Below are 144179 nucleotides of genomic sequence, written 5' to 3'. Positions count from 1 at the left end.
TGAACTATTTCATCTTCCCTATCTTCTTCCTCTTCCTTCACTTTTGGGGAGAAACAATTAAGGCTCTTCTTGACCAACTTGGCAGCTTGCCCTGTTAGACTAGTCACTGATAAAAGTTCATCTGTGGCTTTAAGACTAGCCTGTTTTTCTCGACTTTGTTGCTCAGGTTCGAAGACATTGAACGTTATCTCTCTATCTTGGTCCTTTAATTTCAATATTCCCTCTTCCATATGAATGACAACCTTAGCTGTCTTCATGAAGGGTCTTCCAAGAATGAGTGGTATTTCTGCATCTTCCTCCATGTCCATCACTACAAAGTCCATCGGGAATTGAAGCTTATCAATTTTTATTATCACATCTTCAACTACACCAAATGGATATTTGATATATCTATCCGCCAATTGAAGCATCATTCTTGTTGGCTTGGCTTCAAGACCACCAATCTTTTTAAGCATAGAGAGAGGCATCAGGTTGATGCTAGCCCCTAAATCAATAAGAGCCTTCCCTATATCATGGTCTCCAATGGTGCACGGGATGGTGAAACTCCCCGGATCTTTAAATTTTGGAGGGAGAGTCTTCTGCATGATGGCACTACAATTTCCCTGCACTTCAATTGTTTCCTCATCTAAATACCTCTTTTTCTTGTTGAGGATTTGCTTCATGTACTTTGTATAAGCAGGAATTTGTTGCAGTGCTTCGGTCAAGGGTATTTTGATCTCAAGCTGGTTGAATATTTGCTTGAACCGATCCAAATGTTTCTCTTTTTCTCTATTGGAAAGATTTTTCGGATAAGGAAGATGTTTCAAAATTTCCTTCTCTTTTTGCTTTTTCTCTTTTTCTTTTCCTTTATTTTCTTCTTCTGCCCCAACAATCTCTTGATCAATTTCCTTTTGTGCTTGAATCTCATCTTTATTGCTTCTCTTTTCTTTATTTGGCAGTTGTTTCTTGTAATCAACCCCAACCTCTTTTCCACTTCTTGTTGTAATGACATTACATTCCTCCTTAGGGTTAACTTCAGTGTTGGCCACAAATTTCTTTTCAGGTTTCTCCTCGAGCTTCTTAGCAAGTTGACCCACTTGTATCTCCAGATTTCTAATGGAAGCTTCAGTGCTCTTGTGGTTGGAGATGGACACTTGCATAAATTGCTTAAGAGTGTCCTCTAACTTTGAGGTCCTGTCAGATAAGGAGGGATGTGGTTGATATTGTTGTTGAGGTGGTATGTTTGATGGCCCAGCTTGTCCTTGGCCCATGCTTGGGTGAGGTCTCCATCCTTGGTTGTAGTTACCTTGGCGGTCTTGATTACCCATATAATTCACCTCTTGGAAATTGGCTTGCATGGCACACTGACCATTTATATGATCTCCACCACATAGCTCACAACCTTGATGTTGAGCTTGAGAGAGCTTGTTCATGAGAGCTTCGAGTTGTTGAGTCATTATTTTGTTTTGAGCTAACAAGGCGTCCTGAGATTGTAGTTCAAGAACACCTTTTGATTGTAGTTGAGCCCTTTCATTCTGCAATTCATTGTCATTAGCAGCCATATTCTCTATCAGCTCATGTGCTTCTTCAGGTGTCTTCCATCTGATGTTTCCCCCAGTTGAGGCATCCAACATTAATTTGGTTTGGGATTTAAGGCCTCCCAAAAACATATTCAGGACGGTAGGCTCATCAAACCCATGAGTGGGCGTCTTTCGTAGTAAGCCCTTGAACCTATCCCATGCTTGGCTCAAAGTTTCACTACCATCTTGCTGAAAAGATGAGATTTCCTGCTTTCCTTTATTAACTTTTGACTACGGGAAGTATTTGTTGAGGAACTTAGCAACCACGTCCTCCCATGCCGTGAAGCTATTCTTAGGAAAAGAATTCAACCACACCTTGGCGTTTCCTCCCAACGAGAATAGAAACAGGCTCAGCCTTATAGCTTCATCAGGAACATCATGAATCTTCACAGTATTACATATCTCAAGGAAGGTGGCCAAATGATTGTATGGATTCTCATGAGAAAGGCCATGGAACTGATTGTTCTGCACCAAATGGATGAGAGTAGGCTTCATCTCCATGTTGGCAGCATTAACTCTTGGCCTAGCAATGCTGTTGAAGTGAAGAGGCCCTGAGAATGTAGAATAGTCCTCCAAGGTGCGTCTAGCTTGGCCATCACCATGACCATTTGGATTGACGGCCATATCTTCTCCTTCCTGATCAAAAACAGGTATGAATGGTTGCTCAGGAATCTCAGGAATGAGAGAAGTTTCTCTAGCAGCCCTGTTTTGCCTTCTCCTTCTACTGTTGTTTCTACGGGCAGTTTTCTCAACTTCAGGGTCTAAAAGGAGAGGTTCAGATGATGTTGTGCTCCTAGTACGGATTGTGCCCTGCATACACTAGAGACAACAATACTAGAGCACCAAGTTATCCAAAAATAAAAGAAAACAAAAAAATTATTCACAGTAAAAAGAATATAAGAATAAAGCCTAAGTTGGTTAGAAACACACAAAAGTATAGTATTAACACCGAGTCCCCGGAAGCGGCGCCAAAAACTTGTTGAGACTTTGGCAAGTGTACCAAATCGTTCTAAGTAATAAAACCGGTAAGACCGGATATCGTTTCCCAAGAGACTCGTGTCACCAAACAATCGTATAATTTCCAACTAACTTAGACTAAAGAATGCTTCATAATTTGTGTTTTTGTGCAATTAAAGTAAACATGAAACATAATTGATAAAAGTGATCTTAGATACTCAAACACATGGAAATGGAAAGATTAGAAATGATATGGAATGGAATTGTTGGGGGTATGATTTCACCTACTTCACTCTTATGTATAGAAAATCACTTCCTCTTCATTAATATGCCAATGTCAATCTACTAAAGTACTCAAACCCAATCCCTTGGTAGAGAGAGCCTAGACTTCCTTATTAAGCTCCAATCCCTTGGAAGACCTAACAATTATTTCCGCATTAAGAATTGAGATCTAAGACAACCAAAGGTCCTAGTTCTATCCCTAGATACTATTTCCTTTAGGTGTTTAATCCAAGTCCAGATTTACTCAACATTTCTCAATATCAAGCAAACCCTAAAATCATGTAATGGTGTTAAACTCTTTGGCAAGTGCACCAAATCGTTCAAGTAATAAACCGTGGTAAGACCAGGTATCGTTTTCCCAAGAGACTCGTAATACTAGAAAATTGTGCGATTAACAACTCATCTAGACTCAAGAACAACTCATCATTTAAGAATATATGCAAAAAGATAAATTCACAAGTAATTACAAGGTTGGACTTTGGTATTGAAGGCACTTGGAAATGGAAAAGACTAGAAATGGTATGAAATGACATTGTTAAGGTTAGTTTTCACCAATGCACTCTTGTGTATATCCCTAGATACTATTTCCTTTAGGTGTTTAATCCAAGTCCAGATTTACTCAACATTTTCCAATATCAAACAAACCCTAAAATCATGTAATGGGTAGCAACTTCACAACAAGCATTAAGAAAAGGAATTAAACACTAACAATCAATGAAAGAGGCATATATTCATTCAAAACATAGTAGTTTACATAAGAGTTCAGTGGCTACATCAATCCCCCAACAATAATGAAACTAACTCTCCATGAATGGAGAGCTTAAGCTTACAACAATGGTGGAAATGGAAGAAGGAAGAAGACCCAAGGGTGAAGAAGGACTGTTCCCACAGCTCCTAGCTCGCGTCCAAGAGCTCCAATTGAGAGAAATCGTGTTTGGGCAGCCAAAGATCCAAACCCCTTCGCGTTTTAGGGTTAAATAGACACTGTCTGCCACATCAGTAAAAATCGCGCCCAGCGCCCTCTCTGTCTCGCGCCCGGGCGCGAGACTCTCTGGAAAGTCACGCCCGGGCGCCCAATTCTCACGCCCGGGCGTGAAACTCTCTGGAAAAGCTGAAAGTGGACGAGCATCCTGAAAGTGGACGAGCGTCCACTTCTCGCTGCCGAGCGTTCACTGAGCGCCTTAGAGGAGCGTCCTCTTCTCGCTGGGCGAGCGTCCGCTGAGAGTATTCTCTGGACGAGCGTCCTTTCTGGACGAGCGTCCTCGCTGGACGAGCGTCCACTCCTTGCTGGGTGATAGTTCTCTCGGGCATCCACAGGGCGAGCGTCCTCTTCTCGCTGGACGAGCGTCCTCTCGTGAGTCCACACCAGACGAGTGTCCAATTCTCTCTGAGCGAGCGTTCTCTCATGCGTGCACATTGGACGAGCGTCCACTTTTCTCTGAGCGAGCGTCCTCGGGCGTCCACACTGGACGAGCGTTCGTGCGCTGGGCGATGAGCGTCCGCTCGCTTGGTGACGAGCGTTTCTGCATGTGTGCTTGTTCCTTATGGTTGGTTCAGCCCTATACATTGTTGGAGACTCTTCCAAACTCATTATTAGCTACAAAATAAGGGATTATCGAAGAAAGTACATCAAAGTAGCCCGAAACACAATTATTCAGAAAACAAGACAAAAGAGGAGGATTAAGCAAGTTATAAGTTATAAAGGAGTTGATTTTGCTACTAAAATGATGCTTAGATAATGGTAAAAATTAGCATTATCAATAAACAGCTGCCGAAACAGCCTCGGCTCAAAGATTTCGTGGCAAATTATTCTCCTTGAGAAGGCATCTGGCCATATTCATGATAGTGCGGTTCCTTCTCTCCACCAAGCCATTATGCTAAGGCGTATATGGTGCAGTAACCTCATGCGTTATACCTTTGGTCTGACAGAAGTCTTCAAACGCGTGTGAAGTAAATTCCCCTCCACCATCAGTTTTGAAAAACTTCAGAGTCTTCCCACTCTCTCTTTCAACGCAGGCTATGTACCTCTTAAACACCTCCAATGCTACACGTTTTGTCTTGATCACATATACCCAAATCATCCTGTTGAACTCATCCACGAAAGCAACGAAATATTTGTTTCCTGCCAACGATGGTACCTCAAGCGGACCGTAAATATCTGAGTGCACTACATCCAGACACTTTTTCGATCTCATCGTTATCTTTGATCGAAAGCATTTCCTTGGTTGCTTGCCTACTAGACAAGATTTGCATGCATCTAGTGGTAGAGAAATGCATGGCATACCTAACACCATGGTATTTTCTTCGAGTTTCTGCAGATCTCTGAAATTTAAGTGGCCGAAATGCAAATGCCACATCCAGCTCTCTTCATTCTTCACAACAGACAAACACTGCAAGTTCTCCACTGCATCAAGACATATCTGAAACATCCTATTCTTCGAAATCTTGCTGGTCAAGATTGTCCTTCTGTTTCTGTCATACAACTCAATTTGATCATGATTTCCCATGATCACTGTATATCCCCTCTCAACCAGTTGTCCGATGCTTAGAAGGTTGCATTTCATATTGGGTACAAACAGCACGCTATAGATAATCGCCTATGCACCATTCTTCCTGATGATGATCACATCACCTATGCCATCCACGATTAGTGTGTTGTCGTCTGCGAAGTTGACTTTGCTTTTCTTTGTGCCATCAAAATTCACCAGCCATCCTCTATTGCACGTCATGTGATTTGAGCAACCTGAATCTAGATACCAGTTCTTGTTCACTAGTTTCACACATTTAGTAGTTGTCATAACCATTAAGGTTAGTAGTTCTGTATCCGATTCTTCCTGCGTAATGCGAGCCTCTTTCTCCTTGCTTGGAAACTTCTTTTGCTTCCCTTTTCCTTAGAAACACTCAGATGCAAAATGCCCAAGTTTATGACAATTGAAACACTCGATGTTTCTTTTATCTCTCTTCTTTGAGCTCTTCTTGAAGTGTTTCTTCTCTGATGAATCAGATCTTTCATCTGGTTCATTTGTATCTGCACTGCTACTTTCTTTCCTCCACTGCTACTTTCTTTCCTCCACTTTCCTTTTCCCCACTTCTTAAACTTCTTTTTCTCTTCGTTCCTGACATGCTTCACCTTCAACGCTTGCTCGTCATGCTTGGCAGGATTTCTTTCCAACAATCGCATTTCATGTGCCTCTGAAGAACTTTGCAGTTCTTCTATCTTCAACGTCTCAAGACCTCTGGATTCCTCTATCGCAACAACATTGTAGTCAAACCGTTGAGGTAAAGATCGCATTATCTTTTCTACTATCATTAAGTCGCTGATAAACTCTCCGCAGCTCTTCATTTGATTAGTAAGTGTCAAAACCTTGTTAAAATACTCACTAACCTTATCATTTTCCTCCATCTGAAGAAGCTCATATTGTCTCCTTAACGTTTGAAGTCTAACTTTCTTTATTTTCTCCCCACCAGCATGATAGCGCACCAGGATTGTCCAAGTTTCTCTCGCCGTAGCCGCACTTTGTATTTTCTCAAAGTGCATATCATCCACGCATTGGTGGATAATGAACAAGGCTTTGTCATCTTTCTTCTTAAACTCGGCGTTCTTCTCCTCCGTGTCATCACCATGATCAACCTCACACCCCATTCCTTCCACAACAGTACTAATGCCTTGATAACGAAACAAAACTTTCATCTGTACATTCCACCTATTCCAATTGCTTGTGAGAACAGGGAAACTTGCAGCAGGGATATCCGCCATGACACCTTTTCTTCCTCGCCCAAGAACGATCTTCTTGCTTCTCCTCAAACACTTCAACCACCCTTCTCAACCACCGCCCCGTGAAAGATGAATCAAAACGTGCACGCCCCAGGTTTCTGCATCCTGACTCTAGATACCACTATTGAAACTAGAAGCAGCAGAAGTTAAGGAAGAGTTTTACTCTTAAAGAGAAGTAACAAAGACCGTAAAATGAAGAAAGATAACTCGACTGTGTATTATTACAATGACGTATGATTTATATACAAACACACAATACAATAACAGAAATAACAGAAGTTGTTTTATTACACGTAAAAGTAAAACTTGAATTATATCTATTAGGTTTGACGTAACTGATAGCTGGAAGGATGGTGGATAATTCTCAATAAAGATGAAAGTCCTAAACTTTATATATATATATATATATATATATATATATATATATATATATATATATATATATATATATATATATATATATATATATATATATATATATATATATATATATATATATATATATATATATATATATATTATAGTAACAATAAAAAATAGGTTTAATTGCTTACTTGTATCTGTATTTTAAGATTTTCTTTTTCTATTTAATAAAAGTAGAAGAGAGAAAAGAAAAAATACATATTTTATAGTCACTGTCACCATGTAGTTAATTTCCTTTATGACAATTTAATCCAAGAAACGTGATTCATACAATTTATACTATTTTAAGACAAAATATAAACACTTTTAAAAGTAGGTACTAAACAGAAAAAAAAAATTCTAAATATAGATCAAGTAAGAAATTAAGCCTAAAAAATAAATAAAAATATTACTGTATTTATTACTTTAGACAATAGCTACAAAATGTGATATGTAAAAAAAGGTGTGACTTATACTTTAAGAAACACTTTGGTAACGATTTTCTAGACATAAAGGATATGGTCATAGGCTTAAGCCTAGATTATATGCTAGCATACTAAGAACATTTGAGTGTTTTATCCTTTTACAAACTATAAGATTTGTGAATTTACGTATAAAGATTAAATATGTGACTTTTCAAAAGTGGGACTGGATTTTGATAACATGTCAAAAATTAAATCTTAAGGATTTTTCACTACAGTGCAATTTTAAACAAATAAATCATGAAAATGTACAAATTTTAAAAAGTTATTATGCATATGATAAATCAAGCTTGGATAATGTGAAAAAGTTATACAAGTATAACACGACAAACTTGAAATCATACACGACTTTATTTATTCTTTTACTTTTTTATTTAAATTTGAATTGAACTTGTACGAGAATGACACAAATTTAGTGTAATATAAAAATAATTGAAGGCGTAACACCTATCCACGACTTTAGTTCACATAAAATTACATTGAAATCATGTTAATAATATATGACTTCAATTCAGATCAATTTTATTGAAGTTGTGCCAACTCGAACACACTTCAGTTAAAATCATATTATATTTAACTCCTAAATGACTTCAATTCAAAATACAAATAACAAAACGAAAAAAGTAGTACAAAGTCATCAAAAGTTTATTTAAAAAAATTGAAGTCGTATCATTCATGTAAATTTTTTGTCTTAATTTCGTAGATAATGAATAAGTTACTAATGAACGTACATTTTCATAGATAAAATTACCTACAAGCTTATTGTCTATGAAATAGGCTTTGTAGGTATCATCAAATTACCTTCAAAATTTTTCATTACTTACAAATTTTTGACGTACATAATAACTATATTTTTTTAGTAATTGTTTTACAACGAAATTGTGTAATACAACCACAACTTATCCACATATGTTGCAAAAAATTTAAATTGGTTTATTTATGTAATTTTTTTAAAATTACATTATATTGCTATAAAAAATTGAATTTCAAGACTAATTCAATCTTAAAAAATAATTTTTTATAGATAAAATTACCAATGATTTTATTACCTACAAAATAAACTTAGTAGATAATTCATAAATAACATCAAATTACTGACCAAAATTTCTCACCACCTATATATTATGTTGTAGATAATAACCATATTTTTTATAGTAATTCTTTTTTTAATGAAGTTGTGTCATACAAACACAAGTCACTAGTACAGGAAAACGATACGACACCGGTTAATTTCACTGATAGGCATCGGTTTTTGAACCGAGGCATATTCAGGCGAGGCAAAAAGTGATAACCCTTATGCCTCGGTTCTAAACCGGGTTATTTTTTCGGTCTCTACGGCCTCGGTTAGAACCTAAACCGAGGTAGTAGGATTTTTTTTTCATTCTATTTTCAAACCCCAGAATACCCCAGAATCCCATATCCCAGATTGAAAACGTTAAAAACGTTACAAATGAAAGAAGTCAGATAACAAAATTCATTCGTTCAGTGACGCCAAACTTGATTCATTCATTCTATTTTCTTCCCATTACAGTTCAAAAATCTAAAACAATCAAGAATTTCATAACATAATCAAAAAAGACACAATATTACAACATAATGTCAAAATTCTCTCTACAGATGCAATGCAGTAGAATTACATTCTCAGAAGCAATATTACAGCAGAAGAAACTCAGAGATGGATGAAACAGAAAGTCAGAGAAGCCAAATTTTTTCCTCTTCGCACATGGTGAAACAGAAAGACAAGTTTCTCTATTCTTCCCCCAGCGGCGTGGCCCGCCGTCCCTCCACCTCCTGCCCCGCCACCCCGACGAAGCCTTCACCGGCTTCTGTCCCGCATGCCTCTGCAAACAAGGTTTTAATCGGTGGAATCGAAGGGAAATGGTGAAAAGGAGAAGAAACCCTAACGGAGGGTTTAGATCTATGAATGTTTGAGGGCAGAAGGCTTACCGTGACGATGAACGGCGACTTGCGGCAAGGGATGAACGCGGCTTGCGGCGTGCCCTGAGGTTGGGGTTTGGTGGAGAAGAGAAACTGGAGGCGAGAGGCCGAGAGGGGTGAGGGCGAGAGGGCGAGAGGGGAGAGGGCGAGAGGGCGAGAGGGGAGAGGGCGAGAGGGCGAGAGGGGGAGAGGCGAGAGGGCGAGAGGGCGAGAGGGCGAGAGGCGAGAGGCGAGAGGCGAGAGGCGAGAGGCGAGAGGCGAGAGGCGAGAGGCGAGAGGCGAGAGGGCGAGAGGGCGAGAAGCGAGAGGCGAGAGGCGAGAGGCGAGAGGCGAGAGGGGGAGAGGGAAGAGGGCGAGAGGGAAGAGGGCGAGAGGGTGAGAGGGCAGAGGCAGAGGGCGAGAGTGCAGAGTGCGAGAGAGAAATTCGTGTTTTAACCTAGGGTATTGCCTCGGTTAAATTTAAACCGGTGTCTAATTTCAGAATATTACCTCGGTCAAATTTAAACCGGTGCCTAAAGCCTTTCAGTCACAGGGAATTACCTCGGTTCGTCTTTTACTCGAGACAGTAAAATTTATATGCATCGGTTAATATACAACCGAGGCATATAACTACTCAATATTTATGAAAATACCACCGCATTTTTATATGTTTCGGTTTTAGTAAAACCGAGGTATATATGGCGCGTTAAAAAGCGCTTTTTTTACTAGTGAGTTATCCATATATACTTAAGGAAATTTTAAATTGGTTTATTTTAGTAATTTTTTTTTAATGATAAAAGATTAAACATTAAAACTAATTCAATCTTGAAAAATATTTTTCATAGATAAAATTACCTACAAATTTAATACCTACTAAATAGAATTTCTAAATAACATCAAATTACCTACAATATTTTTTTTATTATCTACTGATGTAGATAATTACCATATTTCATGTAGTGATTTTTTTAAAATGAAGTTGTCTTATACAAACATACTTATTCATATATTTAAAAAAGTTAAAATTGATTGATTTATGTAATTTTTTTAAAATTACATCATAGGGATAAAAAATATTGAATTTGAAGACTAATTCAATCCTAAAAATTAATTTATAAAATAAAAGTTAAATCTACTTATAATAGTAAAGTATTCTTGTTCCTGTTGAACGTAAACCTGAGTTCAAAAAGACTTGGTTGAAATAGAGACTATTGTTTATTATAGAAAATGTATTTTCTTAAATAGTATCGAGAAATGTACCTCTTCTGACGTGTCTTCCTTACTTGTGAGCATATGGATTGTTGAAGCCGCTCGTTTGCCTTCCGTCTGGACCGCTCATTTGCCTTTCAGTATGGACTACTCGGTTGCCTTTCAGTATGGACTGGAGGGGGAGATACCTGCAAAAGGTGCTCCGACGCCCAAGTTAGGCGTGTAATTGAAGAGCTTTGGCTCTTAATTGAATACGTAGTGAATGATTATCACTTTTTGAGCATTTGAGAGTATGAGTTGATTGTGAGTAGAATGTAAGTAGAATGTAGTGGAGTCTTAGTTGAATGTTTCATAAGCCAAATAAAAACAACCTTACCTAGAGATATGGTTAGTTACTCAGCTTTATCAATATATTAACCGCTTATCAATATCTTTAATCAAATCTCCAATCAGATATTCTTGATTATTCCTTTGATTATAATAACTTAAACTTAATCAGATCTTCAATCAGATATTTTATCTTCTGCTGGACCCTTGGCCCAATAATTTAAACGCCGACCCAAAAACTATTCGAACTGGTTGACTTTAGTTAATGCAGTGGATGGTGGTCTGGTTGACCATTGTTGTGGTGGTGACCGAATGGTTAACAATTAATAACCATTCGGTATACGCTATATCCGATACAGACATAAATAATGATTTCCTTACCTTCATCCCATATACTGGTTTAAGTAGTTGTTCCATGGCTATTTGTGGCTCACAAAATCGTATCCTTTCCCCTACCTGTGCTTTGTAGTTTAATCCTGAGAAGGTTAATAAACACTGAAGAACAAAATTACAAAGTGATGAAATATCGAAAATGAAAGGGGCTTTTTGCACTCAAACGTATTTCAACAATGTTCCCTTTTCAGAGCCACACAGTTTTGCAATAACATACAAATACAAAAAAAGAAGAGAAAAGAAACACAGTTTTATGTTGTAGGAGAATGACAGTATATGGCTTTTGTTGTTTTGCAGATAGTTCAAATAAAAAGGAATTTAGGGTTGTATGAGAATGACCCTTCAGTCAAACTTGTGATATTAAAGGTAAAGAAGGAGAGGAAGATTAATAAAATTCTTGTTTGGGTTTATTCCATAAGTAGTTTATCATTTCATTTTTTGTGTTAATTAGGGTAATGGAAAAGCTTTTTGTGCTGGTGGTGATATAGAATCAGCGCTTACATGTTCAATAACAGGTAGAACTTGTCCAACACCAAAATTCCCTTACACTGCATGATATCAAAAATTCCAACACTAACTTTCAATTTCCTCGTTAATGGATTTACTATTAGGATTTCTGTTATAACATATTTTGTTCGTTATTTCGGTTGCTAAACCAGGGCACTGGACCTATGCTGCTAGCTTTTACAAGAAACAACTTACTTTGAACCATTTGATAGCAACCTATAAAAAGCCTATGGTAAGTTGGTTAAGTCTCAAACCATGTATTTATTCTTCCATATCTCATGTTTTTATCATCCATTTGAATGGTTTTGTATCAACGGTTGCAAGTTAGGTCTCTTTGATCAATGGAGTAATGATAGGAGGAGGAGCAGGTCTATCTATGCATATGAGGTTCAGGGTTGTGACTGAAAAAGCTGTATGCATATCTTCCTCTCTCCCCAAAATTAGATTTAGAACACCAAATCAAAACTATTTCAATTATCCAAATAATTTGTAACTAAATATTTGTTTATTCCTTTTTCCTTTAACATGTTACATTTTTTATCAGGTAAAATTCATGTAATGTTGGTTTATTTCTGATTTGATAAGGCTTAACAATGAAAAAAGGTATATTTATGTCCCTCCTTGTGATCTACTAAATCATTTACTTTCCATGATCGATTATTTGTAGGTTTTTGCAATGCCAGAGGCATCTATAGGACTTTCTCCAGATGTAGGAGCCAGTTACTTCCTTTCTAGACTTCCTGGCTATTTTGGTAAGCTGCATAAATGTGTAACAATATTTTCATGTTTGTTTTTTTTTGCATTGATATTAATTTGCAATATGCAGGGGAATATCTAGGGTTGAGTGGAGCACGTTTGGGTGGAACAGAAATAGTAGCATGTGGTTTAGCCACACACTTTGTGCCTTCAATGGTAGAATTTATATTCTGCATGCTATGGGAACATTTTGTTCATTTAGAAAAAAAACAACATATATCACCTTCATTAAGTTAAAAACTGGTGTAATTTATTCTTGGAAATTCCATTTGAGATAAAGCCAAATTATAATATATAAGTGAGGTGCAAATCTCATCTTCCAAATCGATTTTATGCGATTGAATTAGGTTTAAAAACTCATTTTCTATAATATATATATATATATATATATATATATATATTACATTTAGCTTAACTAATGTGATATTTCCATAAACTAGTACTGATGTAATCTACTGTTACACTGTGATTTTATGTTGAATGTTTAAGAAACACAATCCAAAATTCGTTTTTTTTTCTTCTTGCAATAGAAGCTGAAGCCATTGGAAAATGGTTTACAAGTTGTTAATTCTCCAAATGTTTCAACAATCACTGCACTACTACAAAAGTTCACAGACAAACCAAATGTGGAAGAAGACAGTCCTCTTAGGAGGTAAATCAGAAAAATTATGGTTGTTGTCTTGAGATTTTGTGTTTTATGAGAATTGACACATTAATATTCTTGTCATAAAATAAAAAAGATTAGAGACTATAAACAAATGTTTCTCGAAAGGGACGGTGGAAGAAATAATTCAATCCTTGGTAAGTATTTAGATATGTACATTTTGTATTCATTATATATTGAAGAATAAGTATATAACATTTTGACTCGTATATGTTCATAATTTATAGGAACTTGAATTAGAAAATGGAGCTGAAGAATGGATAAAAAATGCATTAAACTACATGCATACGTCTTGTCCTACTAGCCTCAAGATATTTCTAAAATCAGTAAGTATAGTAGAGAAAAAAAGATTCAATTATACATATATCCCATTATTGATTAATTTTAGCTTTGACATAATTATTTGTTTGTCCTTTTTTAATTAATGATGTTTTCTAATATTAATAAATGTTACTACTTTTACTCTTTTTATGGGAATCTTTTTTGAAAAACTTACTTTACGTCCATTTTTAAAAGATCACACTAAGTTTTCTATCACATAATTGTTTTATTTGTAAATGGATATATTAAGTAGAAAGATGTTAAAGGAGTTAGGCCTCAATATACTTAAGGAAAATTATCTAATATATTTAATTAAGTTAATTATAAAAGTTTAATTCTTTTGAATTGCTTGGATGACTCCTATTTCATTCACATTTCACACCAATTAAAGATAAAAATCGAAATTATAGTAACTGAATTCAATGTTGTACAAATAAATATATGTCTAAATATTTACTAATTTAAACAATGATTTGATGCATTTCAGATCAGGAAAGGAAGGGTAGAAAACCTTGATCAATGCCTTTATAGAGATTATAACATTTTCTGTCACTTGGCAAGAAAAAGTTTTGGCATCGATTTATATGAGGTAAATATTTTAGCAATAAAGTTCCTCCTTCAAATATATATACATATATATAAATTTCATTGAATATTTTTTTTCCTACTCTATCTTTTTCCTTTTTGCTAATCCTTACGGTATGATAATTTGAATGCATTTTTTTTCATTTGGCTTTTCATTATTATTATTATTTACTCATTTTTCTCCTTACAAAAAAAATATTAATAATGCATTAATGAAGAAATTAATTTTAAGGACATTAATATATTAATACATTTTTTTTAATATTTTCACACAACATACGATATTTTTTCATTTAATTTAAAATACATCAATACACTAACAAATAAACAAGGAATCGGTAAAAAAAGTGACACGTGTTATGTGTCAAAATATTGTAAGAAATATATGTCAAATATTTTTTTTCTAATTTTATATGACTAACAATCCCTCCCTTGTTTACTAAAATCGTGCCTAGGGTTCAAGAGTAAAGATGTTTGATAAAGGTGATATACCCAAGGTAAGAGATAATATATTATTATGTTCTGGTTCTGTGGATATATTAGGGTAAATATATTTTTTTAAAAGCTCATTGATTTTGGTGTTTTGTGATATGTTTATCAGTGGAAGCCTTCAAAAATAGAGCTGGTTAGTGAAGAAATGGTGGATCAATACTTTGGCAATGTGAATGATGAAGAATGGGAATGTCTAAGATTTCCTGATAGATCCAATTCCCAGATTCAAAGCAGATTGTAGATTAAGGTTGAGGCTAATCTTAATAAGTGGTTAATTTAACAATAATTAATCAAGTGAAAAAAAATTGTCTTTTACAAGATTAGTCTTTTATCCTTAATATAAGATTACAGAAATATTCCCTGCATTTCTTTATTTTTGTCACTATTGTAAGAAAAAAAAATTATGTTCCTATTCATTCATCGTTTTTATAATTACAAGAAATTAATTATTTTTAAACAGTTATATATACCCTTAATTACTTTATTATCCTTTTTTATTTTCAAACGTTATATGTATAGATTCTCAATATTATTTATAATCATTAAAAAATACTTAGTCATTTCAAGAAATAATAATTTCTAGGGTTTGAGATTCTTAACCATCTGAATTCCCCACTCGCTCCTATTTTTGAACGTAATTTAAGTTACTCATAGTAGGGTTAAGACGTATTATTACTATCTTTCTTTGTATGTCAGACACAACCCTAATGACAATTTGTTAAATCATAGTAGTTTTAGCAATCTAAATATAAATTCAAAGTGGTTCGATATTTACAAGTTTTTACTATATTTGTAAAGTATTTTTCCTCTCAACATTTCCAAAAATAATAAATGGGATAGTTATCATAAAATTGTGATTACGTATAACTATTTATTTTTTCTATAATTACATGACATTTCATAAAAAAATATTTGATTATATTTTAAAGTATTTATACAATTAATACGTGTCCGTCTAATATTAAATATTTAATAATTGATTTTATTTTATTTTCTAAAAATTATTTGTAAGTAATATGAAATAGAGATGCAAGATAAAAATTAATATCTATTTTTATTTAGAAGATGAGAACATCTACCGTCCAACTCTCTCTGTCCATTTTCGTTCATATTTATATTATAATTAACGAAAACCTAAATCAACTCGTATGTCTACGAATAATGAATTCAATTTAATTAAATAGTGTTGTATTCCAACCTTAGCGATAAATGTTTATACTTACTAATTAATTCATGTTGTTACAAAATTTAGCTTTAACGTTAACACTAACATAATAGATAATTATGAAGTTTAAACATCAATTTCCTTCAAACTTTAGTCAAAATACTCTAATTATAAGTAGAAAGTGTGTTAATGAATTGCTTCAAGTGAAATTATATAAAAAAATAGTCTTTAGCTTCTTAGTTTTTTTTTTTTTATTAACAAAGTGATACGATATATAAATGGTATCTACTAAGAGACACCTAAACATATATATTTTATTATATTATAAATTTGAAATCTCATGACCTCAAAGAAGGAAAACGAAAAATAAGGGTACAATGTAGATGCAATCTTCTTATTGTTAGGTTAATTATTCGAGATTTATTTTTCTGTTGGGTTTTGTTCTTAAAAAAACGTATCAGAAGGTGAAAAAAGAAAAAAGTATTTAAACTGTTTTTCACATTAACTTTTAAATGATATACAGCTATTAAGTGTGATAAATACAATTATCGAATCATTACAAAAGAATATCATATCTTCCTTTATTATCATATCAAATCTTTCTTTCAACATTACATTTATAGTATTTGAGTAAGGGTTCCAGAAAAAGGAAAAGAAATTAAATTATTTGATTACTAAGTAATATTGGATGATTCAATGTATAAAAAAAAATTAAATACACTAAATTAATTTTCCACCTAACTTCTCTGTACAATCCATTTCCTTTGATAAGAAATGAAAAACACTATACACGTGAAGCGTGTGAGAACTTGAAGAATTAGCATACAACACGTAACGTATCTCTTCTGAAACTACGTTGAATATTTGCATTAAACTATTCACAGTATGATTCACATGCATATATGTGATTAACGAGAACATATTCTTCTTAATTATATTATATATATAGAAAGTAGTGCCTGTGTTAAGGCATACATCTCTTTCCTTATAAACCTTTTTCATCACAGAACTATCAGCAACACATAATGCCTCTCAGTTTCAACTTCGACAAAGAACCACACCAGGTTTTCTATATTCTGCTAATCTTTTCTTTATAAGCCTTATATTTATCTTTAAAATAATTTGATAAGTATATATAAATATTGCTTTATAAAATCGATTTTGTAAAGTTATGAATTTGAGTTTATTTTAATAATATTATTATTTGTTGAATATAAATGACTAATCTTATATTCAAAAATATAAATGTATGTTTGAAATTCCATATTCACCAAAAAAAAATCGAGTTAGTTTAAATTTTTAATAAAATAATATGTTTTTTTATTTATTTTTTTACCTTGAAGATAATACTATTAGTTAAGAAGTAATATTAACTAGTCCTTTTATTTTTCGTATATACTATTAGTTAAGAGATAATTTTGTTTGACAGTTATGTTTTAATTATGTAATGAAAAGCAGTTAAATCTTGCAACTTTTATTTAGCTTTATTTTGCAAAAGATGTCTTTAACACAGGTTAAAAATGGATTTGGAAAGTAATGGAAAAAGGGAAAACCTTAGGTATAATTTTATTGAAATTCAAACTTGAGTTAAAATTTTCATACTAAATAGAAGTAAAAAAAGTTAAATAACATATAAAAAAAATATTTTATACACTTTTACGTTTATTTAATATATCAATTTTTATTATGTTATTATAAATATTAGAGTTAAATAATGAGTGGTCGACCGACCACCAAACATTTACGATCACTTCATACGATAGTTAGGAAAGATGACATCACACGTTGTTCGTCGTTTGTCACCCCCATAGAAAACTTAAGGTTGTTGGTTTTTAAGAACTAAAATTACGAGTTCTCAAACTAAGAGAATGAAAATGAACAAACTTTTCGAACAGGGACGAAACCCAAAATAACTTGATAGTTCAAAAACATATTTAATCCTAAACATTATCTCAAATGAGTCAAATGAGTCAGCATTGTTCCAATAAGAAAAAGAAATTTTAACCTATAGAATTTTAAGATTTGACGTTAAAAATGTTAAGAAATTTATAGAATCTTCCTGAATCTCGGAGAACAAATTCTATAATTACGGTATGTTGTCTTTATGTTTGACTATATATTCCACCTTTTTTTAAGGTACTTTTCGCTGGAAATTCTTGTGTAAAGACGGTGACTCTGAACAGAACCCAGAAGCTCAATACCTTAAGTTTTGATATGGTAAGTTTCTATGCAATAAATAGTATATTTAATAAACTTTCGTTTTGTTCTTTAATATGAAACAAAATTCCTTCCACTCTGGTCTGAAAATTGTATTAAATTGATAATATTTTCTTTCACTGGACGCAGATTCGTCAAATAAAAAGGTATTTACAAATGTATGAAAAAAAACCTTCCGTGAAACTTGTAATATTAAAGGTAACTATTTTACTTTTATACCAGTGGTTTTTTCTTTCTATTTTACGTTTAAATTACATGACTATATATGTGTATAATTATTTTCACCTAATTGACCAATTAATCAATAAAATAAAATTTCTGCTTCATGTAGGCTAATGGAAAAGCCTTTTGTGTTGGTGGTGATATTGTGTCAGTAACCGTTTGTTCACTTGCAGGTACAATTTTTTGTGGTCAAAACTACTTTAATTTTTGTAATGAGATTTTGATACTAATAATAAAATTATATTGATTACTTTATATTCATCATTTAAAAAATTGGTAAGAAATTTATATGGCATGGATGAGTTGATCTTGTACATGAAAGCAGGACACTGGACTTGTAGTTTGTTCTTTTACAAGAAACTGCTTACTTTGGAGTATTTAATAGCAACCTATGCAAAGCCCACGGTGAGTTCATTCAAATTATAAATATTAATTATTTATTATCTAAAACTAGAAATTTCATTTGAGTATTTAAAATTATTATATATTTTAATCTTTTACTTTCATGATTTTAATGTTTAAAATAATTATGAATTAGTAATGTGGAAAGCTAAAATTAGAGTTGTCAAAACGGATAACCCGATTTGATCTGGCTCGGTCGATCACAGGTTGGTCACTTAGTGAGTTAACCCAATCCAGCTCACTTATTAGTAAGCTGAAAAAATTCGAATCCGACCTGACCCACCATAGGTTGGTAAGTTAAACGGGTTGATTCACTTAATTATAAGTTTCTTTTTAAAATAAAAAAATATATAATTTTTTTAATTCAAATATAAATAATTTCACTCTAAATGATGTTAAATGGACAATTCAAAATAAAAAATATTATACAATTCAAACATAATCTAAAAACAAACACAAAAGGCGAACAAATAAGTTTTGAATATTAATAATTTTTGTATCATTTGTCTATTTATAATATTAGAGTCTTGAATAGATAAATCTATAATATATATTTTTGAAACATTTTTTTTATTCACATCTACCATATAAAAAAAATACTCACTAATAATATTAAAACACAAAATAGTTAATAATTAAATTAAATTATGTGGGTTGGGAAGCCAACCCGGCTCACCACGGGTTCAACCGGGTGAGCCAGGTTTTAAGTGTGTCGGGTTCTAAGTGAGTCGGGTTCAAAACTAACCCACATAAAAAAATTATATTGTTTTCAAACCCAACCCGACTCATATTTGTGGTGGACTAAGTTGGCTCGCGGATTATAACTCATTTTGACAACACTAGCTAAAATGTTCACTGAATAAAATGATAATGTTATAATGTCAGACACTTATAATATGAATTTAAGTCTCACATTAAGAAAAATGACAATGTTGAATATTTTATAAAAATAAAATTTACAAATTTAATATTTTAAAGTTTTTAGTTGAAAATAATTAATATTCTAAACTCAATACATTAGGTTTATGGTTTTCAGTATTAGATTTCTACATTAATCTCTTTCGAAATACTTGCGAATGGTATCTTGTTCACTCGACACTGATTTTTTTTTTTTCTAAAAAAGAGTTTAGAGAAAATACAGTTTAAAAAGTATATAATTAATATAAAATTGAAATGAAGAGTAAGAAAGATTATGAGTTTAATTTCTTTTACTAATAATTTAAAGATATAAGATTAATTTAATAAATTTAGGAGAAAAAAAATATTATAGATTCAACCCTTTTCATTAATAACTAACATTTTCGATAAAAAAAAAATACAAATCTACACATTTGATTGAATATGTATTAACGATTTTTGAAATCAGGTCTCTCTCATCAATGGAATAGTCATGGGAGCTGGAGCAGGTCTATCCATGAATACGAAGTTTAGGGTTGTCACTGAAAAAGCTGTATGGCTTCACTACTTAAAATTATATTTGGTTTTTGAAATAATATTTTTTACATATTATTAAATTTCTCAGTATTTATATATATATATATATATATATATATATATATATATATATATATATATATATATATATATATATATATATATATATATATATATATATATATATATATATATATATATATATATATATATATCTAGAAAATGGACCTTACATATGTATATTCGAATAAAAGGTGTAACCTAAATCATTATATGTTTGTAGATATTTGCGATGCCAGAAGCATCCATTGGACATGTTCCAGATGTTGGTGCATCTTACTTTCTTTCTAGACTACCAGGCTATTTTGGTAATTAAATATGTTGTTCTTTAATTTTTCCTTCCAAATAAAAAAAAATTAACATGGAATTAATTATATTAATTTTGGTTGGATTTTTAGGTGAGTTCATTGGGCTGACTGGTGCAAGGCTAGATGGAGCAGAAATGGTAGCATGTGGCTTAGCTACTCATTTTGTCCATTCAGTGGTAAAACTATATTTAATAATTAATACCTTTTTATTTTACCTATACAAGCAATAAATTCTCATGCAATTAAATAATTATTGTTCCCTAAAATTGAATTCCTTGTGAATAAATTTGTAATTTTATTTTATTATTTTCTGTGTAACAGAAGCTAAATACACTAGAAAGTGTTCTACAAAATGTTGCTTCGGATGTAACAATGGGGAAACTTATAGAAACATGCACAGATAAAGCAGTTCTGAAGGAAGATAGTTCATTTAAAAGGTAAATTATGATAATTAAATTATAATTATTCGTCTTCTTAAGATTAAATTCGTGCACATATAATATAATTGACAAATAATCAATGCTGAATTGTCACCGAAAAATAGATTGGAGACTATAAACAATTGTTTCTCAAAAGAGACTGTGGAAGAAATCATTACATGTTTGGTAAGTAAAAATATTAAGATGTGAAATTTTGTTTATTTTTATTTTTTTTTCTAATTTGTGTCTTTCTATAATATCATTTGAATCATATAGGAAAAGGAATTAGAAAATGGAGCAGAAGAGTGGATAAAAAATGCATTAAGTTCAATGAGTTCATCTTGTCCTTTAAGCCTCAAAATATTTCTTAAATCGGTAAGTATATGATTAGAAGAAAAAATGAAATTAATTTGCTTAATTATGATATCTTTATGAAAATAACTATTAATTATGTATGATTAATCGAATAAATACCTTTTATTATTTTCTTTGTCTAATTAGATCAGATTGGGCCGTGTTCAAAACTTTAAACAATGCCTTTACCGGGATTACATAATCGGTGCTCACCTGCTAAGAAGAACTGTTAGCAATAATTTCTATGAGGTAATTATTTTTTAGCATCTCCATTTACTGATTTAACAATTTTTATTTTTTATTTTCAGTGTATAAAGTAGGGTTTATATTTAAAATTATTAGAATTTTTTTTTCTGGATTTTATTTAACTCAAACACAATTTAGGGTTCAAGAGCAAAGCTGTTTAGCAAAGACAACAAACCAAAGGTAAGAGTATTCTTTTTTAATTATATACATTTATTTTTTATTATTATGTGTGTTAATGAATAATTTTACCTTCCTGTTTTATTAATTAGTGGGAACCATCGAAGTTAGAATTGGTTAGCGATGAAATGGTTGATCAGTGTTTGAGAAATATCGACGACGAGGATTTGGAGTGTTTGGAACTTCCTGATCATAGAATTGAAAGCAGATTGTAGACACAAGATTTTAGCTCCTTTTAGAATTTCAATAAATAATTACAGAAGCATTAAACTTTTTACCGCATCTTTGTTATGGGACCATATAATATCTGCTTTTGATTCACGGGTGTATCTTTCTTTGTCTTTAGGAAACATTTGCTATTATTATATTGTAATTGTAGCCTATAAAAAAGGCAACTCTAATGCACTGATTTGCACAAGTTTGTCAAGTGAATCAAATATCAAACTCTTCCTCTGTTTCTTTATTTTGAGTGAGTGCATTTAGAAAATATTAATCCCACTGATATCAAATTGGTATCAGAGCAGGCTAGATCCAGCATTAGTTTTTTAAGTCTGTGAGAGAGCAGTATAAAATTTTTTGAGTGTGTGAGGAACAAAAGCGTTCTCACCTTAACAAAATTTTTGAGTCTATTTGAGAAAGAGAGAGATGGCCACAAATTACAATATTGTTTGGTCTGGTCCCAAATTAGATGACAAAATGGATTACAATTATTGGGAATTGTTGATGTCCACCCATTTGAAAGCTCACAACATTTGGAGCTTTATTGAACCAGGCTTACAAGAACAAGCTAATGCAGAAAATCAAAGGAAGGGGCAGTTGGCGCTATCACAAATTCAACAAGGAATAGATTATTCAATTTTTGGCAAAATTGCAAATTGCAAGACTGCCAAAGATGCGTGGGATACATTGAAGTTATCATACAAAGGAGTAGAGAAAGCTCAAAAATCCAAACTGCAGTCCTTGCGAAGAGAATATGAAAGGTATGATATGTCTAGTTCAGAAACTGTTCAACAATATTTTTCACGTATCACAGATCTTGTCAATAAGATGAGAGTATATGGAGAAGATATTTCTGAAAGCAAGGTGGTTGAAAAAATTCTACGCACCATGCCGATGAAGTTTGATCATGTGGTGACTACAATAATAGAGTCTCACGACACAGACACCATGACAGTTGCAGAATTGCAAGGAAGCATTGAAAGCCATGTGAGCAAAATATTGGAGAAAACAGAAAAAGGAGCCGAAGCATTGAAAAGTCAAGTGAATTTCAATAAAGTTGCGGAGTCCAATCAAGAAGTAGAAAGTAGAGGTCGTGATAATTTCAATAATAGAGGAAGAGGAAATTTCAGAAGTAGAGGTTGTGGAAATTTAAGAGGTAGAGGTCGTGATAATTTTAATCACTGGAGAAACAACAAATTCAGACCAAACAATCAAGGAAGAGATGGAGATAGTTTTGTACCTGCCCATCGAGGAAGAGGAAGAGGTGGCTATCAAGAAAGAAGTAATGTTAATTGCTTCCACTGTGGAAAATATGGCCACAGAGTAGCAGATTGCAAATTCCGACAGCAAGCAAACATTGCAGAAAATCAGTACCAGGATATTGGTGAGAATTCTAATAACCCACAAAGTTTATTTTTGACAAGCAATAACTTCTCAGAAGATGAAAATATCTGGTACTTAGATACTGGGTGTAGTAATCATATGTGTGGAAAAAAGGAATTGTTTTCTTTGCTAGATGAAACAATTACTTCAACTGTTAAGTTTGGCAACAACAGCGATATTCCAATTTTGGGAAAAGGCCAAATAATGATTAGATTGAAAGATGGTTCACAGAATTTCATTTCTGATGTTTTTTATGCTCCTGGTCTTCATCATAATTTATTAAGCATGGGACAACTATCAGAAAAAGGATACAACATGCAGATTCATCATGGGAACTGCACATTGATTGACAAGAGTGGGAGATTTATAGCCAAGGTAAAAATGACTCCGAATCGCCTATTCCCTTTGAAAATTCAACATGAAAAATATCCTTGTTTGAGTTCTATCATACCAAATGATGATTGGTTGTGGCATATGCGCTTCGGACACTTTCATTTTTCTGGATTAAATTATTTGTCAAAGAAAGAATATGTTTCTGGTTTGCCTGTTATAAATATTCCCAAGAGTGTGTGTGAGACTTGCCAATTGGGAAAGAAACACAGAGAATCATTTCCTACAGGGAAGTCATGGAGAGCAAGAAAGCCACTGGAGATTGTTCATTCAGATTTATGCATAGTTGAAATTCCAACACATGGTGGTAGTAAGTATTTTATTACCTTTATTGATGATTTCAGTAGAAAAACATGGGTATATTTTTTGAAGCAGAAATCAAATGCTTGTGATGCCTTTAAGTCATTTAAGGCATTTGTGGAGAAACAAAGTGGCTGCAAGATTAAAGCATTGAGAACAGACAGAGGTCAAGAATACCTTGTCTGTGCAGATTATTTTGAGCAACATGGAATACATCATCAACTAACAACCAGATACACTCCTCAACAAAATGGAGTTGCCGAAAGAAAGAACAGGACCATCATGGATATGGTAAGGTGCATGTTAAAAGCAAAACAATTGCCTAGAGAGTTTTGGGCAGAAGCTGTTGCTACTGCTGTGTATATCCTGAACAGATGTCCAACAAAGAGTGTTTGTGAGAAAACACCAGAAGAAGCCTGGAGTGGAAGGAGACCATCAATTCGACATCTCAAAGTTTTTGGGTGTATAGCTTACGCCCATGTACCAGATCAGCTAAGGAAGAAGCTCGATGATAAAGGAGAAAAATGTGTGTTCATTGGCTACTGCACAAATTCAAAGGCATACAGGCTCTACAATCCGGAGACAAAGAAGGTAATTATCAGCAGAGATGTGACCTTTGATGAAGAAGGAATGTGGGATTGGCTATCCAAATCCCAAAATAAGCCTACAATAATTCTAGAAAATTATGAAGAGGAGAATGGACATGTAGATTCAACACCTGATGAGCCAGAAACATCAAGCAGACCACAGAGGCAAAGGAGACTACCAGCCAGATTAGAGGATTATGTTGTGGGTAATGACAATGACTCATTTAATGAAGAAATTATCAATTTTGCCTTATTTGCAGATTGCGAGCCTATATCATTTGAAGAAGCATCAAATAATCAACATTGGAGAAAAGCAATGGATGAAGAAATTCATTCCATTGAGAAGAATCAAACATGGGAGCTGACAGACTTACCAGCAGACAAAAGGCCAATTGGAGTGAAGTGGGTGTACAAAACTAAGTACAAGCCCAGCGGAGAAATTGATCGTTTCAAAGCAAGGTTGGTAGCAAAAGGGTACAAACAAAAGCCAGGAATTGACTATTTTGAGGTATTTGCTCCTGTAGCAAGATTAGATACAATTCGTATGCTCATCTCTCTATCAGCTCAAAATAATTGGAAAATTCATCAAATGGATGTTAAATCTGCTTTTCTGAATGGTACTTTGGAAGAAGAAGTATATGTTGAGCAGCCTGGAGGATATGAAGTTAAAGGAAAAGAAAATAAAGTCTACAGATTGAAGAAAGCATTATATGGCTTGAAGCAGGCACCCAGAGCATGGTACAAAAGGATTGATTCCTATTTTTTACAACATGGATTTCAGAGATGTCCATTTGAGCACACTTTATATATTAAAGTTGTTGATCCAGATGATATTATTATAGTATGCCTTTATGTTGATGATCTAATCTTTACTGGCAATAATCCAAAGATGATTGCAGAATTCAGGGAGGCCATGGTTCAATGTTTTGAGATGACAGATTTGGGTCTAATGTCATATTTTCTTGGCATTGAGGTGGTTCAGCAGAATGATGGAATTCTTATATCTCAAAAGAAGTATGCTACAGACACTTTGAAGAAATTCAAAATGGAGTATTCAAAGCCAATCTCAATACCTGTTGAGGAAAAGTTGAAATTGAAAAGAGATAGTGATGAAAGAAGGGTTGATTCAACATACTACAAAAGTTTGATTGGAAGTCTGAGATACTTAACTGCCACTAGACCAGATATTGTATTTGGAGTAGGATTGCTCAGTAGATTCATGGAAGAGCCACGTGCAAGTCATTTACAAGGAGCAAAAAGAATTCTCAGATACATCAAGGGTACTCTGACTGAGGGAATTTTTTATTCTAATAATTCTAATGTAAAGCTGGTTGGATACACAGATAGTGACTGGGCAGGAGATATTGAAACAAGGAAAAGCACGTCGGGGTACACGTTTCATCTAGGCACTGGAGTTGTATCATGGTCCTCAAAGAAGCAGCCAACAATTGCACTCTCAACAGCCGAAGCAGAATATATAGCTGTAACAAGTTGTGCTACACAAGCAATATGGATGAGAAGGATGCTTGAAGCTATGCATCAGATGCAAGATACTCCTACAGTGATACATTGTGATAACAAGTCTGCAATTTCACTATCAAAAAATCCAGTTTTTCATGGACGATCCAAGCACATTGATATTCGGTTTCACAAGATCCGAGAACTAGTAGCTGAGAAAGAAGTAGTAATCAAATATCTTCCAACTGATGAACAAGTTGCAGATATTTTTACAAAGCCACTGAAAACTGAGTTATTTTACAAGTTGAAGAAAATGCTTGGAATGGTAGAAACTTGATTTAAGGGAGGCAATGTCAGAAATAAATCAAGTAGTGTACCGCATCTTTGTTATGGGACCATATAATATCTGCTTTTGATTCACGGGTGTATCTTTCTTTGTCTTTAGGAAACATTTGCTATTATTATATTGTAATTGTAGCCTATAAAAAAGGCAACTCTAATGCACTGATTTGCACAAGTTTGTCAAGTGAATCAAATATCAAACTCTTCCTCTGTTTCTTTATTTTGAGTGAGTGCATTTAGAAAATATTAATCCCACTGATATCATTGTAGACACAAGATTTTAGCTCCTTTTAGAATTTCAATAAATAATTACAGAAGCATTAAACTTTTTAATTCTATACTTGTACCCACCTTCATATGTATTTTTGTGTTATCCTAAATATGGATTAAATAATTATTTTTAAAAATTATAATAATCAAAATATGATATGTATAAATATTGTAAGGATTTCTGTAAATTTGGTGGACATTCAACGAGTTAAGCATTGGAAGAGAAAATAAAAAGTTATTGATAAAATTAAGGGTTTACGTATTTAACATTCTCAAAATTAATAGTAAGACATTTTCACATAACAAGAAATAAAAATATTAAAAAACATAAATAGTCATGTCATAGCAATTGTTTATTTAGATAAATAATGAAAATTACATTAAAAATAATGGCAATTAGCATAAGCATTTATTTACTCCAACTACTTAAACTTCCGTTCATCAATGTTTCTTGTAGATTATATGAATTTGGACTTCGAATGCTATTTTCAAATTATGCTCATCTCTTGGTCAACATATAGAAAATAACATTAGATAATATATTTTCATAGACTTATTAGTCAAATCAATTCACTTTCTTTATTCTTCTCATTTTCATAGTCTTTGGTTTTCTTAACTAAAAATATAAGAAAAATTGGTAAGAAAATCCAAATTATCTTAATCTCTTTATATCATATTATTTTCTCTTTCTTTAACTACATTTGTTATTAAATGTCATGAGCACACTATCTTCAAGAGAAGCATGATATTTAGATTAAATGCCATCATTTTATTAGTTTTCCATCCCAGAACTAAAGTTGTTATATAAACACGGTTTTAATTGATTGATAACAAATGAGGTGTTATTGGGACATATCGTGAAAAACTCTTGTTTAATTATTGAAATAGATAAAATATCAATATTTACACTATCATAACACATTTTTATTATTATTTTATCTTTTCTCTTTGATGATTACCTTTTTTTTTCTCATTTTCTTTCTTTTTTTTTTCTTGAATTTCATTTTCTCTCAGTTCTTTTTCTTTATTTATTTTCTCTCAACTCCCACTAGTAAAAAAATATTTTAACTCGCGCATTAGATATTGATTTAGTTGTAATCGAAGCAATAAATGACACTGTGACATTTTTGTAATTATCGCAATCATATATGTTTCGGTTAAAAAAGAACCGATGCCTAAAACTGGCGCGGTGACATTTCTCTAATTATCAGAAACGTATATGTCTCGGTTTAAAAAGAACCGATGCCTAAACTGACGTAATGACATTTTTGTAATTATCGCAAAGGTCTATTACCTCGGTTGTTTAAAGAACTGAGGCATAAAATAGCTGAAATTTTTTATTTTATTTTTTTGAGAGGGTTTAGGCATCGATTCTTTATAGAACCGAGGTCGTAGTGTAAGACCCATGAAAAATATTTATAGTAAATTTTAGTATTTTATTAGTAATAATAATTTTAATGGATAGAAAAATATAAATTTTGGATATAAAATTATAGTAATTTTATAAGGAGAGGTTAAAATTTTTGATAACTTATTTAGTATTTTTTTTTTAAGAAAATCGAATAGTAAAAAGTGAATAGTGAATAGTAAATAGTAAAAAGTAAATAGTAAATAGTAAAAAGTAAATAGTAAAAATAAATTTTCAGCATTTGGATTCCTTAGCATGGAAGAAAGTAGTAGGTAGAAATTAGGATCAGATTTGGTGAGAAAGTGATTGAAATATTATTTTTAAATAATATTAAAATAATAAATAATATTAAAATATTAAGGAATAGTAAATTTTTTTACTATAAATAGCCATGGGAGGGAAGGGTATTTGGCACCAAGAGAAGAGGAATCAAGTGAGAGCTTGAGAAATAGAGAAGAAAGAGTTAGGGAGAAATTTTTAGTTGCAAGAAGAGTAGAGGTTCTGAAGGGTTTCGGGGGAAACAAATTCGGAGCAGGAGATTAAGTCTGGAATAGAGGTAAGGGGAGCTAATCCTTCTTGTATATGATTTTTATCCATGTTATGATAATGAATATGAGTTGTGAGTATGTTAAAATTTTGGTAATGGTAGTTATCTATTCACTTATATAAATTTAGTTTTTATGATTATAATTTTCTTATTTTCGAGTTAGTATGGTAAAACTTTTCTTTTAATTATTTTGACCGTTGGATTTAGCTACAATTTTAATATATGAATCCTAAGACCTATTTCTTCACTTTGACCGTTGGGATTTGTAATTAGAAGTCTATACTTAGAGAAATAAATCCTGCATGTTGGAGTAAATTAATTACACCTATAGATCTGTTACTGAGTCATCTCGGTAAAATATATATTACGACTTATTTGACCGTTAGATCAACTTGAAATTTTTATATATGATTCCTAAGATATATTAATACACTTTGAACGATCGGATTATAAATTGAAAGTCTATGTTTGGAGAAAATAATTTTTAAGTTTTTGAAAAATCTGATGAACACTATATTTCTGTTCTTAAGTTATCATGGTAAACATTTCCTATATATTTTATTTACCGTTAGATTGAGCCCAAAATTTAGTATGTAATTCATAAGACATATTAAGTCATTTTGACCGTTCAGATTTGTAAGTAAATGTCTGTGCTTAGGAAAATTAGTTCCGCATTTTGAGTATAACCAAAAACCACTTAAAATTCTGCATCTGAGTTACCTCGGTAAAACCTCAATATCTATCTAGTTAACCGTTGGATCAACCTGAAATTTTAATATGTAGTTTATAACAAATAGTGAATTATTGTGACCATTCAGATTTGAAATCGGAATAACAGATTTATAGATATTAATTTCGTATCTTCTCAGGGATCTCAATATTGCTTAATTTCTATTTTTTTTTATATATCTATATTAAATTTCGGTGTTAATATTATATGCTGTTGTTTTAAATCTGTAAATAAGAAATTTGTTAAAAACTAGTTGAGGAACGCTTTGGCTAAGGAAAGATTTGGTACTTAAGTTGTCCATTGTGACGCACCTCTCTTTCCTGGAAGTTTACTCGACAAGTTTTTAACTTAAATCCTATTGAACAGATTATGTACTGTTAAATTATTGTGCAATATATCTGGTTGGAATGGAAATGTCTGATGAATTCATGTTATTGTGGTAGATATGGAATTATGAATTATAATTGTGATGATTGCATTTTATTATATTGGATTTGAATTTATGCATCTGAACATGTTATGAGTATTATGGGGAGATTTTGTAGGGGTATAATATGAGTTGAGGAATGTGAGTATGGTATGAGTCTCGCGGAGAGATTCTGTAATGTCATGGTATGTGTATGAGGATTGTGGTGAGATTTCGTAATGAGTTAAGGAATGTGAGCATGGTATGAGTTTCGTGGAGAGATTCAGTTATGGTATTTATGTATATGTTGATGTTGAGGGTCCCGTAGTTGGAGGTTATCCTGATACTCTAATAATGATTCAGTCTCAAGTAGAGAATGATGAATTATGTGGTGAGAGGGGCAGGAGGTCCTGGTCTATGTGCCGGTTTAGGACATAGTGAGGGGACTAACCTTGTGAATGGTATGGAGGGCAGAATGTCCTGGTCTATGTGCCGGTTTAGGACATAGTGAGGGGACTAACATTATGAATGGTATGGAGGGCAGAATGTCCTGGTCTATGTGCCGGTTTTGGACATAGTGAGGGGACTAAGAATGACATCACAAGTGAAAAACCTTCCGTTGTATCGCTCATCAACATATCGTTGGGATAAGTGCCTATGGAATATCGTTGGGATAAGTGCCTATTGAATATCGTTGGGATAAGTGCCTATTGGGTATTGTGGAATGAGTGTCTATTGGGTATAGTGGTGTTTATTGGGTATTTTGGTGTTTATTGGGTATTGTGGGACGAGTGTTCAATGAGTGTTTATTGGGTATTATGGAATGAGTGTCTATTGGGTATTTTGGTGTTTATTGGGTATTTTGGTGTTTATTGGGTATTGTGGGACGAGTGTTCAATGAGTGTTTATTGGGTATTATGGAATGAGTGTCCATTGGGTATTTTGGTGTTTATTGGGTATTTTGGTGTTTATTGGGTATTGTGGGACGAGTGTTCAATAGGAATTGTGGTACGATGGTATGAGGGTGTCTGACATAATTATTATATGATGTTTGTATCAAAGTAATTATGCATGTCTTATAAATGATTTGTTGCATGTTAGCTCACCCTACTTGTTTGTGTTTGTTTTGTGTTTGGGTATGTGCGATGATCGTATAATTCGTTATACGGGAGCAGATGAAGGAATGTCGCCTCACATAGTACCGAGGAAAGAGGAGTCGAAGAACTATAATTAGAATCTTTTTACATGTATAGACTTATATCAACTAGGAAATTTTAAAGGGTGAGATTACGGAATGTTACCGTAAATGTAATGTTAATTATCAAGTGTGAAAAGTTGGGATGTTACATTAATGTGAGAATTTGGGATGTTACATTAATGGTATCAGAGCAGTTCGTCCTTAGGATGACCTTTGTGTCGTGGGTCTGTTGTGTCTTCTCTATGAAGAATTGAGTCTAAATGGTATACTTACCATTTTCTCCAAGTCTAGATAGTAGAGTATTGTGTCTAACTACTCATGACTTTTACGAGAGATGATTTTCCTTTCTTAATTCTCAAGGTTTATGAAAGATATTAGAATTAGTTAAAGCCTTCATAGGGAGATATAATACTAGAATCTGAGTTTCAAAGGATAAGTGAAGATGTTGGTGTTTAGAAGTTATGTTTTAAAATGTTTGCAGGACAAAATCAGAAGATTAGATATCTTACGTTTCACAAAAAGGAGTTAAGTTCAAAGGCTAGATTAAGAGAAGCTTTGGATAAGCATGAATGTAGCAAGGTTTGAGAAATCAGTTTGGTTTAGTATATCAGTAATGTTAGAAGTCAGAAGTGAGGGAAGTGTTGGTGAGAAACAGAGTGGCATTGTGTGAGATTGGTAACATGGATCGATGTATCAGTGATGGTTGGAATCTGAAGAAAGAAAATGGTGGAAGATTTGAAGATAAAGTTTAAAATAAAAAGGGATAGGAATACTAAAGTAGATTAAGGATAAATCAAATATTAGACGAAGAAGAGTAGAAGAGAAGTGGCATAAGGCATAAAGAGGATTGAGAGAAAGTTTAATAGAAGGAGAAATTTGTAAGTTAAGAGAACACGAGGTCCTTAGAGAAGAATGAAGTATTGAATGGATTCTAAGCTAAATGGATGATCAAAAAGAGATGGTTAGGTTTTTCCAGTAAATGTATTAGAGATAAAATTTGAGAGTATGTGATTTTGGTATGATGAGTGGTAGAGAAAATCCAGGTACGAAAATTTTGGCTTTCAGCTTATGCAAAGTTTTGGTATTTTTATGAGAGGATTAAAGAGTCCTGATTTATGGTTGAAAATCTTATTTATTTTGGAATATTAAAGTTAGTAGAGGTAGTGTAAGTTGAATTAATATTATGAACATGGCAAGATAAGGAAGAAGAAGAGTTTGGAAATAGATAAAAAGGAGAGTTGCAATACTAATGTGATTAGGGAATTTGGAATAATTAAGAAGTTGTAGGTTGTGATTGGAGCAATTTTCATCAGGTATAGTTATATGGTAGTACTCAAACCTCAATGGTGATGTAAAGGATGGGTAAAGATTTATATGTCGCACCTTGATCTCTGACCAATGATGTGTGTGAGTGAACTTATTTATATTTACTTTTAGTTCGCATAAGATAAAAATTTGAGATTTGGTTAACACTAAATATCCTGGGGATATGGTTTTGATCTAGGGAAGCACGTTATAATTGAGGTTGGTTGTGGTTGATTGCCTTGATAATCTCTCTAGATCATTTAACTTATGTGGCATAAGTGGTTTATTTAAACGAGTAGGTGCAGTACTGATAAAGAATATAGTTAAATTCGGCCTTATTGAGATTAAAATAAGTTGTTTCAGAATTTATAACATTGTTGATTGAGTGATCTGCTGAGTCTTATTAGAGATACACAATTGTTAGGTACTGGGTTAGAGACAACGTTAAGTTTGTGGATTCATGTTAGGTTAGGATGTGGGAAGGTATTTTGAGGACAAGGTTTATATTCCTAAGATTTAGAGTTTATAAGTTAATTCTTGGAGAATGTTTTAACTTAGGCTAGTAATGTTTGCTAGGAAAACAATTAGATGAAGGTTGAGGTAATTTGGAGTATAATCTTGAAAGAAGCTTGATTATTCTAGTTTTGTCAAGTATTTCAGAAGTGTTTATCAGGTGAAAAAAAAAATAGTGGTTCAACATTTAGTGTGGGTTAAATAAAGGATGAGGATCAGTATTTTAGGGATATCTGACCAATGCAAGTGAAGGATAGATATTGTAGTCTAGAGTATGATCGAAAGGATGGTTTGGTCATGTTCCAATATGTTTTTAGAAGTTTATGGTCTTCAAGAATTGTGAGTTGATTGTTGAACATTAAGTGTGGTTAAGGGTGAAGGCAGTATTACCGAGAGTCAGATAAGTTCATCAAGGACGAGTGAAGGAAATGATGCATGATCTTAAGTGTGGAAGGGTTTCTATGGATGTTATAAATCATACTAAATATAGGTATTATTTTTGGACAAGTTCTTGTTAAATGGGTATAGAAAAGAAAAACATAAAGGATGAATTGTTTAGTAATAGTGTTTTGGACTCCGTGTAATCATCAGAGTAATTATAAATTTTACGGAGAATAGAAGTAGAGGGTAAGGTGGAACAATCTAGTATAATTTTGGTAAACATAAAGTGGCTTTTAGAGGTGTACGATTTCTAGGAGTAGAAATTGTGTTGAGAAAATATAATGGAAGGTTGTTACGGAAAAAGAATAATTCCTAGAGTTTTACAGGGTCATGAAAGTCTTAAATAGGGATCTATAAGGAGAATCACTTTCTGGTTATAGTAGGAATAAAAAGTTTTCTGGAATTTTGTGATTAATAGTTTATGAGTAATGAGTTCTTTTAAAACATTAATGGATTATTTTGAGACTAGTGGGGTATGTGTAATGGTGGTTTTGACGAGGCTAGAAGTGACAAGTGAGAGTGTTTTGAAGGTTTATGATTTTAATTTTTTTCGTGAGTACATTTCAATTTGAGATGCTAGAAATTTTATGCACAAAATAAGTAGAGTAAATGAGTTTACAAGGAAACTAGAAGATAAGGTGAAATAATCATAACTTTATTTTTTATGTCAAATTTTCGAATTTTCGAGGACGAAAATTTTTGTTGTTGGGGAGAATGTAAGACCCATGAAAAATATTTATAGTAAATTTTAGTATTTTATTAGTAATAATAATTTTAATGGATAGAAAAATATAAATTTTGGATATAAAATTATAGTAATTTTATAAGGAGAGGTTAAAATTTTTGATAACTTATTTAGTATTTTTTTTTTTAAGAAAATCGAATAGTAAAAAGTGAATAGTGAATAGTAAATAGTAAAAAGTAAATAGTAAATAGTAAAAAGTAAATAGTAAAAATAAATTTTCAGCATTTGGATTCCTTAGCATGGAAGAAAGTAGTAGGTAGAAATTAGGATCAGATTTGGTGAGAAAGTGATTGAAATATTATTTTTAAATAATATTAAAATAATAAATAATATTAAAATATTAAGGAATAGTAAATTTTTTTACTATAAATAGCCATGGGAGGGAAGGGTATTTGGCACCAAGAGAAGAGGAATCAAGTGAGAGCTTGAGAAATAGAGAAGAAAGAGTTAGGGAGAAATTTTTAGTTGCAAGAAGAGTAGAGGTTCTGAAGGGTTTCGGGGGAAACAAATTCGGAGCAGGAGATTAAGTCTGGAATAGAGGTAAGGGGAGCTAATCCTTCTTGTATATGATTTTTATCCATGTTATGATAATGAATATGAGTTGTGAGTATGTTAAAATTTTGGTAATGGTAGTTATCTATTCACTTATATAAATTTAGTTTTTATGATTATAATTTTCTTATTTTCGAGTTAGTATGGTAAAACTTTTCTTTTAATTATTTTGACCGTTGGATTTAGCTACAATTTTAATATATGAATCCTAAGACCTATTTCTTCACTTTGACCGTTGGGATTTGTAATTAGAAGTCTATACTTAGAGAAATAAATCCTGCATGTTGGAGTAAATTAATTACACCTATAGATCTGTTACTGAGTCATCTCGGTAAAATATATATTACGACTTATTTGACCGTTAGATCAACTTGAAATTTTTATATATGATTCCTAAGATATATTAATACACTTTGACCGATCGGATTATAAATTGAAAGTCTATGTTTGGAGAAAATAATTTTTAAGTTTTTGAAAAATCTGATGAACACTATATTTCTGTTCTTAAGTTATCATGGTAAACATTTCCTATATATTTTATTTACCGTTAGATTGAGCCCAAAATTTAGTATGTAATTCATAAGACATATTAAGTCATTTTGACCGTTCAGATTTGTAAGTAAATGTCTGTGCTTAGGAAAATTAGTTCCGCATTTTGAGTATAACCAAAAACCACTTAAAATTCTGCATCTGAGTTACCTCGGTAAAACCTCAATATCTATCTAGTTAACCGTTGGATCAACCTGAAATTTTAATATGTAGTTTATAACAAATAGTGAATTATTGTGACCATTCAGATTTGAAATCGGAATAACAGATTTATAGATATTAATTTCGTATCTTCTCAGGGATCTCAATATTGCTTAATTTCTATTTTTTTTTATATATCTATATTAAATTTCGGTGTTAATATTATATGCTGTTGTTTTAAATCTGTAAATAAGAAATTTGTTAAAAACTAGTTGAGGAACGCTTTGGCTAAGGAAAGATTTGGTACTTAAGTTGTCCATTGTGACGCACCTCTCTTTCCTGGAAGTTTACTCGACAAGTTTTTAACTTAAATCCTATTGAACAGATTATGTACTGTTAAATTATTGTGCAATATATCTGGTTGGAATGGAAATGTCTGATGAATTCATGTTATTGTGGTAGATATGGAATTATGAATTATAATTGTGATGATTGCATTTTATTATATTGGATTTGAATTTATGCATCTGAACATGTTATGAGTATTATGGGGAGATTTTGTAGGGGTATAATATGAGTTGAGGAATGTGAGTATGGTATGAGTCTCGCGGAGAGATTCTGTAATGTCATGGTATGTGTATGAGGATTGTGGTGAGATTTCGTAATGAGTTAAGGAATGTGAGCATGGTATGAGTTTCGTGGAGAGATTCAGTTATGGTATTTATGTATATGTTGATGTTGAGGGTCCCGTAGTTGGAGGTTATCCTGATACTCTAATAATGATTCAGTCTCAAGTAGAGAATGATGAATTATGTGGTGAGAGGGGCAGGAGGTCCTGGTCTATGTGCCGGTTTAGGACATAGTGAGGGGACTAACCTTGTGAATGGTATGGAGGGCAGAATGTCCTGGTCTATGTGCCGGTTTAGGACATAGTGAGGGGACTAACATTATGAATGGTATGGAGGGCAGAATGTCCTGGTCTATGTGCCGGTTTTGGACATAGTGAGGGGACTAAGAATGACATCACAAGTGAAAAACCTTCCGTTGTATCGCTCATCAACATATCGTTGGGATAAGTGCCTATGGAATATCGTTGGGATAAGTGCCTATTGAATATCGTTGGGATAAGTGCCTATTGGGTATTGTGGAATGAGTGTCTATTGGGTATAGTGGTGTTTATTGGGTATTTTGGTGTTTATTGGGTATTGTGGGACGAGTGTTCAATGAGTGTTTATTGGGTATTATGGAATGAGTGTCTATTGGGTATTTTGGTGTTTATTGGGTATTTTGGTGTTTATTGGGTATTGTGGGACGAGTGTTCAATGAGTGTTTATTGGGTATTATGGAATGAGTGTCCATTGGGTATTTTGGTGTTTATTGGGTATTTTGGTGTTTATTGGGTATTGTGGGACGAGTGTTCAATAGGAATTGTGGTACGATGGTATGAGGGTGTCTGACATAATTATTATATGATGTTTGTATCAAAGTAATTATGCATGTCTTATAAATGATTTGTTGCATGTTAGCTCACCCTACTTGTTTGTGTTTGTTTTGTGTTTGGGTATGTGCGATGATCGTATAATTCGTTATACGGGAGCAGATGAAGGAATGTCGCCTCACATAGTACCGAGGAAAGAGGAGTCGAAGAACTATAATTAGAATCTTTTTACATGTATAGACTTATATCAACTAGGAAATTTTAAAGGGTGAGATTACGGAATGTTACCGTAAATGTAATGTTAATTATCAAGTGTGAAAAGTTGGGATGTTACATTAATGTGAGAATTTGGGATGTTACATTAATGGTATCAGAGCAGTTCGTCCTTAGGATGACCTTTGTGTCGTGGGTCTGTTGTGTCTTCTCTATGAAGAATTGAGTCTAAATGGTATACTTACCATTTTCTCCAAGTCTAGATAGTAGAGTATTGTGTCTAACTACTCATGACTTTTACGAGAGATGATTTTCCTTTCTTAATTCTCAAGGTTTATGAAAGATATTAGAATTAGTTAAAGCCTTCATAGGGAGATATAATACTAGAATCTGAGTTTCAAAGGATAAGTGAAGATGTTGGTGTTTAGAAGTTATGTTTTAAAATGTTTGCAGGACAAAATCAGAAGATTAGATATCTTACGTTTCACAAAAAGGAGTTAAGTTCAAAGGCTAGATTAAGAGAAGCTTTGGATAAGCATGAATGTAGCAAGGTTTGAGAAATCAGTTTGGTTTAGTATATCAGTAATGTTAGAAGTCAGAAGTGAGGGAAGTGTTGGTGAGAAACAGAGTGGCATTGTGTGAGATTGGTAACATGGATCGATGTATCAGTGATGGTTGGAATCTGAAGAAAGAAAATGGTGGAAGATTTGAAGATAAAGTTTAAAATAAAAAGGGATAGGAATACTAAAGTAGATTAAGGATAAATCAAATATTAGACGAAGAAGAGTAGAAGAGAAGTGGCATAAGGCATAAAGAGGATTGAGAGAAAGTTTAATAGAAGGAGAAATTTGTAAGTTAAGAGAACACGAGGTCCTTAGAGAAGAATGAAGTATTGAATGGATTCTAAGCTAAATGGATGATCAAAAAGAGATGGTTAGGTTTTTCCAGTAAATGTATTAGAGATAAAATTTGAGAGTATGTGATTTTGGTATGATGAGTGGTAGAGAAAATCCAGGTACGAAAATTTTGGCTTTCAGCTTATGCAAAGTTTTGGTATTTTTATGAGAGGATTAAAGAGTCCTGATTTATGGTTGAAAATCTTATTTATTTTGGAATATTAAAGTTAGTAGAGGTAGTGTAAGTTGAATTAATATTATGAACATGGCAAGATAAGGAAGAAGAAGAGTTTGGAAATAGATAAAAAGGAGAGTTGCAATACTAATGTGATTAGGGAATTTGGAATAATTAAGAAGTTGTAGGTTGTGATTGGAGCAATTTTCATCAGGTATAGTTATATGGTAGTACTCAAACCTCAATGGTGATGTAAAGGATGGGTAAAGATTTATATGTCGCACCTTGATCTCTGACCAATGATGTGTGTGAGTGAACTTATTTATATTTACTTTTAGTTCGCATAAGATAAAAATTTGAGATTTGGTTAACACTAAATATCCTGGGGATATGGTTTTGATCTAGGGAAGCACGTTATAATTGAGGTTGGTTGTGGTTGATTGCCTTGATAATCTCTCTAGATCATTTAACTTATGTGGCATAAGTGGTTTATTTAAACGAGTAGGTGCAGTACTGATAAAGAATATAGTTAAATTCGGCCTTATTGAGATTAAAATAAGTTGTTTCAGAATTTATAACATTGTTGATTGAGTGATCTGCTGAGTCTTATTAGAGATACACAATTGTTAGGTACTGGGTTAGAGACAACGTTAAGTTTGTGGATTCATGTTAGGTTAGGATGTGGGAAGGTATTTTGAGGACAAGGTTTATATTCCTAAGATTTAGAGTTTATAAGTTAATTCTTGGAGAATGTTTTAACTTAGGCTAGTAATGTTTGCTAGGAAAACAATTAGATGAAGGTTGAGGTAATTTGGAGTATAATCTTGAAAGAAGCTTGATTATTCTAGTTTTGTCAAGTATTTCAGAAGTGTTTATCAGGTGAAAAAAAAAATAGTGGTTCAACATTTAGTGTGGGTTAAATAAAGGATGAGGATCAGTATTTTAGGGATATCTGACCAATGCAAGTGAAGGATAGATATTGTAGTCTAGAGTATGATCGAAAGGATGGTTTGGTCATGTTCCAATATGTTTTTAGAAGTTTATGGTCTTCAAGAATTGTGAGTTGATTGTTGAACATTAAGTGTGGTTAAGGGTGAAGGCAGTATTACCGAGAGTCAGATAAGTTCATCAAGGACGAGTGAAGGAAATGATGCATGATCTTAAGTGTGGAAGGGTTTCTATGGATGTTATAAATCATACTAAATATAGGTATTATTTTTGGACAAGTTCTTGTTAAATGGGTATAGAAAAGAAAAACATAAAGGATGAATTGTTTAGTAATAGTGTTTTGGACTCCGTGTAATCATCAGAGTAATTATAAATTTTACGGAGAATAGAAGTAGAGGGTAAGGTGGAACAATCTAGTATAATTTTGGTAAACATAAAGTGGCTTTTAGAGGTGTACGATTTCTAGGAGTAGAAATTGTGTTGAGAAAATATAATGGAAGGTTGTTACGGAAAAAGAATAATTCCTAGAGTTTTACAGGGTCATGAAAGTCTTAAATAGGGATCTATAAGGAGAATCACTTTCTGGTTATAGTAGGAATAAAAAGTTTTCTGGAATTTTGTGATTAATAGTTTATGAGTAATGAGTTCTTTTAAAACATTAATGGATTATTTTGAGACTAGTGGGGTATGTGTAATGGTGGTTTTGACGAGGCTAGAAGTGACAAGTGAGAGTGTTTTGAAGGTTTATGATTTTAATTTTTTTCGTGAGTACATTTCAATTTGAGATGCTAGAAATTTTATGCACAAAATAAGTAGAGTAAATGAGTTTACAAGGAAACTAGAAGATAAGGTGAAATAATCATAACTTTATTTTTTATGTCAAATTTTCGAATTTTCGAGGACGAAAATTTTTGTTGTTGGGGAGAATGTAAGACCCATGAAAAATATTTATAGTAAATTTTAGTATTTTATTAGTAATAATAATTTTAATGGATAGAAAAATATAAATTTTGGATATAAAATTATAGTAATTTTATAAGGAGAGGTTAAAATTTTTGATAACTTATTTAGTATTTTTTTTTTTAAGAAAATCGAATAGTAAAAAGTGAATAGTGAATAGTAAATAGTAAAAAGTAAATAGTAAATAGTAAAAAGTAAATAGTAAAAATAAATTTTCAGCATTTGGATTCCTTAGCATGGAAGAAAGTAGTAGGTAGAAATTAGGATCAGATTTGGTGAGAAAGTGATTGAAATATTATTTTTAAATAATATTAAAATAATAAATAATATTAAAATATTAAGGAATAGTAAATTTTTTTACTATAAATAGCCATGGGAGGGAAGGGTATTTGGCACCAAGAGAAGAGGAATCAAGTGAGAGCTTGAGAAATAGAGAAGAAAGAGTTAGGGAGAAATTTTTAGTTGCAAGAAGAGTAGAGGTTCTGAAGGGTTTCGGGGGAAACAAATTCGGAGCAGGAGATTAAGTCTGGAATAGAGGTAAGGGGAGCTAATCCTTCTTGTATATGATTTTTATCCATGTTATGATAATGAATATGAGTTGTGAGTATGTTAAAATTTTGGTAATGGTAGTTATCTATTCACTTATATAAATTTAGTTTTTATGATTATAATTTTCTTATTTTCGAGTTAGTATGGTAAAACTTTTCTTTTAATTATTTTGACCGTTGGATTTAGCTACAATTTTAATATATGAATCCTAAGACCTATTTCTTCACTTTGACCGTTGGGATTTGTAATTAGAAGTCTATACTTAGAGAAATAAATCCTGCATGTTGGAGTAAATTAATTACACCTATAGATCTGTTACTGAGTCATCTCGGTAAAATATATATTACGACTTATTTGACCGTTAGATCAACTTGAAATTTTTATATATAATTCCTAAGATATATTAATACACTTTGACCGATCGGATTATAAATTGAAAGTCTATGTTTGGAGAAAATAATTTTTAAGTTTTTGAAAAATCTGATGAACACTATATTTCTGTTCTTAAGTTATCATGGTAAACATTTCCTATATATTTTATTTACCGTTAGATTGAGCCCAAAATTTAGTATGTAATTCATAAGACATATTAAGTCATTTTGACCGTTCAGATTTGTAAGTAAATGTCTGTGCTTAGGAAAATTAGTTCCGCATTTTGAGTATAACCAAAAACCACTTAAAATTCTGCATCTGAGTTACCTCGGTAAAACCTCAATATCTATCTAGTTAACCGTTGGATCAACCTGAAATTTTAATATGTAGTTTATAACAAATAGTGAATTATTGTGACCATTCAGATTTGAAATCGGAATAACAGATTTATAGATATTAATTTCGTATCTTCTCAGGGATCTCAATATTGCTTAATTTCTATTTTTTTTTATATATCTATATTAAATTTCGGTGTTAATATTATATGCTGTTGTTTTAAATCTGTAAATAAGAAATTTGTTAAAAACTAGTTGAGGAACGCTTTGGCTAAGGAAAGATTTGGTACTTAAGTTGTCCATTGTGACGCACCTCTCTTTCCTGGAAGTTTACTCGACAAGTTTTTAACTTAAATCCTATTGAACAGATTATGTACTGTTAAATTATTGTGCAATATATCTGGTTGGAATGGAAATGTCTGATGAATTCATGTTATTGTGGTAGATATGGAATTATGAATTATAATTGTGATGATTGCATTTTATTATATTGGATTTGAATTTATGCATCTGAACATGTTATGAGTATTATGGGGAGATTTTGTAGGGGTATAATATGAGTTGAGGAATGTGAGTATGGTATGAGTCTCGCGGAGAGATTCTGTAATGTCATGGTATGTGTATGAGGATTGTGGTGAGATTTCGTAATGAGTTAAGGAATGTGAGCATGGTATGAGTTTCGTGGAGAGATTCAGTTATGGTATTTATGTATATGTTGATGTTGAGGGTCCCGTAGTTGGAGGTTATCCTGATACTCTAATAATGATTCAGTCTCAAGTAGAGAATGATGAATTATGTGGTGAGAGGGGCAGGAGGTCCTGGTCTATGTGCCGGTTTAGGACATAGTGAGGGGACTAACCTTGTGAATGGTATGGAGGGCAGAATGTCCTGGTCTATGTGCCGGTTTAGGACATAGTGAGGGGACTAACATTATGAATGGTATGGAGGGCAGAATGTCCTGGTCTATGTGCCGGTTTTGGACATAGTGAGGGGACTAAGAATGACATCACAAGTGAAAAACCTTCCGTTGTATCGCTCATCAACATATCGTTGGGATAAGTGCCTATGGAATATCGTTGGGATAAGTGCCTATTGAATATCGTTGGGATAAGTGCCTATTGGGTATTGTGGAATGAGTGTCTATTGGGTATAGTGGTGTTTATTGGGTATTTTGGTGTTTATTGGGTATTGTGGGACGAGTGTTCAATGAGTGTTTATTGGGTATTATGGAATGAGTGTCTATTGGGTATTTTGGTGTTTATTGGGTATTTTGGTGTTTATTGGGTATTGTGGGACGAGTGTTCAATGAGTGTTTATTGGGTATTATGGAATGAGTGTCCATTGGGTATTTTGGTGTTTATTGGGTATTTTGGTGTTTATTGGGTATTGTGGGACGAGTGTTCAATAGGAATTGTGGTACGATGGTATGAGGGTGTCTGACATAATTATTATATGATGTTTGTATCAAAGTAATTATGCATGTCTTATAAATGATTTGTTGCATGTTAGCTCACCCTACTTGTTTGTGTTTGTTTTGTGTTTGGGTATGTGCGATGATCGTATAATTCGTTATACGGGAGCAGATGAAGGAATGTCGCCTCACATAGTACCGAGGAAAGAGGAGTCGAAGAACTATAATTAGAATCTTTTTACATGTATAGACTTATATCAACTAGGAAATTTTAAAGGGTGAGATTACGGAATGTTACCGTAAATGTAATGTTAATTATCAAGTGTGAAAAGTTGGGATGTTACATTAATGTGAGAATTTGGGATGTTACTCGTAGACCCTTATTGCCTCGGTTAAAAAAATAACCGAAGTAATAACATCTGCTTAGGGTTAAATTTCGCGAAGAGGCATGGTGTTGCGTCGCTCCTCTTGTTCGTGGTGTTGTGCTGCTCCTCTTGTTCTCCCATTTTCTTTCATGTTGCCAAGAGGGAGGCTTCGTTCCTCTTCTTTGTTCCTTCCTCCTCTTGTTCCGATCCAACCTAGCCTAGGGTTCTTCATCTCGCGCGGACAACCAACCTAAAGAGATCATCAATGGCATGACGATGGGGGCGCAGCCGGGGCACAAGGGCGCGGTGGCCACTCTTCTTCTTCTTCTTCTCTCCGTTCTGATTCGCAGCGAAGGAGGAAGTCTCCTTCCCTCCCCTTTTTCTGATTTCGAATGGGTTATTTTTTGTTTGAGTGATTCTCTGCAGGAGTGACGGTGTTTGATTCATTCTCTACAGGTGGTGGTGGGAGCGCGTCGTCCTTGTTCTTGAACCAAACCTATCTTTCCCAGTGTGGTTGAGGGTAGCATGGTCCAAAAACAAAGGAGTAAATGTAGAGTGTGTTTTGTTCATCTCCTGTTTACATGTTATTATTGAACACCACATAGCTCCCAAAACCTGCATTTACCATAACATTTTAAAATATAATCAAAAGTATTAAGCTTTATCTTTGCAAAGGAAAAATCTGAAACAACTTAGGAATGAATTAAATGAGCACAATCAAAGACAGAGATTGGTTTATATGAGCCACCATAGAATTATGAACTAGACTACCATCTGCAATTGCATATAAGAACCAAAGCATATTACACAAGTTAATATGTCAAATTTGCACTATTGTACAAAGACAAAATCGCAAAAAAAAACAATGAAAATTGCGCTCACCATGGTGGCAGAGACAAACGAAGCGACGATGACAACGACAATGAGGTGCAAAGCAGTGATGCCGATCGAGAGTGAGGGAGACCTTCAAAATTAGAGATGGAGTGAGTCAAGGAGTGGACGACGATACTCATTCACGGAGAAAGAAAGAATAAAAGTGTGAAATGGTAACGATTATTCGTAATAACTGAGGTCATATGTCATTCCCATCAAACAAAAAACAAGTGACAATTTTAAAATTTTGATTAACCTTTAAATCTTAATTGTTTAGGAAATTGATGTTGAAAAAGTAGATATGACAACAATTATTCAAATAATTGAGATTGTATGTTTTTCATAAAAAAAACAAGTGAAAATTTTAAAATTTTGATTATTCTTTTAGTCTAAGTTATTTAGAACATTGTTGTAAAAATTAGATACGACTTGTTTAAATAACCAAAATTATATGTGTTATTCAGATAAAAGAAATAAAAAATTAAAAAAAAAATTGAAAATTTTGTGACTCATGGTTGACAATAACCTTTCCTCGAAAATTGTCCGCAGACGAGGACAAAAGATAACAATGAATTATTTGTCTTCACAAAGGAGGTTCATGAAAGTCTCTTAATTTGCATTGAATAGGAACAAACTGTGTCTGTTTGGTAGTACGATAAGACAGAGGACGAAGTGAACGTGCAATGGGACCAATATGGGGATGGATGCGGTGACACAACTTTATTTAATTTTCGATTTGAGTGATGTCAGTTTCTTTGCTATAACACCTCTTATAAGGGATATTAAAACCGCTCACGTTCCTTTCTCCAGTAATGGTTGAGCCAACGTCTTACAAAATTGCTATGATACACCCCGGTTGGCTCAAAGCCATGCAACACGAATACAGGGATCTACTCTCGCTAACAAAACATGGGATTACTCCTCTCCCTCCTGGTGCGTCTCTTATTGGGTGCAAATGGATCTTCAAGAATAAGTTCAATTCTGGTGGGAGTTTTCAACGACATAAAGGGTTCCAGTAGACCCATGGTTCTGATTACTCTGAATAATAAAAATATGATATGTATAAATATTGTAAGGATTTCTGTAAATTTGGTGGACATTCAACGAGTTAAGCGTTCAAAGAGAAAATAAAAGGTTATTGATAAAATTAAGGGTTTACGTATTTAACATTCTCAAGATTAATAGTAAGACATTTTCACATAACAAGAAATAAAAATATTATAAAACATAAATAGTCATGTCATAACAATTGTTTATTTAGTTAGATAAATAATGACAATTACATTAAAATAATAGAAATTCGCATAAGCAATTATTTACTCCAACTACTTAAACTTCCGTTCATCAATTTTCTTCTAAATCATGTTACTATGGACTCATAGTCGACCGGTAAAGTGCAAAAGAGTTGGTCGACTGATGATACCTCTCGGTTAATTAATTGATCGGTAAAAAGAGCCGTTAAGGTAATCAATAGTAATAACTGTCAGGGAGTTAATGAAAATAATTGTTATTTATTGACAATTAATATTGTCATTCATTGGTGGTTAATGAGTGAGACCTAACGGTAAGCTCATTATAATTTATAAATATTTGTCTGGCGGCAAATGAAACAGGTAACTTGAACTGAACTTAGAGCTCTCATAACTAATCTTGATTACAAGATTACTATGCGAGGTCACTGACTTGGGCGTCAGAGTGTCTTTTGCAGGCACCATCTCCCACGACTTGATAAGGAAAAAAGAGAAGACAAAACAACTAAACATCAGAACAATTTGGATTAAGATTCTAAATCCTGCGAAAACAAATATGCTCCATTCAGCCAGGGCCTTGTTCATCTGCAAATATATTCTTATATAAATAACCCACTTGAGACGCATTTTCACAACAAGAACAACACAATGGTGCTAAAGGTGTGCTTCATTCTGGGAACTTGTACATACCGACCGCAAGTTTGAAAAGAATTGTACTATAATTAGGTCGACCCTAATAAAAACTATAAAAGAACAAATATAAATATAAATTAAATGAAAAATTATAATAAAAACTATAAAAGAACAAATATAAATATAAATTAAATGAAAAATTATAAATATAAATCAAATGAATGATTGTATGGACAAAATTATGGAGAAATGTATATGAATGATTGTTGAGATTATTTTATTACAGTATTAATTACTTTGTTTGATTGATCTTAAGAAGTTCTCTCGGCCGGTAAACATATTGGCTTAGCCGATAACAATATTGGAGTGCGCAACCATTTTTATTCTTTTATATCGACGATATCACGTTAATTATACAAATAAATAAAAGAAGCCATCGGTTAACTAAAAAATAACCAAATTAAAATATATAAATATAAGCTACCATTAAAATATATAAATTGATTTTGTAAGTTAACTAAATATGCAACTAATTTAAAATATAAACAAAATTGATTTTATACGTTAATTAAAAATATGACAAAATGAGAGTATATAAATAAAAAATGATCACTGTAGAAAAATATTTAGTATTTAGAAAATATTTATAAATTTTCAGGTTTTCGCAGGATAAAATCTAAAAAAGTTATCAAAATATAAAAATTTATTGTAAAGCATCACAGTAAACTTCCCAAAAGTATAAAAAATTAAATATAATCTATTATTTGAATGCACCATCACACAAATTGATTGTTGTCGTTGGTTAAGTTAGAGTGATAGTCGATTCTAAGAACCTAAAACTTTTCTCCAAGTGTTCGTTTCTTTAATTGCTTCGTACCAAGTTGCATTTAGGAGATATGAAAATGATTTTTCAATTTGAAACTATGCTTAATTGAAAATCCTAAAAGCAAGGAATATGTAAAAAAGCACAAAGCATTGTTTATGATAGTTTTCATTCGAACACACAGCATAATGATAAAACACTAGCTTTTATTCCAACTTTTATTATGTCTTCCCTTACACAACAAACAAAACTGAAGGGCTTTGTTCATCTGAGAGAGAGAGAGTTCATCTTCCTTTTTCTTAGACATCATCTTTATCCCTGGACTTGCAAGGTTTGTGACAGAAATCATGAGTGTCAAGGCAACGACACTGGCCTGGCATTGATCGTGTACACATACAGGATTTGCAAGCCGAGTGGCATGAATTCAACCGAATATCTGCACATTGGCACTGAGGAGGTATTGATTTAGTGCAGAGGCATAAATCACAGCATGGTTCTGAAGACTCAGAAGGCTCATCGCTTGAGTCATGATGATGAACACTTCTCAGGTGTTTCAGATCCATGCCAGCAGCAGTAACCCCTACAAGGAAAAGTACCAACACACACACCTTTAGCACCATCATCTTCTTGTTCAAACTTCTAAATTTTGTTTATGCAGTGAAGATACAAGAGTCCCAACGAGGGTTGTTTATATAAAATTTCCAGATGGAACACTGAATAGTTATCGGTTTGTTGCTTTCTGCATTGCATCTGAAAGGTGGCACGCATGCACGATATCATGTCTCAGTATGCTTACACGATTGCTATATGCCGTGTCATATATGTAATATTTTCAAAGAAGATACGGTAACAATTTTTTTAATTTTTTTACAATAATCATGTGTTATTATTTTATTATTCGTATATTTGAAATGAACAATAAAAAACTATCACAAAAATGGTAGAATGGTGTCAAAAATTGATGTTATATATGTAAAATTTCATAAACCTTTTCTTGTTTTTCATGGTAAATATAGCAAGGGACACTACTAGCAATCGTGTAAGCAATCTGAGGCACGATATCGTGCATGCGCGCCACCTTTAACATTGCCATGCAGAAAACAACGAACACATCACTGTTCAATGCTCCATAATTCAGTCAGGGCTTGTTCCATCTGCAAATATTCTTATATAAATAACCCACTCGAGAGGCCTTTTCACAGCAAGAACAACACAATGGTGCTTAAGGCGTGCTTCATGCTACTTCTCCTTCTGGGGACTTGTACTGCTAGCTTGAAGCTGTCCGAGCAAGGCCAACTCATCAAAAGTGGTCATCATGATGAAACAACCGATGAGCCCTCTGAATCTTCAAAACCATGCTGTGATCAATGCTCATGCACAAAATCAATGCCTCCCAAATGCCGCTGTTCAGACATAAGGCTCAATTCGTGCCATTCAGCTTGCAAATCATGTGCCTGCACATATTCCATTCCTGCAAAGTGTTTTTGTACTGACATAAACGACTTCTGCTATGAACCTTGCAAGTCCAGTCGTGATGATGACTGGGATAACTAATGAACAAGTCTTATGTAAGCTCTCTCTAAAATGGATGAAGCCCTTTCAGGCTTTGTTCCTTGTGTAAGGAGATTAATAAAAGCTCTTGTTTTCGTGCCACAAATCTATGTCTTCTTCATTCTGATGCAACTTTCTGAGTTTATATTTCAGTTTTGGTTTGCGTTTGGTACCACGATTTTAGGATTTATTTATAAATAAAAAATGTAGAAGTTTAGACAATTTTCCTCGACCATTTGAAATTTTTATTTTTTATTTTTATATATATAAATTTCAGTGAGCTCTTTGTGTAATATTATTTTAATATGAAAAAAATCCACAATGAGCTCTTTTAATAAGTTTAGACAATTTTCCTCATTTTTTTATATATAACTTTCAATGAGCTCTTTGTGTAACATTTTTTTAATATGAAAAAATCGACAATAATATTGATTCCTTTTTTTTGTATTACTGATGGAGTACGAGGAAATTTTAATTGAGTTTGTTTTTTTTAATATAAATGGATAATTTAAAAAACAAAAGAGGATGCAAATGACGATAATTTAATTGTTGCAGTGCCTTATTTTCTTACCGATAATTTTTCACATCTATTGTCCTCTTTTATTTGTAGAAGGAGGAAAATAGAAAGAGAAAGGAGGATATGATGATTCAGATGCAGAAAAGAATTACTGAAAGAAATGCTTCTAAGAAGACTGAAATTGAAACCAAGACTTCCTTGACTTCTGCAAAGAAAGGGAATCCTAAGATACATTCATCCAATGAGGAGACTAAGAAATTGGACAAACCAGTCATCAGGAATTCCATCATTGAACGTCTTGCATCTGCTTGAGTAAGTCAGCCAAAGGTTTTTCCAAGTCAAGCAAAATCTGGACCAACCAAGAAACCACCCTTGAAGGCAAATGGTGTACCTGGGCAGAAGACTGCCAGCACAGAAAAGAAGAAGCAGGGCTCAAAAGAAGTCAAATCTTCAAGTCAAAAACAAGATACTAAGAAAACAAAATGGGGAAGTTTTGACCCCCACTAATGGCAAGGCTAAGAATAAAATGGAAATCTCAATTGAATTACTAGTGAACTCTGGTGCTGCATAATTTGTTGAACCAAAAAACAAAAGTTAATTTCAAAAGTTTATACTAAAAAGTATCTCAATTATGGCAATGCAAATATCATGGCAGTTATAAAATGGTGGCACTAAGTTAAGCAAAAAAGGATTGGAAAAAGAACTGAAATACCGAATGCATGTCAGTCACAAAGTCAATATATATTTTACACAAAGTCAATTTAATGGTGAATAATGGAATAAAAGTGTAATATATATACCAAAAGCATTAACTGCACAGGTGTCAACACGATTGGGTGTGACTTCGGTAGCTTCAATTTCAAGCCATTGGCCACTTTCATGCTTTCTTTTCTATAGAGATAGAAAATTTTTACAACCATCCCTGAAATGCAACAAGGGTAGGACTTGGTCAATAAGAAATCAGTTTTTCCAACTGTAATTCATGCATTAACAAATGTTACAAATCCCAAGCACAAAATGGAAATGTAGAAACAACTGTTACAAACATTTAATTTATCATAGATTCCTGGAATAAACCTTTTACATTCCGACAATTTAAAAGAACCTTATATTTTCTTAAAAGTTTCACTAACTATAATGTGCATATATTGTTATTTATAATGACCTTAATATAGTTTTTTTGTATCTATCAGCAGGCACCTCAAAAAATTATAAAAGAACTGAATGGAAAGAAAATGGAACCGACAAGTATAATAAGGAAAAGAATAATAATAGAAAAAGATCAAGTACCTGGTATGAAGGTATAATAATCATTTCTATCTGGCAGTGTTCTATCCCAGATTTACTGTCTGAATGTATGAAGGGTACATTTCCAAAGGAAAACTTCACTCAAGAAATTTGGGTGAGATAGATGAGAGAAATAGAGAGGGGTAGCAAGAAATAGAAAGAAAGAGAAAGAGGAGGGGAAGAGTGGATAAAACAGAATGGGGAGGTTTAAGAGAAAGAGGAGACATGTGTGCAGGAAGAGCATTGGAGCATTCAAATATTTGTGTTTAATCTAGGAGGAGTGAAATCTATTTTGAGTTGCTGGGTGGGGTCAGCTCTGCCAGCAGCCTCAGGCTATTCACCTAAACTAATTAGGCTTGTGTAGTTGAGAGCTAGAATAGTTAAGAGACATAAACGGTGTTGCCTATAAATAGGGAGAGGTGTTGAGAGGAGTGGGAAGTCAATTGGAGAGTCGGTACTGCAGCAAAGTAGAGTCCTGGATCTCTCAAATATCCAGAAAAATTGTGTTCTTTCTTTTCATCAATCAACAATATTCATATCCACTCAACCTCTGAACCAGTTTTTATCACTACTATTGTCCACGTCATGATATTAGAAAAGCACATAGCCCCTTCATGACCCTTCACTCATCCGGTTCAACCTAACTAATCAATAAAACATTTTCACATTTCTAGTTCACAACATCTAGCAAACCAAATTTTGTTATCAAGAGCCTCTTTTCAGTTCTATCAATTCCAATCATAAAAATTACATAACTCTTAATCACAATTCAAAGCATAACATTTGAAATTTCTCAGAATAACTTTACAAGACTACCTTAAAATGCAGAATATAAACATGACAAAAGCACAAAAAACTGAATGTTCATCTGACCAACTCTACCATGGATAAGTTCGTATCTACTGAACCAAACTGGCACATAAACAATTACCTTTACCTCCACAACATAACACAAGCGTTAACTTCCCCAAAGCTCCCCATAATTCATAATTTTTTTCGGAGTTCGAAAGTCAAACTCAAACGTCTAGCATCCAAACAGTTGAAAGTAAATGAAAAAAATGCATTCATTTGAAAAAGGAAAAACCCTCCTCACCAAAATCAAATCTCTACAATCTAACAAAACTAAGCTGAACCCACTCAGATGTCAAATTAAGAAATTCAAAATCAAACCCATAACATCCAAAAAAAGTAAAGTATTGCTTATCATATTACTCGGTAATAGAGAAAAAAAATCTACGTTCCCACGGTATACATCTAACCTTATTATCCTACTAATCATCGTCCTAATCTCAAATATAGCATTCGAAAATGTTTAAACATACAATGATCATAGCATCAAAGGAAATCGACACAACATCGTTCTAAATATTTACCCTAACAATAATATTGACGCGAGTGGAATTGAAACATCAAAGTTGAAGTTATTGCTTTGCACTTACATGATTGCTGCTATGGTTGCTCCGATTCTATCCAAGCCTCGCGGTGGCAGTGGCGATGGCGGTGGTTGTGGCTGTGGATTCAGAAGATAAAAACTAGTAAATCCCTAATTCTAAAATCTTTCATGCTTATTAACGAATTATTGCGGGTAACCCGAATGAATTAAACACAGATTAGGGTTCGACCCTTTTTCGATTTTACGCAATACTAGCATTAGAGATTACTACGAAAATTAAGGAAGAAAGGATTACTTACCAGATGAAGGTCTTAGCGTCACCCTAACGAAGACCGCCACCGAACCACGGAGGTGAAACGAAGGTGCTGAACAAGATTCCTCAACGAGGCACAAGGAGATTCCTCAAAAGGTTTTTCGCACGAACACAGCTCGAGTGTTTCAGTGCGTTCGAGAGATGAGAGTTTCAATGCGTCGAGAGTGGATGGTTGAAGATAGGGTTCGAGAGAGATTTGAGAGAATCAGTGCGTGGAGAGTGGAGAGTGCGTGGAGAGTGAAGAGTTGAAGTTAGGGTTGCAGAGACATTTAAGAGAATCAGTGCGTAGAGAGTGGAGAGTTAAAGTTAGGGTTGCAGAGACATTTGGGACAATTAGTGGAGAATGCAGAGCTAGGGATCGAGAAAGATTTGAGAGAACACAGCTCAAAGCGACTGTTCCACCAAACAAGCTTGGAATTAATGAAATATAATTTTAATCTTTTCAAAATAAAATTAATTTTCAGATCCGTATGTATCATTGGTGGGTAAGACTTGCTTTTATACCTACGTACGAATATTATCCTTAGAAAACTCTCCCGCCACCAGGCGCGAAAAATGCATACGAAATTTATATATGGATATATTCGTATATAAAATCTATCTATAATATTTGTATATAATTTTATTTTTAAGATCCGTATATAATATTTGTATATAATTTTCATGTTACACATACAGATCAAAATCTATATATAATTATCAGTATGTAATAATTATTTTTTTTGTAGTGTTTTTTTTATATACGTGGTAAACTAAAAGGAAATTTAGTATTTGAAAGTAGTTTTGTTGGAACCCTATCTCCCAAATCGCGAGAAATAGAACACAAAAACACAAATGTCAAATTCAAAACACTAACCCCCAAATTGCATCAACAATTTGTAGATGAGCATCAAGAACACATGAAATTTCTAAACCAGAATATCAAGAACACAAGGACTTCTCAAAACAACAAACCAATTTCAAATTCCAATTTGAAACCCTAATATGAAACGCAGAAACATAACGGAACTCAAATTTCCCAAATCAGAAAACAAGATCAAAAACCCTAAATTACAAGATTGGAACCACGATTCCCTCTATTGCCGTCGTCGGTACCCCTCGCAACACATCACTGCTGCCTTTGCCAGCCACCGCGACATTGTTCGCACCCAAACTATGTCCACCTTCGCGGGTTACTTCAAAGGGAAATACTCTACCACTTCGCACCGCAGAGACGTCGCTGCTATGAAAGGAAGGAGACAAATATCTCCTTGCGCGATGAAAAGAAGGAGGTGGGCGGAGGAGGTGGGAAGTTCATGGTGACGATGCGGTGATAATAGAGTTTAATTTGCAACTTTCAAATATCACTTTTAAATACCAGATTTCCTTTTAATTTATCACGTATATAAAAGAAACTAACAACTCATTTACTGATGGCTGACATGAATACTATATCGTTAACGATTTAAACGTCGTCAGCCAAAAAGACCAAATTGAATATAAATTATGAAATAAGAAACTACATTCAACATTCGAAGAAAATAAGTCCCACATCGAATAAAATTGACGAAAATAGGGACCAACAATAATATTAAGCTTTAATTAATTATAATATTTTATGTGATAGATTGGATTTTTATCTGATGACAACGTGAATCCCTTTGTTATATAATGTTTAAAAAGTCTATGTGCATTCCAAAGTCTATTTATATATTTATATATTTTAAATTATTTTAAATTGGTGATATATTTATGCAGAAACCTCTCTTTTTCTTATTTTTCATGCTAAATATAGCAATAGACACCACTGTCGATCGTGTAAGCAATCTGAGGCATGATATGGTGCATGTGTGCCACCTTTAACATTGCAATGCAGAAAAACGAACACATCACTGTTCAATATTGTTACTATGGGCTCATAGCTGACCAAATGGTAAAGGTGCAGAAGAGTCGGCCGACCGAAAAAGAGCCGTTAAGGTAATCAATAGTAATAACTGTCAGGGAGTTAATGAAAATAATTTTCATTTATTGACAATTAATATTGTCATTCATTGGTGGTTAATGAGTCAGACCTAACGGTAAACTCATTATAATTTATAAATATTTGTTTGGCAAAGGACACAGGTCACTTGAACTGAACTTCGAGCTCTGATAACTAATCTTGATTACAAGATTACTACGCGAGGTCACTGACTTGAGCGTCGGAGTGTCTTTTGCAGGCACCCTCTCCCGCAGCTTGGGCAAGGAGAAGAGAGAAGACAACACAACTGGACATCGAAACAGACAACTTTGAATGTTTTGGATTAGAGTTCTAAATCCTGCAGAAACAGACTTCTATTTTCAAATTATGCTCATCTCTTGGTCAACGTATAGAAAATGCCTTTAGATAATGTATTTTCGTAGACTTATTAGACTTATTAGTCAAATCAATTCACTTTCTTTATTCTTTTCATTTTTATAGTCTTTGGTTTTCTTAACTAAAAATATAAGAAAAATTGGTAAGAAAATCCGAAATTATCTTAATCATATTATTTTCTCTTTTTATAACGACATTTGTCATGTCATGAGCACACTATCTTCGAGAAAAGCCTGAAACTTAGATTAAATGTCATCATTTTATTAGTTTTCCATCTCAGAAATAAAGTTCTTATAAACAGGTTAATTATTAAATGATTTGTTATTGGGACATTTCCTAAAAAACTCTTATTTAATTATTGAAATAGATAAAACATCAATATTTATACTATTATAACACACATTTTTTTTATCTTTTCTCTTTGATAATCACCTTTTTTTTTCTAATTTTCTTTTTTTTTCTTTAATTTCATTTTTCTATATTTTTTTTTCTCTCAACTCCATATCTTTATTTTCCTTTTTTTCTTTCTCATTTTCTCTTTAATTTTTTTCCTATCATCTACTTCTCTGTTATTTCTTTTTTTCTCTCAACTTCTTTGAATTCTTTCTCCTTAATATTCTTCTTTTTTTCTCCATCTCTCTCACTCATCATAACTAGAAGCATTATAACGCCTGTATTTTTCAATATGAAGCTTGAGAATACTAAAAAAATTATCCAAAACATCTAAAAATGTATATGAAATATTTAAATAAAAAGAAATACAAAAATTATATTACAAGTGCAACAAGGTTGTTTTCAACATCGACAGCGATTTTATAACCAATACGTATTAAAATGGGTTAAAATGAGTAAAAATAGAAGATTTTTTACTTGGTTATAAATCGAAGTAAAAAAGTTCAGATTATGCTTCGGCTAAAAAAATCAAAATACTAAATCGTTAGAAAAAAAATTAGGTCTATGACAACAATTGTAAGAAGAATCATTATCATAAACTTTTTTTGTCTCGATTCTACAAACAATTGAGATAATAGATTATATCTGATTTAATATAATTATTTAATTTTAAGGGTCTATAACAACGATTGTGAGAAAAATTATTGTAATAAACCCTTTTTTGCTTCGGTTATAAAAATAATTGAGGCTAAAAGTTTATTTTAAAAAAAATATCTTTTAAAATATTTTCATATTAAACTCTCAAACAAAAAACTTTTGAACTAAGCTTATCTTTTCCAGTAGTCGAGGATAGCATGATCTAGAAACAAAGGAGTAAAAATATTCAAATTTTATTTTAAAAATAAAAAATAAAAAATTATTTTATTTTTATATTAATATATTATTTCTATTTGTATTTTTTCTTCGACTCGATTTTAATACATTTAAATTATTTTACAACATAATATAATGACCTCAATTGATTGAAAATAATTCTACATAATTATTTTATATATTGTTATAAATTTGTGAGTCAAACACAATTTGGGTTTGATTGGACTTAAATTTAAATTGTATATTATATCCATCTAATTAACTATTGGTTAGAAGATTAATCTAAGGTTGAGAATCATATTTGGTTAATTAGAATAGTTTTGGAAGATTCGCACCTGATACCTTCTAGTTGATATCAACACATCTCATAATGTGTTGATTGGTTTAGAGTTATAGTATTCACATCTCACTTGGCTATAACGTTCTCTTCTGACCATTGCTTTTCAGCTACGCATCCCTTTTCAAGCTCTTATCATCTTCTCAGTTATAACGTCTGTAATGTCTCCTTAGTTTTACATGTTATATATATTCCTTTCGAACGACTTGTTGGTCCTCTATACTAAGAATAACATAACATGACTTTTACTATAAATATTTATTCGATAAGTTGAAAAGAGTTATGATGTTTTCACATTAAATTTATTTTATATAATTATTATAAAATTTATTTAAGTTTTAAATAAAAACAATTTCTTCCATTAGTTTCTGAAGGAGAAAAGAAAAAAAAAAAGAATTGTCGATATAATGGTTGTGACAGAACTTTGTTTTTCTGCATAAATTTAAACATACTTTAACACGTTAACTTCTTTGACGTTAATTCTTTGTGCTTCATGGTCCAACTTTCGTGTAAAAGAGATTATACAAAGTTTGTATAATTAATATTAAAAAATATATTTTAAATATAATTTAATTTTACAAAATTCAATATTTAAGATAAAATTAGACTCATTTATATATTTTAAATTGAGGTTTTACTTCTTTAAATATTTTTAGATGCCAATCTGGATTTTTTTTAAAGTGATAAATAACTCACAATCAAAGGTAAATTTTAGCCATATTAAGTTTTACGTCCATAATAAACATGATATAATATTTCTATATTTTAAACTCTCATTTCAGAAAGTGATATTTGGTGACCAAAATGTAGCTCATTTATTTAATTAACATAGTTTTGTATAATTCAACACATTTTTTTTTTATGAATCAAGTTTATTAAACAATAGACAACCCAAACTAATTGAGTTTGTTCAGTCAACTTCCAATCATAGTTAAGGAAAACTTTCTTTTAATAACTTTCTATAACAACATTTTGACAATTGTTTAAGTGACAGTTTTTCATTGTTGAATTTAAAATATTTTTTTAAAAATATTTAAAATAAACCAATAAAATTTTGACATTTGTCATTGTTAAAAAGTTGTTGACTTTTAGTTGTTAAAATATCATCATGGATTGTAATTGGCTAAAATCTCGGACATCTGGAGTACAATAAGAAAGATAAAATATAAGATCCTGATATGTTAACTTGTTTTAAAAAACTTTTTTCACGATGAATAATCGTTATTATTTTATTGGTCGATATATTTAAACAGATCAATCATAAACTGGTACCTGTTGTAAAAAAAACTGTCAAAAAAATTGTAAAAAAAATGGTCAAAAAAGTTGTTAAAAGAAATTTTTTTAAAATATAAATCATATAATAGATGGTTTCAGTTGCATAACTAATCAATACAACATCGATCGAATGAAAGTATAACTTAAACTGTACTTAATTTTACAGAAACATTATACACCCGAAACCATAACAGATGGTACAGATGGTTTCAATTGGGTAACACATCAAACATACATTATAACATTCTATGAAGGTCTTACTTCAGCTGTACTTTTTATTTTACAGAAACATGATACACTCCCAGCCATGCTCTAGCAAAAGTAGACAAGAAAATGACAACATCATTGGGGTGCAAAATACCTATGACAATCATAAGCTGCGCAAAACGTTTCAATAGCCGTCATGGCCAAGAGAACAAAGGTGGCAAGAAGTGTGAAGAACTTCCATGATCTGTAAACATAATCTGTTGAGGCCTTGAAGAGGTTGGTCTTCCTCTTATCATGGTAGTACTTGTTCACTTTCTTAATAGTCTCATCTAACTTGTGTGCTTTGGTGGGTCCAATGGATTTGCTCATTCCGTTGAATAGTTCCTCAGTTTCTTCCATACTCAGACTGCTACTTGACTCTATGATCCCTGCCTTCATCAGCAGCTTCACATCTTTCACAGTGTCTACGATTGCCCTCATCAGTTCTGTGTACCTCGTGAAGATGAGAAAGTCTGGTTGGGTCAAGGCCTCGTAAGCCACAAGGTTTCTCATTATCACTTCAGAGTTCACGTCCAGTTTCACCACAGGGAGGTAAAATATGCCCTTTGTTTCGTCAAATTCAATGGCCATGTTGCCACCTTCCACAGGTTTGAAACAAACCCCGACTGAATGAAGTTCACGCACACAAGGAATGTTGATAATCATAGGAGCTACATCTTCTTCTTCTTCTTCTTCTTCAGAAAGTTTTGGATGAGATGAAAGAGTATCAAGTTGACAGGACACTTTTATTACTCGATCTAGTTGTCGTTTAAAGGGTTTCCCTAGAGGAATATTCACGTCCTTCAGCTTCTTCAAAGAGCCTACTGTCCATGTTAATACACCTTTAACTTTCTTAAAGGAAATTGCTATGGCTTCATAATTTGAGCTTTTCTGGACTGCTGAAGAAGTACCTGTGGTAGAGTGAATATTACCACGAAAATAATTAGCTAGGTAGTCCAACATCACTGATGTCTCCATGATTCTATTAAAATGCATTGCACAAAGAAGAAACTTAATCTGGTTGCACTATCAATTCATTGAATGTGAAGGCTATTAAATAGTCGTGTATAGACGCAATAGTACTAGACCGAATGAAAACAGAAACGAAAATAAAACCAACCAATTGTCGTGGTCGAGTTGCTAGAACCGACCTACTACAGTAAAATAATAACAATTAAGATTTTAACCTAGCTGCTACAGTATGTAATATAAACTATCCAGATCAGTGGAAGAAACGTGAATGTGGAAATAAAAGATTCCTACGAGTTGCTTCTTTCATTATTTATTGGGTTCTTTATTAGCTCGATCAATGATCTATTGTCCTCTCGAATCAATACCTTCTCTTATTGCATAATCTCCAAATTTTGTAACAAGTTTTTAAGCCAGATTGTATGCCGAACAACTCTCTGGGATGCTACCACATACTCAGCTTCACACGTTGATAGTGTTACAATGAGTTATTTCTTTAAGAGCCAAGTAAATGTTGTAGTTCTTATGAAGAAAACATAACCAATCGTACTCTTTTAGTCATCCACATCTCTGTGCTCTTCTAGTCAACCACATCTCCACACCAAACACTGTTTGAGTACCCACTAAGTCGATAGATGTCCGACTTAATGTACATTAATTCAAAAAATAGAGTTTCCTTTACATGCCATAGTATTTGCTTCTGTGCTTTCCAATTAGAATACCTTGGCTCTTCCATAAAATGGCTTGTAACTCTCACTCATCGTAAAGTGTAACATTATGTTTGTCAAGTACCTAAGACTCCCAATTAAGCTTTGATATCTACTTGCATCAACAAGATTCCCTTCTTCATTTTCTGATAGCTTCGTGTCAAGTTCCATAGGAATGGAAACTAAATTGCCCTTCATCATCTTTGTCTTTTTCAGTATATCCTCAATATACATCCTTTAAGACACAAAGATCTTTGTCGAGCTTTGATCCACTTCCAAACCAAATATCTCATGATGCCCAGATCAATCATTTCAAATACCTTCATCACTTCTTTAAATTCTTCAACTAGCTCGGCTTTACTTTTCAAAAAAATCAAATCATCTACATACAAGACAACAAACAACATACCTGATATGTCCTTCTTTAGGTATAGAGCACGTTCATATAGACATTGCGCATAACCATTTTTCTTGAAATAGGCGTTAATTCTTTCATTCCATGTTCGCAGAGATTGCTTTAATCTATACAACGCCTTCTCAGCTTTAGCACATTCTTTTCTTTGCCTTTTTTCATCTAACTGAGAGGTTGTTCTACATACATTTCCTCTTCCAGAACTTCATTCAGAAATGTAGACTTTACATTCATCTGATGTATCTTCCAACTTTGTGTTCCTGCTAATGAAAATAATAGTTGAAGTGTTTCCATCCTTGTTACTAGAGCAAATACCTCATCGTAGTCAATTCTTTTTTGCTACTTGTAGTCCTTCATCACAAGTTAGGCTTTGTAGCACCCCACCTCTCCTTTTACATTGATTTTCTTCTTGTATACCCATTTAACACCAATTGGCCGAGCTCATGTTGGTAAATGTATCAACTTCCATGTTTCATCTTTTTTCAATTGAGTTAATCTCCTCATCTATAGTTTTCTTCCATCTTTCATTAAGCATGACTTCTTCAAATTTTACATCTTCTGCACCTGTCATTAGACATACCATGTACCTCATCAATGGAGTTATAAATGTCATTTACACTTCAAGATCTAGCCTGCATAGGTTCATCTCCTTCATCATCATGCTCATTCACTCTTTCAAATGTGATCTTTTGCACCTAGTAGTGTATTCAAACTCTTATTAACGATTGTTGAGGTCTCTCCCCCAAAAATCATGCTTTCTGAAGACTTTTCCTTCGAGTCAGTTCAATTCCATTCACTATTTTCATCTGACTAGACATCCTTGCATACTAGAGTCTTGCTTGAAAATGGATTGGGCAACTTGTAGGCTTTTGCTTGTTCATCATAACTAATGAAAACGTACCTCTTGCTTTTGCTTGTTCATCATAACTAATGAAAACGTACCTCTTGCTTTTGCTTGTTCATCATAACCAATGAACTAAGAGAAATTGGTCCACACAGATCGGTGTGTACTAGATCGAGTTGCTCTTCTACCCTATACATAGCCAAATTTGGAAACTTTGTTCTTGACTATTTTCTAAGCATGCATTGTTCACAAAATTTTGTCTCAAATTCTATATTGGGTAGTCCGAGTACTAGTTCTCTCCTTAACATTTAGTCAAGCTTCCAAAGTTAAGGTGTCCAAACCGAAAGTGTCATATCACAGTTTCCTCTTTCATGTCTAGCCAAACACGTCTCCTACAAGGGCTTCAACTCCATTTTATAAATTCAATTTTTCTTCATTTCTATTCGGACGCAAGACAACCATACTTATCCTTCAAATATAACACCTAGTCCTTTATTAAAACTGACTTACCTTTTTCAATCAACTGACCCATGCTTAAAATATTGTTCTTAAGCTCAAGAATATAGGAAATGTCCCTGATTTCTCTAACTCCCCTATCCTTATGTATGTGACGAATTATTCCACACCTTTTTATTCCCACTTTGAAATAATCTCCAAATGACATGAACATGGCCTCTACCTAAGAAATCCTTAGTTCTACACATATGATTGCTAGTTCTATTATACATGTACCACACAAAATTGGTAGAATTCTCCTCACCCTGATATCAAGCACGACACTACATTGGAGTTCGCCACCTTTATTTTCAAGTTTTCCTATTTCATTGCCAAGCTATTTAAATACGTTGCTAAGCTCTTCAACGATATCGCCAGACTTTGTTTAACCAATTTGGGGCTTTGTACTGTTGGTTTCTCAAGTAACTCAGCATCCCCTAGCATACGCTCGTCACAACTTGGCCTAGCAAATCCATAGCTTGGTAATACTTCGTCCGAGCTCTCCACCTTTATTACCAGGTTTCCCATTTCCTTTGCTAGGATATTTGACAACTCGACACTCAATAGATCGGCCTCCACCTGCTCGACTTTATCCAACCTATGGTTCATCTTCTCGTCCTCAAATTACCTGGCCTTCAACATCTCAACTCCAAATAACCCAGCCTTCATCTGTTTGGCCTTAAACACCATGGTTTACATTTCTCATCCTCAAACAACTTGGTTTGTATCTGTTTGGCATCAAACAACTCGGTCTCTTCATCAAACAACTCGATCTCCTTTTGCACTACCTCGAACAACTTGATCATGAACTTGTTCGAGCTTTCTGATAACAATAAAATTCCTATCTCTTCTGCATTTTGTAAGAAGGATATTTTACCTTTCTTTTCAACTCGGCAAAATTTTGCTATGTGGTTGACCTTCCCACAATTATAATAGCTTCCTGATATGCATTAATTCGTTGCATAGTGGTCGAGTTTTTCACATTCAAAGCACTATACACGTCTTTAAACTGACCTCCACGACCTCTTCCTCGACAGTGGCCATGCCAATTTTGCTGCCAGGTTATATTTGTGCAGACTTCCTTGTTCTCTGCCTCCAGAACCTCAGCGTTAAGTGTTGCGAGTTTCGTTCATAATGCATTTCATCTATAGTGTTTGATCATCAGGTTCCTTCTCTTTCTTCTTCCTTTGTGAGAACTGACAAGTCCTTTGATTCTTCGATTATGCAGTTAATGCCCTCGAAGTTATCCGCCAAAGATCTCAACATTTTTTCTATAACCTAGTTAGGTGGCATCTCTTCTCCATTCCTACCGAGTTTATTAGCAACCTTCTGTACCCGAGTGATGTACTCGATAACCAGCTTTGTTTCTTCCATCTCTAAATGTTCAAACTCTCTCCTAAGAGCATGTTCAGACCTGTCTCACACAATATTCACTTTTGTAGGCAACCTCTAGAGTCTCCCAGGCTTTATTTGCTGATGATGCATTCACTATCTTTTCGAACCCTGACTCGTCTAGTACATTGTAGAGAAAATACAATGTTGACTTTCACTTGCATTTTCTTCAACATGGCAACATGTGTTACTGTCTGATGTTCTTCCTCATCGAATTCATCGTACCCAACCTTCATTATATCTCATACGTCTTGAAATCCCAATAACACATTTATATGTAAGCACTGATTATTATAATTGATCGCTAGTATTGACTAAGTCATACCGCTAACAACTTTTGTCATCTTTCTCACTTTTTTTAAACACTCACTGATTCACTAGCTCTCATTTTGTTTTTTGTTTTTTCACACTCAACACTCAAAGAATAGAGCTTTAATCTTTAATACCACATTATTTAATGAATGTGATGGAAATTAAACAGCCATGTTCAGACGTAAAAACATTGGACAGAATTAAAGCAAAAACCAAAATAACATCGGCCAAATATCTTGGTCGAATTGCTACAGTCCAACCGAAAACGTAACAAAAACTCCTAACAGAACTGAGCTGCTACCTAAAATAATAACAAGCAAGATTTTAACCAAGCTGCTACAGTACAAAATATAAACTACCCGTATGTGTGGAAAAACGCGAATTTGAGAAGACTCCTACAAAACTACAAAAGCACCTTTTTTCTAATTTAAGTTTATCTAACATATTCTCGCAAATTTTTACAAGAAAATAATAACAATAATAACACCGATGTGAAGATTAATAGAGACCTAGTTTTGAATCATCTTATAAAATTTCTCTATCCACACATACCTTCGCTTGGATCAGGTATCGGTGTTTCAGAGTTTACGGCATTAGAGACGACCAAATGGTACATGAGATCCAAGAGATGGCAATGCTTTGATACAGCTTCAGAACATGTGGGGCTGTGAATTAACTTAAGTGGAGAGTGTTGTTTACAGAATGACAAGAGCATCGAACCCAAGTACTCTTGAACAGAATGAGTAGGTTCGGAGCTTTCAAACTGCAAGATCTTCAACAAAGAGAACATTGGAATTTGATTCTCCACCATGAGGATGTCCCTTACGATGGCATCCTTGGTTAGTGTCAGACCACGAAACTCAGTTTGGTCTCCTAATCCTCTCATGAAAGAGCAAGATAGTCTGTCATTGAGATACTTGTGGAAGAAATTCAACAAGAAGAAAGCATCAATGGCAACGGTGTATAACAAGGTTTCATCTTTGAGGCACAAGTGTTTGTGGTAACTAGCACGGATGAAGGTTGCTGTGTCGCGGAATTCTTGGATTACTTGTTTGAGTTCATGTTTTTTGAAGTGGTCTAGAACCGCTTTGGCAGCAAAAATCTTGATCCTTTCCATGGGATAGAGCTCAGGGCGAAAGTGGGTGTATGGACCAATGGCTACAAATTGGGGAGTAAAGGCTTCTGGCTTGCCACAGCTCAGAGTTTTGGGAACATGGAATATGCAAACAGGTATTCTTTTCAAGACTGAGTGGTGGGTTTCACTTACGATTTCGTTTACTCGAATGATCCAACAGTCTTCATCAGATTCTGAACTGAAGATTGAAGGAGAGTCCATTGGGATTTACCTTAATTTTTCTGATGAATTGCTCTACGAAATACGTGTTACTGTGTAATTCTTGGATTTTCGAAACCAAGAAACTTTATGTACGGGCCACTTGCTTCTGTTTCTCTTCTCTGTAATGGCTTTTAATTTTTATTTCTTCATTTATAAGATGAATGTGAAATCATCTTACACCTCACTTCATTTATTTATTTATATTTTTAAAGATTTGCACGTAATTTCATATTATAAAGACTTTCATGTTCTTCTGTCTCTTCCACCGGTGGTTTCGACTAATAATTTTTGGAGAGTGAGAATAATATATTTAAAATTTATATATTAATCATTATTACTAATATAATAAAAATAAATGCATAATATAGTATAATTATAATTATACAAGAATCATACATGTTTAAAGGATTTTTTTTCCTTTAAATTCTTAAACTTATAAAAATGATTGTATTTGATATGGGTTTCATTATAATTTTTTTTTATTTCATTTTTTTAATTTAATGGATGTCTAATGTTAAAGGATGAATTGAATGATTAATATTTGATTGCAACTTGATTGATATGATATGAACTTTTCTATGATGACTTTTTATGATTTAATGCGAATAGATGGTAGGAGAATTCTTTAAGTGAGAGTGTGTGTGAGAATGAACAGAATTTGAGCTTAAATATCAAAAATCTATAAGATCATGTGATACAAATATATTATGATTATAAGAATTTTATTAATATGATCATTTCTAAGGAGAAATGTCATATTCAACAAGGTACGTTTGTATTAAGTTTTAATCCAAAGAGTGAAGTGATCTTAATTCTACTAAACTCTTATACTTATGTAAAGAATGAAGTTTAGGTAGTAAGAGTCGAGGGAAGTTCCTAACCTATAAAATTAGTAGTGACGAAAAGAAATAAACCCTATCATGATAGTGGTTTGGGATAAGAAAGGTGAGTTTCGTACAAAGGGAATGTTGTTGTTGATGTTAAACTTAATGTGGAGAAAATTCATAACAAGTATATGACTGACACGATTATTCAAGTTAATATATAACTATTCCTATAATTAAGTCTAAATCATGTTAAAGTTTTAATAGATAATTATGACCGTATAACTTATACATGCGGTATATTGACTAATGAAAAACAATTATTCTTAATAGTTACTACAAAAAATTATTTAAATCTTTATAAAAAATTATGATATAAATAAGCTTATCTTTTGTTTTTTTTTTGTGATATTTTAATGTTCGCTTGTAATGATTGTATATATATTCAAATTATATACTTAATGGCATCATGTAAATGTCTTTGTAGAAAATCTCAGTAAATAATGATGATGAGTCTATGGAAGACTTCAAATATAAGTAGGAGAGATTAATATATATTTATATAAAAAATCCTTTATATTTCTTCAAAAGATATATAATTTTTGGATAATTGATTATACATTATATTTATATTAATTAAACGATAATAACAAGATTAATATTTATGGGTCATTACATGTAAGTAATTAGATGCTCCACTTTTAATTTTTGTTCAGCAGGATATATGTGGCCTGTTTTTTTAAAATGAAATCTAATATTCAAAGGTTTCGTATTCACATTCTATACTTATTTATTGATATCTTTACACATGGTGTGAGACACCCCTAATGTCTTATTCAATAAAAATGAGAAGACGCAGTCCCCTAATATAGAGTATTGTGAAGTGGGTGACCACTTAAAAAATGTCATTTTACGAAACCCTCAAAATTTTGCTCCCACTTCTGACTCATTGGTGCACGTGACAGTAGCCAATTTGTACACGTGACAATAACCTTTCCTCCAAAATTGTCCGCAAGATTAAAATGAGGACAAAAGATATAACGATGAGTTGTTTGTCTTCACAAAGGAGGTTCTTGAAGGTCTCTTAATTTGCATCGAATGGGAACAAATTGTGTCTGTTTGTTAGTACCATAGACACAGTACGAGGTGGACGTGCAACGGGACCAACATGGAGCTGTTCTTTCAAAATTTTCGAAACTGCAGTTTGATCAATGTAGACTCAAAAAAACACATTTTAAACAGTCTTTAAATTATGAATTACTTCACAGTTCTTAATATTATTCATAATTGGTGACTTCTACTAAAATTCTGGGTTTCACTGTGTTCAAGAGTTTTTTTTTCTTTATATTCTATGCTTAATTTGATATTGGTCAAGGTGGCATCAATTTGACTAAAACAAACTGTAACATCCCAAAATATAGTAATTACCATAATCAGAATTAATTACATTAAGCAAATAAACAGTGCAGTCTTACAAAAACCGACGAGCGTTAAAAGCCGAATGGCATAAAGATACAGGAATAACGAACACTTAACCAGACAAGAATTCAAGGACGAACGGCTTTACAAAACTATAACCGAACGTCCACAAAAATAAACTTAGCGAAACTAAAAACACACGAGCGAGCACTCTAAGGCTCGGCTTTAACTTCAACATCCACCAGAGTTGCGTCCTCCAAATTTTCTTCTTCTAGCATTTCTTCAAGGGACGCATCACCATCTGCTCACATCCACGCGGATGATCATTGCAAGGACAGGACGAACGTACATAACAAGATGACAACACAAGGAATAACGAAAGGGTAAGCTTAAGTAATTTAAATTCATACTTCAACATTTCTATTCAAACAAAACACATAACTTCAATACATATAACATCATCCAAAACATAAATATATAAAGACTAGACCGACCGTCCGGACTGTATGAATCTGTGTAGTTACAAGCGTCCTTGCACCCGAGTGGTGTAGTAACTGGGATACACCAAACAGCTGCCACTCGAGGTCAGTCCGTTCTTACGTCGCCCATGTTAACTTATGGACTAAGGACCTCCTGCCGTTCCCACACATGACATACTTCCTCTACATGAAGATAGTATTCACGGAACATCAGGATGGACTGCGAGGCTTAACTCATCCACATTCATACTTTACTAAAAATTTAATATTCAATAAACATCAGAGTCGTCCCTCCATGGAACGCTCGTTCAAATACCAAAATCATAATTTCACTTCTTATAGTGTTCGCACACCTTAATACTTCCTTTTATTCACATTTTCATTCTATGTTCCACTTTCTTAAAAGAGACGAACATTTAGCCCCCTTCATAATGAGGACAACCGTGGAGAACAAAACCGAAGAATTTACTCCGTTCCACAACAGAATAGAACCGATTACCAAATAGATGGACGACCTGTATTAATCAAGGTTACTCGACACTGTCGGTCGACACAGATGGATGATCTGTGGTCACAAGGGTGATCGACACAGTATGTCGACACAGATGGATGATCTGTAGTCACAAGGGTGATCGACACAGTAGGTCGACACTGATGGATGATTTGTAGTCACAAGGGTGATCGACACAGTAGGTCGACACAGATGGAATGATCTGTAGTCACAAGGGTGATCGACACAGTAGGTCGACACTGATGGATGATTTGTAGTCACAAGGGTGATCGACACAGTAGGTCGACACAGATGGATGATCTGTAGTCACAAGGGTGATCGACACAGTAGGTCGACACAGATGGATGATCTGTAGTCACAAGGGTGATCGACACAGTAGGTCGACACAGATGGATGATCTGTAGTCACAAGGGTGATCGACACAGTAGGTCGACACAGATGGATGATCTATAGTCACAAGGGTGATCGACACAGTAGGTCGACACAGATGGATGATCTGTAGTCACAAGGGTGATCGACACAGTAGGTCGACACAGCTCAACGTCGACCAGAAATCTTCCCGAATGAAAGTATTTCAATTCAAAGAATTTTACTAGAACACCAAACGGTCAAGAACCGTTTAATGTCGGACGTACGTTATCATAGAGAAATTCATATTCAAGCTTCACTTACATTCACTCATTTCTCCGCACACATATATATATTTCATATTTTCAAATACTCATATCAACTCATACTTATGATCATATACCAACAATCAAATAACACAGTTCATACTTCATGCGACACACATAATGTTCATACAGTACACGACAAACATACGAATTAAATTATTAAGCTTCCCTTACCTGGATAGCAGTGTACTCCCAAATGCAAGGTTTTGGTTCGACCTCTAACAGCGTTCTACACCCAGGTTCACTCAACAACTTCCACTTAGTCTAAAACACCAAAAAAAATCAGAATAACTCAGACCTATAACCCATGCATGCAACCAAACTAGGGTTCGCATGTAACCAGAAAAGATAGACGGTTGACGACGAGAACTTACCAGTTCCGATCCAAAATCTGTTCGGTCCAAAAGGAAGATCACAACTGGACGAACGTCCCTACGATTCTGAAACGTGATCGGAGAAGGAACCGGTGAGTTACAGAAGAGAGAAGTTTAGATGTTTTAGAGAGAAGTTGGAGAAGATGAAGAGTTGAGGTTCTGAGGAAGGAGATGAGAGGTTCAGGTGAGAGGAAGAGTTTTTCGAAACTCAAGTTTTGTTCAGTCCACGTTCGAGCGGACGAACGTCTCTCCATCCGACACCTGCACACTCACTCTGATTTCAGAACCTTCCAACGTGACAAGTGGCGCTCGTGCATGCAGCGGTTGGTGCGTTTTTAATGCACTGAACGTGTGACGAGACGCTTTTATGGAAGCTGACAGGTGACTCAGCAGTGTAATAATTACAGATTTGACATGTTAATTATGTTTAAAATTTCGAGATCTCACATTCCACCTATCTACAAAAATTTTCGACCTCGAAAATTTAAAGACTCACCTGAAAATAGACTAGGGTACAAGTCCTTCATGGCGCTCTCAACCTCCCACGTTGAATCACCAGTCTTAGCGTCCCACACCATCTTCACCAAACGAACTTCTTTGCCTTTGTAGTACTTGGTGCGGCTATCTTCCACTCGGACTGGATGTAATTCTAATGTTCGGTCTGGACGAAGCTGAATGTCTTCCAACTCCAGTACATGTGATGGATTCGCTATATACTTCCGAAGTTGAGAGACGTGGAAAACGGGATGAAGGTTGGATAGTTGGGGCGGCAATGCAAGCTCGTACGCTACAGGTCCGATCTTCCTCAGGATCTGGTACGGTCCAATGAACTTGGGAGACAGCTTCTTTGGACGAACGGCTCGTCCTACACCAGTGACTGGATTGAGTCGAAGGAACACATGGTCTCCTGCAGCGAACTCCAACGGTCTTCTCCTCTTATCAGCGTACGACTTCTGCCTGCTCAAAGACGTCTTCAACCTCTCCTGGATTTGCTTGACTTTCTCGGTCGTTTGCTGGATAAGCTCAGGTCCAGTCAGCACGTGCTCTCCTTCCTTGAACCAACAAAGGGGCGTTCGGCATTTCCTCCCATAGAGTGCTTCAAACGGTGCCATTCCAATGCTCGCCTGGAAACTGTTGTTATACGTGAACTCCACTAACGGCAGGATCTCATCCCATGCGCCTAAATGATCTAGGACGCACGTCCTCAGTAAATCTTCTAACGTCTGGATGGTCCGTTCAGACTGACCGTCCGTCTAAGGGTGATATGCCGAACTCATTTGCAACTTACTACCGAGCTCGCTTTGAAGTGACTGCCAAAACCGTGAGGTGAACCTTGTGTCTCGATTGGAAATGATGCTCGACGGTACTCCATGTAAGCGAACGATCCCTTGGATATACAACTTGGCTAGGTTGGTCATCGACATCTTCAAGTTAACTGCTAGGAAGTGGGCGCTCTTCGTTAGCCTATCCACGATCACCCAGATTGAATCATGATTCCTAACCGTGCGTGGTAGATGAGTCACGAAGTCCATGGATATGCTATCCCACTTCCATTCGGGAATTTCCAACTGTTGAAGTAAACCGCCAGGTCTTTGATACTTCGCCTTCGCTCGTTGACAGGTTAGACATGATGCCACAAAACGAGCGACATCACTCTTCATTCCAGGCCACCAAAATGAACTCCGGAGGTCTTGATACATCTTAGTCATGCCAGGGTGCATGCTAAGACGACTATGATGTCCTTCCTCCAAGATAATTCTCTTCAGCTCGCCATCATTCGGAACGCACGTTCTACCCATGTAACGCAACATGTCGTCCGTTCCCGTATTGAACCACTTAGCTTGATCCGTACCGAGGGCGCTTAAGATCTTCACTAGCTCTTCGTCCTCACGTTGCTTCATCTTAATCCGATCAAACACATCGCTAGATATTCTAAGGTTACAACACTTGATGCTGCTCGGTTCTAACTCAAACTGTAACCTTAGATCTCTGAAACTCTCCACTAAGCTCCGCTCGCGCACCATCATGGACGACACATGCACCACCTTCCTGCTTAGAGCGTCCGCTACCACGTTCGCCTTTCCTGGATGATAGAGTAGCTCGAAGTCATAGTCCTTCAAGAACTCGAGCCACCTCCTCTGCCTCATATTCAATTCCTTCTGATCAAAGAGGTACTTGAGACTCTTATGATCACTGAAAACTTGGAACGTGGATCCATACAAGAAATGCCTCCAGATCTTCAGCGCAAAAACGACCGCTGCCAACTCCAGGTCGTGCGTTGGGTAATTCCTTTCGTGAATCCTCAACTGACGAGACACATAAGCTACCGCTCGCTTTTCTTGCATCAAAACACAGCCCAGACCTTGGTGAGAAGCGTCGCAATAAACCTCAAACGGTTTAGACGTGTCCGGAATAACCAACATTGGAGCGCTCGTCAATTTCACCTTCAACTCCTGGAAACTGGCCTCACAACGATCGGTCCAAGCGAACAGCTGATCCTTACGGGTCAACTGAGTTAGCGGCGCCACTATCTTAGCAAAACCTTCAATGAAACGTCTGTAGTAGCCCGCCAGTCCAACAAAACTACGCACCTCAGTGGCCGAACGCGGACTCTCCCATTCCAGTACCGCTCGTACTTTCGCTGGATCTACCGAGATGCCTCCAGCCGACACCACATGACCCAAAAACTGAATCTCCTTCATCCAGAATTCGTACTTAGACAACTTGGCATATAACTCCTTCTCCCGCAACACTCCTAGTACAAGTCTAAGATGCTCTTCATGCTCGTCTTCGGTCTTGGAATAGATGAGAATATCATCTATGAAGACGACCACGAACTTATCCAAATAGGGCCTGAATATGCGGTTCATATACTCCATGAACACTGCCGGGGCGTTCGTCACTCCAAAAGGCATCACCACATATTCGTAATGCCCATAACGAGACCTGAATGCTGTCTTCTGGATGTCGTCTTCCTTAACTCTGATTTGATGATATCCGGATCTCAAATCAATCTTCGAGAACACAGCAGCCCCATGTAATTGATCCAGCAAGTCATCAATCCTAGGCAATGGGTACTTGTTCTTGATGGTCAGCTTATTTAGTTGTCTGTAGTCTATACATAACCGAGAGCTGTCATCCTTCTTCTTTACTAACAGCACAGGCGCTCCCCAAGGTGATACGCTCGGTCTAATGAATTTCTTCTCTATCAGCTCTTCAATCTGCTCCTTGAGGTCAGCTAACTCCGCAGGCGACATTCGATATGGCTGAACCGAGATAGGAGCCGCTGTCGTCACCAAATCAATGGTGAACTCCACTTCACGCTGAGGGGGAAGTCCAGGGATCTCTTCCGGAAAAACGTCCGCGAACTCAACCACAACCGATCGTCCAGTACCACCTTTAGTGGACGATCGTTCTTCTACCAATCCCTTGGATTCCTGATCCTCTTGAGTCATAATCAGGAAACAGCTGGCGCCTTCCATAATGTCTTCTTTCAGCTGGCCGAGCGTCACTGAAAGAACTTCTTGTTCTTCACCAGGAAAAATCAATTCCTTCGCTCCACAGTCAATAAGAATGTGATTGGCAGCCAACCAATCCATTCCTAAGATCACCTCCAAACCTTGAAGAGGTAAGCAGATGAGGCTAACCTTAAACTTACGTCCCTCCACTTCTATAGGACACTTGACGCACATAGTGGACGTCCTAACCTCACCAGTTGCTGGGGTAGACACCACCAGATCAAACTGCATCTCGCTCACTTCTAATCCCAGCTTTTCAACACACGCCTTCGAGATGAAGGAGTGCGTTGCCCCCGAATCATACAAAGCACAGCATGATCTACCAAACAGCATGCATTCACCAATAATGAGATTACCTGAGCTCGCTGCCTCAGCGCTCGTTATAGCATACACTCGCCCACTTGCTTGGGCTCGTCCTCCTCTCGGCTGATTTCTTCCAGCATTGGGTGGCCTCATCACCGCACGCCCACTCATATTGCACTCATGATCCGAGTGCCCGTTTCTTCCACAACGATTACAGTGCTTTACTCCCACCAACTGAGGGCATGAAGACCTATAATGTGGCCCTCCACACCAGTAGCAAACCACACTTCCCTGACCAGACTGTCCGACAGGAACCACTGCTTGCGACCCGCTTGCTTGAGAAGGCTGATTTGGACGAGCGTAAGGAGGTCTCCTCTGAACAGCTCCTCCTCTGGACACGATTGGTCCCCTACTCACTTGCTGCTGCTTCTTTTGCCGTTCCGCTTCTGCCATATTCCTCTCCAAGACTTTGGCTCGCTCAACCATAGCCGGGAACGTTCGGATACACAAACTGGAAATCAACACTTTCAGGTCACTTCGTAACCCGTTCTCAAACTTCCTACACTGCCACACTTCGCTCGTGGCCATAGTATTAAATCTGACGAGGTGCTTGAACCTATTGGTGTACTCTGAAACAGACATACCCCCTTGAACTAGTTGCAGAAATTCAACCTCCTTTGCAAACCGAACGCTGTCCGGGAAGTATTCTTCATAAAATTTAGTCCTAAACACTTCCCAAGTGATCGGCTGTTGCGCGTCCGCTAGAATAGCTCTCGCGCTCGTCCACCAATGACTCGCTTCTCCCGTCAACAAATATTCTGCGTACGCTAATCTATTCTCATCTGGACATCTCTTAGCATTAAAGATCTTCTCTATATCCCTTAACCACTGATCCGCTTCGTCTGGGAGACCTTTCCCACTGAACTTAGCCGGATGGTGCTGGAGGAAACTCTCCAAGCTCCACTCAGCAGTAGGCGGGATAGCATTGGAAGAAGACGCTCCCGCAGTGTGCCTGGTTGCTGCTAGAATCTCCATTAGCTGCCTTTGAGTTGTTTCTGAACTGGCTCGCGAGGCTTCTAAACTTTGCATGGCACTCTGATTTTGTTGCATCAGGGTGGCATTTTATTCCATTAGGGTCGTGTTTTGTTGCTGTAAACGATCGATCACCGTCTCCAACAACCTAGCGTTGTTGGATGTATCTGGTTCGGTAGGTTGAGGTGGAGGAGGGAGTCTAGGCGCCATTCGTTCTCTGGATACAGAGGAAAACGAACGTTAGCAATGTGCAAAGAGTTAAAAACAATAACTCATTAAACACACAATAAGCACACAGCAAAAACACAATGCACTCATAACCTACAGCGTCCTTTAAGAGAACAAAACTGCTCTGATACCACTAATGTAACATCCCAAAATATAGTAATTACCATAATCAGAATTAATTACATTAAGCAAATAAACAGTGCAGTCTTACAAAAACCGACGAGCGTTAAAAGCCGAACGGCATAAAGATACAGGAATAACGAACGCTTAACCAGACAAGAATTCAAGGACGAACGGCTTTACAAAACTATAACCGAACGTCCACAAAAATAAACTTAGCGAAACTAAAAACACACGAGCGAGCACTCTAAGGCTCGGCTTTAACTTCAACATCCACCAGAGTTGCGTCCTCCAAATTTTCTTCTTCTAGCATTTCTTCAAGGGACGCATCACCATCTGCTCACATCCACGCGGATGATCATTGCAAGGACAGGACGAACGTACATAACAAGATGACAACACAAGGAATAACGAAAGGGTAAGCTTAAGTAATTTAAATTCATACTTCAACATTTCTATTCAAACAAAACACATAACTTCAATACATATAACATCATCCAAAACATAAATATATAAAGACTAGACCGACCGTCCGGACTGTATGAATCTGTGTAGTTACAAACGTCCTTGCACCCGAGTGGTGTAGTAACTGGGATACACCAAACAGCTGCCACTCGAGGTCAGTCCGTTCTTACGTCGCCCATGTTAACTTATGGACTAAGGACCTCCTGCCGTTCCCACACATGACATACTTCCTCTACATGAAGATAGTATTCACAGAACATCAGGATGGACTGCGAGGCTTAACTCATCCACAGTCATACTTTACTAAAAATTTAATATTCAATAAACATCAGAGTCGTCCCTCCATGGAACGCTCGTTCAAATACCAAAATCATAATTTCACTTCTTATAGTGTTCGCACACCTTAATACTTCCTTTTATTCACATTTTCATTCTATGTTCCACTTTCTTAAAAGAGACGAACATTCAGCCCCCTTCATAACGAGGACAACCGTGGAGAACAAAACCGAAGAATTTACTCCGTTCCACAACAGAATAGAACCGATTACCAAATAGATGGACGACCTGTATTAATCAAGGTTACTCGACACTGTCGGTCGACACAGATGGATGATCTGTGGTCACAAGGGTGATCGACACAGTATGTCGACACAGATGGATGATCTGTAGTCACAAGGGTGATCGACACAGTAGGTCGACATTGATGGATGATTTGTAGTCACAAGGGTGATCGACACAATAGGTCGACACAGATGGAATGATCTGTAGTCACAAGGGTGATCGACACAGTAGGTCGACACTGATGGATGATTTGTAGTCACAAGGGTGGTCGACACAGTAGGTCGACACAGATGGATGATCTGTAGTCACAAGGGTGATCGACACAGTAGGTCGACACAGATGGATGATCTGTAGTCACAAGGGTGATCGACACAGTAGGTCGACACAGATGGATGATCTGTAGTCACAAGGGTGATCGACACAGTAGGTCGACACAGATGGACACAGATGGATGATCTGTAGTCACAAGGGTGATCGACACAGTAGGTCGACACAGATGGATGATCTGTACTCACAAGGGTGATCGACACAGTAGGTCGACACAGCTCAACGTCGACCAGAAATCTTCCCGAATGAAAGTATTTCAATTCAAAGAATTTTACTAGAACACCAAACGGTCAAGAACCGTTTAATGTCGGACGTACGTTATCATAGAGAAATTCATATTCAAGCTTCACTTACATTCACTCATTTCTCCGCACACATATATATATTTCATATTTTCAAATACTCATATCAACTCATACTTATGATCATATACCAACAATCAAATAACACAGTTCATACTTCATGCGACACACATAATGTTCATACAGTACACGACAAACATACGAATTAAATTATTAAGCTTCCCTTACCTGGATAGCAGTGTACTCCCAAATGCAAGGTTTTGGTTCGACCTCTAACAGCGTTCTACACCCAGGTTCACTCAACAACTTCCAGTTAGTCTAAAACACCAAAAAAAATCAGAATAACTCAGACCTATAACCCATGCATGCAACCAAACTAGGGTTCGCATGTAACCAGAAAAGATAGACGGTTGACGACGAGAACTTACCAGTTCCGATCCAAAATCTGTTCGGTCCAAAAGGAAGATCACAACTGGACGAACGTCCCTACGATTCTGAAACGTGATCGGAGAAGGAACCGGTGAGTTACAGAAGAGAGAAGTTTAGATGTTTTAGAGAGAAGTTGGAGAAGATGAAGAGTTGAGGTTCTGAGGAAGGAGATGAGAGGTTCAGGTGAGAGGAAGAGTTTTTCGAAACTCAAGTTTTGTTCAGTCCACGTTCGAGCGGACGAACGTCTCTCCATCCGACACCTGTACACTCACTCTGATTTCAGAACCTTCCAACGTGACAAGTGGCGCTCGTGCATGCAGCGGTTGGTGCGTTTTTAATGCACTGAACGTGTGACGAGACGCTTTTATGGAAGCTGACAGGTGACTCAGCAGTGTAATAATTACAGATTTGACATGTTAATTATGTTTAAAATTTCGAGATCTCACACAAACACATTGATATATAGTTTAGTTGAAGTTTTAATGTTAATTAAGAATAAATATGACTATGTTAGATCAAATAATTAGGGAATTTAAATGGAATGACTTTAATCAACAATAACTTACATTTTCTATAACTACAAAAATTATGAAATGTTATTTTTTTTTAACAATTAATAATTTTGTTTAACATTATATAATTTTTTATTTAATGGTAATTAAAATACTTTATTATAAAAATAAAACTGAATACATTTAAATTATTTTATAAAATAATAAAATGAAACCAATTGAATAAAATTTATCGTAGGATAGGGTTTATCCGCTCGTCATAAATTGAACGGTCTACAACACACGAAAAATCTAATCAATTTAAAAGTCATTATATATAAAATATCAATCCAAGTCAAATTAGTATGCCGAAAACAAAGTTCACATGTCATTGGCATTGGCATGTGTATGTGCTGCCACTGTTTTGTTTTCTTGACATATTTTTCTTTTATATATTTACCCTAAAAGAAATTATAATTATTGAAAAATGAAGTGTCAAACTAAATAGAATATTGTTATTTTGAATAATATCTCATAAAAATGTAAATAAGAAACATCTTGTGATGATGTTTTAGCATCGATACATCATCGTGTCTATATACAAATAGATAGAATATTTATAAATATTATATTTAAGGTTTAGCATTGTATAAAACAATTTTTATTTTAATCAATTAAAATTCTCAAAGTACCAAATTTTATATATTTTTCTATTTTAAAATTAAATGACACAAAATCAAAATTATTGTTTCTGAAAATATTTTTTTTATTGATGGAGATTCTGGGATTCAAAATGTTTTTTTTTAAACTTTATTTTTTTATTCTTTGATTCAAACTTTTAGTTTTAGAAACTCATAATAATCGCTTTTTGTAATTCTTTTCTAAGTTGTATTTAAAATTTTCGAGTTAACTTGTTCATCTTTTGTAATTTTTCTAATGTTTTAATCTTTGACTAGGGTGTCAAGAGTTTTGGTTGTGATACATGATTTAATGAGTGGTGGTAGAAGATTTTATAGAATAATCTTGTAGAGTGCATTATATTTTTCAAAATTTTTGTAAAATTATAAAATATAAAGGATTTGTCTAATCAAAGAAATTAAGTAAATGGGTGTATCTCTTATGAGAGTCAGTGAGTATAAATTTATGTGCATCATTCTCTCTCATTCTCTTTTTCTATTCATTTTACCTCTAATGCATATTATACATGTCATAAACAATGTATCCTAAAATATCTTTTAATTAATTTGTTGTGATATTGATCAATCAATTCAATTATCACTTTTCATCTTACTCTGGTGACTGTTTAATTCATCCACTTTTCTCAAATTTAGTCTTATAATTCAAACAATTGATATAAAAAATAAGTGTTTGAAAGTTATTCAGGTTGATGGTTGAAAATCTTATATCGAGATAAAGTGAATTTAGAGTATATGTGAGTACAAATTTTACCTTTCAAGTTAATTTTAGAGTTGAAGGTTTAAAATTTATTTCTTAATATTAATAAATATTTTCAAAAATAAAATACAACTTTATTGAAGGTGCATGGACCATCTATATTTTGTAAGGTCAATTATTAGTTTTTAAAATTAGGCTTAATAGCCTATTTTATTTCCAGTTTTGACGATAACTTTTTCTCTCTCTCCTCCTCGCAACAAACATTTTTCTTCTTTTGTTAGTCTATCTTTTTGTGGAAAGGACATAATAATGATATTGTTTCCCGTCTTTAAGAATTGCATATGTTATGTATTAAATTTAAGTCATTAATATTTAAAATAAAATATTATTTTAACAGAGCTTTTATGAATACATTCATGTGATAACGGTAGTTATATGATAATAAAATATTGAATATTGTAGAAATTTAAAAAAGTTCTGAAAGGACAACTCTTAATGCTAAAAATATAATTTTCAAACACAAATATATTTTATTGCAGAGTATATTTTATTCATTTAAAAGTATTATAAAAAGCACCCCAAAATGTAGGTAGCGTGGGGAATTAGTTTAAAGCTATGAAAAACAAGTTTCTCCAAACTGGGTATTCCTCACTATTTCTGAAAACAAAAACTTATGACTAGCTTTTGGAATCTGCATTGGGTTCCCATAAGGGTTAAGCGGGGAAGGATGAAGAACTTATACTAGTTTAAAGAAATTTGATCTCTTCGGGGAAAGTCATAGAGGGAGCGGCTGAAGAAGAATGGAGTGATGATCTGTCTCAGTTGTTCACTGGGTCCAAGTTTGTGTAGCAGATGGAACAGTGAAAGAGACTGTTACACCGAACGGCAGAGGACACTTAAACCGAACGATCGAGGATCTCTATACCGAACGGTAGAAAACTGATACATCAAATGATAGAGTAACGGGTGAAGAGACGGCTGCACCGAAAGGTAGAAGACCCAAAGGTACACCTTGTTGATAAAAAAATAGTAAATTCTAGAAGTTAATTCGTATTCACACCTATCTTATCTAAATTAATGTTTATAACTCATACATAAATTACTTTTTCTTTTAAAAGTAAATCATAAGAAAATCTTGAAAATTCTGTTCACCATGCAAAATATGTAGTGTAGTCAAATACTATTATCTGGCACATAATTAATGCTATGAACAGTGTCAATCACACAGTAGCATATATTACACGAAAGTATTAATATAGTTTGATACTGCCATTAATAAATCTAGTGACAGATTCAGTACTCCTATTATGAGTTTGTTGAATTAGTTTTTTTATTTCTTTAAAATGTCATTATCCTGTAAAATATAATGTATTGCTTTCTTGTCTGTGTTTTTTGACTAACCTTAAAGTAAGTTTCTTAGACATTGTTTCCAAATTGGTGTTGCATATGAGGCATGAAAATTTTGGTCTTTTATTGATTTATTTAAAGATTGTTCTTACTCTCAAAATATTCATGTTCTTATGTTTTTGTTATTACTTCCAAAATCTGTGTTTTTCTTTATTCAATCACGCAATTTTTGAATTACATTTTAGTGTTTTTTTTTTCAGGAAACAAAAACAAGGTTTGTGTACTGAATAGTATAATTAAAAGTTAAGAATTTTTTGTTTGAATTTTAGTTTGATTAATTTGTTCGGTTGATAAAGATGAAGTGTTTTGTGGTTCTTATGCTTATGTTCTTACTCCCAAAATTTGTGTTTATTTTTTATTATGGAATTTTTGGATTATATTTCTGTGTTATCTTTTTTTAACAGATAGAAAAATGGTGAATATTATTGTTAAGTCAATTTATTAGAAGTTTTACCTCGATTAAAAATAAAGTCAATATATAATATAATATAATTAATATATATATATATATATATATATAAATATAAATAAAAGTAGATGTAATTCTCATCTTATAAATTATTTTTATAAGATTGAGTTAGGTTTAAAGTTTATTTCTTAATACAATTTTATAATTTTATATTTTCCTTTGTGTATTTCATAAATGACTTTTATTTTTTCTATGTTTTATTTTTATTTGTTTTCTCAGGTTACGTATGAATAATAAAAGGGTGAGGTTTGTGTCCAACTTTAGGAATATGAAACTTAAAATATATGATAACATTTAAATTTCTTTGTACTCATTATTCTGAAATTAAAAGGATATGATAACACTTATATTTCTTTGTACTCATTATTTAATTCATTTAAATTTGTATGTATTTAAGTTTATTTATCTAAAATTTGTATGCATTTAAACTTTTGGGAGCTATTTGGTTTTTAAAATTATTTTTAGTTGTCTTATTATTACATTTTTAATCGTTTGGTACATTGTTATGTTTCTTGAAAAATTATCATTTTGATGATTTCTTAGATAATCATTGGACCCTTTGAAACAAATTCGATGATGATTGTGATTAAATACAATGAAGTATTATTCTTTTATATATATATATATAAAACAAAAAGATAAAAATATAATAAATGTATCAACGAAAAGTGTACACGTATATTGTCTTAAGTGAAGTCAATTTATAATTTGTCTTTTCTCCCACCCCACATGAAATTCTTATCGCCCACTTGTTTCACACTTTTATCACCCAAACCTAACACAATGTTAATTTTCTTTCTCTCATATTTTATCTATTATCTTGTTATACCTAACTCCCTTTCCATCCCAATCATATCCACCCATCTCCTACACCATTCTTATCACAACAAATTTAAAAGTTTTTTTTTTTATATTTTTTGTCATTACAGACAATTTAAAATCTCAAACTACACTCCATCAATTCAATTTTCAAAATCAATTGTCATATTAATTTACAAAACTAAAACCGCTTTATCTATTTACAAATTTCACACACAACTTCGTGAGATCATCTTATAGCCCAAAAGTTTGATTACAGTTTTTTTTTTTTTTTTAACTATTTTTTTTTTTTAATTTATGTACTAGAAAGAGAGGTAAAACTGTATCGGTATATATTAACTATTTAATTATAATGTCATATCAATCTGATTCTTTATATTTACTTTTCTGAAAATTTAACTACATATGATAACATAATATATATGTTAGTATATTTTAAGAACCCTAAATACTTATCTTTTAGTTGTATACACGCATATCAGTTATAAATTGTCTAGATAACATAATCTTTAACATAAATCAAGCTCATCAAGTTTAACAATTACAAGTCCTTTTGTATATATATAAAACTTTTAACTTATATGAATTTTTTTCCACTGTTCTTAGCGTAATAGCTAAACTCAGACTTGAGGAGTATACGAAAGAGAGAAATATATATCATATAATTGATGGTTTCAGTTGGATAACTCATCAAACATTCATAATAACATCCTAAGAAAAAAATATTTTAACACAGATGTTTTAACAACAATTTAATATAGAATATATGTCATTTTGGTTATTAATTTATTATATTTGTTGTTATAATATATCTAAACTTAATGAAAAATTAATAAGTGTGCTGTATTAAAATATTATGAAAAAAACTGTGTTAAAACGTACATTGTCAATATTCTATGAAGGTATTGCCTAACATTCTATGAAGGTCTTACTTGAGCTGTACTTTTTATTTTGCAGAAACATGATACACTCCCAGCAAGCTCTAGCAAAAGTAGAAAAGAAAATGACAACATCATTCGGGTGCAAAATACCTATGACAATCATAAGCTACGCAAAACGTTTCAATGGCCGTCATGGCCAAGAGAACAAAGGTGGCAAGAAGTGTGAAGAACTTCCACGACCTGTACACATAATCCGTTGAGGCCTTGAAGAAGTTGGCCTTCCTCTTATCATGGTAGTACTTGTTCACTTTATTGATAGTCTCATCTAACTTGTGTGTTTTGGTGGGTCCAATGGATTTGCTCATTCCGTTGAATAGTTCCTCAGTTTCTTCCACAGTGAGAGTGCTACCTGACTCTATGATTCCTGCCTTCATCAGCAGCTTCACATCCTCCACAGTGTCTACGATTGCCCTCATAAGTTCTGTGTACCTCGTGAAGATGAGAAAGTCTGGTTGGGTCAAGGCCTCGTAAGCCACAAGGTTTCTCATTATCACTTCAGAGTTCACGTCCAGTTTCACCACAGGGAGGTAAAATATGCCCTTAGTTTCGTCAAATTCAATGGCCATGTTGCCACCTTCCACAGGTTTGAAACAGACCCCGGCTGAATGAAGTTCACGCACACAAGGAATGTTGATAATCATAGGAGCTACATCTTCTTCTTCTTCTTCTTCTTCTTCTTCTTCTTCTTCAGAAAGTTTTGGATGAGATGAAAGAGTATCAAGTTGAGAGGAAACTTTTAGCACTGGATCTAGGTGTCGTTTAACGGGTTTCACAAAAGGAATATTCACGTCCTTCAGCTTGTTCAAAGAGTCTACTGTCCATGTTAATACACCTTTAACTTTCTTAAAGGAAATTGCCATGGCTTCATAATTTGAGCTTTTCTGGACTGCAGCAGAAGTACCTGTGGTAGAGTCAATATTACCACGAAGGTTATTAATAGAGACCATGATAATTTTGAATCATCTTATATTTTCTCTATTATCCCACACATACCTTCGCCTTGTTCAGGTATCGGTGTTTCAGCCTTTACGGCGTGAGAGACAACCAAATGGTACATGAGATCCAAGACATGGTGATGCTTTGATACAGCTTCAGAGCAAGTGATGGTGTGAGTAAACTTAAGAGGAGAGTGTTGATGACAGAATGACAAGAGCATCGAACCCAAGTACTCTTGAACAGAATGAGCAGGTTCGGAGCTTTCAAACAGCAAGATCTTCAACAACGAGTAGGTTGGAATTTGGTTCTCCACCATGAGGATGTCCCTTATGGTGGCATCCCTAGCTAGCTTCACACCAGATAACTGAAGTGGGTCTTCTATTCCCATCATGAAAGAGCCAGATAGTTTCTCATTGAGATAGTTGTGGTAGAAATTCAACAAGAACAAAGCATCAATGGCCATGGAGTATAACAAGGTTTCATCTTTGAGGTCCAAGTATTTGTGGTAACTAGCACGGATGAAGGTTGCTGTGTGGCGGAATTCTTCGACTACTTGTTTAAGGTCGTGTTTGTTGAAGTGGTCCAGAACCGCTTTGGCAGCAAAAATCTTGAACCTTTCCATGGGATAGAGCTCAGGGCGAAAGTGGGTGTATGGACCAATGGCTATAAGTTGGGGAGAAAATGCTTCTGGTTTGGCAGAGCTCAAAGATTTGGGAACATGGTATATGCAAACAGGTATTTTTTTCAAGATTGAGTTGTGGGTTTCACTCACCATTTGATTGATTCGGATGACCCAATGGTCTTGGTCGGATTCTGAACTGAAGATTGATTGAGAGGCCATCTGGGATTTTGCTTAATTTGGGTGATGATATGCAATGGTATTTTGCTTAATTTGGGTTAATTCTTCTCGGCTTCTTCTTTATGAAATGGTATTTATACAGTTTCTTCATAACTATTATGAAGTAGAAAGATGATAAAGAAAAAGAAAGAAGTTTGTGAAAGAATGATTATTGAAGGTGATATCAGAAAATACTAAAATTATGAAAAAGTGTAGTTTGAATAATTTAGAACTAGTTTTATACAAAAGTTAACTCATTCTAAATATCTGGTAATGGATCAACAACACACTTGTTTCTACTCTTACTCTCCCTCCCACTCTTTTATTTTACAATCTATGCCAAATAAATATATTCTCAGCCCAATATTTTTAATAATTACAAGGAAACTTTTGGTATTTTTACCTTGTTATTGCTTGCTTTTGTTTTTCTTATTTCCACGTTATTTTCAACATAAAATACTAGTTTTTCTTATTACCTTCAATAAAATAATGTGACCATCATTTTTATTTTTTCATTTTCAATTAATTGTCCAACTTGTTTTTTTTAATATTTTTAAATACATCAGTCAACTTACTATTGGAAGTTGACCGACAAATTTAAGAAGATTGACTACTATTACTATAGTATAAGATTGAGTCTAAATGAGAAGTTATATTCAATATCCAATGTCAAATAGGTACCAGTCAAAATATTAATATTTATAAAAAAATAATAAATGTATAGCGAAGATGACTAATACATTGTAAATTGAAATATCAATAAATAAAAGTATTCTTATTGAAAACAAAGAAAAACCTACTGCTTTAATGAGTATAGTAAGTTATAAATTTTGCCTTGTTAGGACATGTCTTATATTACTATTCAATTGAAGTAAATAATGGTGGAGTTATCATTATTTTTTTTTGTGATAATGAATATATGTATGTTGTTAAAAAAACAATTTGTTTATTTTTGTGGGATCTCAAAGGAGTATGAAAATATAAGAACATGAAGAAATAGATAGAACTCTAATTACTTCGGAATTCGAAAATCGTAACATTTTGACACAAAAATGTAAGAGGAGGGTTGATTCATAACATCTTGACTTTTGGTGAAAGAGGATTGAGAAATGCTTACGCCATGAAAAGAGAATATATATAGCTTGAAGAAATGATTAAAAAGGAACGAAATGAAACTATTTATATGAATGCGCAATAAATATTCTGCACGGTATATGTACAAATCTCACTAATGTGTAGTTGAAAAATAAATGCCAAAATCAATATTTTTTATTTTTGTAACTATAATCTAAAACAATTATGAAAGTAAAAACAATTATGTAGAAAAGTATAAACATTTGAAATATAATATTTAATTATATATATATATATATATAAATACGCAGATACCATAAAATATATAAATACATATACAGAAATATAAATATACAAATGGATACACACAAACAAGGTTTAGGGTATAATTTTCTTCGGCTTCTCAGTATCTGATATTTCTGTTCATGTTGCTTAAAAGTAATATATTACAATATAGTTATTTACTTAATAGAATATTTATCATGATAAAATCTTCCTAGATATGTATTTTATACATAAACATGTGTCATTCACATTCACATTTGTGTATAAATTACAATTCGCTTTAATGGAAACAATAATTCATTCCAATATACAATTCTATGAAATTTGCATATAACATACATATGCAAATCCAAAAAGTTAGGAAAAACTACAATAATTTAGACATTAAAGGATATATTTGTTTAGCCAAAAACAATACAAGATATCAGTTTATTAATAAGAAACCTATTAAAATCAGTATCAAATAATAAAACCAACATTCAATTCATGAATGAGTTAGGAATCACAATTTTTAAAAAATATAATATAATAACTATAAATATATGCATGTGTTTCAATAACTACAGATTTATATGTTTCAAATCTGAGATATTATTTTTTTTTTATCTTCAGTGAAACATACATATTTATTCAAAAGCTTGCTAATTATGAGAAGGGAAAAGAAATTAGTAGTATACAAGTAAAAAAATTAACTAAATAATAATTAAGGTAAGAATGCATTTATAATATTTTCTAATAAAACTCTTGTCCTTTACACCCTTTAGAAATTTATATATATTTAATTTCAATTAAAATAAAAGGTTATTTGATTTGACAATATTAAACCAATCATTGTTACATACCTGTCATAAAGAATTTTTAATTTTGGATTATTTGAGTTATATTGGACCACAAAGTAAATGGTAATTAATTCAACTTTTTGAAAAAGAATTGTACCTATCATCACGTGGATGTGTTTGTGTACATACATTTTAATAAGCAATAAATAGCAATAGATATTTCCTATTTCCTTTGCACATCAAAAGGTCCATCAAATTAAACTGAAAATAAACATTATAACTTATAATGGCCATAGGTTTACTTTTGCATGATCTTATCTAAAATGAATTACTTACCAGGAATTCAATTCATACATAGGAATTCCATTAATACAACAAAATTTACTGTGTAATTAATGAAATTTATTCATACCATCAATGGCTGTCTTAGTGTAATGATATTTGAATTATAGTTATAATTACATATTGTTATGTAGTAAGGATATTTATGTAATAACATAAATATCTTAGATATTTTAGACAGTTAAAATATCAGTCAAAGCCACTAACCACACTTTTAGGTAAGGTGGTTATTTTTATTCTTTATAAATACAGTGACCGGACCCAAGTCCAGGTACGTTCTCTTTAGGCTCTAGAGATCCTGAATAATACTTCAGAGCAGTATCCAATTACTCTCTTCTGAGCTTCAGCTCCATAACTCATATCTGACTTGAGCGTCGGAGTATCTTTGCAGGCACCTCCCCCTCCTTTGGCGAGTACGAAGGACAACAGTTGAAGAAATGCAAGCATCCCAGACATCCAGGAGCAACAGAGACACACAGGAAAATGTACACCGAAACATTTTGGCGCCCACCGTGGGGCCGAGTGCCAACCCAAAGAAGCCACGAGAGGAGCCTCGGCCTTGACGAATCCCTTCTTCAGATAAAGCTACTGCCGCATCACTGCCAGGAATCTCCTCCGCGAGCCATTGACGCCACCGCGAGCACCTCTGCGAAATCGCGCCATTGAGCACCTCCGCTAAATCACACCCTTTGCGGGAGAGAAAACTTCTTTCACTGCCTCTTTTAATCTCGACGCCGTCACCCCAGTTTTCCCTTCCATTTGGAGGAAACAACAATGTCCCAATCCAATTATTCAAGAACGGGTTGAAGACTGATGCAGGGACTGTGACGCATCGGAACTGTATCTGGTTTCACCGTCTCCCTTGTCGGTAAACGTGGGAAATCTTCGTCGAAGAGGGCTGCCGCCTTCATCATCGCCGCTGCGAAGATCAAAACCACAATTCCAATCAATGAAAACCCAATTACAACAGAAATCCCTAATTTTCCAATTTCCACAAAATCCCATACCCCAAAATCGGAGAACAGCAGGAACCCTAAACCCAAAGCTCAACGGCGCCGCCACTTTTTCAAATCACTGCGTCGCTGCCCTCGCCACCTTCACGAATTCAAAATGGCGAACTCTTCGCATAGGAATCGAAACCCCAAGGATCAGAATCGAGATGAGAACCGAAAACCCTAAATTCCCAAACTCGGAGACAAGCCATTTCGGTGCCCCCAAAAAAACCGCGTGTCGGACCCATTCTCCACGTCTTCCGCAAAAATCGCGCCATCCACGTCTCGTTCGGTTCCGCAACAATCGCGTCATCCACGTCTTGCGCACGTCCAGCCTCGCGTACGTCAATGACGCTCATCCTGAAACGTCCGCAATTCAGCCCCTCGTACGACATCAACGTTCGGCCATTGCATTCCTCTGACGTTCGGCCTAGAGCGTTCGTCATTTGGTTCAGCGAGCGTTCGCAAAGCGCTCGTCAATTCGTGTGTACGAGCGTCCACACTGCTCGACCGCTCGTGAATTCTCGTGTACGAGCGTTCCAACCCCACTCAACAATCCTTGTTAACGAGCGTTCAAATACAGCTCGACAAGCCATGTGACAAGCATTCACGTGTCGAGCGTCCAAACCGCCCTCACGCCAACGACGTTCGTTCTATTAGGGCCAATCGTTCGGCCATTAGATTGTCGAGCATTCGTCTCTTCGCTCATCATCGACCTCACGTGCTACTCAACCGCTCGACAATCAGTATATGGACGAGCATTCAATAAGCAGACCGTTCGTCCTCACCCTTCGGAAATATGCGAACGCTCGACACTCAATGTGGACGACCGTTCAAACATCAGCCGCTCGTCCTCGTCTTTGAATCCGAACGCTCGACACTCAATGTGGACGAGCGTTCAAACAGCAGCCGCTCGTCCTCGTCTTTATATCCGAACGCTCGACACTCAATGTGGACGACCGTTCAGTAAGCAGACCGTTCGTCCTCACCCTTCGGAAATATGCGAACGCTCGACACTCAATGTGGACGACCGTTCAAACATCAGCCGCTCGTCCTCGTCTTTGAATCCGAACGCTCGACACTCAATGTGGACGAGCGTTCAAACAGCAGCCGCTCGTCCTCGTCTTTATATCCGAACGCTCGACACTCAATGTGGACGACCGTTCAGTAAGCAGACCGTTCGTCATCACCCTTCGGACTTAAACGCTCGACAGTGCCTGTGGACGAGCGTTCAAGCAGACAACCGTTCGTCCTCAAGCGCCGCAAGTTCAGACTCGCGTACGTCAAGGACGTTCGTCCTGAGACGTCCCGCAATCAGCCTTGCGTTCGGCCTTTCGGTTTTGAGGACGTTCGATCTCTATCGCTCGACCAAACTTCAACACGAGCGTTAACAAACCGCTCGACAATCAATGTGACGAGCGCTCAAACCGTTCTCTCGCCCAGCCGCTCGACTCTCCACTTGGTTTAGGCCGCTCTAAAAACAACGGGACGAACGTTAAAATCATCCCCGACGTTCGCCCACTCGATCACCAGCGACGTCTCTTCTGAGCAGGAACGTCGACAATCAGTGTGTGCGAGCGCCCAACAGCCCACGTTCGGCCTCGACGTTCCTGCTCGAACGCTCGACTTTCTACCTCGACGTTACTGCTCGCACGCTCGACAATCAGTGTGTGCGAGCGCCCAACAGCCAACGTTCGGCCTCGACGTTCAAGGAGTCGAATGCTCGACAATACCTGTGGACGAGCGACCAAGCATTCAGCCGTTCGTCCTCGCCTTTGGGTTCGAACGCTCGACACTCAATGTGGACGAGCGTTCAAGCAAAAGACCGTTCTCCTCGCCCTTGAATGCGAACGCTCGACACACCACGGCTACGAACACTCCACGACGCAAGTGACGTTTTGTTCTATCGGCCTCAACGTTCGGCCACCTCAACCATTCGGCCACCAGTCTCAACAACGTTCGGCCATCTTTGGCCTCGACCGTGCGGCCACCAGGTTTGCAAACTTGACCAAACGGTCTCACCTATATGCTTAATATTATTTCTTACAGTGCAGATAAGCATACCTTGTGCGTAAAAGCGAACACCTGAGAGTCGTTCATCCTGAAGCACTCCTAAACCCAGCAGATGTTCGCCCAAGAACACCCACGTGCATAAAGGGATACACTCCCGCTGGCCGATGTTCGCCCTAGAACACCCAGCTGCATCGAGCAACACGTGCATAAAGGGATACACTCCCGCTGGCCGATGTTCGCCCTAGAACACCCAGCTGCATCGAGCAACACGTGCATAAAGGGATACACTCCCGCTGGCCGATGTTCGCCCTAGAACACCCAGCTGCATCGAGCAACACGTGCATAAAGGGATACACTCCCGCTGGCCGATGTTCGCCCTAGAACACCCAGCTGCATCGAGCAACACGTGCATAAAGGGATACACTCCCGCTGGCCGATGTTCGCCCTAGAACACCCAGCTGCATCGAGCAACACGTGCATAAAGGGATACACTCCCGCTGGCCGATGTTCGCCCTAGAACACCCAGCTGCATCGAGCAACACGTACATAAAGGGATACACTCCCGCTGGCCGATGTTCGCCCTAGAACACCCAGCTGCATCGAGCAACACGTGCATAAAGGGATACACTCCCGCTGGCCGATGTTCGCCCTAGAACACCCAGCTGCATCGAGCAACACGTACATAAAGGGATACACTCCCGCTGGCCGATGTTCGCCCTAGAACACCCAGCTGCATCGAACAAAGGGACACACTCTCGCTGGTAGATGTTCGCCCCAGAACACCCAAACAATCAAACTTAGGGGACCATCCCCATAGCCTAGCTTATGTTCGCCCAAGAACATCTACTTTCAAAGAATCTGTCGTTCAACATCGAAGGCGTTCGTCATTTGGTTTCAACGCTCGACATTCAATTGTCAGCGAGCGTCCACTCAGTCAGTCGTTCGGCTTCAACGCTCGACATTCAATTGTCAGCGAGCGTCCACTCAGTCAGTCGTTCGGCTTCAACGCTCGACATTCAATTGTCAGCGAGCGTCCACTCAGTCAGTCGTTCGGCCTCAACGCTCGACATTCAATTGTCAGCGAGCGTCCACTCAGTCAGTCGTTCGGCTTCAACGCTCGACATTCAATTGTCAGCGAGCGTCCACTCAGTCAGTCGTTCGGCTTCAACGCTCGACATTCAATTGTCAGCGAGCGTCCACTCAGTCAGTCGTTCGGCTTCAACGCTCGACATTCAATTGTCAGCGAGCGTCCACTCAGTCAGTCGTTCGGCTTCAACACTCGACATTCAATTATCAGTCAGCGTCCACTCAGTCAGTCGTTCGGCTTCAACGCTCGACATTCAATTGTCAGCGAGCGTCCACTCAGTCAGTCGTTCGGCTTCAACGCTCGACATTCAATTGTCAGCGAGCGTCCACTCAGTCAGTCGTTCGGCCTCAACGCTCGACATTCAATTGTCAGCGAGCGTCCACTCAGTCAGTCGTTCGGCTTCAACGCTCGACATTCAATTGTCAGCGAGCGTCCACTCAGTCAGTCGTTCGGCTTCAACGCTCGACATTCAATTGTCAGCGAGCGTCCACTCGGTCAGTCGTTCGGCCTCAACGCTCGACATTCGATTATCAACGAACGTCCACTCAGTCAGTCGTTCGGCTTCAACGCTCGACATTCAATTGTCAGCGAGCGTCCACTCAGTCAGTCGTTCGGCCTCAAAGCTCGACATTCAATTGTCAACGAGCGCCCACTCGGTCAGTCGTTCGGCCTCAACGCTCGACATTCGATTATCAACGAACGTCCACTCAGTCAGTCGTTCGGCCTCAACGCTCGACATTCGATTGTCAACGAACGTCCACTCAGTCAGTCGTTCGGCTTCAACGCTCGACATTCAATTGTCAGCGAGCGTCCTCATGATCGGCCTCGCATGCCACTCGGCCTCTACCGCTCGGTCATACGTATCCTCACGTTCGGCCTCACTTGTTCCAGCTTTTTGCCGTTTGGCTTCGCCTCCTTTTGGTCCATCAAATTCAACCACTCGGTCACGTTCAATCCACACATGAGCAATGACCAGGAACACGCTCTCTAATTACAGCAAAGACAGCCTCCCTCAAACTCATAAGTCCTATAGTTACCACGTCAACGGTTAACTCGGACTTGGGGGGCATGTTATGTAGTAAGGATATTTATGTAATAACATAAATATCTTAGATATTTTAGACAGTTAAAATATCAGTCAAAGCCACTAACCACACTTTTAGGTAAGGTGGTTATTTTTATTCTTTATAAATACAGTGACAGGACCCAAGTCCAGGTACGTTCTCTTTATGCTCTAGAGATCCTGAATAATACTTCAGAGCAGTATCCAATTACTCTCTTCTGAGCTTCAGCTCCATAACTCATATCTGACTTGAGCGTCGGAGTATCTTTGCAGGTACCTCCCCCTCCTTTGGCGAGTATGAAGGACAACAGTTGAAGAAATGCAAGCATCCCAGACATCCAGGAGCAACAAAGACATACAGGAAAATGTACACCGAAACACATATCTTTAATTAAATTACGTATTTTAAATTACATTTTAAAATTATATAATTCCGAATATATTTTGAAGTTTAACGACATTTATAAATATATTCTAAAGTACGCAATATAAAATTAGGAATTTTGAACTGTGCCATCGAGAATACAATTTCAGATCATGAAATGTAAATGTATTTTATGATCTAAATATTAATTCCAAATTACAAAGTAAAAAATTACCAAAAAAAAACAGGTATTCCGGATTTAATAATTATATGTATTACAGTTCAACAACTTATCCGATAATTAATAATTAATGGGTTTTAGAATAACTATACCATAACGTGGTCCACAAATATATGCAATTCATGTGAAAGTTATTTGCCTGTATTATTCGAACCACTGGAAGCTGGAGAATATTTCACGCTTGAAAAAAAAAAAAACTTCTTTGCAAATACATTTGTGATGCTTGTATTATTTGAATTTATCATAACTTTTTCTTTGGAGAATATTTATATATTGGTTGGATATAAGTTTGATTAATTTTTTTTTATAAAATTGAGTATGAAGATGAGAATCACTATATATATATATATATATATATCATCCTCTTTTTTAAATATTTATTTTCATTTTATATGGATAAAATACTAATAATTAATTAATTATAAATGAGTCAGCTTATCCTATATAAGAAATGTGGGTTGATTATATTATAAGCTTTTCCATTGTTTATGCTGTTTTCAATCAATTCTAAAAAAGGTTACGGCATAGCAGTTATAATATGTGGAAATAAAGATAAACGAAAAGAAAGTAGTATGAAGAAGAAGAAAGCACTAGTGTAGAAACGGCTTTTTACGTCCGATATTTTGGTCTTTTGACGTCCGGCGTACGCCGGACGTCTATGCGGTAGACGTCCCTCAGACGTCCGTCTTGCCACAACGGACGTCTATATGAACGTCCGCTCTGCCTGCGGACGGACGTCTATATGAACGTCCGCTCTGCCTGAGGATGGACGTTTATATAAACGTCCGCTGCATCATGACAGACGTTTATATAAACGTCCGTGGCTTGAGGACGGACGTTTATTATATAAACGTCCGTGGCTTGAGGACGGACGTTTATTATATAAACGTCCGTATGTGCACAGACGGACGTCTATAGACGTCCGACTGTGCACTAACAGACGTCTAGTGGGCGTTTTTTTTTTAAAAATTTGTTTGTTTTCTCAATAGAACCACACCTGAAAAACAGAAAAATGTCCCAGAACAATTCTCCAATAACATAAATATGCGTTTTATATAAACAAAATTCTACTTAATGTTCAATCCACTACCAAACTATTAACATAAAAATAAAACTAAAACCAAACAATGTTCAATCAAGAAGAAATATAACTATTCCTAACTCCATCTTTGTAGAAGATAAGCGGTCCACTCCTGCCTTATCTGGTTAATTGTGTCCTCTGCAATAGGCGATGTAGTCTTGAAGCGCTGCAAAATTCAAGAAAGATTCATTATTGTTTCATATATAGTTGAAGATGATTTTGATTTGTAATGTATTGAAGGTATACATCATTACCTCATTCCAGTCATCTGTAATGACAGCTCGAATGATGGTCTTAATCCAACACATCACATAGAAGCCACATTCCCATGAATCTACCTGCTGGTTACACTAAAATAACAAACTAAATAGTTAAAAATTTAGATCATTCAATAACATAAATGAATTAGAAACTATAAATGACTTACAACCTTTGGATACAAAATTTGAACCAATTGACCACGAGATTTACCAATAACTCTGTACAGATTGAAAACACAAAGTATAATTAATATGACTATTTTATCATAAAAGTTGAAGGTTAACATCAAATTGAAGTCATTTTTTGGAGAAACACTTACCCTTGAAGCATGGTTCTCAAGTCATTTTTCATCTTCCTGTGCAACGAACAAAACCATATAATTTTACATTGTTTGGGAATGATAACCATCAGCTGCCAGTGAGACCTATCACGAAGGACAAATAGTTATTCAACTAATTAAGGAAACTATAATAATAAACTGACCACATATAAAAACACGTACCCGTCAATGTATGGCACAAGGTATATGTCTCTTTTGGACTCATCCATCCATGTTTGCAAATAATGTTGTCTGTTTTGAAGTGTGTTACCAGACGGTTGAATGGTCTGAGGTTCAACAAATCCGTACATGGAAGACCGACCTTGGTCTACAACGATTGTGTCCATGTACCTAAAACAACAAAGTTAAGTCGTTAGAAACTATATAAGAATGTAAATAAAAGTAATATCAAAGACCAAATTGACTAACTTACATGCACCACAACTGAATGATGGAAATATTCAACATCCTGTCTCCCTCAATCACCTCCAATGCATCAGAAAATGTGATATAAACTGGCACATGTGGGGGAAGACCAAATACCCTCAAATCCCAGTATAGTTCTAATGATGCTTTCTTCAATCTGGGTAATTTTTTCACTAACTTTGATATAGGATCATCCTCTGCTTCAGCCATGTCATCATCTTCATGTATGACTGTATCATGAATTGGCTGCTTCTGAGGACGTGTGAACTGAAGATAAGAATTTACGTCAAAGCTTTATAAACAATTATATGAAGACAATTAACATAGAAATACTAAGGAAAAAGACATTATACCTGTGGAGTCGCGATGTGGGACATTGATGAGGCCCAACTTAAACTTGTTAGCCGTTGCTAGGACTCGGGTTCAATCCCCAAATCCTTGGCAACGACACTAAAAACTTGATGGCTCAAAAAAATACTTGTTGGGCTCGATTTCGACAAGTGCACCGAATCGTTCAAGTAATAAACCGGTAAGACCGGGTATCGTTTTCCCAAGAGACTCGTAATACTAGAGAATTGTGCGATTAACAACTCATATAGACTCAATAACATAACAACAATATACAGAACAAGTGCAGAAAGATAAATTCATACATAATTACAAGGTTGGACTTTGGTATTGAAAGCACTTGGAAATGGAAAAGACTAGAAATGGTATGAAATGACATTGTTAAGGCTAGTTTTCACCAATGCACTCTTGTGTATAACCAATTTCGTCTCCTCTCTATTAATTTACTAAAGTCAATCCACTAAAACACTCTAGCCCTAATTCCTTAGGTGAAAGAGCCTAGGTTTTCCTTATCAAACCCCAATTCCTTGGCAATCTAACAAGCAAAACCCGCATTAAAGAGCTGGGATCTAAGACAACATGTGAATCATCTTCCATTCCTAGAATCAATGACCCACAAGGACTCTTATTTCAGTTCAAGATTTCATCTTACGTTCCCATAATCCATAAAACCCCAAAATCAAGCCATGAACGTTCCCATTACATGCAAGCTTTAAGATTGGAAACAAGAATACTAGCAATTGATAGAAAAGGCATATATATAATCAAATCATTCAACAATTACACAAGAATTCAAAGGCTACAACTAATCCCAACAAGATGGGTTTGGTTCTCCATTTCCATGGAGAACCCTAAAGCTTACAACATGGAAGATGGAAGAAGAAGGAGAACCCAAGAGGAAGAAGGGAGTGTTCCCACGAACCCTAGCAGCCCTCCAAGCTCTCCTCTTAGTGAAATCGTGCCTCCAAATGACCAAAGACGCTTAACCCTTCGCATTTCTGGGTTAAATAAGCTGTCTGCCACATCAGTAAAAGTCGCGCCCGGGCGCCCTCTGTTAGTCGCGCCCGGGCGCGAGGCTCTCGGGAAATATTCAAATCTGGCGAAAAGTCGCGCCCGGGCGCCCCTCTGTTCTCGCGCCCGAGCGCGAGCCTCTCGCATTTGGACGAACGTCCTTCAATCTGGCCGAGCGTCCTCCTTCCTGGACGAGCGTTCTGGACGAGCGTCCTCTGCCTGGCTGGACGAGCGTCCACTTCTGCCTGGCTGGACGAGCGCCCTCTGCCTGGGACGAACGTCCTCTCCTCTGGACAAGCGTTCTGCTGGACGAACGTCCTCCTGCATGGACGAGCGTCCTCTTCTGCATGGACGAGCGTCCTCTCTGCACTTTGGACGAGCGTCCTCTTGTGCGTCCTTGCCTGGCTGGACGAGCGTCCTGGCTTGGACGAGCGTTCGTTCTCCTTCGCAGGACGAACGTCCGTTTCTGCTCTCACTTTGGTTCATCTCTATACATGGTTGGAGACTCTTCCAAGCTCGTTTTTAGCTACAAAATAAGGGATTATTGATGAAAGTACATCAAAGTAGCCAAAAACACAATTATTTATAAAACATGACAAAAGAAGAGGATTAAACAAGTTACAAGTTAGAAAGGAGTTGATTTTGCTACTAAAATGATGCTTAAATAATGGTAAAATTTAGCATTATCAGACATGATCAATGCTCTAGGCCAGGCAATAAATGTTCCTATGGCCTCCCCCACAAAGTTAATTTCTGGAGTGGGTACAGGCACCTGAGCCTGGGGATCCCGAACCTCGTCAATGGTCACACGCACGTGCTGGGGTAATATGGCAACACCATGAATGGTCTCCCCTCCCTCAAGCACTCGTCCGACAGCCACAATGCGTGGGGGATCCCCATCAACCAACAGCTCATATTGACCGCTATACTCATTGGGTTCTACAGCAGAGCATGATCCTCTAGTGTTGACACGAGGTGCTGTAGGAGTTTCATCGGCCCCCATGTGGCCTTGCGTCATGGAATGCAGCTTTTCTTCAAGCGCTCTTTGTATTTGTTTTTGTTCATGTAGCTGCTCCATGAATCGTTGCTCCATTGATCTCATGCTTTGGTTGAGTCTTTCCTCCCACTGAAGATCCATCTGCCTCAGTGTCTCCTGACTCATTGATTGGGGGGTTTTCTGTGTAGGGCCAAAATAGTCACGAAGACCAATCGCCCCTGGAACTCCACGTACACGTCCTGGGTGCTCGGGCCTTCCAATGGCCGTTGTCAGAATGTCGTCCCTACCTTGGCCAGCAAATGTCCCCTGAGTCTGCTGCTCAACCAACTCATCCTGCACATAAAAAAACCAAGTTACTTAGAAGACATGTTGTGATAGATACACAATCAAATAACTGCTTATAATTTGAACTTACAATTCTCTGTGAGATCAAGGCAGCTGAGGAAGATGTCATGTTCCCATCAGATTTAGTCCGAGCAGCCTTCCACAGCTCGTACCTAGCAGGTGCAGGTGCTAGGTCAGGCGACTCAAGTCCCAAGGCATCGGCTCTAGACTTTCTCAGTTTCTTCTCCAGTTTTGCATATCCACCTCGTGATAACAAGTGGGGTGTGTCGTTTAGCCTTTGTCTTTCTTGGGCGGCTGATAGGTGAAAAGTTTACTTGTTTTTGTTGCTTATATTGTATGGCTTTTGAGTAAGTTTTAGTGTTTATTCTCATGAAAAGTGTATAATTGTTGATATAAGTATAATTTTGATTGTTTAAATGTTTTTGATGCTTTTGTTGTTTATTTTGATGAAAAATAAGGATTGGATATCATAAAAGACTTGGACCAGGCTTAATGGACGTTGTTTTGCCGAAAGTTTCGCGCCCGGGCGTGAGAAAAAGGACTCTGGGCGTGATTTTACCGAGAGGGTCGCGCCCGGGCGTGAGAAAACGGACGCCCGGGCGCCAATTTACCGAGAGGTTCGCGCCCGGGCGCAAGTTAAAAAGGGGCGCCTGGGCGCCACTTAGAAGAAAGAGGACGCTCGTCCAGCGTGCAGAGGACGCTCGTCCAGCATGCAGAGGACGCTCGTCCAGCGCGGAGAAGAGCACGCTCGTCCAGTGTGAGGACGCTCGTCCAGAGCAGAGGACGCTCGTCCAGAGTGAGGACGCTCGTCCAGGGACGCTCGTCCAGCAGAGGACGCTCGTCCAGCAGAGGACGCTCGTCCATAGGAGAGGACGCTCGTTCGTCCAGTAGCGGCCGCTCGTCCAGAAAATTGGACGTTCGTCCAGTATTGGGACGCTCGTCCAGAAATTGGACACGCGTCCCTGGCCCACTCAATTATTGAACTCTTCTATTTTAAAAAGCTGATTCAGAGTTGCAGAAGGGGATCTGACGGGGGGGAGAAAAACCTGACGCTGCTGCAGCTGCTCCAAGAGGCTTCCATGGTGGAAAATTTCCAATTTCCACCATCCAATCCATCATTTCTCTCTTCTATGATGTATATGTGTAGTTAAAACTCCATTTCACTGGGGTTGAAAGTAAATTTCTGAAACTCTTTGTAATTTCTCTATTAATGCATGATCTTGTATGAATTTTGTGTTCTATCTTTATTTTTCATGCTTTTGATGGAAATCTGAGCTATTTGAACGGTTAAATCATTGGAAAATGTATGAGACCGCGGATCTAGGATAGAACTGCTAAAGGATTTCGAGTCCTAGACATAGGAGGGAATTTTTAGTCATTTGTGACATTGTGTTTAAGGCAAATCTGATAATTGAATTAGCTAAGGAATTAGCAATTTAGTTTGAATGATTAAGAACTGTCTCTGAGGAATCAGGACTGCATGCGCCTAGGATGTCGATGCTTAATTTTGAGAAATTGTGTTAGTAGAAAATTACCAGAGTGATGAACTTGAATTTCAACCCCAGTGAACTTTAAGTAGACTGTTTTTACCACTTTAATTTCATCTGTATGCAAATCTTACTTGTGTTATAAAATTAATCGCTAAATTAGTAAACTTTAAACAATTAGTGAAACATAACAAATCTCTTGGGAAACGATATTCGGACTTACTGATTTATTACTTGAACGATCCGGTACGCTTGCCGAGGTCTCAACAAGTTTTTGGCGCCGTTGCCGGGGATTTGTTTTTGTTTTCGTTGGTTGTTTGTTGTTTATCTGGTTTAGTTGATTTTAGCTATCTGTTGTTTAAGTGTGTATTGTGATTATATTTGAATTCTTGTACATATTTGTTATCATCTGTAGAGATTGTGTATTTTTGGATTGTTTTCTTTTAGTTTGTGTTTTGTATGAGAAGCAGAGAACAGGTTGAAAATCTACTTTTCGATCCGGAAATTGAAAGAACTGCTCGAAGGAACAACAGCAGAAGAAGGAGACAAAGTAGAGAATCTAGAGAATCATCTGCTATCTCTGAAGAAATTCTGGACTTTTCATCTGGGCAAGAAAAAGAAGAAATGGAAGATAATCGCACTGGAGAAGGTTCTGGGCAAGGAAGACGTACTCTTGCAGATTATAACACTTTCTCAGGACCTCTGCACTTCAACAGTATTGCAAGACCAGTGGTGAATGCTGCTAACATGGAGATGAAGCCAGCTCTTATTCATCTGGTGCAGAATAATCAGTTTCATGGATTATTTCACGAGAATCCATACACTCACTTGGCTACTTTCATGGAGATCTGTAATACAGTGAGGATTCACCAGGTTCCAGATGAAGCAATCCGACTCAGCTTATTTCCATTCTCATTGGCTGGTAATGCAAAAATGTGGCTGAATTCTTTTCCAGAGAATAGTCTGACAGTCTGGGATGATGTGGTTGCCAAATTCCTGAACAAGTTCTTCCCTCAGTCCAAAGTCAATAAGGGAAAGCAGGAGATCTCTTCTTTTCAACAGGATGCTGATGAAACTCTAGGTCAAGCATGGGATAGATTCAAAGGCCTACTGAGAAAAACCCCTACTCATGGATTTGATGAGCCTACAATGTTAAATTTGTTTCTTGGAGGGCTGAAATCTCAAACAAAGTTAATGTTAGATGCATCAGCTGGAGGTAATATCAGATGGAAGACACCTGAAGATGCACATGAACTGATTGAAAACATGGCTGCAAATGATAATGAAGTTCAGAGTGAGAGAGCTCAATTTCAACAAAAAGGTGTTCTTCAACTTCAAACTCAAGATGCTTTACTAGCTCAGAACAAGATTATGACTCAGCAACTTGAGACATTAATGAAGAAGTTATCTCAGCTACCTAAAGAACTGCAGAATGTTTCTCAATTTCAACATCAGATGGTTCAGAGTTGTCAATTGTGCGGAGGAGATCATAATAATGGTCAATGTGTAGTGCAAAGCATGTCTCATGAAGAAGTACATTATATGGGAAATCAAGGTTTTCAGCCAAACTATGATCAACGTCAAAGTTTTAATCAAGGATGGAGACCTCATCCGAGTATGGGACAAGCTGTTCCTTTCAACAGACCACCTCCACAGAACTTTCAGCAACAACCTACTCTGACAGACAGAACTTCAAAACTGGAAGAAACTCTTCAGCAGTTTATGCAGGTATCAATTTCCAACCATAAAAGCACAGAAGCCTCACTTAGGAATTTGGAGATTCAGGTGGGTCAATTAGCTAAAAAGTTGGAAGAAAAACCAGAGAAGGACTTTGGGGCAAACACTGAAGTAAATCCAAAGGCAGACTGCAATGTTATTACTACAAGATCAGGAAGAATTCTGGAAGAAAGAGGGATTGAGAAAAAAGTGAGTGAAGAAAAAGATGAGATGAGTAAACAGGGAGATGAAGAAAAAGAGAGAGAGGGAGAGAAAAAGAAAGAACATGTGTACGAGAAACCTCTTCCATATCCAATGGTTGTCTCTAGAAAGGATAAGGAAAGACAGTTCCAGAGTTTCATTGATATTTTCAAGAAGTTAGAAATCAAGATGCCCTTCTCAGAAGCACTGAAACAAATACCTGCTTATTCGAAATTCATGAAAGATGTGCTCACGAAGAAGAAAAAGTATATTGAGGAAGAAACTATAGAAGTACAAGGCCAGTGCAGTGCTATCATTCAGAAGTTGCTTCCACCAAAGTTTAAAGATCCAGGTAGTTTTACAATTCCATGTACCATTGGTAAACTGGCGGTTGGAAAGGCTCTAATTGATCTGGGAGCCAGCATAAATCTGATGCCCCTTTCTATGTTTGAGAAAATTGGGGATCTGGAGATGAAATCTACACGCATGACTCTACAATTGGCAGATCGATCAATCAAGTATCCTTATGGAGTGGTAGAGGATGTGCTCATAAAGGTAGACAAATTGATATTCCCTGCAGATTTTGTCATCATGGAAATGGAGGAAGACAAAGAAGTACCTCTCATTCTGGGACGACCATTCATGAAGACAGCAAAAGTTGTCATTAATATGGATGATGGAACGCTGAAACTAAAAGACAAAGATGAGGAGGTAATTTTTAATGCATTTGATGATGTGCAGCAGTGTAATGAAGAAAAGGCAATTCCTGAAGCTGCAAATGAAATCATGTGTGTAAGTGATAAATCAGATGACCACCAGTTGTTGATGCAAAGCAAGGAACCCAGATTAGGAGAGCCAATTATACTGAAAGATAAGTTGTGGGTTTTCAAAAGCAAAACCAAAGACGGAAGATTTGAAGTTGAAGCTCCTTACTCCAGGGTAACCAGAAAGATATCTAGAAAACAGTGGAAAGGTTGTTGGTGGAACAGAGGAAAGAAGCTCACCAAAATAAAAAATCCACCATGAGCTTAACAGGTGTCGAGCTAAAGACGTTAAACAAGCGCTTACTGGGAGGCAACCCAGCTTTCTAACTCTATCTATTTTTGTTTTCAGTTATTTTGGTTGTGTGGATTGAATATGAATCTGTTGGTTGTGTGGATTGAATTATGTTTCTGCAATGATTTGATTGTGAATTGTGTGTTTGAAGTTTGAATTTGAATTTGGAATTTTGTCCATGATAACTGGCACGATTGTGAGATTGTTATTGAAAAATCTGAGTTTTAGAGCTTGTGTTATGACTATATATGACTCGTTCTTGAATCTGATTGATGGTGACCCAGAAGTTGAATATCTGAGTGTACTGAGAAAGCTTTGAGAGCAAGTGAGAAGTTGTTATTGCTATGAATTTGGTTTTTGCATAATTCTTATTAACACAGATGCATTCTGGTTTAGAAATAAGAAAGGCAGTTGTTGTTGTTGAAATTAGCTACTTGGCCAGATGACCACCCATATGTGAATATTCATCCATTGTTATCCTGTTTGAACCTTATATATATTTGTTGTGAACCCTGAGCTTCTTACAGAACAATCTACCTTATCCAACACTCTAGGAGAAGAGAACAAGAAACATATTTGTCAAGAGATAGGTAGAAATTAAGTTTGGGGGAAATCATAATCAGTTGAATCTTAAACTGATGAAAAAAAAAAGGGGGGGTTATTGTATCATGTAAATATGAAAAAGTATCAAAGTTAGAGAAAAATTCAAAAAAAATGTGTTATGGATGAATGAAGAGGTAGTTGATGAATAAAGTTTCAATGTTGTTATGTTCTTGTTCTCCTCTTCATTAGTGTTGTTTTGTTTCCCTGTAAAACCATGTTTCTTCTAGCCAAGCCAAGTTATAACCTGAGAAAGTCCTTTTGATTTAAATCAGAATGTTTGAAGTGTATATGAGATGACTTGCAAAAGTTGATGAAGTAGTTGATGACAATCTGAGTATGAATTGGAGTTGTAAACACTTGCAGGTTGAGATAATCACAGATTGAGCATTATGGTTTTATTTTTTTTTTTTTTGGTTGTCTTATCATTTTTGATTCAAGAACTTGTCAATATAGAAGTTATAACATTTGATCTGAATATTTGGAGGTGTAGGTACAATCTTTACTCTTGTGACAGAGGTTATGCGATGGAATACTAACTGCTTTGTTGGGTTTGCTTGTGTTGTTATTGTCTATTTTCATGAGGACACGAAAATATATAAGTTTGGGGGAGTTTGATAGGTGAAAAGTTTACTTGTTTTTGTTGCTTATATTGTATGGCTTTTGAGTAAGTTTTAGTGTTTATTCTCATGAAAAGTGTATAATTGTTGATATAAGTATAATTTTGATTGTTTAAATGTTTTTGATGCTTTTGTTGTTTATTTTGATGAAAAATAAGGATTGGATATCATAAAAGACTTGGACCAGGCTTAATGGACGTTGTTTTGCCGAAAGTTTCGCGCTCGGGCGTGAGAAAAAGGACTCTGGGCGTGATTTTACCGAGGGGGTCGCGCCCGGGCGTGAGAAAACGGGCGCCCGGGCGCAAGTTAAAAAGGGGCGCCTGGGCGCCACTTAGAAGAAAGAGGACGCTCGTCCAGCGTGCAGAGGACGCTCGTCCAGCATGCAGAGGACGCTCGTCCAGCGCGGAGAAGAGCACGCTCGTCCAGTGTGAGGACGCTCGTCCAGAGCAGGCAGAGGACGCTCGTCCAGAGTGAGGACGCTCGTCCAGGGACGCTCGTCCAGCAGAGGACGCTCGTCCAGCAGAGGACGCTCGTCCAGCAGAGGACGCTCGTCCATAGGAGAGGACGCTCGTTCGTCCAGTAGCGGCCGCTCGTCCAGAAAATTGGACGTTCGTCCAGTATTGGGACGCTCGTCCAGAAATTGGACACGCGTCCCTGGCCCACTCAATTATTGAACTCTTCTATTTTAAAAAGCTGATTCAGAGTTGCAGAAGGGGATCTGACGGGGGGGAGAAAAACCTGACGCTGCTGCAGCTGCTCCAAGAGGCTTCCATGGTGGAAAATTTCCAATTTCCACCATCCAATCCATCATTTCTCTCTTCTATGATGTATATGTGTAGTTAAAACTCCATTTCACTGGGGTTAAAAGTAAATTTCTGAAACTCTTTGTAATTTCTCTATTAATGCATGATCTTGTATGAATTTTGTGTTCTATCTTTATTTTTCATGCTTTTGATGGAAATCTGAGCTATTTGAACGGTTAAATCATTGGAAAATGTATGAGACCGCGGATCTAGGATAGAACTGCTAAAGGATTTCGAGTCCTAGACATAGGAGGGAATTTTTAGTCATTTGTGACATTGTGTTTAAGGCAAATCTGATAATTGAATTAGCTAAGGAATTAGCAATTTAGTTTGAATGATTAAGAACTGTCTCTGAGGAATCAGGACTGCATGCGCCTAGGATGTCGATGCTTAATTTTGAGAAATTGTGTTAGTAGAAAATTACCAGAGTGATGAACTTGAATTTCAACCCCAGTGAACTTTAAGTAGACTGTTTTTACCACTTTAATTTCATCTGTATGCAAATCTTACTTGTGTTATAAAATTAATCGCTAAATTAGTAAACTTTAAACAATTAGTGAAACATAACAAATCTCTTGGGAAACGATATTCGGACTTACTGATTTATTACTTGAACGATCCGATACGCTTGCCGAGGTCTCAACAGCGGCTAACCTTTTATCCTGTGAAACCATGTATGTAAGTAAGTCTAAAATCATAAAAACTCAATGAAAGATGATTTTAAGAAACATACCTTCCATTCTTCAGACTCTCTAGATGCACGAAACTGCATCCAATCCTCCTCTGTGAAGGTATAATGCTGAGATGGATTTTCATGTTGTCTATCTCCAAAGACATATAGTCGTGTCAGCCTTGTCTTGAAATCCCTAAATGTTATCGCTATATGCGATAACACTTTCTTTCTGATTTGCAATGTGTTTGGAATATCAAAATGTTGCTGTTTAAAAGAAAAAACTTGTTACCAAGAGAAAAGTTAACAGATAAGTATATCACAAATTGCATGAAGTCTAAACATACCAAAACATCTTGCCATAAGAGGTTCTTGTCGACCTCTGGGACGTCATCCCAACATGCATGAAGGATAGAGACATGACTTTTTGCTAACTTGCCCAGATAACTCCTAAACCTATCAGCATTTGGCCCTGATGGATGACCTGATCTGGGGTCAATGTCAACATGCCTCCTCTGACCATCCACGCGTCCGGATGTCACATCTGCCACTCGGGTGACGCCTCGTCCACGTCTGCTCTTTCCCGATCCTGAGTCTGAGGCCGACATACCTGAAAAATTAGACAACGTTAGAAATAATTCAATTATGATGAACATACATATAAAGTCAATAAAAGTGAAAATATTAACCTATTAATTAATTGTTTTTTCCCAAATGCCTTCGTTGTGATCACTACGAATTGCTTGCATTACATCGGCAACGTCATCAACTAGGTCTTCAGTGGGTCTACATGCAACAGATGTTGTCTCAAGTATATCAAGAGAATCGTCATCATCATGTCCATGCATGTTTCTACCTTCTAAAACCACTGACCATTTGTTATTCGATGGATCACTTACGTAGAATATTTGTCTTGCTTGACTAGCCATGATAAATGGTTCATCAGTGTAATTCATCTTGTTCAAGTCTACCAATGTGAAACCAAGGTCATCCATCATGACACCAGAATTTATATCAACCCATTTACACTTGAAAACTGGTACTCTAAAAGTAACGTAATCAACTTCCCATATTTCTTGTATTATTCCAAAATAACTGATGGATGCTGTGATTGGATTTTTGTCTTTAGAACTAGCAAAGTGCACAGACTCAGCTTGTAGTGTGACGCCACTATTTTGAACTCTGCTTTTGTCATCTTCTACCTTTGTCTGAAAAGAAATATTGTTTATATAGTACCCACCATATGTAATGACCTCTGTGTTCGGTCCACGAGATAACCTCAATAAAGTTTCAGAAACATGTGGAGTCGCATACACCTTTTTCTTAAACCATCCCAAGAAGGTTTTCACATGTTCATTAAGATGCCATTTTTCACTCATTTTTGGGTTTGCTGTCTTTACTTCATTAACGTGGTCAGAAATGTAAGGAATCACATCAACAGTGTTGTTTAAGACGTACAAATGAGCTTGGTCAATTTGTTTTCTGCTAACACTTTGAATTGTCACACCTCGAACACCTTTACCTTCACATTTTCCTTCGTTTTTGCTCTTGGGAAGACCGACGGGTTCACAAGATGGCATATAACTTGAACAAAATTCAATGGCTTCTTCTGCAACGTATCGCTCTATGATTGAAGCTTCTGGTCTATACTGATTCTTGACATATCCCTTTAAGATCTTCATGTATCTTTCAACTGGGTACATCCACCTTAAGAAGACCGGCCCACATATTCGAATTTCTCTGACTAGATGAACAATCAAATGTACCATGATGTCAAAAAAGGAAGGTGGAAAATACATCTCCAATTGACATAGTAGTCTTATTCCCTCATTTTCCAATTCATCTAAACCTCGAGGGTCAACAACTTTCTTGCAAATGGCATTAAAGAAAAAACTCAGACGTGTCAGAATACCCCTAACAGAAGGAGGTAATATGCCTCGAATAAGAACCGGTAACAATTGTTGCATCAATACATGACAATCGTGAGACTTTAAACCAACTAGCTTTAAGTCTTGCATAGACACAAGGTTACTAATATTTGAAGAATAACCTTGCGGAACCTTCACACTTCTTAAACAGTTACAAAAACTTTGTTTTTCTTTTTTGGAAAGTGTGTGACAGGCTGGGGGCAGATAGGTGCGTCTTCCTATTATCTGTGGATGTAACTCAGATCGGATTCCCATGTCAGCCAAATCTTGTCTTGCCTTTATTCCGTCTTTGCTCTTCCCTTTGACGTTTAATAAAGTTCCGATGACACTGTCACAAACATTTTTTTCAACGTGCATCACATCAATACAATGTCTAACATCAAGTTCACACCAATATGGAAGCTTAAAAAATATCGATCGTTTCTTCCAAATGTTCTTTGCAGAGGTACTTTTATGATGTTTTCCAAACACAATGTCAATGTTTTTGACTTCGTTGTACACCTCTTGACCATTCCGGGGTCTGCACACAACCTCATCCTCAGCACTTCCATTAAATGCTTTTTTCAATCTACGATAAGGATGATTACGAGGAAGAAATTTTCGATGTCTTGTATATACTGTCTTCTGACCATGCTTCAACTGAAGGTAACTAGTGTTTTCTTCACATATGGGACATGCAAAATGACCTTTAACACTATAACCGCTCAAGTTTCCATATGCTGGGAAATCATTTATAGTGCAAAACAACATTGCACGCAAACGGAACTGTTCCTGAACATGTGAATCAAACACGTCGATGCCTTCTTCCCACAACAATTTCAAATCATCAATTAAAGGTGCTAAGTAAACATCAATGTCATTTCCAGGTTGTCTAGGACCCGATATCATCATGGTCAACATCACATATTTTCTCTTCATGCACAACGAAGGAGAAAGATATTAAATCATCAACATAACTGGCCACGAACTGTGTTTGCTACTTAAGTTTCCATAAGGATTCATACCATCAGTTGCAAGTGCAAGCCTTAAGTTTCTTGGATCTGCACCAAATTCAGGGAATTTGTCATCAATCTTTTTCCATTGTGGAGAATCAGCAGGTGTCGAAGAAGATTATCGCACTTTCTTTCGTCAGAGTGTCATTTAAGGTTCTTTGCATCTTCTTTAACAGAGAACATACGTTTGAACCTAGGTATTATAGGCAAATACCACATCACCTTAGCAGGTGCACCATCATTACCTTCATTACCAGTGACTCTGTCAGATTTCTTTTTAAAACGGGATAAACCACATGTTGGACAATAGTTTAACGAAGCAAACTCCTTTGTGTACAAAACACAATCATTAGGACAAGCATGTATCTTTTGATATTCAAGACCCATTGGACATAAAATTTTTTTGGCCTCGTAATTACGAATAGGTAGAGTATTATTTTCTGGAAGCATATCCTTCAACAACTCCAACAACTCGGTGAAACTTTTATCGGTCCATCCATTCCTTGCTTTTAAACTAAACAACTTTAAAGTTGAAGACAAGCGTGTAAAGTTTGAGCATCCTGGGAACAACGGTTGCTCTGAATCATTAATAAGAGTATCATACAAATTAGCCCTTCCAAAATTATCTTCACCGACATCACGTATCATGTCCTCTAAATGGTCACTCATCCATTCTTCCACATAATTTGTTCCTCGTGACGTGGTAGGCTGCTCAAGTACTTCTCCATGCCAAGTCCAAACGGTATAAGTCCTCATTATGCCGTACATGAATAGATGGTCACGCACATTGCCTAAGTCTTGGCGTATTTGATTAAGACAACGCACACAAGGACAAAAATATGTCCCGTTGACAGACTTAGCATTTTGTTCAACGTATTGCAAGAACTGCGAAACACCCTTGTCATATTCTTCACTCATGCGACGTTCGTTCATCCATCTTCGATCCATACTATGTTCGTAAAATCATCAGTTCAAGTGTTTTAACTCTCACAAGGTTAGGCCCTACCCATTCAAAAAAATTAATTTTCATAATTTGCTCAGCCACGTGCATTGAAGTCTACGTCATAAAATTGATACAATTTCGGCAGCATTTCGCATTGGTCTCCAAAATACACGAAATGAGAGTAGTCAACGATGACCACAATCAAATTTGCATCCGGAGAACAACACAAGTACTGAACCGAAATTTCATCAATCTTATCCTTAAACTCCAATTGACATGGTATTGCAAATTATGAAAATTAATTTTCTCAAACTGTCCAATCGGACAATTCAAAATTTAACACAAACGATTAAAAGATTAATCGTTTGTCTTAAATTTCAAACGGGAACTAAGTGTCACTCAATGTATGGCAATAACTAATACACATTTTACACAATAACACATACATGCATACACAAAATTTAACAGTCAAAAACGTCCATACACTAATACACATTTCGCATTAATCGTTTAACACATTAACATAACTAATACACATTTTACAGTAAAAAACGTCCATACACAAAATCCACATACATGCATACACAAAATTTTCAACCAACAAACTAACCTGAAAAGTAGATTCCAAATGAGAAGGAGGGAAGTGGAGGAGTAAACGGCCTAACACGCAGTCCAAAAAGAGTCAAGGAAGCCACCCAAGAACACGCAAGAGTCTGTAAAAAAACGGACCCAAAACAATTTTTAATCGGTTCAAATCAAAGACATTTCATCACAGAGCAATGTAATCGGATTAAATGTAATTTTAAACGGTCCAAAAGTGAGAAAACCAACCTCGAATATCAATGGCGCAGCAGCAGAGTCGCCGTTCGCGGGGAAGAAGACGAACAGTGAATGGTCTCGGTTCGCGCTTCCCATTTTAATGATCATAGACGGTCGTCCCATGTGGGCCGGACGTCTATAATATTATAGACGTCCGGCCCACCACTAATATGACGTTGTAATGAATTTAAAATTGAATTTCGCGGGGCTTTAAACGTCCGTTCTGAGGGGCGCGGACGTCTATAATTTTATCAACGTCCGTCCCAAGACGGACGTCTATAATTCTGATGAAAACCTAAACGATTCAACTACCCATGTCAGTCCTCTGAACGTCCGTTCTGAGGGGCGCGGACGTCTATAATATTATAGACGTCCGCGCCCCTCAGAACGGACGTTCAGAGGACTGACAGAGTGGCTGGGGTAATAATTACTTAAAGTCCGCTAAACGTCCGCGCCCCTCAAAACGGACGTCTATAATACGCTCGACCCAGGATGGACATTGAAGGATTGACAACGGCAGCCTTTAAAAACGTCTGTCCCCCTGTGACGGACGTCTATAATGTTATAAACGTCTAGGTCGACCCAGGACGGACGTTCAGAGATTGACAACGTTAGCCTATAAAACGTCCGTCCCACTTGGACGGACGTCTATAATACTATAAACGTCCAGCTCGACCCAGGACGGACGTTCAAGGATTGACAACGGCAGCCTTGAAAAACGTCCGTCCCCCTGTGACGGACGTTTATCATGTTATAAACGTCCAGGTCGACCCAGGACGGACGTTCAGAGATTGACAACGTTAGCCTATAAAACGTCCGTCCCACTTGGACGGACGTCTATAATACTATAAACGTCCAGCTCGACCCAGGACGGACGTTCAAGGATTGACAACGGCAGCCTTGAAAAACGTCCGTCCCCCTGTGACGGACGTCTATAATGTTATAAACGTCCAGGTCGACCCAGGACGGACGTTCAGAGATTGACAAACGGCAGCCTTTAAAACGTCCGTCCCCCTGTGACGGACGTCTATAATGTTATAAACGTCCAGGTCGACCCAGGACGGACGTTCAGAGATTGACAACGGCAGCCTTTAAAACGTCTGTCCCCCTGTGACGGACGTCTATAATGTTATAAACGTCCAGGTCGACCCAGGACGGACGTTCAGAGATTGACAACGGCAGCCTTTAAAACGTCCGTCCCCCTGTGACGGACGTCTATAATGTTATAAACGTCCAGGTCGACCCAGGACGGACGTTCAGAGATTGACAACGGCAGCCTTTAAAACGTCCGTCCCCTTGTGACGGACGTCTATAATGTTATAAACGTCCAGGTCGACCTAGGACGGACGTCTATAGTTCCACATATTTACTATTATGCCACCGGTCAATTATATACGTTGGGGATTCGTTGGACGGACGTCTATTCGGGGACGTGAAAAGCCGTTTCTGCACTAGTGAAGCAAAGTTAAAAATAATTTGACTTTTAAAAGAAACCCTTATATGATCAAATGAACGCACGAAACAAAAGCCAAAGCATTTTGCGAGTTTCGCTATCATAAAGAACATTCTTCTGCTTCTTTTATTTTCTTTCATTAGAATGGTATATGCAGTTGTTAAAATGATGCATATTCAAGGCAAATGCAATATAATTCATGATGAAAAAGATACAGATTATTGATGATGAAGAAGAAAGAAAAGAGAGATTCAGATACTTACACGCAGAAGAAGAAGAAGAATAGCGTATTGATGCAGGAAAAAAAACCCCTTTTGTGTTTGTCGTGAATTATAAAGAGGAAGCAGAAAAGTATTGAATGTGTATTGTGTTAACAGAGAAAAAAAACTAAAGATAATAAAAGGTTAAAGGAAGTGGGTCGAGCTTTCAGAACAAGTCCAATAAGATAACTTTCATCTCCCCTCAAGCTGAGAATAGATATCAGTCATATCCAGCTTTGATTTGAGATATTTGAAGATAGATGGAGCGAGAGGCTTGGTGAAGAGGTCAGCAGCTTGCTCATTTGTTGAGATGAGAAGAAACTTTAAAAGACCATTGTTGATCTTTTCCCTTACAATGTGACAGTCGATCTCTATATGTTTGGTGCGTTCATGGAACACTTGATTGGTGGCAATCTGAATAGCTGAACGATTATCACAATAGACAATAGTAGGTTGAATAATGGATATGCAGGGGTCTTGAAGGATGTAAGTCAACCATTATAGTTCACAAGTGATATTAGCTAAAGCCCGGTACTCAGCTTCAGAAGAACTTATAGAGACAGTTTGTTGCTTTTTGGATTTCCAAGAGATTATAGAATTACCAAAGTAGACGGAATAGCCAGTTATGGATTTTCTGGATTCGGGACAGGTAGCCCAGTCGGAATCACTATAAGCTTTGAGTTGATTGGTGTTATTATTTTGGAGGAAGATGCCATTACCAGGACTACCTTTTAGATAACAAAGGATGCGGTTTACAGGTACATACGGGTTTTTCCCGAAAATTTTCAATCTCATCCCAAAAAATGCGAAGTTTGGTAAAATATTCGGAAGTGGTGAGGTCACCTTAATGAAGGGTGGCGATATCATGTTGAAGGCTTGAAATGCGATATCAAGTGGTGAGGTTACCTTAATGAAGGGTGGCGATATCAGGTGAACGAAGATTCCCAAGAATGAACTCAATCTTATTTTTGGCACTGAAAGCAGCCATCATTGAGCAACTCCAAGAATGATAGTTTGTATCGTCAAAAACGGGCGAGACAAAAGCAGTGGCAGGATTTTCTCTAGGATAAATGTAGAGGTAATTGTTGTCTTCTGCCATCACAAAGAGAACAAGACCAAGAGAAGGAGAAAGAAAGAAAAAGAAGAGAACAAATAACACTCAGCAAAGCCCTTCAAAATACAGTTATGATGTTTTTCTTAGTTTTCGTGGTGCAGATACCCGTTTTGGTTTCACTGGTAATCTGTACAGTGCTTTGAGTCAAAGGGGAATCTTTACCTTCATCAATGATGAAGCACTCAGAAAGGGAGAAGAGATCACAGCGTCTCTTCGCAAGACAATCCAAGAATCCAGGATATCCATCATTGTTTTCTCCAAAAACTATGCTTTCTCAACATTTTGTTTGGACGAACTTCTCCAAATCATTGAGTGCCACACAAAACAGAACATGTGGATTTTGCCAGTGTTTTATGACGTAGAGTCATCACAAGTGCGACATCAAACAGGGAGTTACCAAGAAGCATTTTCAAATCATGGTGAAAGATTCAAAGATGACATTCAGAAGCTTCAACAATGGAGGCTGGCTTTGCGTCATGCTGCCGATTTGGCTGGTTTTCCTTTCAAAACTGGGTAAGTCATCTTTGTTACAAATTATCAGTATATAGCAATAGTCTCTCTGATTTGCCAGAATGAATGTGACAGTGATTTGATTGCTCTTGTATGAATGGCAGTGAAAAGTATGAGTCTGAGATACTGAAAAAGATCACAGAAGAGATCTCCACTAAGCTTAATCGACCTCCCTTGCATATTGCTGATTATCCTGTTGGTTTGAAAGTTCGGATGCAACATATACAAGAATTCATGGGTGGTGAGTTTGATAAGAAAGTAACCATGCTTGGGATTCATGGAATGAGAGGAATTGGAAAATCAACTCTTTCACGTGCGATGTACAACTTGATGGCACATCAATTTGAAGCTTCGCACTTTCTTGCTAATGTCAGGGAAAAATCATATAAGGATGGTCTGATGCATATCCAAGAGACAATGATGTCTGAGTTAATGGGGGAAAGAAATATCAAGTTAGGAGATGTGCATCGTGGAATTCCAATACTACAACACAGACTTTGTGGGAAAAAGGTCCTCCTTGTGCTTGATGATATTAGCAAAAAAGAACAATTGCATACAACTGCTGGAGGACTTGATTGGTTTGGCTCTGGTAGCATCATCATCATAACAACAAGGGATAAGCATTTGTTAGATGTTCATGGAGTTCAAAAATAATACATGGTTGGTGAAATTAACTTTATGGAAGCCCTTGAATTGTTTAAGTGGAATGCTTTCAAAAACAAAGAAGTTGATCCATGTTACAAGGAAGTCACAGAGCGTGCAATGTATTATGCCAATGGCCTTCCATTGGCTTGGGAAGCTATAGGCTCGAACTTGTTTGGAAAAACCTTGGATGAGTGGGAATCTACATTAGAAACTTATGAGAGAATTCCAAATAGAGATGTTCAGGAAGTTCTTAAAGATAGCTATGATAGATTGGAGGCTTCTCAGCAAGAAATGTTTCTTGAGACAACTTGCTTCTTTAGTGGACGGTCTCGTAGATACGTTAGAAATACGCTTGAGGCAAGAGGTGGTGTTTGTCCACAATTTGGTCTGAAAGTGCTGGAAGAAAGATCTCTCATTAAAATTCGGAAATGTCCGCATGATACTATGGAAATGCATCACATATGGGAAAAGAAATAGCTAGACAACAATAAACTCTGCGTGGCAATGGTCATAGGTTGTGGATTTACGAGGACATTGTTTGCGTGTTGGTTAAAAACTATTGGAAGTCTCACATCCACTAGAGATATGGCCAAATTATAATATATGTTATAAATATGAATATTATATTGTAAAATATTTTGTTTCTAAACGTTAGTACTTTAAATTGAATATTGTATTGCAAAAGATAATGATTCAGAACGTTGGTGCATTCCGCAAATTCCTCGGGCAGTTTCTTCAGTTTTTGAATGCCAGCGTTGAATGCTTATTCTTTTCCCGCAAGGCTAGGGATTGAGTTTGAACTCTTCCTTAAGCTACGGGATTTGTGGGCACCGCATCTCCGTTCTAGCTCTATAAATAGAGCTTTTCATCCATTCCAAATACACACATTTACACACTCTTTTTTTTTCTCTCATTCTCTTATCTTTTTGTCTTCTTTCTTTTCTTCTAAAATATCCTGGGTTTAATTTATTCTCTACTTAAGAGATCCTTACTAGTTCTGAGATCCTCATAAATTCTGAGAAGTTCCTGTTGTATCCTGGGCAGCTTACGCAATACACCACGGATAAGTCCTTAAGGACAATGATCTACACGCCTCAGGATGTCTTTTGTTCGTGATCTTTATTCTATTATTGTCAGCTTCTACAACAATCTTAAGGACTTATGGCTGACAACAACAACAACTCAATCCCGGAGAATCAGAATATTGTTTTCGGAACTCAGACGGTCTTCGCGAAACCTTTCCCAGATGTATCAAAAATTGAAGTCTTCTCTAGTCAGAATTTTCGGCGCTGGCAAGAACGCATGTCAACCCTCTTAGACATATATGGAGTCGCTTTTGGTCTTTCATCTTCAAAACCCGACTTTAGTCTCCCTCCAAATTCAAAACAAGTTGAAGAATGGGTTCATGCAAACAAGGTATGCCGTCATACTTTACTTAGTGCACTCTCTAACGATATGTTCGATGTATATTGTTCCTATAAGGAAGCGAAAGACATTTGGGATTCGTTGATTCTCAAATACACTGCTAAAGATATAGTCAGACAAAGATTCATCATTGGGAATTACTATCGCTGAGAAATGGTTGAAGACAAGGACATAAAGTCACAAATTAATGAGTACCACAAGCTACTCGAAGATATCAAAGCGGAGAACGTTCTTCTACCAGATGAATTTGTTTCAGAGCTTTTGATCGAGAAACTGCCGCCTTCGTGGACTGATTACAAGCAACAACTAAAACATAGGTATAAGCAAATGTCACTTTCAGAGCTGATCACTCACATAATAATTGAAGATACCAACAGGAAAGAATGTGTTGTTGCGAGGGCCAAAGTTTTGTCTGCAAAAGCAAACATGGTAGAAGACAAACCTGCTCCAAAAAGGTACAAACACAAACCTGATCACAATAACAAAAATAATTTTCGAAAATATCGCCCCAACACATCTAACCCCACCTTTAAGAAGAAAGGAAATTGCTTCGTATGTGGGAAGCCGGGCCATCATGCACCGCAGTGCAGGTGCAGAGTAAGAAACGACAATCCTCCTAAGGCCAATATAGTCGAAGGAGATGACATTATTGTTGCGGTCGTTTCTCAAGTAAATTTGATGACAAATGTGAGCAAGTGGGTGGTAGACTCTGGTGCTACCAGGCATATATGTGCAAACAGAAGTGCCTTTACCTCTTACACTAGTGTAGGAGATGAAGAAGAACATGTCTACCTCGATGATTCCAGGACCACTCCTATTCTGGGAAAAGGGAAAGTTCTTCTCAAACTCACATCTGGAAAGACTCTGGCCTTGAGTGATGTGCTACATGTGCCATCAATCAGAGTTAATTTAATCTCTGTAGCACTACTGGGAAAAGTGGGGGTTAAAGTGTCATTCGAGTTTGACAAGATTGTAATGACAAAAAATAATGTTTTGTGGGGAAGGGATATTGTGATCAAGGTCTCTTTGTACTTAACATTTCTGAAAATATTAATGAATCATCTTCTGCTTATATTATTGACTCATATGATATATGGCATGCTAGATTAGGACATCTGATTTCTCCCTATGTTATGAAATTAAAACAACTAGAATTAATTAATATGCATGATAAACAGAGTAGTAAATGTGATATATGTGTAGAATCTAAAATAACAAAGAAAACTTGTTTTTCTATAGAACGTCAAACTAAACTGTTAGGGTTAATTCATATTGATCTAGCTTATATGAAACAAACCATGTCTAGAGGAGGTAAAAATTATTTTGTGACCTTTATAGATGATTATTCTAGATACACCAAAGTTTACTTAATCAAACATAAAGATGAAGCTTTTGATGTGTTTTTAACCTATAAAGCAGAAGTAGAAAATCAATTGAATAAAAAGATTAAAATGATTAGATTAGATAGAGGTGGTGAATATGTTTTGTTTAATGACTTTTGTGTTAAAGAAGGTATCATCCATGAGGTAACTCCACCATATTCACCTGAGTCTAATGGAGTAGCTGAGAGAAAGAATAAAACTCTTAAGGAGATGATGAATGCTATGCTTATTAGTTCTAGTGCACCTGATAACCTTTGGGGAGAAGCCTTGTTTACTGCGTGTTTTTTACAAAATAGAATACCTCATAAGAAAACTGGTAAAACTCCCTATGAGTTGTGGAGAGGTTATCAACCTAACCTTAAATATTTAAGAGTGTGGGGGTGCCTAGCTAAGGTGATGTTACCCGATCCTAAGAAAAAGAAAATAGGCTCTAAAACCTCTGATTGTATGTTCTTAGGCTATGCTGAACATAATGCTGCCTATAGGTTTCTAGTTCTTAAAAGTGATACACTTGAAAGAAATTCAATAATTGAGACGAAAAATGCTGAGTTTTTTGAACATGTTTTTCCTTTAAAGGTTAGTGAGACGTCTCAACCTATAGAAAATAATAATAGTGATGCCTTGTGTGAGGAATTAAGAAGAAGTAAAAGACAGAGGAAGGAAACTTCATTTGGTAATGATTTCTATACCTATCTAGTTGATAATGATCCAAGTAGCTTTGTAGAATCCATTAGTGCTCCTGATGCAAAACAGTGGGATAAAGCAATTAAGACTGAAATTGAATCAATTCAGAAAAATAATACTAGGATCTTAGTAGATTTGCCTAAAGGAGCAAAACTCATTGGTTGTAAGTGGATCTTTAAGAAAAAGTATCATCCTGATGGATCTATAGAGAAGTATAAGGCAAGATTAGTAGCAAAAGGTTTTACTCAAAAACCCAACATAGATTATTTTGATACCTTTGCCCTTGTGACTAGGATTTCCTCCATTCGAGTGTTGTTAGCTCTAGCAACTATCCATAAACTAGTGATACACCAGATGGATGTTAAAACTGCCTTTTTGAATGGTGATTTAAAGGAGGAAATTTATATGACTCAACCTGAAGGGTGTGTAGTACCTGGTCAAGAGAATAAAGTTTGTAACCTTTTAAAATCTTTGTATGGGTTGAAACAAGCACCAAAACAGTGGCATGAAAAACTAGATTATGTATTGCTATGTGATGGTTTTTCACCTAATGATGTTGATAAATGTGTGTACTATAAATTTGAAAATGGTGATTGTGTCATTATATGTTTGTATGTGGATGACATGTTAATTTTTGGTACATGCAATGAGATTGTTACTAGAACTAAACTGTTTCTAGGATCGAACTTTGAAATGAAAGACATGGGTGAAGCCAATGTAATTTTAGGTGTTAAAATCATAATGAAGGGAGATAGTATATTACTATCCCAAGAACAATACATTGAGAAACTTCTTAAGAAATTTGGGTATTATGATTTCAAACCTGTGAGTACCCCTTATGATGTTAACTTTAAATTAATGAAAAATAGAGGAGAATCATTATCTCAACCTCAGTGTGCCCAGATAATTGGGAGCTTACTGCACTTGATGAGCTTTTCTAGACCTGATATTGCTTATGTAGTAGGTAGACTGAATAGGTACACTCAATGTCCAAATCAAGAACATTGGGATGCACTTTCCAGGCTTATGAGATACTTAAGAGGTTCAATGGATTATGCCATTGAATATAGTGGATTTCCGTTGTACTAGAAGGGTATAGTGATGCTAACTCGATCTCTGATTCAGATGAGACAAAATTCACTAGTGGTTATGTATTCACATTTGGGGGTGGTGCGATTACATGGAGATCATCCAAACAAACAATTATTGCAAGATCAACAATGGAATCTGAGTTTGACGCTCTTGAGATGGCTGGTAGTGAGGCTGAGTGATTGAAAAACTTCTTAGCAAACATTCCACTAGGAATGAAACCAACCCCATCGGTGTCAATACACTGTGATTGCCAATCGGCAATAGCTATAGCTAAAAACAAGAATTACAATGGAAAGAATAGACATATTCAATTGAGACATAATTTGGTGAAGCAGCTGCTAAAGAGTGGAACTATTTCCATTGATTATGTGAAGTCAGAACATAATCTAGCAGATCCTCTAACAAAACCCTTGGGAAGAAATATGATTTTAGAAACATCGAGGGGAATGGGACTTAAGCCACTGGCTAACAAACAAGTGATGGTAACCCAACCTTTGTGATTGGAGATCCCATGAATAAGGTTCATATAGGTAAAAACAAGTCACTTGTTAGTTTTGATAGCACTAATTTGATTTTAAATCAAATATGTCCATTCCTATGGTGTGTGTGAAAGTGCTAGAGACTGCTATATTGAGAGGTTAAACTTTGTAATTAAACAAAGTTTTTAATGATCTTCATATCCCTTATGGGTGGTGTATGATTTGTAGCATACACTTGATGAAATCTCCTATATGAGTGTCAAGTGGGGCCGCTTGCATGAGATCTTGGCATGATCTCTATAGCACTCATGAATACCAGGCACGCGCATGGCCTAGTAAGCGCATCACAGCGATAACAACAAAGATTGTGGGGGTGTACTGTGATTGATAAACCTCTAACACACTCAAGTATCTTTGGTTCATATAGCTTGCTATACCAACTATATTGTGTGTTAAGTTTCTCGATCTAGGACTGGTTCATATAGCTTGCTATACCAGCTCTGATGCATTACATCTTATAAAACCCAGGATTTTCTTCTTTTCTTTCTTTCAATCATTGTTTCTTATCTTTTGCAATATGTGGGGGATTGTTATAAATATGAATATTATATTGTAAAATATTTTGTTTCTAAACGTTAGTACTTTAAATTGAATATTATATTGCAAAAGATAATGATTCAGAACGTTGGTGCATTCCGCAAATTCCTCGGGCAGTTTCTTCAGTTTTTGAATGTCAGCGTTGAATGCTTATTCTTTTCCCGCAAGGCTAGGGATTGAGTTTGAACTCTTCCTTAAGCTACGAGATTTGTGGGCACCACATCTCCTTTCTAGCTCTATAAATAGAGCTTTTCATCCATTCCAAATACATACATTTACACACTCTTTTTTGTTCTCTTATTCTCTTATCTTTTTGTCTTCTTTCTTTTCTTTTAAAATATCCTGGGTTTAATTTATTCTCTACTTAAGAGATCCTTACTAGTTTTGAGATCCTCAGAAATTCTGAAAAGTTCCTGTTGTATCTTGAAGGTTTGCGCAATACACCACGGATAAGTCCTTAAGGACAGTGATCTACACGCCTTAGGAAGTCTTTTGTTCGTGATCTTTATTCTATTATTGTCAGCTTCTACAACAATATATAAATGGAGTGCAAACCTAACTTTACAAGTTGATTGAGTTAGGCTTAAAGTCTACTTCTAACATGTATCAGAGTCATGATTAGCCTTATCAGACCGCGCTTAAAGTCGACTTCTAGCAAAAACAAGTTACAAGTCCAATTCCTTTTCTTTTCTTTTATTACATCATGAGTTGAATCTGTACACATTTCATGATTCTTAACTCTCGTTAAAAAGAGCCAATAAAGAATTTACATTTTACGAACTATAAATTTTATGGCTCCTTTTCTTCTTTTGGTCTGAAAGGAAAATGATAAAATTGAAGCGATGATGTTGGAGATGCCAGAACACCAAGAAGAAATACAATGCAATTTAGAGTTTGGAAAAATAAAAAGCTTACAGATCCTTCTTGTAGAAAAGAAGGTTGGCTTTCTTAGAAGCCCTGCTACTCTGCCAAACAGTTTGAGAGTGCTGGAATGGCCTGGATGTCCTGCAACTTCTTTACCGCATGATTTTCATTTGAAGAATCTTGTCATACTCGACTTGTCATACAGTTACTTTGGATGGGACAAACCACTAGAGGCATGTACAATTTATTTCGTAATTAAAATTAATTTAGCTTTTGGTTGAACACTTAATTCTTCAAAAGAACCAAACTAACAACTGTAGATTTATTGTTTTTCAGAATTCAAAGGTTTTGAGACACTTGATTGTCGTAGGTTGTAAGAATATTAGACGAATACCTGACATCTCTGGTTTCCCCAATTTGACAAAACTTTGTGTTGGTGAATGCACAAATCTGTTTGAGATTCATGATTCAGTTGGATCTTTACTTCATCTTAAAGTGTTTTGTGCTGAAGGATGTACCAAGCTCACAATTGGTCTAAGTCGCATAGAGTTGAAATCTTTGGAGCATCTGTGCTTTCAGGGCTGCAGCAGTCTTGTTATGTTTCCATTGAATATTAATCAGTTCTACGCAGCAAACTGTTCTGTTAAAGCCAACTCTTTGATATTAAAACTCAGGCAGGTGGGTGTGTCTATCTTCTTTGAGTGATTCCATTAACTAGCTATGACTTTCTTTTTCCAAACTCACGATGCATATAACATGACCCGTTTCACAGGCCATTGATTCTGCTGCAATGAGAATCTGTTTTCTTCCAGGTCGGGAAATCCCAGAATTGTTTGACCACTCTAGCGGGGGACATTCTGTAAGTTTTTGGTTTCGTAAAGAATTGCCCTCTCTCACTGTGTGTACTATTATTGGAGTCTGCAATAATGTCAAGCCTCCTTTCGCTGCCAGGATTGATTACTTTGTTAGAGTAAAAAATAATTTTTTTGAGTGTGTTCATTCTTTCGGTTTTAGTAATATAGAATGGATAACTGAGGATAGTCACATAATTATACTCAATATTCAAAATGATTTTCACCGTCAATTGAATTCGGATGTTCAGAAAGCGCTTCTGACGAACAAGTGGATTCCTGGAATATTGATAAATCAAAACCTTGATAACTAAAATCGAACTCACCACTCATAAATTTTATGAAGAACACCTTGATAATTATTTTTAACAAACACCCATTGGAAAATATTGGTCTAAAAATCTAAATATTTAATGAAGATAATTATTTTTAACAAACATCCTAATGAAGATAGTACTCAGAAAGTTAAATTAAATTTAAAGTGAATTCGTAATATTTAAACATTGAAGTTATATTGCTAAACTATTTTTTAGTTAATAAACAGCTTTTATAAAAAACAAAGCTCCTCAATGAATAAATTTAACCGTTTCCGAATAGCAGTGAAGAATACGAGTACAAGATGATTCAAAAAATCACAAAAGAGGTATCTGGAAAGCTTGCATATTGCCAACTATCTTGTTGAATCGAAAGCTCGAACAAATTCAATGGCTTATGGGTCCTGACCCTCATAACAAAATCAACTCTAGCACGTGCTATCTACAATTTGATAGCAGATCAATTTCAAGAGACAATGCTTTCTGAATTAGCCAAGGTCACAGATATCAAATTTGGAGAAAAACAAGGTAAGAGTCCTAAGTTACCATGATTTTTGTCCCTTATTAATGACAACTAAGATACTATGATCATCATTTATACTTTCTAAATCATGAAATTTAAGCCATGATGCCATGGTGGGGTCTTCTGCAGCTTCTTTACCATTTAATTTCATTCAAACAATCTTGTCACACTCGATTTGGGCAATATCCGTCAAATAAAGTTTTACAACGATATATTATTAAGAAATAAATTTTAAATCTAGTTTACAAAGTCCATTTATAAAATGAGATTTACATCTATATATATTTTAAATTAATTTTATTTTTAATAAATAAAAAATTTCAACGGATATATATATATATAACATCTTAAATACATCTTCAAAGTTTTATTTATATTTTCAGTTTTATTTAGATTTTCAATTTGGCTATATGTTTGGGAATGGCGAAGAATTCATTTTTAGAATAGTTCCTTGAGACTTAAAAAGTTGTTGCCTAGAAGAATTTATAAACACACGTTTTCTATCGGAAACTATAAATTTTGGAAAACCATAAATTTTGCCTACATTATTAATTAATGAAAGCATCAGCTACTATTTTACTTGTAAAACCAATTTTCAAAGAAAATGTGTAAATTTAGAAAGCCTATCTACGACAAACATAATGCTAGTATAGCCATGTGATAAAGGTAAATGAAGTCCAAAACAATATCATCCCATACCTTATCAGGAATTGCTAAAGGATTCAACAAACCAGCTGGAAGAACATTTGATTGGTTTGGTTTAGGCAGCATTATCATTATAACAACATTGGATAAGCATCTGTCAGATTTCATGAAGTTGAAAGAATTGTGTTTCTGAATGCTCAAATTTGATCCAGCTTCATGATTATGTTTGATCTTTACATAATCTTCTCAACGAGTCGTGACATGTTTAACTGATTCAAAGGTTTCGTTTGCCTTCTGCAATTGTCTCCACAATCAATTGCTTAAAAATGCTAACAACACATTCTAATATTACTAGCAAGAAGTTGTTTTTTCCAATCTGACAATGACAGATTATTAGTTCTTCTGCATTACAGTTCTATCCTCTGCAAGGTCAACGGACCCATAATGGTTTGATCACTCTACTTGGGGAAACTCCATGTTTCAGGTTTTGTAATAAATTGCCATCTTTCACTGTGTGTGCAGTTTCAGAAGTTTGTGATAATATCAAGGTTCCTTTGTGAATGAAATTAATGATGTTGACACATGTGTTTCTTCTGTCCCTTTTAGGGAATAATGTAAACCGGTGGCTTCCTCAGAAACACCATATATTTATGATCAATCTTCAATGTCATTTTCAGCATCCAATGCAGAATCAATCTAGAACAGTACTTAACAAGAATGAGTGGAATTAATCAAGTGAAGTTCTGTAATGGATCCTTATCCTTCTAATAACACAAATTATGTGGAAAAAAAATCTTCTGTTTGTAAAGCTCTTTGTTATAAAATAATCATTACATTACATTAATCAACCTTTCATTAGACTATGAAATTGATGGACAAACTTTGAGTTGTGTCTAGCAATTTAGATTCAAAGTTTTTACTCTATTTAGTTTTGCTTCTATCAATCTATCAATGTTATTTAAAGCTGTCATGGATCAGCAATATAGCCCAAAAAGAAAGCCTCTGTATTTTGGGTCCTCTCTCAAGTTATTCAACCCACAAATAAAAAGGATATATACATAATTGAAAAAATGTGTCTAATATCCTTTCTTTTTTGTTTGGGGTGAAGTGAATTTATGTGTATTTAATGAATTTTGGAGAATTTTAATGAAAGTCTTTTATGTATAGAGATATGTAGTTAAATACTTAAGTTAAAAGTAATACATAATTGACCAAATAAGAACTGGTTAATGTTAAACTTTTAAAATGATAACTAAATTTTTTTTTAAAAAAAAACTTCAAAAGATTCAACTGTTTAAAAAACAATATGATGCAGAATATCTGAAAATAGATTTGAGTTAATTTTCCTGAAACAAATATTTAAAAGGAGACAATAAACATTAAATGTGATTGATTTTCAGACTAAACTAATTCAAATAATTTGAAGTGTAGATAAAACTAAGATCTTTGTCATATACAGTAAAACAACTGCATCTGTTCCAACGCAGTCTTTATTTTAAAAAGTTGATTCTTCTTCAGACACAACGTAATTTAAAATCCATTAATTAGTTAATTCAGACACACATTTTGAACAGTTAAAAACTAATTATATTAACTTTAATAAACTTCTAAACAAATCTAATATTTTAGTCACTTCAACCTCTTTCTAGAATTTGCCGATGTCATTTACAGTTCATGCAGTTTTTATTCAGGTGGATTTCAGGGTGTGAAGAATCACATTAAATTATCTGAGTTCACTGACATTATTAATCCTTAAATTTGCAATCAAATTATCTCAATGGTTAAAGATTATAATTGATTATATTTTAATTAGCAAAAAAAATAAAAAAAGACTTTGTTATCGTTATCTCCTTCGTTCTGTCCCCTCTCACCGCCCAGAACACCTTTTGCCGGAAACTGGAAAATGGTTTAAGGAAAAATAAATAAAAAAATTTCATACCAAAATTGCACTGCAACTTCAACATCATCTCAAACATGCAAAACTATGAAATCGCTTTTGCCAAATTTTACAGTACATATATACAATATGAATATCATAAGAAGATTTTTCATTCTTGTTTGCTTAACTAGTGTCTCCGACAGGCTCTTTCTCGGAAGATGTCTGTCATTTTATCTTCTGTCTGTGTATTTTCGTTCATGATAGGCTTCGAATACCCTTTTATGTCTATCTGTTTATTCCCTTGTAAGGTTTGAGTTTCTAACAGTGATCTGAGAAATCTGTGAAGAACATGAACAGAGAAATGTGAAGGAGAAGTCCCACATCCAGTAAAACGTTGAAAGGAACTTTCTCCTCTTATTATAAAATGGAGGCTAAGGCCCCTTCTTCGTGGATCTAAAATTCAATTCTCTTCTGAGAGAAAAAAGTTTAAGAAAGAATATCAGTGTTTTTGTTAAAGATCTTTTTAATGTTATTCCTTGGTACAACAGAGAAGAAATGGTAAATTATTTCATTTTGTCTACTATCCATAGTTTTCAAGAAAATGACAGTGATGAAAATCATTATAATGTGAAGGGAGTTTTCGAAGAAGAAAATTGTTGTAACATGGAAACGCTCAAACAAAAGAGTAAGACAAAACCCTAGATTAAGTAAAGAAAAAAAAAAAGATTTTGAGTGGTCCACTCTTATGAAAATTACACCTTCATAAATGCTATCCGCAACTCAATCATGATGAAACATCATAGACACATGAATATTGCAGATAACTTTTAAAGTATTTTTTGAGTAAAAATATACATATAATATAGAGATGTGAAAAGAAAAATAAATTTTGCTTACGTACCAATGACACATAACTGCTGCACATGATGCATTTCAGGAATCATTTTGGGAGACTCAAAATGTACAAAAGAAGCAGAGATATAATTGTTTGGTCCACTTTGGATGGCCCCACGTACAGAAAAGCTCAGCATGTGCATGCAATTAAGCATTTTTCTTGCACATGGACATGGACAGTGCACAGATAAACGTGCCTTTACAACATATATTTCACTTTCATACCGTGATGTACATTGTCACCTTACTAAACTATCACTGTTGGGAGCTAATAATTAAAATCTTCAATAAATGTGATCCACAGTGTTATGTAATAAAGAGAAAGAAGAAGGAATTGAAGTAGAAACACAAAAGGACTAAATATATGTTTGTTTTTAAAAATTTTGTTTACTCAGTCACATCACCTTCATAAATATGTGGTTGTTTTGGGTGCCATGTTCAATTGGTCAAAGAAAATGACCATAATGTATGGCATGAATGGACTACCTGTTCAAGATTTTCAATTCTCTGTTTCTTGGCCTGGCTGTATGCTGACATATTATCTTGATCTCTACACACCTACATGCACAAGCACAACCTCTCTGTCAAACAACATACTAAAAAAACTATTGTTTCACTGCAGAAAACCAATTTATAAAAAACAACGAAAGGAGAAACAAATATCAAATCCTATGTTAAGATTAAAGCATAAAGAACTAATAGTATATAAACCTTCATCTTTACCAAAACATCTCACAAACACCTTTCAGTTTTCCAATAATGTTTTCTATTTTTGTTCCGCATCTGTCAAATAGCTTTCAAGTCTCCATTGTATATACTGAAACACAGCTTTTACACCGTTTATCTTTCTCAACGAAATAAACAAAAAACTTGTGAGTTCAGCTTCAAGGAAACAAACATGACCAAAAAAGAAAGGGACATTTATCATATTCAAACTCGTCACAAGCACAAGCTCATCTACTTACCAGAAAAACATACACAATCTTGTAGCAGTGTATGCAAGTGAAGGAGTTTCTGATGCAGTAATTGATCCTAGCCAGCACTTACATGATAAGAAAAGAGCCAAACGTAGCCAAGAACCACTTGCCGACAAAGTTACCGTGAAGAGCATGCAGTGTAACGCCGGCAAGTCATCCTTGGCTGCATCACTCTCTCTTCCTCTTCATGTAAGTTGCTCTTAGGAAGAGACTCACACAAGTGCTGCATGATTTGCTGCATCATCTATGTCTATATTTATAATAAGGTGGTGCTGGGTATGGTAATTTCATGGAATTTATAATTCAATATATATTATATAAAATAAGGGTTTTGAATAATATATGTGTATATACATATTTTTGTGGCGCATTCACCAAAATGCCAAAAGTGGGAAGTGGCTTTAGATAGCAACCGAAAGCCACACTGTGAAAGTCACACCGCCGGACTGCCACATTGCCAAACACATCCCAAAGATCTTACTTGATAGGGTATGCCACAGAGGGGACCAATCCTTGAAGTTTTAGGCCCACTTTCTTTTCTTCTCTTTTTTTGTGTATAGGGTGGTCATGGAGGAGAGAATGGGAAACACAAAAATAAATTAAACCTTTTTAAGATAATTTTTTATTTTTATTTTACTTTTACTTTCATGTGTTTTTGGTTTTCATTAAATAAATATGTTTTGGTTTTGGTTTTGGGTAGTAATTCTTTCTTTTTCTCTAAAATTGTGAAATATTTTCATTCTTGTAAAATAAATAAACTTTAGTTTTAGTTTTATCTGCTGCTCCATAAAATTTATAAATACTATTCTTTTTATAAATTACGTAGCTGAGTTGGTGGTTCGGAGAAAAAAATATATTAAAGTATACTTAATGTACCACAGGCATTAATTGTATTTAATTGTATTAAATATGTGATTATTGTTTGAACGAGAATAGATTAGTTTTGTAATGTTTGATTTAATATGTTAACATTTTGAATTTATGAGTCAAAATATTTGATTTTAAATTAATATGTAATGAATATAAATTTTTGAATTGTTGTTACAATTTGAAACTAGTTTAACCAAGTTACTATCATATTCTCATTCAAACAAACACATTTTCGCTTTAAGTTAAAATATTATAATTCAAACATTTTTGTGTGAGTAAAAAGAACAGAAAAAGAAGAAATGTGAAATAAAAAGTTTGTTATGAAATATTGAAATAAAAAATATTATTTTCTAATATTAATAACAATGTTTTAACACCTTAATTATTTCTTAGAGAAGGTAATGATGACGAATGTTATAAGACTTAAATAATTCAAAATTGCCAAGGTAGATGGCAACTTAAGAGTATGGCTTTAATTTTTTCTTCATAAAAAAATTATGTGAAAATAGTGAGCAAACGATATGAATGAATGACTACACAAAAAGGTTGGGAATCTAAATTGAAAGTGTCGAGGAAAAACAGTGATGCTTTTTTGAAATGAGGAAACTTCAATTATTTTCTAAAATTTGATGCCACGTATAACATCATTTTTCAAAACAATTTATTGTAATTAAATTATAAAAAAACATATAATACTTCATTTTTTTTTCATTTTTTTCTTGTTTGAAGATTCTGATTACGACTTTAATCTCAGCAACATTAAAACATCACCCTGTTTATTTTTTTGAAAGACTCGCAAACCCTAACTCCCAAATTAAGCATGCATAATGGTTATTTATTCATGCAACATAGGTTTAGATTTATAATGTGTTAAAAATTCATTATCAAAATTATCTAAGTAGAGACAGACAATAAAGAAAAAACGATGGGGAAAATTTACTAAGTGAGAATAAGAAAACAATTTAATATTTTGGAGTAATATTGTAGGGACAAAAATTTATTTAAACTTTAATGAGAGGGTACTTTCTTTGGGACCAACTGCCTCTACATACTCTATCCAAGTTCTGTCCATCTGTAAGTTTTTGATACCATTTGCAAGAGAGTATTCAATTCTCTTCTTTAATAATGCCCTCGAATTTAGCGAAACGATAATTCAATTATTTTGTCAATAAATGAATCAATTTCTGCACTTTTATGTATATAATATGATAAATGTTAGATAAGGTGTTTCATAAACACGTATGAATAATGAAAGAAGCTTATTTAACAAGTTAAAATTAAGTTATGTATAAGTTTGTTAATTATTGTAATTTTTCTTTCAAATTTTCAAGACGTCCTTTAAAAAATGGTAACAGAAATTTTAAATTGAAAATTAAAAATAGATAATACTAAAGAATAACCTTAAAGATAATATATATATATATATATATAATTATGATGATCGAGTGAATCTCACACATTCATGTACTTTACTTTGCATGTATTGAATTGGGGAGAAAGGAAGTGAATATCAGTGTGACATATGAGAGACACTACATGTGTATCATGGAGTTAATTAGAATAATCGATTAAAAATATCATATAAGACAAAGACGTATTTGTAAATGCAAAGGAAGATAAAAAGATAACACCAATTTTATTTCTAGTCATTCAAATCAATCATATCAACTTACAATTTTTTTATCCATTCATTACTTTTCTTTTTTTATCAAATTCAAAAATCTCATATTTTGTTTGATTTGGAGTGTGTGGGATGACATTCAGATTTGCTTGAAACTCCAAAAAATTAAGATTGCATAGTGTGTGTATCACCGTCGAGATAGATTGATGGTCAATCATAACATCCTAAACATTACTATGATGGAGGATAGAATGATCATGTGTAAATAAGAAAATGGATTTGATTCGACAGAGATAATATTTATCTATTATTTAATTTATAATAAGAAAATTTATTTGTTATTAGTTATATTACTTGTCGGATATTTGTTGAAAAGAAAATTTGTAGGTATTTATAGATATTTAAAAAATATATTTTATAAAAAATTTAAAATAAAATTATAAAAAAATTATAGAATATAATATAACAAAACAAATTAAATTTTAATTTTAACTTTTTACTGGATATTTATGCGTGCCAACAATATGATATTCGTATATTCGTACCTACTTGTTTATAAGCAGGTATTAAAATATCTATTACACATAGATATCAATTATCCGCTGTGAATTTTATCTAAAAATATCTATAATCACGAGTATTTTTGTCATCTTTAATATTGAACAACTTAACTTGATTACTACTAATTGGACCATAATTAGATTGTTATTAATAAAGATTCACACCACAATCTATAAATATAGATATGAGTAAGAAAGTAAGTAATTTTATATTTATTGTATCATTAATATTTCAACGGTCAAATCTTTATTGATTTTAATATCAAAATACAGATGACGTCAAAAAATAAACAAGTTAGCATAAAATTGAAATTAAACTTAACATTCAGACCATTTCACATAAAACATAAAACTTGAACTCAATCACATTCCCAGTCTAAAATACTTATGTATTTTACTTACGTACTTTTAGAATATACTAAAATACTTATGTATTTTACTTACGTACTTTTAGAATTGATATATTGAGAAACTGATTAAATCAATTAATTATGAAAATCACTACTTATACAAAATAATAAATTAATACCAAAAAATAATTTTATCATAGTCTACTACACTTAATTTCTTTATATAATCAAAATGAACAATAATATTTGGAATAATAATCATTTTGTATTTTTTTTTCTTTTTCACTTCTTAATTATGGTGTGCCGTGAGTTTCTCAATCATCACATTAACTAACAAAAACACTATTAATTTATCATTACTTTTCTTTCTTTCTTTTACCAAATTCAAACAATCCCATCACCCTCTTCCTCTTTCTTCTTTCCTTTTGTTTTCTCACTTCTATTCTTCATTACTTCCCCTCTACTGATGCTTATAAGTGTTTATAATTTGTACTAACATCCATCAAATTTGATTTGAAATACATGATTTCTCTATTTAAGATTTATATCACTTTGTCTTTTTAGTTTGAGTTATGCATGTTTTGGCGTGCCAATTTTTTTAGATAATAATAACATATTTAAAATTTAAAAATGCAATTAGTTTCTTTATATATATATATAATATAATGTGATAACCTAGTTCTGTCCATGGGTAAGTTGGACACAATTTGCAAGATAGTATTAAATTTTGTATTTAATAAGACCCTCGAATTTAGCAAACGATCATTGAATTTCTGAATAAAATTTATACCACAGAAGAACCACCTTTCTGCACTATTTATACGTTTATATTATATTATATTATATATATATATATATATATATATATATAATATTAAATTTTAGATAACATGTTCCATAAACACGTATAAAAAAATAAAATAAGGTTATTTCATAAGCTATAATTTACATATAAGCTTGCGAACGTTTTTTCAAATTTTTATTTTCATTTATTTCGACATAAATAGACTATGATTATGAAAGAAACCATAACCTATTATATGTAGACTAATATTATAAACTAAAATGTTTATTTTAGAATGATATATATTATGATTAGTTAATTGTGGCCTAGATATAGTATTACACCTTTAACGCAAAATATAATTATATAAAAATTTAGAAAATAGAGTATTAGAGTTGATAAATATTTTAAAAAAATGATACCGAGTAATTTAATGTAAAAGTAATTTAATAATATAAATATAATTTCTTAAATACGTCTCATTATTTAAAACACTTATTATCTTTCTAAAACTCATTCTCTAAGTTCTCTCTCCTTTCTCTCTAAGATTTCTAATTTCTAAGACATCTATTTGATGATTAGAAGGTGTTTAGGAGATCACGATAGTGAGTTCTCCATTTTATTGAGTACTTTTAAAATTCTTTGAGCTAAGACATGAGTAGTGTGCTTCATGAAGTCGTGGTAGATTTTTAAACAGGTAAGGAAGTCTAACCTTGTCTTTAATTTTAATCTAGAAACTATGAGTTTATGTCATTATTTATCTGTAATGAAATTTTGTTTAATTTGATGAGTTGTTATGATGTGAACTAGTTTTGATTATTGAATGAGCTATTGATAAAATTTTGGTATTTTGTATGATAACATGCTTGTTGATCCATGGTGATTTTGCTGAATGATGATATGAAAGACTTGAAATTGGTTGTATTGTTTGGATCATGTGAGGTTGTTGTGGTGGAGTATAATTTTAGTAATGAAAAAATGATATGGTTTTGAGGTTAGTGAATAAATAGATCTTATGGTTGGTTTTGGGTCAAATAAAAGGCTTTGACAGGTCAAACTTTAAATTACAGGTTGAATGGGAAAAACTGAGGTTTAAAGCATGTTTTATGGTTAATTTAAACTTGTTTAGATCTATAATTAAGCTAAATTTGAGGTAGAATGGGCCAATGGTTGATAGGCTAATTATGTTGTTTTTGGGTCATAGTTAGAGGTTTTAACAAGTGAAAATCTAAAATAGAGAGTCTATGATGAAAGTGAGGGTTTGAGATCTGTGTTTAAAATAAGTTTAATAAAGTTTAAATTGGATCATACACACATGGATAGGTCAAGTGAGGTTTAGAATACCAAATGGGAGCTGTAAATGTTGTGGAGGTGTATGAATTAGGACATGTGAGATTTGGGGAGTGTAGGTTCTACATAATTGATGTTCTGCATAATTCTACAGTCTCACTGAGTGAGCAAAAGCTCTCTGTTTCTGCATTCGCAGAGCGAACCATGGGATTAGGCGAGTTAATCTAGGGAGAAAAATTTGGTTATAACAGTGGATGAGCAAGAATGTTTTCGCTATTCGCAGAGCGAGTGGTAGCTCGTTGAGCGAGATGAGTGTTTTCGCTGGACCAAGGCATGCGCTGAGCGATTTGTTTAGAGTTTGATAGATTGCTTTCTTTCTTTTAATTTCTTGTAACTATGAACTATATTAAGAACTGAAGTTTGTTTAAAAGTAATTATTGAATTAAATGATGTTTTATACATGATGTTAAGTATGTAATTGAGGTATGATTGGATAAAAATTTTAGGGTGAAATTCTTGGTGGGTGGTTTCAAATATTGTGATTTATTAGGGACTTAGTCTTGAAAGTTATCTTGATACTCCAATAATCATTCCATCTCAAATAGAGAAGATGATTATGTTGTGAGAAGTAGTAGAAAGTCCTCATCTATGGTATGATGTTATTTGTCCATAGGTGGTAAACGGACTAGACTTGTGTGGTAGCTTGGGGTGGACTAGCTGTTCCACCACACTAAAACTTGCTATAGTCCAAATCAATACATATATCAGGATTGGTCGAGTCTATAAATAATATGTATGTTGAGATTGATTTTATTTGGAAATTAGTATTATTGTATGATGTTTTATAAATTGCACGACTGAATTTCTTTTATAATGTTAGTTTAGCTTTCTTGTGTTGTGTTTGTTTATACTTGATGTCTGTTTTGAAATTATCATATGATGAATGTGAACAGAGAAAAGTGAAACTTCCTTGGAGCAGACTTTGAGCAGTGAAGGAACAAATATTTAGTTTGACCTGTTTATTTAGTTTTTGTTTTAGTTAGATCTGTGTATATAAAACTTTAGTTATAGTTATGCTTTAGAATAACTTTAATGAACTTTTATATACTTTAAGTTTTATTGAATATCTTGTTTATTGGATGTGTGATTGTTAACACTATTTAAATAGATGTTACATGCAATATTTCATTCTCATCAAAATATAAATTTTATTTTAGTTGTATTACACTTATGTTTTGGCGTGCTAGTTTTTTTAGATATTAAAATATATTTTAAATTAAAAATATATTTAACTTATTTGCAAAGAGAGTATTGAATTTTTTTTCTGTAATAGACTCTCGTATTTAGCAAAATCACCATTGACTTTCTAAATAAAATTTATACCAATAAGATGAGTCTCTCCCAATCTGCACTTATTTATATATTTATATATTATAAACAATAAAGTTAATTCACAAGTAAAAATTAATTTATATAATTATGTTAATTTATTTATAAATTACTTTTAGGCTATAAAAATTATTTTATTTTATTTTCTTTGTTTACTAGAGGTTTCTATGTCTTTAGTTATTTGATCATGGTTTTGTATATAAAGTAGGGAGAGAATGGATTTTGAGCATAACATTGTACATAGTATTTGGTTTGATACATGTTTATTCTATGTTTTACTTGAAAAAGTTTATGCGAGTGAGGCTTACATATTCATTTTGAGTATTTTGAGCATAACACACATAGTATTTGGTTAAAAAAAAAATCTTACGTTTTATTCTTTTTTCCTTTCTTTCTCTTTCTCTACTTAAGCTTCTTTTCAATCTATGAATAATAGAAGTGTTAAGTGTTTGTGATCTATAGTTGTATAGAATTTTACAGTATTCACAAAATAATATAATAGAACAGATACTGAGAGTAAAGTTAACTTACAGTTATCTTAAAATAACCATAAATTTTAAACTTTACAAAAATTCTATCCTAATACAAAACTATAAATATGACCGATCAGTCCCTACAAAATTATCCACATAACCGATCGGTCCTAGTCTAAGCAGTTGGGTCCTCCCCATCCAGCGTCTGCTCCACCTAACACTCGTCATCCTCTACTCACACCCACAGAATGAACATTGCAAGGAAGAAATATCGAACAGACAACATATACAAGACAGAAAAGAAGGGTAAACTAATGTAATTTAATAGTCATGTGAGCATATGATTCAAACAGACAGATAAGATAATCATACTCATTTAGAAAAAATATAAACACATATTGACCGACCACTTTAACTTGACTGTCCGGACTAGTATGAATATGTAGCTTTGGCCATTCGTGCACTCGTGGGTGTAGTAACTGGAAACCCATCAGCTACCACACGAGGTTAACCCGTTATTCCTCACCGTAGGACCCCCGCTCGGCTAGGGCCTCCTGCTATTCTCACGACATGACTTACCCATCTCTACTTGAGACTTGATAATCATTAGAATGTTAGGATGAACGCCGTGGATTTCGCTGTCCATATTCATACTTTACCACCACATTGATAACCAATCACTAAGACATTCCTCCTTGAAATTCTCTTTCATACTAGTTGGAACATCATACCTTATAACAACATCCACTCCATTATTCATACATGTTCATATAATTGAATTTAAACAAGTGATCAAACAACAATGGAAACCACACGCAATACCGAACATGCTGCGGACCTTGGATACCGAACGGTTTCTCACTACCCCAAAGAACAAGACCAAACGGTCCATAATAGGTAAGGATGAAGAAGTGATCGAACACCATTACGGATCTAACTCTAATGTAAGGCCGAATACTATGGTGAGACCGAACACTAGAATAATCGAATTACCAGAGCTAAACCGAACACTTGTAACTTAGGCCGAAAACTTAAGAACTTAGACCGAATACTCTGGTAAGACCGATCACTAAAGTATAACTAAATGATCATTAACAGGTAAGGCCCATAAGAGGCCTAACGTAGTTAAGATCGAACACCAATATTAACCGAATAATATTAAGACCGAACACTACTAAATCGAACGTTAGTACGAAATCAAGCAGTAATAAAGCCGAATGCTAATACAGAACCGAGCACTACTAAGACCGAACGCTAATTCGAAACTGAGCAATACTAAGACCGAACACTAATACGAAACCGAACGCTACTAAAAGCAAACGCTACTAAAAGAAAATGCTAATTCGAAATCGAGTAATACTAAGACCGAACACTAATACAAAACCGAACGGTCATGAACTGGGAAGGCTCTAAAGAAACCGAACCCAATTAATGACCGAGTACCTGAACCTAGTCGAGCAGTCAACAGCGAACGCTCAACTTTCTGCATAATTCTGCAGAACTTCTGCAGAATAAAGAACACCCTAGAATTTACCAATTTACACCTATCCAAGATTACCTAAACCTTACTAACATCATTTCAAAGAATTCCAAACCAGAATTCACTCCAAATTTTGCATAATCCACAACTCAAATAACCACAGCAATTATCATCCCACACAAACAATGCTGAACACTCAAACATTCAATTTCACACATGCAAAACCATCAAACAACATTTTCATACATCATCAAACAATCAATTAAATTATCTAGCTTCTCTTACCTCTTAACTGAATGGAAATATTCTACCCTTCCATAAATTTGCTCACACCTCCAGAAAATCCTAAGAACACCTATAACTCACTAATTTGTGAGAAGAGACCAACCAAAGGACCAAGAACGAAGTCAGAATTGAGAAGAGAAAACTGATAAATACATGCAACCCAAATTGTTGCTTGCATGTGCCAAAGAGTTTTAGAATTGCACAAGACTCAAGGAAGTGAAACTTACCAACTTTACACACAAAACCGATCGGTGAAATAGAAAGCTCTTGACTCCTTGATTGCTTAGACACGATATGATTGTTAAACAGATGAAGTGAGATTGAAAAAATTTAAAAAGAAAGAGAAAAAGAAAAGAGAGTAGAAAAATTTAAAGAGATATAATTATAATCAGAGAGAATGAGACACACTTTTGAAACTTTTTTTCATTTATATATAACTCTTATTTTAGTATTTTCATTATTTTATTAGATGAAACAATGTTTTTGAATCATTATTACTAACTTTAAAACTGTAGTAAAAGTATTAGGGTGTTGCTCCCTCCACCACCATCCTATACTTCCTCCACCTCCCCACATTATTTTAAATACAATTATATCCTTAAGTTAAAAAGATTTTTACTTTTACCCTATTTTAAATAATTTGAAACCCTAATTTTACTTTCCCAGCACCCACCCACGGAACTCTTTTCCTCTTTCCCATTTTCGTTTCACCTCCCCACCTTCTGCACTTCCATTCCTTTTTCTTCCCAGTTTTTTTTTGTTTGAAAGCTTCCATTGCCGCCGTGGTGTGAAGGAGCGTCGTCGCCGTGGTGTGGAGGAACATCGAGGAACGTCCAGAGCATCAACCAACGTGAGGAAGTATACATCAACGGAGATGTAACCTAATAAAACAAACTCTAAAATAAAAAACGTAACCTTTAAACAGGAGGTGACATCTTCAACGGATGTCAACATCCGTTTAAGGTAAAACGGATGTCGACATCCGTTTTTCCTTAAACGGATGTTGACATCCGTTGAAGGATGTTGACATCCGTTGAAGGATGTTGACATCCGTTGAAGGATGTTGACATCCGTTGAAGGATGTTGACATCCGTTGAAGGATGTTGACATCCGTTTAAAGGTTACGTTTTTTATTTTAGGGTTTTATTTCAAGATTTATTCGAATACGAGGAAGCACTCCACGCACTGCACCACTCTATGCACTGCACCACGAGAGGGAGACTGCTTGATAATTCTTTTCACCACTACCAACCTTTGCAACTTGTAGTATCTCACAACGACAAAAGAAAGAGAGGAAGAAATATAATGTTAAAATGAAAGAAAAGTATTTTACTCATGTACGGGACTAGAATAGGTTATTAATGAAATAGGTTGTGAATGGGTAAAATTAAAAAATAATAATCCTAAAAGTAAAATTTTACTGAGGGACAAAATAATAAAAGAGAGATGGATGGAGAAAGGTGTGGTGATGGAGGGAGCAACACTCAAAGTATTATTAATGACAATAAAGTGAAGAAAATCTAATATTGTGCAAAATCGCTTATATTAAAGTGAGAGTTGACAGGCCTAGAGCAATGTGTTTTTTAGCTTGCTAATTGATTATTAACGTGGTCAACAATTGTCAGCGCCGACAGGTTTTTGCGGCGAATCCTCCTGCCCTAATTATGATTTTCCACGGACCTCTAACTTTCTTATTAACAATATACTTTTATAATAAAGTTCTCCAATACCCTAACATTTTCTAATATTTTTAAGGTGAAGCTGTATAGAACTAATTTTCACAAAACTCGTGTTCACTGATAGCAATTTCAACATAGTATCTTCATAAACATTTGTTTAATCCCGACATCTATTTTTGTCATGTTAACACTAACTTAAATGGAAAAATAAATATATATTTTTATGATATAATGTTACTAAAAGTAATAATAACTAGAAATATAACAAAACGAAATATGTTTAACTGCACAACTTGTCTTTAATTTTTTATTATAGTTTTATAATATTAAAAAACTGTATTTTTGTATTATGTTGTTTGAAAAATATATTTTGTGTTATAATTGAGTAATTTATACACGAAAATAGTAATGTGTATAACTTCATCCAACTAGAAATATTAGCTAACTAATTAAATCTTAAAATTTATTCATATATAATTAAAATCATTTAATATTATATATATATATAGATATAGATATAGATATAGACATAGATATATTAAAATCAACATGTCAATTAGAGCTGTCAAAATGGGTAACCTGGTCCGGCCTGACCCAATCCACCACAGGTTGGTCACTTAGTGAGCTAACCCAATCCGGTTCATTTATTAGCAAGCTGAAAAAATTCGAACTCGCCTCGACCCACTACGGGTTGGTGGGTTAAACGGATTGACTCATTGGCTCACTTAATTATAATTTAGATTGATAATTTTTGTATCATATGTCCATTTATAATATTAGAATCTTGAATAGATAAATCTATAATATTTTTTTTTCTTGAAACATCTTCTTTTTTATCCTCATCTACAATATAACAAAAAAAATGAAACTAATAATATTGAAACACAAAATAATAAATAATTAAATTAAATTAGGTGGGTTGGTGAGCCAATCTGGCTCACCCGAGCCGGGTTCTAAGTGAGCCAGGTTGAAAACTAACCCGCATAAAAAAATTACATTTTTTTCAAACCTAACCCGACTCAAACCCGTGATGAGCAGGATTGACTCACCCATTTTGACAGCACTAATGTCAATAAAATAATTTGATCAATAAAAACTTTTAATTTGTTTTAATAACGACAAGATTTTTTTTTCAATAGCAACAAAATATATTAAAAGGAATTATATAAAAGATCAAGCATTAACAAATAGCTTAAAAGTAGAAATAGTTTTTAATAAAATTTGATTATTTTATTATTAAAAGGTCAAATTTATAAATAAAAAATAATTAATCAAGTTTTATTTTATAAATATTACGTATTTTTAAAAATTATATTATTTTTTATTTTATATTTTCTCTAATATTATAACTGATCTAGTTAATCAAAATTGTATTTTGAGTAAGTTTATTTTTATTCCTTTCTTTAGTCAATTTTTTGGATTTTTTTGTATGCATGTGTAAAGGGGTTTTTGCATGTGATTCAAAGATTCAAAATGAATTTTTGTTTCACTAGGATTGCTATGGTGTGTTTAGATCTTAGTTTCCTATGTAGAGGTAAAGTATTCTATCAGAGCTAGAGTTTTTTTAGCTTATGAGTTAGAAGTTCGAGTTCAAGTAAAGGAAGTTAGTTATTTGATTATTCTTTTATTGTGTTGGTTGATCAATTTCGTTGTCTTTGATAAGTGATAGTGTTGTCTATTTTTTATGTTAAAATACATGGATGTTTGAGTGACATCATGATTTGTTTAAATATGAGCTAAATTATTTATCATTAAGTCAAATTGGTTCAATAAAAGGTTATTTTAGTTCAAATATATTGCTTTTGCCTTGAGAAAGCATTAGACATATTCATTTCTAACCATTTTGAATAATTGATACCTTTATTGAAATTTATGACAACATATTAGGTGAGCCCTGACTTGTTTGATGAGCCTTGTGAAAAATACTTTAAGGGTTTAGTCGTTTGACAAATAAAACATTTATTGTGTAAAAATATTTTATTAGAGATCTCAAGGTAGTTGGGTCATTAGACGAGTCAAGACTCATTATACAAAATTATTAAATTTTTGCTCTAATACTTGGTCGTTGGGAGAGTCAATTCCCTTAGTAAAAATGATTTAAGAAAATCCAAACTAGCAGATAAAATTGAACAAGTATGTCTTGTACTTTTCATAACTCCTATTGCTTTCTCATTGGGCGAACTTATATGCTTGTTGAGTGACACTAGTGCAGAAAGGGCTTTAGACGTCTGTTCTTTTGGTTTTTTGACGTCCGACCTTCCCCCGACGTCTTTGTGGGTGACGTTACTCAGACGTCGGGGGGTCCACATCGAACGTGTGTATAGACGTCCGATGTGTCAGGCCCGACGCCTATGCAGACGTCCGGTGTACACCCTCGGACGTCCATATAGACGTCCAATGTGCCCCCGTCAGATGTCTATACATACGTTCATCGTCTCCTCCCCCCCGACGTCTATACACATGTCCGAGGTGTGTCACCCGACGACCACATGCCTGAATTGTCTTGTGCTAGGGGTGGGGTTGGACGTCGGTGTGTGCACTGCCAGACGTCTATAGACGTTTGACAGTGCACTAACCGACGTCTACTGGGCATTTTTTTTTAAAAAATTAATTTATTTTTGCAATAAAACCACACCTGAAAAGCAGAAAATTGTCCTAGAACAATTTTGCAATAATATATATATGCGTTTCATATAAACAAAGTTCTACTTAATGTAAAATATAATCCACTACCAAAACTATCAATTTAAAACTTAAACTAAAACTAAGCAATGTTCAACAACAAATAAAACTATTCCTAACCCCATCTTTGCAGAAGATAAGCGGTCCACTCCTGCCTTATATGTCTAATTGTGTCCTCTGGTATAGGCGATGTACTCTTGAAGCGCTGCAAAATTCAAGAAAGATTCATTATGGTTTCATATATGTTTGAAGATAAATTTGATTTGTAATGTATTCAAGGTATACGTCATTACCTCATTCCAGTCATCTGTAATGACAACTCGAATGATGGTCTTAATCCAACACATCACATAGAAGCCACATTCCCATGAATCTAGCTGCTGGTTACACTAAAATAACAAACTAAATAGTTAAGAATTTAGATCATTCAATAACATAGAAAATAATGAATTAGAACTATAAATGACTTAAAACCTTTGGATACAAAATTTGAACCAGTTGACCACGTGATTTACCAATAACTCTGTACAGATGGAAAACACAAAGTATAATTAATATGACTATATTTATCATAAAAGTTGAAGGTGAACATCAAATTCAAAGTCATTTTTGGAGAAACACTTACCCTTGAAGCATTGTTCTCAAGTCATTTTTCATCTTCCTATGCAACGAACAAAACCATATAATTTTACATGCTTTGGGAATGATGACCATCAGCTGCCAGTGCATGCTATCATAAAGGATAAATAGTTATTTAACTAATTAAGGAAACTATAATAATGAACTGGCCACATATAACAACACCTACCCATCAATGTATGGCACAAGATATACGTCTCTTTTTGACTCATCCATCCATGTTTGCAAATAATGTTGTCTGTTTTGAAGTGTGTTACCAGACGGTTGAATGGTCTGAGGTTCAACAAATCCGTACATGGAAGACCGACCTTGTTCTACGACAATTGTGTCCATGTACCTAAAACAACAAAGTTAAGTTGTTAGAAACTATAAGAATCTAAATAAAAGTAATATGAAAGACCAAATTGACTATCTTACATGCACCACAGCTGAATGATGGAAATATTCAACATCCGGTCTCCCCCAATCATCTCCAATGCATCAGTAATGTGATATAAACTGGCACATGTGGGGGAAGACCAAATACTCTCAAATCCCAGTATAGTTCTAATGGTGCTTTCTTCAACCTGGGTAATCTTGTCATTAGCTTTGATAGAGGATCATCCTCCGCTTCAGCCATGTCATCATCTTCATGTATGACTGTATCATGAATTGGCTACTTCTGAGGACGTGTGAACTGAAGATAAGAATTTACGTCAAAGAGTTATCAAAAAACGAAGGTGGAAAATACATCTCCAATTGACATAGTAGTCTTATTCCCTCATTTTCCAATTCATCTAAACCTCGAGGGTCAACAACTTTCTTGCAAATAGCATTAAAGAAAAAACTCAGACGTGTCAGAATACCCCTAACAGAAGGAGGTAATATGCCTCGAATAACAACAGGTAACAATTGTTGCATCAATACATGACAATCGTGAGACTTTAAACCAACTAGCTTTAAGTCTTGCATAGACACAAGGTTACTAATATTTGAAGAATAACCTTGTGGAACCTTCACACTTCTTAAACAGTTACAAAAATTTTGTTTTTCTTTTTTAGAAAGTGTGTGACAGGCTGGGGGCAGATAGGTGTGTCTTCCTATTATCTGTGGATGTAACTCAGATCGGATTCCCATGTCAGCCAAATCTTGTCGTGCTTTTATTCCTTCTTTGCTCTTCCTTTGACGTTTAATAAAGTTCCGATGACACTGTCACAAACATTTTTTTCAACGTGCATCACATCAATACAATGTCTAACATCAAGTTCAAACCAATATGGAAGCTTAAAAAATATTGATCGTTTCTTCCAAATGTTTTTTTGCAGAGGTAGTTTTACGATGTTTTCCAAACACAGTGTCAATGTTTTTGACTTCGTTGTACACCTCTTCACCATTCCGGGGTCTGCACACAACCTCATCCTCAGCAATTCCATTAAATGCTTTTTTTCAATCTACGATAAGGATGATTACGAGGAAGGAATTTTCGATGTCTTGTATATACCGTCTTCTGACCATGCTTCAACTGAAGGTAACTAGTGTTTTCTTCACATATGGGACATGCAAAATGACCTTTAACACTATAACCGCTCAAGTTTCCATACGCTGGGAAATCATTTATAGTGCAAAACAACATTGCACGCAAACGGAACTATTCCTGAACATGTGAATCAAACACGTCGACCCCTTCTTCCCACAACAATTTCAAATCATCAATTAAAGGTTGTAAGTAAACATCAATGTCATTTCCAGGTTGTCTAGGACCCGATATCATCATGGACAACATCACATATTTTCTCTTCATGCACAACAAAGGAGAAAGATTGTAAATCATCAACATAACTGGCCACGAACTGTGTTTGCTACTTAAGTTTCCATAAGGATTCATACCATCAGTTGCAAGTGCAAGCCTTAAGTTTCTTGGATCTACACCAAATTCTGGGAATTTGTCATCAATCTTTTTCCATTGTGGTGAATCATCAGGGTGTCGAAGAAGATTATCGCACTTTCTTTCGTCAGAGTGCCATTTAAGGTTCTTTGCATCTTCTTTTACAGAGAACATATGTTTGAACCTAGGTATTATAGGCAAATAACACATCACCTTAACAGGTGCACCATCATTACCTTCATTAGCAGTGATTCTGTCAGATTTCTTTTTAAAACAGGATAAACCACATGTTGGACAATACTTTAGCGAAGCAAACTCCTTTGTGTACAAAACACAATCATTAGGGCAAGCATGTATCTTTTGATATTCAAGACCCATTGGACATAAAAAAATTTTGGCCTCGTAATTACGAATAGGTAGAGTATTATTTTATGAAAGCATCTCCTTCAACAACTCCAACAACTCGGTGAAACTTTTATCGGTCCATCCATTCCTTGCTTTTAAACTAAACAACTTTAAAGTTGTAGACAGACGTGTAAAGTTCGAGCATCCTGGGAACAACGGTTGCTCTGAATCATTAATAAGAGAATCATACAAATTAGCTCTTCCAAAATTATCTTCACCGACATCACGTATCATGTCCTCTAAATGGTCACTCATCCATTCTTCCACATAATCCGTTCCTCGTGACGTGGTAGGCTGGTCCAGTACTTCTCCATGCCAAGTCCAAACAGTATAAGTCCTCATTATGTCGTACATGAATAGATGGTCACGCACATTGCCTAAGTCTTGTCGTATTTGATTAAGACAACGAACACAAGGACAAAAATATGTCTCGTTCACAGACTTAGCATTTTGTTCAACGTATTGCAAGAACTCCGAAACACCCTTATCATATTCTTCACTGATGCGACGTTCATTCATCCAGCTTCGATCCATACTATGTTCTTAAAATCATCAGTATAAGTTTTTTAACTCTCACAAGGTTAGGCCCTACCCATTCAAAAAAATTAATTTTCATAATTTGCTAAGACACGTGCAAAGAAGTCTACATGATAAAATTGATAAAATTTCGGCAGCATTTCGCATTGGTCTCTGAAATACACGAAATGAGAGTAGTCAACGATGACCACAATCAAATATGCATTTGGAGAACAACACAAATACTGAACCGAAATTTTATCAATCTTATCCATAAACTCCAATTGACATGTTTTGCAAATTATGAAAATTAATTTTCTTAAACTGTCCAATCTAACAATTCAAAATTTAACACAAACGATTAAAAGATTAATCGTTTGTGTTAAATTTCAAACGGGAACTAAGTGTCACTCAATGATTTGATACTTACATTCTAACATATCACAATTATAATAACACAACTAATATATGCATATTCAAAAGCCAATAACACATGCATACCTTATAGAGTCAAAAACATGCATACACAAAAACCAATAACATGCATACAAAAAACATTTATCAACGTACAAGCTAACCTGAAAAGTAGATTCCAAATGAAAGGGAGGGAAATCGAGGAGGGCACGGCCTAAAACGTAGGCCAAAAACAGTCGAAAAAGCCGCCCAAGAACACACACCAAACTGCACTAAAATGCACCGAAAACGATTTTTAATCGGTTCAAATCAAAGATATTTCATCACATAGCAATGTAATCGGATTGAAAGTAAATTTAAACGGTCCAAAAGAGAGAAAACGCACCTGGAAATGCAATGCCGCAGAGAGAGTTCCAGGGAAGACGATGAATAGTGAGCGTAACTGCTCGCGGGTTCGCGTTTTAGTATAAAAACCAATAGACGTCCGGTACTATTGGGCCCCAACGTTTATAATACTATAGACGTCGGGGATATCACTAATATGACGTCTTTGGGGATTTAAAATTGATATTCGCGAGGGGTTTTACACGTCCGTGGGAGGGGCCCTAACGTCTATAATATTATAGACGTCCGACCCCTTTACAACGGACGTCTAAGAGGCTGAAGAAATGAACGCTTCAACTCCCCCTGTCAGCCCCTTAAACGTCCATTGTGGGGGGGGAGGGGGGGGGGGACGGACGTCTATAATATTATAGACGTCCGGGCCCCTCCACGATTATAGACGTCCGGCCCCCTCCACAACGGACGTTTAAGGGCTGACAGAGGGAGTTGAAGAGGTGATTGTTCCAGCCTCTTAGACGTCCGTGGGAGGGGCCCGAACGTCTATAATATTATAGACGTTCGTCCCCCCCCCCCCCCCCCCACAACGGACGTCTACAGTTTCACTTATTTACGGATATGCTATCGGTCAATTATTTACGTTGGGGCTTTTGTGGACGGACGTCTATGAGGTGACGTTAAAGGCCAATTCTGCACTAGTGTGAGGGAGAAATGTTTTATATAATAAGTAATGCTTTGAATTTTGAGATGAAATGTGTGAATGTGTAGTTGAGTAAAGTTAAAATTTATCGATAATCTACTTAGAGATATGTGAAGTTGAGTAAAACTAGGATTTGTATCATAATCTATTGATAGTTATTATATATATATATATATATATATATATGATTAATATAGTTATTTTTAATGAAGAAATGTTATCTTATGTGATGATATGATATGTATTAAATGGAGATTCCTGATAATATTATTTTGATTCTATCATGAGAAAGATATCTCGAGAGTTAATGCGGTCTTAAATATGGAATTCATAATGAAAAAAAAAAATAGTGTCAGAACTCATTAAAAAAAACCTCAAGTTAGTAGAAGTCAGGTGTAGGAGAAAGGGTTCAGATTTTCAGAAAGTGGAAGACAGGTGTGCAACACTGAATGACCGATCGATTTTAGTGACGGCAGTATTTAAGGCAACATTTCAAACTTCGTGTCACTTTTCTGCATGCACCCTTCATCTTCAACCTTCTGAATCTCCTTTTTCTCTCTACCATCTCCACCTTCTCTCTAAGGATTCTCATCATTTTCTTCTTCCGATCACCACTCAGGCACTATTTGAACTCTCCCAGCATCAAGCACTTTCGTTTAAACCGACCAAGTTGTGGTTTCAAGCCGGTGAGTTACTTCCTCCTTAGAACGTTTGTTTTCTTTCACATGCAAACCCAGATTGCTGGTTGCATGAGTGGATCATCTTATTCTGAGTATTTTTGGTCTTTTGTTTGGTTTAGTTTCTTAAAGCGTGACTGTAGAAGGCTAAAGTCTTTGGTAGTGGTGAGTCATATCTTGTATCGTTGAGAGTTCGGCTACGTTAGAGGTAAGGGAAGCTTATAATTTAATTAAGATTCTCGTTTGATGATTGTTTACTTACTGGAATGATGTTATGTTTGATGATTTGGTTGATGTTGAAATATTGCATGTTTGTTTGGAAGTGTTGATGATTGATGAAAGCCATGAAATGGGTAGGAATATAGTCTAAGAGTCATTTTGTAATAATCTGCAAAATTATGTAAACTGTAACCGAGAGTCATTAGTGACCGTTTGGTTTTCCTTTTTTGTTTTCGGTCTTAACTGGATTCTCCTTCTAAAGGGAATTTCAGTTAATGACCGTTCGGTCTCCTATTGGTAGGTCAACACACTAAATAATTAGTTATGTTTAGTTTTCTATTTCTACTTAGTTATCAGCTTAGTCAGAATATTCAAATGAGTTAAGTAATCAACATTATAGTCGTTTTCAGTATGTGAATAGATGTTAGGTTGTTTCCGTGGTCGGCCTTGTATATTTATATTTGCTAGAGCGTTCGGTCTCTATAGTACTAGGTCATAGACCTGGTGCTCGGTCTCAGTAGTACTCGGTCATAGACCTAGTACTCGATCTTATAATATTCTTTAATACAATTGCATTAGGTATTAAGAGTGTTCGGTTAAACTCCAAAACGTTCGGTCCAAGTTAATAATCATCTTAAGGAGATTGATGACAAACTTGCAAAACTCTATGTTCCCGATAGTGATGATGAGTCTTAGGCAATTTATGCTTTTATGTTTTTCTTAGTATGTGAACTTTATATTTCCTTGTATGCTTGCCTATTTGCATTCAATAAAAAGTATGTTGTTTTTCTTATTATTTCTATGCATATATGCTTTTATTAAGGGGGAGTATAATTTCTAATACATTTAGGGGGAGAAATTATTCATCACTTTTTAATAATGATCAAAAAGGGGGAGAAATATTTAAAGCCTTAAACTTATTTCTAAATACACTAACAATTGTTTCTTCCTTAAGTTGCGTTTCAAATACAGATTATTACCAAAAGCTTTAAATCAAGAAAGTTTTGATCATCATCAAAAAGGGGGAGATTGTTAGCAAAATGATGAAGATGAAGTTTTGATGATGTCCAAATCAAGTCAAGACAAACAAGACTCATGAAGAATGATCTTTGAAGACTTGTAATCTTTTGTAATAATTGTATGAACATAGGAAAATTAGTAGTTTCATGTAAGCATTCAAAAGTGATGTAAAAAAATAAACCAGAAGCAAAAACTGTGCAGTGCTAATCGATTAACAAGAGGTGTTAATCGATTAGCGTTAATCGATTAACAGAGGGTGTTAATCG

The 144179-nt window shown here is 35.0% G+C and overlaps 10 protein-coding genes, 1 long non-coding RNA gene and 1 other non-coding gene across 22 annotated transcripts in view; 4 read left to right on the top strand and 8 right to left on the bottom strand.

Annotated features, from left to right (window-relative positions):
* LOC108345279 (probable 3-hydroxyisobutyryl-CoA hydrolase 3) overlaps positions 1-15000 on the top strand; it is a 25700-nt gene extending 10700 nt beyond the window's left edge. The window contains exons 3-14 of the mRNA XM_017583868.2: positions 11601-11669; positions 11755-11818; positions 11963-12042; positions 12139-12222; positions 12478-12562; positions 12637-12722; positions 13097-13218; positions 13307-13367; positions 13458-13556; positions 14039-14140; positions 14592-14633; positions 14738-15000. Of these exons, the coding sequence (XP_017439357.1) occupies positions 11601-11669; positions 11755-11818; positions 11963-12042; positions 12139-12222; positions 12478-12562; positions 12637-12722; positions 13097-13218; positions 13307-13367; positions 13458-13556; positions 14039-14140; positions 14592-14633; positions 14738-14869 (1026 nt within the window). The 3' untranslated portion in view covers positions 14870-15000. The remainder of the gene's footprint in view (positions 1-11600; positions 11670-11754; positions 11819-11962; positions 12043-12138; positions 12223-12477; positions 12563-12636; positions 12723-13096; positions 13219-13306; positions 13368-13457; positions 13557-14038; positions 14141-14591; positions 14634-14737) is intronic.
* A 3526-nt stretch (positions 15001-18526) lies between these two features.
* On the top strand, positions 18527-21847 carry LOC108344069 (probable 3-hydroxyisobutyryl-CoA hydrolase 3). The gene is made up of 10 exons (XM_052867915.1): positions 18527-18637; positions 20001-20084; positions 20352-20436; positions 20527-20612; positions 20758-20873; positions 20981-21041; positions 21132-21230; positions 21357-21458; positions 21594-21635; positions 21725-21847. The coding sequence occupies exons 1-10, from the start codon at positions 18527-18529 to the stop codon at positions 21845-21847; spliced, it is 909 nt and encodes a 302-aa protein (XP_052723875.1).
* A 23620-nt stretch (positions 21848-45467) lies between these two features.
* On the bottom strand, positions 45468-51860 carry LOC108344699 (uncharacterized). Of its 3 annotated transcripts, none has more exons than XR_008244702.1 (5): positions 51405-51850; positions 51152-51222; positions 49226-49347; positions 48694-48828; positions 45468-45486 (listed from the first exon to the last, which is right to left on the bottom strand). It is a non-coding gene; the product is annotated as an uncharacterized LOC108344699 (long non-coding RNA). The 3 variants fall into 3 exon arrangements; XR_001833569.2 differs by lacking the exon at positions 45468-45486 and adding an exon at positions 49716-50356 and having other exon boundaries at positions 47922-48828; positions 51405-51860; XR_001833568.2 differs by lacking the exon at positions 45468-45486 and having other exon boundaries at positions 47922-48828; positions 51405-51848.
* Positions 51861-56753: 4893 nt separating this feature from the next.
* Positions 56754-63516, bottom strand: LOC108344932 (putative UPF0481 protein At3g02645). Its single transcript, XM_017583471.2, has 2 exons — positions 62561-63516; positions 56754-57788 (listed from the first exon to the last, which is right to left on the bottom strand). The coding sequence occupies exons 1-2, from the start codon at positions 63342-63344 to the stop codon at positions 56974-56976; spliced, it is 1599 nt and encodes a 532-aa protein (XP_017438960.1). The 5' UTR covers positions 63345-63516; the 3' UTR covers positions 56754-56973.
* Positions 63517-67510: 3994 nt separating this feature from the next.
* On the bottom strand, positions 67511-72535 carry LOC128193804 (uncharacterized). Its single transcript, XM_052867914.1, has 5 exons — positions 71500-72535; positions 69827-71226; positions 69500-69784; positions 68122-68878; positions 67511-67515 (listed from the first exon to the last, which is right to left on the bottom strand). Exons 1-5 carry the CDS (start codon positions 72533-72535, stop codon positions 67511-67513), a joined length of 3483 nt encoding a protein of 1160 aa, XP_052723874.1.
* Positions 72536-80315: 7780 nt separating this feature from the next.
* Positions 80316-82400, bottom strand: LOC108344955 (putative UPF0481 protein At3g02645). The gene is made up of 2 exons (XM_017583497.2): positions 81426-82400; positions 80316-81333 (listed from the first exon to the last, which is right to left on the bottom strand). Exons 1-2 carry the CDS (start codon positions 82207-82209, stop codon positions 80504-80506), a joined length of 1614 nt encoding a protein of 537 aa, XP_017438986.1. The 5' UTR covers positions 82210-82400; the 3' UTR covers positions 80316-80503.
* Positions 82401-91466: 9066 nt separating this feature from the next.
* On the bottom strand, positions 91467-106939 carry LOC128193517 (uncharacterized). Of its 2 annotated transcripts, none has more exons than XM_052867136.1 (5): positions 106861-106939; positions 92108-92212; positions 91958-92006; positions 91782-91877; positions 91467-91693 (listed from the first exon to the last, which is right to left on the bottom strand). In XM_052867136.1, exons 2-5 carry the CDS (start codon positions 92194-92196, stop codon positions 91604-91606), a joined length of 324 nt encoding a protein of 107 aa, XP_052723096.1. In that variant the 5' UTR covers positions 92197-92212; positions 106861-106939; the 3' UTR covers positions 91467-91603. The 2 variants fall into 2 exon arrangements, with proteins under 2 accessions (XP_052723096.1, XP_052723094.1); XM_052867134.1 differs by lacking the exon at positions 106861-106939 and adding an exon at positions 92541-92688 and having other exon boundaries at positions 92108-92458.
* Positions 97755-97857, bottom strand: LOC128193826 (small nucleolar RNA R71). Its single transcript, XR_008245135.1, has one exon. It is a non-coding gene; the product is annotated as a small nucleolar RNA R71 (small nucleolar RNA).
* A 2588-nt stretch (positions 106940-109527) lies between the features above and the next one.
* On the top strand, positions 109528-111060 carry LOC108320017 (TMV resistance protein N-like). The gene is made up of 3 exons (XM_017551359.1): positions 109528-109540; positions 109998-110409; positions 110511-111060. Exons 1-3 carry the CDS (start codon positions 109528-109530, stop codon positions 111058-111060), a joined length of 975 nt encoding a protein of 324 aa, XP_017406848.1.
* A 3-nt stretch (positions 111061-111063) lies between these two features.
* On the top strand, positions 111064-111528 carry LOC108320018 (disease resistance protein RUN1-like). Its single transcript, XM_017551360.1, has one exon. The coding sequence runs from the start codon at positions 111064-111066 to the stop codon at positions 111526-111528; it is 465 nt and encodes a 154-aa protein (XP_017406849.1).
* A 10315-nt stretch (positions 111529-121843) lies between these two features.
* Positions 121844-124114, bottom strand: LOC108320026 (uncharacterized). 8 transcript variants are annotated; one of them, XR_008244929.1, is made up of 3 exons: positions 123646-123978; positions 123392-123497; positions 121844-123238 (listed from the first exon to the last, which is right to left on the bottom strand). XR_008244929.1 is itself a non-coding variant. In XM_017551369.2 (3 exons), exons 1-3 carry the CDS (start codon positions 123789-123791, stop codon positions 121974-121976), a joined length of 369 nt encoding a protein of 122 aa, XP_017406858.1. In that variant the 5' UTR covers positions 123792-123921; the 3' UTR covers positions 121844-121973. The 8 variants fall into 8 exon arrangements, 1 of the variants encoding a protein (XP_017406858.1); XR_008244930.1 differs by having other exon boundaries at positions 123404-123497; positions 123646-123977; XR_008244927.1 differs by having other exon boundaries at positions 123404-123524; positions 123646-123961.
* A 13204-nt stretch (positions 124115-137318) lies between these two features.
* Positions 137319-137959, bottom strand: LOC128193815 (uncharacterized). Its single transcript, XM_052867946.1, has 3 exons — positions 137746-137959; positions 137595-137643; positions 137319-137509 (listed from the first exon to the last, which is right to left on the bottom strand). The coding sequence occupies exons 1-3, from the start codon at positions 137847-137849 to the stop codon at positions 137357-137359; spliced, it is 306 nt and encodes a 101-aa protein (XP_052723906.1). The 5' UTR covers positions 137850-137959; the 3' UTR covers positions 137319-137356.
* Between the last annotated feature and the right edge of the window lie 6220 nt (positions 137960-144179).

Source organism: Vigna angularis, chromosome 8 (genome assembly GCF_016808095.1).
Source record: "Vigna angularis cultivar LongXiaoDou No.4 chromosome 8, ASM1680809v1, whole genome shotgun sequence".
In the NCBI taxonomy this organism is placed as follows: domain Eukaryota; kingdom Viridiplantae; phylum Streptophyta; class Magnoliopsida; order Fabales; family Fabaceae; genus Vigna; species Vigna angularis.
Note: the sequence above shows the minus strand (reverse complement) of the source record. Positions and strands in the feature narration are given on the sequence as shown.

Bases quoted from the DNA above. Each gene is read 5' to 3' on its own strand.
- LOC128193815 (XM_052867946.1), bottom strand. From the start codon at position 137,849: ATGCACTGGCAGCTGATGGTCATCATTCCCAAAGCATGTAAAATTATA. The intron at 137,644-137,745 runs GTAAGTGTTTCT...CCATCTGTACAG, and splicing joins TTGAGAACAATGCTTCAAGG to AGTTATTGGTAAATCACGTG. The intron at 137,510-137,594 runs GTTTTAAGTCAT...TTGTTATTTTAG, and splicing joins TTCAAATTTTGTATCCAAAG to TGTAACCAGCAGCTAGATTC.
- LOC108320017 (XM_017551359.1), top strand. The intron at 110,410-110,510 runs GTAAGTCATCTT...TATGAATGGCAG, and splicing joins GGTTTTCCTTTCAAAACTGG to TGAAAAGTATGAGTCTGAGA.
- LOC128193804 (XM_052867914.1), bottom strand. From the start codon at position 72,535: ATGCAAAGTTTAGAAGCCTCGCGAGCCAGTTCAGAAACAACTCAAAGG. The intron at 71,227-71,499 runs GTAATCTCATTA...AGGTGATCTTAG, and splicing joins CGCTGAGGCAGCGAGCTCAG to GAATGGATTGGTTGGCTGCC. The intron at 69,785-69,826 runs GTTTTCAGTGAT...CTCTTTGATCAG, and splicing joins TGTATGGATCCACGTTCCAA to AAGGAATTGAATATGAGGCA.
- LOC108344932 (XM_017583471.2), bottom strand. From the start codon at position 63,344: ATGGACTCTCCTTCAATCTTCAGTTCAGAATCTGATGAAGACTGTTGG. The intron at 57,789-62,560 runs GTATGTGTGGAT...ACTCTACCACAG, and splicing joins GATACCTGATCCAAGCGAAG to GTACTTCTTCAGCAGTCCAG.
- LOC108320026 (XM_017551369.2), bottom strand. From the start codon at position 123,791: ATGCTCTTCACGGTAACTTTGTCGGCAAGTGGTTCTTGGCTACGTTTG. The intron at 123,239-123,645 runs GTAAGTAGATGA...TTGTGCATGTAG, and splicing joins AGATTGTGTATGTTTTTCTG to GTGTGTAGAGATCAAGATAA. The intron at 122,125-123,166 runs GTAGTCCATTCA...TGTTCTTCACAG, and splicing joins GAATTGAAAATCTTGAACAG to ATTTCTCAGATCACTGTTAG.
- LOC108344955 (XM_017583497.2), bottom strand. From the start codon at position 82,209: ATGGCCTCTCAATCAATCTTCAGTTCAGAATCCGACCAAGACCATTGG. The intron at 81,334-81,425 runs GTATGTGTGGGA...ACTCTACCACAG, and splicing joins GATACCTGAACAAGGCGAAG to GTACTTCTGCTGCAGTCCAG.
- LOC108344069 (XM_052867915.1), top strand. From the start codon at position 18,527: ATGGATGAGTTGATCTTGTACATGAAAGCAGGACACTGGACTTGTAGT. The intron at 20,085-20,351 runs GTATGGCTTCAC...ATATGTTTGTAG, and splicing joins GGGTTGTCACTGAAAAAGCT to ATATTTGCGATGCCAGAAGC. The intron at 21,042-21,131 runs GTAAGTAAAAAT...TGAATCATATAG, and splicing joins AAGAAATCATTACATGTTTG to GAAAAGGAATTAGAAAATGG.
- LOC108320018 (XM_017551360.1), top strand. From the start codon at position 111,064: ATGGTTGGTGAAATTAACTTTATGGAAGCCCTTGAATTGTTTAAGTGG.
- LOC128193517 (XM_052867136.1), bottom strand. From the start codon at position 92,196: ATGGTTATCATTCCCAAACAATGTAAAATTATATGGTTTTGTTCGTTG. The intron at 91,878-91,957 runs GTTGTAAGTCAT...TTGTTATTTTAG, and splicing joins TTCAAATTTTGTATCCAAAG to TGTAACCAGCAGGTAGATTC. The intron at 91,694-91,781 runs GTAATGATGTAT...TGAATTTTGCAG, and splicing joins TTACAGATGACTGGAATGAG to CGCTTCAAGACTACATCGCC.